Here is a 128736-nt window from a genome sequence, read left to right as displayed (position 1 = left end):
ATATCCTGCTTTGTTTTATCTATCCTCTTATTCTGGGTGATATCCAACCTCTGGTATACCACCTGTGATTTCAATGACTTCTAACTATTTGTAGCAATAGCAGCTATTAGCTGTCTATTTGGAATTAGATGTTTATGTATGTTTATGTATACAATGACATGACATGTAGTAAAGAAGGATTCTCTTTCAGGGAACTATATCCACAGTCTGACAGAGATGCTCCAAGATTCATCAAAGTATCACAAAATAATTTTATTATGTAACTCAGAAATAAAAATTTAGCAACAGAGATTGTGTTTTTCATCATTACCTACTGATGACAGCAGCTTTAAAAGAAAATGAAAAATATAGGTATGTGTTACTAGCTATACTCTTTATGTTGCAAAAAAAGATTTGCTCTTTTGGAACATGGACAATGATGTTAATATAAGTAGCTCCTAGAAAGAGCTTGTCACACTTAGAAAAACAAAGAAGAATATTTGGCCCCTGCCCAGGAAGTATTCATAATCCAACCAAAGAGACAAACTTGTCTATAAATTCAAACAAAACAAGGATTGTCCAGCATAGCCTAAACACCCATATCTCACACTAAATTAGCCTCTAAAAGTAGCCCTTCAATGAGTTTCCTACATTCAGAATAGGTAAGGATCATATTGACTACTTGACCCTGCCTTCACTCCACTGCCCAAGCTATTTTTTAATGGAAAAAACATCCTTCATAGCTCTCTCCAATTAGAGAGACCTCAGTCATCCTTCAAGTCCCAGATCCATATAGGCATACTCAATCATTCCCTATTCTGTGCACTCATAGCATATCTTCACGAGGTTATGTTATGTTGTGTTATAAATAACTCTACATGTGTCTGATAACATAGAGAGCACTGAAACTAAATCATATATTTCAGGAGGGCAGAAATATGCCTTTATCACTTACAAATAGTCCTAGACCTTCAATGCTGAGAGATTATATATGGCATCTCAGTTATTTCCAAGTTTGCAACTGAAGGAATGCAATAAACAATTGGGACTAAATAAATGAATGAGTGAATAAATAAGTACCTTATTTGACTTGTGAGAGGGGAAAACAAATGTTCAGATAAAGCTTCCTTAGAGATAAAGAAAGAGTTTATAAAGGATTAAATGACAAAAAATATGACTCTCTTATCTGCCCTTATCTGTACTGCCTCTTGTATTGAAAATTTATTTTCTCTATCCTGACCAATATTCCTACCTCTAGTAACAGGGTCCCTCTTCTCCTGGAGAACTGTACCTACTTAGTCCACTTTATATCCTACTAATGAGACTTCCTTTCTTTGGAATCTACTAATCTATCAAAGCATTCTATACCCTGTATAAGTGATTGGTTCTAGCAGAGTCATTGGAATTGTTTGTTTGTTTGTTTTGTTTTGTTTTTCTGTGACTTAACATAAATTCTGAAAGGCTGTGGATGAGATCTTAAACAATAAAGACCATGCATGGCTTATGCTTGTTGGGACTACAGTATAAAAAGTCTCATCCTGAGAGTGAATCCAAGAGGACAGTAGAGCCTAGAGGCTTAAGAAGATTGATTGCCTTATTTGAACCCCTAGATGAGTCATTAGGTTTTCTTTTTCCTTTAGCTGGCATGGAAACTACTAGCATGAACTGGAAACTATAACTGGAAGAGTCTTGGCTAATGCATTTCTGTAAAGTCAACTTGCTTGTGAATAGTAATAAATAACAGAGATTACAGATGCAGTTGTGACAGTCATTACAAACCACAGGAAAGTAGCAGAAGTAAACAATCTCAATATTTATGTTTGTTACCAAACAGAACTCTCCAATACCCTGATGAGAGATAGTTGAAATAATTGTATCTCTATCTTTTGAATGCATGTTACTAAGATGAGTTAAGATGGATGCAAAGAGTTTGTATGGAGACTGATTATTTCACAGATTTCTCCTGAAACAGTGAAAAAAAACAATTAAATGAACTACTAAGTGGCTGCCTATATGTTTTCACACTTAATCTTCATAAACCTTAAATAGGTTGTACTGTTAATATCCCACTTTGTACATAGGTAAGTACTGTCTTAGAAAATTGAGAACTTGTTCTAGATTCAAAGCCAGTCTATTGAGAACCTTTTGTTTATCAGGAGTTACATACCAAACAGGTTCTAATAATAACAGGTAAACAAGTGACTAACAGTATAAAGAGATGAAGTTAACCATATAAAGCAGGAAGCTGACAATAAATAAGAAAAACTATTTTAAAAACTGTGGAATTTATTCAAAATGGTGGACTTGGTACAAGTCAAGTAAGTCCACTGAACTGTCTAGAAGAAGATTTATAAAGCTTCATTACCATGCTAGGAGAGATGAAGAATGTTCTTCAACACAACAGAGTATGCAAGAAAATTGTCAAAGACTGAAATAAAAAAGGATTGGGTTAAAGTATGAACCTATAATCCAAAACAAATTCAGGACTGGACTGACACAAACGTTTCATACACTGGGACAAAAATAGAGCTGTGGAATGACTGACAGAGAAGCCAGGAGTATGCCCCTCCACGCCTCATAGGAAAGCATCAAAGGTATGTGCTTGTGTTGGGAAAACAAAGTAGTGTCACAATACCACCTAAGAGGAAAAGGAAGCCTGGACTCTTGAAAGACTATGTGCTGGCACACAGCAATATTTCCAATCAGAAAATATTTCTCACAACTCTCACAGAAACAAAATGCAGCAAACAGAACATTTATAGAAAGGCTAGTAGAAAATCTCCAATTCAAAAATGAACACATAACCAACCAAAAACTACCAATATTTTGGAAACAGCTAATACTTAAAAGAAAGGCATCAAGCACAACAATCAGAAGAAATTTATACACCAAGGAAACATAGCAAGTTACACATGACTTTAAAATAAATATAATTGGCAGAGTGACATAAGATGTTGCAGCCATACTTAGAGTTGACCAGACACTCACAAAGCTAAATGTGATAAATAAATAAAAACTTGTAAGACATACTGAAAATCAAAATAAAAACAACAAACTGGTGAGATAAAATATTAACTCAAGAATTCCCTCAGAATTTTGAATAAAAGGAAAATGAGATCAAAATTATGAAAGGAAATTAACAGATATGAGTTCTCAGATTTAAAAGGTCATGAGCCATCAGAAGTGCCAAGCAAGATGACAATAAAAAGAACTGCATAAATTTCATAATACTAAGTATGTATTATGGATGTATTATTTGGGAAAGATCCTAAAAAGTTCCATAATATTAACTTTGATATCTGATATTTCATCAGCAACATTAGATGCAAGAAGAAAATAGAACAATGTCTCCAAAGCTGCAAGAAAAATATTTTTCATCTTAGAATTCTATAACACAAACTTAACTTAGAATTCTTTCATAAACTTTACTGTTTGTGAAAGCAAAACAAAAACACATTCAATCTCATACTGACCCTTTTGAAAAGAACTACTAAAGAATTTACACAAGATGAGAAATCAATCCAGTAGATAGAAGTAGAGATTACAAGCAATATTGGTTAAAGAATCCAGAAAACAAACAATAGTGTTATAATTGCGAGTGAAGAAATATGTAAAACTTACCCTTAAGCAGAAATATTAGAAGTACAGTGGTGATGGTAACAGTTCATTATAATTGCTAAACTAAGTGCAACTCACTATTCTAATTGTTTGTATGTTAATTCATTTAATCCTTGTAACAATGTAATGGACTGTCAACCTGGAAACTACTGATACTAAAGCACAGAGAAGTTTGAATAACTTGCTATTTGTCACACATCTAGTAGGTGAAAAAAGTCAAGATGTGAATCCATAATAGCACTTAGATTCCAGGTGATATTAAAATGTGTTATGGACTGAACTATGTCCCCCCAAAACTCACATATTGAAGTCCCAACCCCCAATACTTCAGAATGTGAGTGCATTTGGAAATAAGGTCTTTAGAGAGGTGATTAAGTTTAAAATGAGGCCCTTTAGGTGGGGCCCTAATCTAACTCAAAAACTTTTGGTGTCCTTGTAAGAAAAGGAAGAAACAGCAGGGATGCACACAAAGAGGAAAGGCCACGTGAAGACACAGTGAGAAGTCTGTTTGCAAGCCAAGAACAGAGACCTCAGGAAATAGAGACAACTGTATTTGAACAACAATTTTTTTAAAAAAGGAAAAGAAATAAGAAAAAGCAAACCTAGCAACATTTTGATCTGGACTTCTAGCTTTCAGATTTATGAAAATATTATTTCTCTTTTTCCACCACTCAGTCTATAACATTTTCTTATGGAAGCCCTAGCAAACTAATACACTGATAACAGTGTAACAATAGGAAAATTTATTGTGCTAGTAAGTTCTGGATACATTTTTTAAGTGTAAGTTTAAGCTTACTGGGTTTTTTTTAAATGTTAAGAGCAGCCCATAAGAAAATGTCTTAATTTTATAATAATAGGTAAGACAAAAATATAACAAAAAATCCACACTTTTTGTAAATGGAAAGAAAAGAAACAAAGTGAGACATGGTGATTGTATTTATAAAATAATATGGCAGAAGTCAGTAATATCAGTGATCATATTATATGTAAAAGAATAAAATTTCCTAGTCATAAGAGATATCAGGTTAAAATATAAAACTAAACATGCCCTTACCATGCAACCCAGGAATTGCCCTCCTGGGCATTTATCTCAGAGAAAGGAAAATTTATGTTCATACAACTACCAGTACATAGTTGTTCATAGAAGCTTTACTTAGAATATCCCAAACCCGAATGCTATTTGTCCCTCACCTCCTCGCTTATTTCACTTAGCACAATGCTCTCCAGTTCCATCCATGCTGTCACAAAGGGTAGGAGCTCCTTCTTTCTTTACACTGCATAGTATTCCATTGTGTAAATGACCATGTTTTTTGATCCATTCATTTACTGATGGGCACCTAAGTTGCTTCCAGCACTTGGCTATTGTAAATTGTGCTGCTATGAACATTGGGATGCATAGGTTCTTTTGGATGGTATTTCAGGATTCTTGGGGTATCATCCCAGCAGTGGGATTACTGGGTCAAAAGGCATATCCATTTTTACTTTTCTGAGGAAATTCCATACTGTTTCGACAGTGACTGCACCAGTCTTCAATCCCACCAACAGTGTACTAGGGTTCCCTTTTCTCCACAACCTCTCCAACACTTGTTTTTTGTTGGTTTATGATGGCCATTCTGACCAGTATGAAAGGGTATCTCATTGTGGTTTTAATTTTCATTTCTCTGGTGGCTAGTGATGCTGAGCATCCTTTCATATGTCCCTGGGCCCTCTGTATATCTGTCCTCCTTGGAGAAGTGTCTGTTCAGATTCCTTGCCCATTTTTTAATTGGGTTGTTTGTCTTCCTGGAGTGGAGTCATGTGAGTTCTTTACATATTTTGAAGATCAAACCCTTGTCCGAGGTATCATTTGCAAATATGTTTTCCCATACGTTTGGTTCTATTTTCATTTTACTGTTGTTTTATTTAGTTGTGCAGAAGCTTTTTATTTTCATGAAGTCCCAACTGTTCATTCTTTCCTTTATGTCCCTTGCTTTCGGAGTCATATCAGTGAAAATATTGCTGCGTGGAATGTCTGAGATTTTCCTGCCAATGTTCTCCTCCAGGACTTTAATGGTGTCACAACTTATATTTAAGTCTTTTACCCACCTTGAATTTATTTTTCTGTATGGTGTAAGTTGGTGATCAAGTTTCATTTTTTTGCATGTAGCTGTCCAGCTCTCCCAACACCATTTGTTGAAGAGGCTATTTTTACTCCGTTTTATACTGCTGCCCCCACTGTTGAATATTAAATGACCATAAAGACTTGGGTTTATTTCTGGGCTCTCTATTCTGTTCCATTGATCTATGTGTCTGTTCTTATGCCTGTGCCAAACTGTTGTGATTACAGTGGCATTTTAGTATAGTTTGACATCAGGTATTGTGATCCCTCCTGCTTTGTTCTTCTTTCTCAAAATTGCTTCAGCTATTTGGGGTTGTTTATGGTTCTATATAAGTTTTTGAAATGTTTGTTCTGTATCTGTGAAATATGTCACTGGTATTTTAATAGGTATTGCATTGAATCTATAAATAGCTTTGGGTAATATGGACATTTTGATTATGTTAATTCTTCCAATTCATGGACATGGTATATGCTTCCATTTATTTGTGTCTTCCTTAATTTCTTTCTTCAGTGTTGTGTAGTTTTCTGAATACAGGTCTTTCACCTCCTTGGTTATTCCTAGGTACTTAATTTTTCTTGTTGCTATAGCAAATGGTATTTTTTTTTCGTGATTCCTGTTTATGATCTTTTATTTTTGGTATATAAAAATGCCTTTGATTTCTGAATATTGGCTTTGATCCCTGCTGTTTTGCCAAGTTTGCTTATTAGGTGGAGTAGTTTTTTGGTGGAGTATATAGGATTTTCTATGTACCCGATCATATCATCTGCAAACAATGACAGTTTTACTTCCTCCTTTACAATTTGGATGCCTTTTATTTCCTTTTCTTGTCTAATTGCTGAGGTTAGTACTTCCAATGCTATATTGAATAGAAGTGGTGAAAGTAGACAGCCTTGCCTTGTTCCTGATCTCAGTGGAAAGCTTTTAGTTTTTGCCCATTGAGTATGATGTTGGCTGTAGGTTTCTTGTATATCGCCTTCATCATGTTGAGGAATACTACCTCTACTCCCACTTTGCTGAGTGTTTTTATTGTAATGGGTGCTGTACCTTATCAAATACTTTCTCCACATATATTGACATTATCATGTGATTTTTGTCTTTCCTTTTGTTTATGTGATGTATTGTGTTTATTGATTTGTGAATATTGTACCATCCTTGCATTCCTGGGATGAATCCCACTTGGTCATGGTGTATGATCATTTTGATGTATTGCTGGATGTGGTTTGCCAACATTTTGTTGAGGATTTTAGCAACTCTGTTCATGAGTGATATTGGCCTGTAGTTTTTTTTCTTTGTTGTGTCTTTATCTGGTTTTGGGATTAGGTTGATGCTGGCTTTATAAAAAGAGTTTGGTAATCTTCTCTATTCTTGAATTTTTTGGAATAGTGAGAATAAGGGTTAGCTGTCCCTTAAATATTTTGTAAAATTCTCCTGTGAAACCACCCTTCCAAGGTTTTTGTGTTCTGGGAGTTTTTTGATTACTGCTTTGATTTCATCAGCTGTTATTGGTCTGTTCAAGCTTTCTGCTGCTTCTTCATTCAGTTTTGGGAGATTATATTTTTCTAGAAATGTCTCCATTTCATCCTGGTTTTCCAATTTCTTGGCATAGAGTTGTTCATAGTAATTTCTTACAATCCTTTGTATCTCTGTGGTATCACGTATAATCTCTCTTCTTTCATTTCTGATTTTGTTTATTTGGGTCCTCTCTCTTTTTTTCTTGATGAATCTGCTTAAAGCCTTTTCAATTTTGTTTATCTTTTCAAAGAGCCAGCTCCTGTATTTATTGATCCTTTGGATTGTTGTTTTAGTGCCTATGTTGTTTAATTCTGCTCTGATCTTGGTTATTTCCTTCCTTCTACTCACCCTGGGCTTTCTTTCTTTTTCAAAACACATCCTTTCTAAAGAGGACACAAAAAAGAAGTTCAAGTATCCCAATGCACCCAAGAGGACCCCCTTCAGCCTTTTTCTTGTTTTATCCTGAGTATCACCCAAAAATCAAAGGAGAGCTTTTCAGCCTATCTATTGGTGATGTTGCAAAACAGCTGGGAGAGATGTAGAGTCACAATATTGCAGGTGACAGGCAGCCGGGTGAAAAGGAGAAATGTGGAAAGGAGATCACTGTATACTGAGCTGAAGGAAAACCTCATGCAGCCAATAAGGGAGTCATCAAGGCTAAAAAAAGCAGAAAAAAGAAGGAAGACCAGGAAGATGAAAAGAATATGAGGTGAGGAAGATGAAGGAGATGATGATGAATAAGTTGGTTCTGATGCAGTTATTTTTTGTTTAATCTATAAAGCATTTAATCCACTGTACCCAAGTCACTTTTTTTAAAGAAAAAAAAATTAAAAGTAAGGCTCTGTTAGATTTGCTTTTAAACTGTACAGTGTATGTTTGTATAGTTAATACATTACTGAATGTGTCTTTAGATAGCCTTGTCCTAGTCGTATTTTCAATAGCCACTAACCTTGCCTGGTACAGTATGGGGGTTGTAAATTGGAATGGAAATTTAAAATTGGTTCTTTTTGGTACACAGCACAAATTAACTATGTATGGGGATGGTAATTTTTTTATCTTCAGTTGTATTGATGTAGCTTATAGAAAATAATTTTTGTTCTATTAACTGTATACCTGTATTTTGCAATACTTTTGTAATTGCAAAAGTTTTAGCTCTTTTGTTGACATTCTGAATGCTTCTATGTTAAAACAATTGTCATTAGAAAATGAATAAATAAATTAGAAAATTGAAAAACACATTTTAAATTGAATTGGAAATATCTGTACATATTTATGATTCTTTATTTTAAAATAACATATTTCCTACCTCTATAAATTGAAAATGCATAGAAGCAATAATAATCCACTAGCAATAATCACTCCTAGCACCCAGACTGTGGTGTCTAAGAACCCTTCCTCAATGAAAGGAACCAAGGATCCTTGGAGAAAAGGCGGATTACAGGACTAAGGCAGGAAAGATCTATAATGAGCCTGGATATCTTGATATGCCGAAAAGCAAGTTATCAATGACAAATAGAGTCATGTCACAGAACACAAGAGCTAATACAAAAAAATCTCCTCATTGGCCATAGATGGAACAATTTCAGCATCAAAAAGAACAATGCTGTTGATTGAAGTACACAGAAAATATAAAATCCATGCATTCTTAATAATACTTTAAAAATCCCTGGCTGGTATGGCTCAGTGGATTGAGCAAAGGCTTGTGAACCAAGGGGTCACCAGTTTGATTGCCAGTAAGGACACATGCCTGGGTTGCAGGCCAGGTCCCCACTTGGCAACCACACATTGATGCTTCTCTCCCTCTCCTTCTTCTTCCTTTCCCCTCTCTCTAAAAAAATGAATAAATAAAAAATTTTTAAATAATACTAAAAAAGGCATGCAAAACAAAAACCCTCATGAGTCACTAAATGGCGGTAACTAGAATACTAACTCCTTACTGTGTAAATTGGCTATTAAAGAGAAATATATGATTGTTTATCCTCATTCCTATTAAACTATATTTCATGGAAACAACCTTTAATACATGTAGGGAAGTTCTTTGAATAATCATCAGAGATAATGAATATGAAGGATTAATCAAATTAGAAAATTACCGTTTAAATTTTTTCTGAGATTTTTTAATGTTTTCCTTTTTAAAAAATGTATTTTATTAATTATGCTATTACAGTTGTCCCTTTTTTTTCTTCTCCGTTATTCCCCTCTACCCTGCACCCCTCCTCCTGACAGCATTCTCCCACCTTAGTTCATCTCCATGGGTCATACATATAAGATCTTTGGCCTCTCCATTTCCCATTCTATTCTTAACCTCCCCCTGTCTATTTTGTACCAACCATTTATGCTTCTTATTCCCTGTACCTTTTCCCCCATTCTTCCCTCTCCCCCTCCCCACTGACAACCCTCGATGTGATCTCCATATCTGTGATTCTGTTCCTGTTTTATTTGTTTGCTTAGTTTGTTTTTGTTTTGTTTTTAGGTTCAGTTGCTTATAGTTGTGAGTGTGTTGTCATTTTACTGTTCATAGTTTTCGATCTTGTTCTTTTTCTTAGATAAGTCCCTTTAACATTTCATATAATAAGGCTTGGTGATGATGAACTCCTTTAACTTGACCTTATCTGAGGAGCACTTTATCTTCCCTTCCATTCTAAATGATATCTTTGCTGATTGGAGTAATCTTGGATGTAGGTCCTTGTTTTTCATGGCTTTGAATACTTCTTCCCAGCCCCTTCTTGCCTGTAAGGTCTCTTTTGAGAAATCAGCTTATAGTTTTATGGGAACTCCTTTGTACGTAATTCTCTCATTTTCTCTTGCTGCTTTTAAGGTTCTCTTCTTATCTTTAACCTTGGGTAATGTAATTATGATGTGCCTTGGGTCCAACTTTTGGGACTCTCTGAGCTTCCTGGCCTTCCTACAAGTCTATTTCTTTTGCCAGATTGGGGTAGTTCTCCTTCATTATTTGTTCAAATAAGTTTTCAATTTCTTGCTCTTCCTCTTTTCCCTCTGGCACACCTATGATTCAGATGTTGGAATGTTTAAAGTTGTCCTAGAGTTCCTAAGCCTCTCCTCATATTTTTGAACTCTTGTTTCTTCATTCTGTTCTGGTTGAATATTTATTTCTTCTTTGTGGTCCAAACCATTTATTTGAGTCCCAGTTTCCTTCCCATCACTGTTGGTTCCCTGTACAGTTTCAATTATTTCACTATGCATTGCCTTCACTTCTTCTTCTATTTTCAACCATACTCAACCATTTCTGTGAGCATCTTGATTACCAGTGTTTTGAACTGTGCATCTGATAGGTTGGCTATCTCTTTATTGCTTAGTTATATTTTTTCTGGAGCTTTTTTCATTTGAGCCATAATTTTTTGTCTTGGTGCACCTGTTATGTAATAAGGGGTGGGCCTTAGGTATTCACCAGGGTGGGGCTAGTCACATTGCTGCATTGTGGCACTGAATGTGCGGGTGGGGTCCAAAAGGGAACAATGCTGCTTCCTTGGCTCTGGACCGGTGTTCAGTCACTTCCACTACTTACAAGCAAATTGGACCCTTCTGGTGGTGATTCCCAGGTGTGTGGGTTCGTGTACATTTTAGGACCCTGTGCATCTCTCCAATGAACTCTCCTGTGAGGCTGGGAATTTCTCCCACTGCCACAACCCCCCACAGATTTTTTCAGTCAGAGGTTTGAGCCTTTATTTCTCTGTGCGGGAACCCTTGGTTGCGTGGTCTGACCCACTCCCCAGTTGTTCTTCCTGGTTTATCTGCATGCAAATGTGGGACCACCCAGTCTGCCAGCCTCTGCCTCCCCTGTCCGGGTGCTCCAGCCACTGACTTGCCAGGAGTCCTCTCCACCCGAGCTGCCTGTCTCCACCCCTCCTACCAGTCTGGATAAATGTTTTGTCTTTAACTCCTTAATTGTTGGGCTTCCATACAGTTCAGTTTTCTGACAGTTCTGTTTATTTGTTGTTGTCTTCCTTCTTTTGGTTGTGGGAGGGGCAAAATGTATCTACCTATACCTTCATCTTGACCAGAAGTCCTAAAATGTTTAATTAAATAAATAATTAAGGCAGAGATTGTCTGTGAACAAAAACAGAAAAAAAATGTTGACTTGGAACTCTTCTATGGATGTAGTAGGCTGTCACATCTGAATCCATTGGTCAAACTTAGCTTTACTAATATTTACTAATGACAAGACAACCTGTCATTAGGTGCCACATGATTTGGCATCACCACTTATGATATATTCTTGCAATATTTTTTCTCCTAGATAATCTCAACCAATGACTCTCAAATCTACACTTTTGATCTCCAGCCTAATACCAGCTTAAACCAGACATCTCCACTTACACTTGACAGACCTCAAATACAGTATGTTAGAAAGTCAAAATAACATCTTCTATCAATTTTTCCTTTTCCAGTATTACATTTCTTCATCACTGACATTAGCATCTGCCCAATTATCAAAGCTAAAGAAAAAAAAGTATTTTGTTTAAATAACTTTACTGAGCTTCTATTCTGTGCCAGAAACCACATTATCCAATTTTGATATAAATGAAGAAGGCAAAGACTACCATCCTCAATCTAATGGAGAAGAGACAAGCAAGGAGGTCCAATGAAATGTGATAAGAAGTATACTGGAAGTATGTGCAAGAAGTTAAGAAAACAAAGAAAAGCTAACCTGGCTATAATAGCGAGATATTGTGAAAAGTTTCATAGAGGAAGTATTCCCTGCACTCACTTGTAAAGAAGGAAAGAGAGAGGAGGAACAAGACAAACAAACTTGGTAAGAAGTCTTGTTCAGGAAATGGCAAGAATTGAAAACCTTTAGAGACAGGAAGCACACAGAGTTAGTAAGAGAAAAGTAGGAAGGAAGGCAGAGCCTAAATGGCAAAAGGATTTATATGCCATGCTAAGAAATTTGAACTTTATCTTAAAAGTGATGGGCAGTGATTAAATATCTGTAATAGAGGATATGATTAGATTTGCCTTTTAGAAAGAGACATGTAGCAAGGTATTTAGAACTATGGCCAATATGGTATAACAGGAATTGTATGGAAATTGAAGTCAGACCTCAATGCAAATTCTAGCTTCTTCATTTCCTAGCTCAGCGAATTTGGGGATTTAATTTCTGAACTTCAATTTCTTCAATGTTAAAAAGCATGAAATGGGATGACACATAGTCCTGGTGCATGATTACATTCAATAATTTCCCCCCAAGGCAACTCAATTAGAAACTTGCAATGATACCCATGAATTTAACACAAATAACAAAAGGAGAATTCTAAAGGTCTAGAGGAGAAGAAAGAGATTGGGAGACAAGTGAAAAAATGAATTCAGGTTATAGTCATAGTTCAGTTGAGATTTCTTTAAAAATATCATAATATAGGTATCAAATAGATGAAATAAGAGTTTGGAATTCAGGAGTGAGATCTGGAAGGAACATGTTCAACTTGGAAGTCATCAGTATATATTGTAGATGGTGGAAAAAGATGAGGACAGAATGTTCTTGCACATGATTCAAATACATCACAATCTTTGATACTTCTGTGTCTCTCCAGATGCTGTTCCTTTTAATTAGAAGGCAATTCAGCCCCTCCTTCCACCTGCCAGACTCCTAGTCACCATTCAAAACTGTTTAGATTTCATTTCTTCTGTGATGCTTTCCCTGACTACCCTAGGAAGAATAATGTTTCCACAGTATTTTTGTATTTACTCTATAATAAAAGCAAAACCATGTATTTTAAAAATATCTATCGTCTTTGATAGACTGTGGGAATCTTGAGGAAAGAGACTAGTTTTTGTTTCCAAGGATGATTTATATTAAAATAGCTATGGGTCAAAGCTTCACAGTCTCTTAAGAAAATTCTAGAATCTACTACTGGAACACATGCTAAATGGGTAAGAACCAAAGACAGGACAACATGTGATGCTGAAATGTACTTTACACTAACTACTAATTAATTGGGCTCATTGAATTAACTCTTTTATTAGGTTTAAAAAAAATTCTGTGTAAAATATCTTCCAAAAACCATGTGTAATGTGAAAAATAGGTATCAAATTTAACATATGTCATGTAAAAGACTCACAATTGTTAGATCGTTACTGTTACCTTGTCCACAGCTTTGGTCACATTATGCAGAGATGTTCTAGTTTTATTCGTGGGGTTCTTGCTGATTGTTTTGGTCTTACATGAGAAGGAGATCTGGAAACTTCATGTCTGTAATTAGTATGCATCCCATTACTAATAGAAGAGTGGTTTGTTCACATGCTAAACAGATTTTAAAGACCATCACAATGTATGAAATTAACTAGAGAAATAATTCTTTAAAACGTGAATGTATAAATGTTGAAAATTTCATAGTAACATCAATAAATTCAAGTTCTTTCACATTATTTCCAATATTAGTGAAAATTAACCTATATTTCACCTATAGGGGCTGAGGTAAGTAAAATTTGCAAACACTGAATTATAGGCTTTATTTTATCTTTCCCCCATAAAAAAGTTTCCCTTAATTCCAAGCCCTCCCCTAGATGAATCATTGATACAGAGTAAAAGAACAAAAGATAATCTCAGAACAAGGGGCGGACTTTAACTTCTCTCTCTCTCTCTCTCTCTCTTTCTTGATTACTTGTTTCCAAAATTAAAAGTTTAATTTCAAAATACACCCATAAGATGTTTATTAAAAAACAGGCAAAAACCTCATTCACAAAACAAATAACTTTCACATGCAGTAAAAACATTCCTTCTTTATCAAGGATGCTTCTTTCAGTCTTCCTCTGAGGCTGAGAGCTGCAGCATTGTCTTTAAAGTTAGGGGTTTTCTTCATTGAAATATTCCATATGGCTCTTAGGCTATCTAGGCATGTTTTAGGGGCTCCACTGTAGTGGAGATGAATGTGCTGACCTAGTCCTAAAGTTTTCTGTACATAAGCAGATGCTGGAAAGCATAGTCAGTCTTGTCATTGCTTCTGGCCTCAAAGCCTCAGTGTGCTGATTGCAGCACTTAGTCCAGTGCGGAAGATGAAATAAAGAGGTCCAGTGTGTAGATGAATACCAAATAGCTGAAAGCCACACTCAATCCGCAGGTTTGAAACCAGAGTGTAAGAACAATTGGTTTCCATCACTGCATACTAACAGCCCATCTGGCTTCACAGGAGTCCAAGGCATTCAGTGCATATACACCTTGTGAATCCCATCCCTATTATTCCTAAGGGTCACTCACTAATGCACACTCTGGGCCTCCTCCTGGAAGCTGTGTAGCTAAAACAAAGAAGAAGACTAGCAGAGACAAAGCTGCAGGAGTAGAGCCACCAGGGGTGCAGCTGGGACCTCTGTCAGGATACGGTGTTCAAAAGCCCCTAAGTGCCCTGCATGCTGCTTTGGTGCCAACTCCTTTCCTGTCCAAGACTTCTTCTCCCACCCCTAGTTTCTCTATTCTCCACTTACCCTTCCTAGTGAAGAAGGTATATTCCATGGAGACGCATAGCCATGACCCCAGCACCATCCTTGAAACCATTTTATTCATCCCTAGTTCCTTAAGAAAGGCCAGGGGAATAGTAGCATCCAAGTAATATTTGCCAAATGAATGACACTACATGTCTATGCATCCAAAATATGTCATAAAATAGAACATAAGTGGTAGTGTGTGTAGAAAAGGGACAAAACACATTTTAAAAATTAATCAAGTTAATAAGCTAAGAGGAGATAGAAACAAGGTAAAACAGAGCAAGCACCATGAGCATCTACCAAAAATGGGATGATAGGATAAAATTCTGTGTTTACAATGAGAATAACTGTTGACACTACTTTACACCTTTTTGGCGGGGAGGAAGGATGAGGGGAGAGAAACATGGAGCTGACATTATAGGTAAAGAATAGAGAAATAGCCCTGGCTGGTGTGGTTGAGTGCTGGCCTGAAAACCAAAGAGTCACTGGTTTGATTCCCAGTCAGGGCACATGCCTAGGTTGCAGGCAAGGTTCAAAGTAGGGGGTATGTGAAAGGCAACCACCAGTTGATGGTTTCTCTCCCTCTCTTTCTCCTTGCCTTCCCTTATCTCTAAAAATAAATACAAAAATATTTTTTAAAAAAGAATAGAGAAATAATGTAAGAACAAGGAAGTCTAGGTCTTCCAATACATTTACATGCTTCCACTGTCACCTTGTCTTTCATTTCCCTCCTTTTTGATTATGTGAATGACACACATTGAAAATCTAAAAGACCGCAATGGAGAATATATTAAAGCAACTATAGGAAGAAAGAAAAACAGTGGTTCTGTTGCAAAAACCACTCATTCAATGAACACTTCTTCACTCAACAACTATGATATGGTCCCATTGGCATGGGTAAGTGGGTTGGGCATTGTCCACAAACTGAAAGGTCACCGGTTTGATTCTCAGTCAGGGAAAATGCCTGGGTTGCAGCCAGGTCCCTGGTTGAGGGCATATGAGAGGCAACTGATAGATGTTTACCACACACATTGATGTTTCTCTCCCTCTCTCTCTCCCTCTCTTCCCCTCTCTCTAAAAATAAATAAGTAAAATCTTTAAAAGAAACAACTACAGGGCTTCCAGCCAAGATGGAGGCGTAGGTAGACACACTGCCTCCTCGCACAACCAAAAGAAGGACAACAACAATTTAAAAACAAAAAACAACCATAACTGACAGAAAATAGAACTGTGTGAAAGTCCAACAACCAAAGAGATAAAGAGGAAACATTTGTCCATACCAGTAGGAGGGGCAGACACAGGCAGCCGGGGCAGAGAGGACTTGCAGCAGGGCTGTGGCTGGCGGACCCAGCGAGGTGGTGGATTGTGGAACGGGGCAGGCCAGGCTGCACCTAGCAGACCCCACAAGGAGGTGGCTGGCAGACCCTATGGCCCCACATTCACGCATAGATAAACCAGGAGGAACAGCGGGGGAGTGAAACAGACCCCGCAACCCAGGGCTCCAGCAAGGGGAAATAAAGCCTCAAACCTCTGATTGAAAACACCCCTGGGGGGTGAGGCAACAGCAGGAGAAACTCCCAGCCTCACAGGGGAGTTCATTGGAGAGACCCATAGGGGCCTAGACCATGCACAAGCCCACCCACCCGGGAATCACCAGAGGGGCCCAATTTGATTGTGGGTAGGGAAGGGAGTGACTAAAATCCGGCAGAGAGTGGAGCAAGCGCCATGGCTCCCTCTCGGCCCCTCCCCCACATATAGCATCACAGTGCGGCAACCAGCATTACCCCGCCCTGGTGAACACCTAAGGCTCTGCCCCCTTATGTAACAGGCACGCCAAGACTAAAAAAATGGCCCAAATGAAAGAACAGATCAAAGCTCCAGAAAAAATACAACTAAGCAACAAAGAGATAGCCAACCTATCAGATGCACAGCTCATAACACTGGTAATCAGGAAGCTCACAGAATTCGTTGAATTTGGTCACAAATTAAATGAAAAAATGAAGGCTGTGCTAAGAGAAACAAAGGAAAATGTACCTTTTTCCTTTGTGAAATGTGGAATGTGTGAGGGAGGAGGTGTGCAGGATGGAGTGGAGTGAAGGGGGGGAAATGGAACAACTGTAATAACATAATCAATGAAACAACTACAATATGGCAGACCTTGAGTTGGGGACACAATGTCAAACAAGAGAGCTGTAGCCTCTGTCATCATATAAGGGTTGTCTAGAGAGAATACCAGTACCAAAAGGTACTAAAGGGAACCAATAGTGATGGGAAGGAAACTGGGACTCAAATCAACAGTGTGGACCAGAAGGAAGAAAGAAACATCCAACCAGAACAGAATGAAGAAACAAGAATTCAAAAAAATGAGGAGAAGCTTAGGAACCTCCAGGACATCTTGAAATGTTCCAACATCCGAATTATAGGGGTGCCAGAAGGAGAAGAGGAAGAACAAAAAATTGAAAATTTATTTCAACAAATAATGAAGGAGAACTTCCCCAATCTGGCAAAGGAAATAGACTTCCAGGAAGTCCAGGAAGCTCAGAGAGTCCCAAAGAAGCTGGACCCAAGGAGGAACACACCAAGGCACATCGTGATTACATTACCCAAGATTAAAGATGAGGAGAGAATCTTAAAAGCAGCAAGAGAAAAGGAGACAGTTACCTACAAAGGAGTTCCCATAAGACTGTCAGCTGATTTCTCAAAAGAGACCTTACAGGCAAGAAGGGGCTGGCAAGAAGTATTCCAAGTCATGAAAGGCAAGGACCTACATCCAAGATTGCTCTATCCAGCAAAGCTATCATTTAGAATGGAAGGGCAGATAAAGTGCTTATCAGATAAGGTCAAGTTAAAGGAGTTCATCATCACCAAGCCCTTATTATATGAAATGTTAAAGGGATTTATCTAAGAAAAAGAAGATAAAAAATAGGAACAGTAAAAATGACAGCAAACTCACAGTTATTAACAAGCGCACCTCAAACAAAAACAAAAGCAAACTAAGCAAAAACTAGAACAGGAACAGAACCACAGAAATGGAGATTGCATGGAGGGTTATCAACAGGGGAGTTGGAGGGGGAGAGAAAGGGGAAAGGTACAGAGAATAAGTAGCATAAATGGTAGGTAGAAAACCGAGAGGGGGAGGGTAAGACTAGTGAAGGAAATGTAGAAGCCAAAGAACCTATAAGTATGACCCATGGACATGAACTATAGGGGGGGAATGTGGGAGGGAGGGGGTGGGCAGGATGGAGTGGAGTGAAGGGGGGGAAATGGAACAACTGTAATAGCATAATCAATGAAACAACTACAATATGGCAGACCTTGAGTTGGGGATACAATGTCAAACAAGACAGCTGTAGCCTCTGTCATCATATAAGGGTTGTCTAGAGAGAATACCAGTACCAAGCTACTGCAATACTGTGTGATGCCTGTTACAAAACAGTGCTGGGAGGAAGTAGAGTCACATTCTTGAGAGCTGAGAGTATAGAAAGCTTCTGGAAGGAAGCAGTATTTAGAAAGAGACCAGAAAAAATGAGTAATATTCAGTGATGTAAAAGAGGAGGTACAAGGACAGCAACCTAGAGGGAAAGCATTCCAGAAAGATGAACAAAAATGCTCATTTTCATGACTTAGTATGTAGTCTCTCCCTTTTTTGTTCTTGTTTTCAAATAAAATGATTCATAAAACACTGCTGGAATTTATGTCAGGGCTAAATGTCTGGATCATCTTCATAATTGAAAGGATTCCACAAAGATTTGGGGGGAAAACCATTCACTTTCTCCACTTACTCAATAAAACCTCTCTCAGAATTCAATATATCTTGGGTAGACCAAGAACATAGCATTAAAATGCCTCATAATATATGGGGAAGTTTTTTAAACTGAGAAATATCTAATATTCCCTCAGTCTCCCCACAGTTTTGTAACCTGAGAAACTGAAATAAATGAGACGGATAGAATGAAATCTACTTTACATTAACTTGTTTCCCCAACTAAATTTAAAATTTCTCTTGATGGGAGATCTTGCCTTGAATGCCCCTTACTACTACTATGTCTAGTACAAGACAGATTCAAAAATGTTTATTAAACAAATGGATAAATTATTCAGTACATTTTAAAGAAATATCATGGTTTCTGAAATTCCTAAGAGATATTTTGTTTGGTTTGTTTTTTTTATGTCAGTCTCCTCCTCTTGCGACCCAGCTCGGTCTTGGAGGATGAGAGCAAGCATGGAATGGAAAAGTTTCCTTCCAAATTATGTATACAAGATAGCTCAAGAGCTCCCTGAGCTGCCTCATAGCACAGCTGTAGCTATAACAAAATCTAGGAGTTCACACTTAGCCTGTTCTCCACCCCTAGGATTGTATTCACATTAAGTAACAATACCAGCCCCACCACACACACAGAGGTGCAGCTGCAAAATGATTAGATCATAAGCTTGAGAGTCAGATTGCCTGGACCTGAACTTTGACTCTGGCAATCATTAATATTATGGTCATGGCACATTTTAACTTCTTCCTGCTTCATTTCCTAACCTATACAATGAACAGAAGATTGGACCTATCTCATAGCACTGATTGTTTCCCCACACTCACTGAATAATTACATAGCTGACTAAATCTTCACCTCCCAAAATTCCTCCATTTCCATGAAAGAATTTAGCTCCCATATCCAAACCAATTCAAACCTGAGTCTTCTGATGATTTTTCTAAGTACCAGTGACCTACACATCTAAGGTATTTTGACAACCCACTTTGTTATCACCCAACTGGCAACTCACACTTCATAACCACAACTTCTTTATCTTCTATGTTTCTTATACTCTCTCATTATGCATCCCAGAAACCTTGATTTCACTCACTAATTCAGTAAACAAAAATGTACTGAATGCCTTTTTTGTCTCATGTACTGTTTCCTTGATTCTTCCATTTGCATTCAATCTCTAGGATCCTCTCTAGCCCCAAATTCCTTTTCTTCCTGTTGTTAATTATTTAAACTTTTTTCTCCACTAGACCCTCAAATTCATTGAACACATTTTTTTTTTTTCGGTTTGCAGTCTCAGTTTCCTCAAAGGAAAACAACTATTAATTCTCAGTTTGTCCTTGGACAGTTTCAGCTTTCTGAAGGTTAAAAAAGTAATAGGCAAAATTGTCTTACTAGAAATCATATATTACTAGAGGTTAGAAGTTAATTTGTATTCTCACCTCATACTACATATGAAATAAATCTGATTATTTATAGACTCAACCATTTTTTTTTTAATTCCAACTATTACAGGAAACTCAGGGTATATAGTCCCAATGAGCCTCTCTTTAAAAAGTGTAGAAGACCACCCTGGCCAGTGTGGCTCAGTTGACTGAATGTCATCCCATGAATCCAAAGGTCACGGGTGCAATTTCCTGATCAAGGCATATGCCTACATTGCGAGTTTGGTCCCCAGGTCAGGGGTGTATAAAAGAGGCAAGCAATCAATGTTTTTCTCTCACATTGATGTTTCTCTCCCTCTCTCTCTCTATCCTTTCCCCTCGCTCTGAGATCACTGAGCATGTCTTTGGGTGAGGATAAGAAAAATAAGACTAAATAAATAAATAAAAATGTAGAAATCCAACTTCAGCCAAACAAGAGATAAGTGGTAAAAACTCTTAAAACAGAACTATGACAGTTACCTAATCCGCTCAGCTATAATAGTAGCCAAAACAAACAAAACTATGGAGATTTTTGCTGGAAAACAGAATGTAAGCATCATAAACTGTAATATCATCAGAATGTTGTAAATAACAAAAGTTGGAAGAGGTCAGGTAGAGAGATTTCCTTATCATTTATAGCCTGGTTTATATATATGCTGAATATAGAAACATATTAAAATCTGTGTTTTAATAAATAAGTTATATATAAGACATATATACTATATTACATATAGTAATTTATATATTGTGTATAATATAGCACATTATATATAATATCTAATACTATATACTATATTATACTCTTATATAACATGCTGTTATATATAACATATATTATAAACTATACTATACACTATATATACCATATATACTAACATATAACTACATATAAAACAAATATATAACTTGTTTATTAAAATACAATTTTTAAGGAAGTAAGTATAAACACAAGATAAATAATTTAATGAACAAAAATATAGTAGAGGACAGGAGGAAACTGAGGCAAAGTATTAAAGAAATCATTTTGGTCAGGCATCAGTAGATACTGCTGAAGAAACATGCCTTTTGATCCAGTGATTCCACTGCTGGGAATATACCCTAAGAATCCTGAAACACCAATTCAAAAGAACTTATGCACTCCTATATTCAGTGTTATTTACAATAGACAAGTGCTGGAAACAGCCTAATTGCCAATCAATAAATGAGTGGATCAAAATCTGTGGTACATTTACACGATGGAATACTACACAGTGAAAAGAAAGAACTCCTACCTTTAGCAACAGCATGGATGGAAATAGAGAATATTACACTAAGTGAAATAAGCCAGACAACGAAAGACAAACACCATATGATCTCACCTATAAGAGGAATCTAATGAACAAATAAACTGGTGAACAAAATAGAACTAGAGGCATGGAAACATGGAACAGACTTACAGTGACCAGAGGCGAGGAGGAAGGGGTATAATGGTGGAAAGCAGGGGAAGGGACTAGTCAAGGAACATATATGAATGACCAATGGACATGGATTGACTGTGGGAGCAGGTAGTGGGCTAGGTGGAGGAAGACAAAGGGGAAAAAATTGGGACAACCATAATAAAATAACAATAAAAAGTTTAAAAATAAAAGGAAGAAAGAAAAGAAAAGATTTCAGATAAAAGAATTTCCCAATTAAAAGAAAAAAAGAAACAGAAGATGGCCCTGACCAGTATGGCTCACTTGATTGGGTGTCATGAAAGGTCCAACATGAAAGGTCATCAGTTCGATTCCAGTCAGGGCACATGCTTCGGTAGTGGGTTTAGTCCCCAGTTGGGGAGTGAACAAGAAGCAAACAATCAATGTTTCTCTCTTGCATTGATATTTCTGTCCTTCTCTTTCCCCCTACCTTCCCCTAGATCTAAAAATAAATAAATAAAATCTTAAAAATAAGGAAACAGAATATGAAATATTCTATCTATATTTATTGTACATGTAAATTTATATGTCATGTTACAGGAATGTAATCACTAGAACAAAAATACAAACATTCTGATGTTTTAGAACATACACACACAAACACTCTTAAATTTCAACTCAGGAATTACATTTACAGGATACATGTACAAGATCATTAATTACAACACTATGTTAGCAAAATATTGGAAAAATCTGTATGTCCACCAACAAAGGATTATACCATGGTTAAAGCATGATATAATCATACAATGGAATACTGTGTGTCCATCTTAATAGGCAACTGACCCAACTCAGTATGTACTGAAAAGAAAAGATTTTCAAAATATATCCTCACATTAAATAAGCAAAGTACTGGACAATGTGTATAATATGCTACCATTTATATAAAAAAAGAGAATAGATGTAGTATATTGTTTATGTATAAAGAGAAAAAATATATAATTTTTTCAGTATTTTAATGTTTTAACATCCTATAAAATAGTAGTTAAAATAAATATGGAACTATTGATGTAGACGTTTTATTGAAAACTCACAGCACTTTAATTATGGCAACTCTTGGACTGGACATTTTGGTTGTAACAAGAATTAAAATATAAATACATTCTTAAGGTTAACTGAGGTATGTTTGGCTGTGTACACATCACATTTTTTGCGATTTCAGCTTTGGTGTGGATAAGAGATGCCTTTCTCCCTTACAGGAACACCTTCAGAATGACCTGACACGCTAAAGCACCACTGGATCCAGCAGTTTCACCAGCAGAGACTGAGCTGAGAATACAGGGAATCATGTCCCACCCAGACCCTTCACCCACATGACCACCACCTCTGGTGCCACACATAACAGAGCCACCATCCTCAGCCTTCTAGACAATCACTGCAGGGGGATCAGCTAGACTCCCTGCTGGAGGTGTGGGACCACTTGGGACATAGGAAGGAAGATGGTGGGGATTTCCTGAGGGTCGGGGTGTCCTCCCCAGCCCTGAAGGCAGGAGCTTCAGGAAAGGTGACAGACTTCAACAATGGCTCCTGCCTTGTCAGCTTTGCTCTGTTCTGGGAGGGTCAGTTGTCTGCCTCACCTGCTCATCTATCCCACTGAAGGGGTGCTGGCTCTCAGGTGGGCAAAGGGTAGAACAGGGTGATTTTCAAAGTCCAGTTTGCCAGTGTCACCTCCCACATCCCCTCTGAATGTGATCTGACTCTTAATACAACTGTTCAACTTTGTCAGTACTTGGATGCTTGAGACCAAGAGGCCTATACCTGCATTAGTCTTCCACATGTTTCCTGTGAGACTCTGACCAATGTGACCACCAGTGACTGAGCAAAAAGCTGAGCCTTTTACATCAGGTAGGCAAGCCTTCACATATAATGCACAATTAGTCTCTTACCACCTGGCTCATTTCACTTAGCATAATGCTCTCTAGTTCCATCCATGCTGTCACAAAGGGTAGGAGCTCCTTCTTTCTTTACACTGTACTGTATAGTATTCCATTGTGTAAATGTACCATAGTTTCTGGATCCATTCATTTACTGATGGGCACCTAAGTTGCTTCCAGCACTTGGCTATTGTAAATTGTGCTGCTATGAACATTGGAGTGCATAGGTTCTTTTGGATTGGGGTTTCAGGGTTCTTAGGATATAATCCTAGCAGTGGAATTGCTGGGTCAAAAGGCAGTTCCATTTTTAGTTTTCTGAGGAAAGTCCATACTGTTTTCCACAGTGGCCTCACCAGTCTGTATTCCCACCAACAGTGCACTAAGGTTCCCTTTTCTCCACTACCTCTCCAACACTTGTTTGTGTAATTGAACAACAATAAAATTAGAAAAAAAAAAAGACACTGAAAGTATAATGCACAATTAGACAGGCTATTTTCCTACACCAACTACCCTAATCATTTTAGCTAACAGTGAGCTCTGCACTCTCAATGTTCAAGTACCTATGGGTTATCAGCTTTGTTCCTCTAAAAGACACAGTTCTACCAGGTGACCTCCAGTGGACTGCTGTTTTTGTCCTTGAGGCCTATGGATGAATGGCTCCCTGCTATTGCAAACATTAGTGTACTGCACCATCCCTTTGAGGTTTCTTTTGATCCTGCCCTTTATTGAACCTACCTGGATTATCAAGTTTGAGCCTACCATCTGTTTCCTCTTGAGCTCCTGCTGAGCCAGAGAAAACTTTATGTGCAAATTTACCAAAAGGATGTTCACAAAATTGAAAGAAGGCAATGTGGTTGGGTTAGTAAACAAGGAGGAAAGTGGTGAAAGATGAGTCAGGAAGTAGGCCAAGGCCAGCCATATCATGATGAATCTCTTAAAGAAGTTTGAATTATATTTCAAGTAAAATGGGAAGCTATCGAAGTGTTTCTATGGGGAAATACTTTTATTTTTATTAGGCTGCATGTGTCATCAAGCACCTGAGACTTTCTGTTCAGCCTCCTTAGCACCTGATATTATTTCTCATGCTTGTCACTCTAGTGTTTCAAGATGAATGCTATACATCCAACTCAACTGTGTCCTACACAAGAAGAGGAAGGGAAAAGAGCAAGAGGCAAAGGGCATGTCCACACTGCACCTGCTCACTTCTAAAAAGGCTTTCGAAATGTCACCTGGAGACTTCTGGTCAAGATGGCAACACAGGTAAATCACAGCTCACCTCCTCACACAACCACATCAAAATTACAACTAAAATATAGAAGAACCATCATTGAGAAATTGAGTTGAATGGAAGTCTGACAACTACAGAATTAAAGAAACCACATCCATCCAGACTGGGCCACCAAGTTGGCAGGCTGGTGCTATTACTGAGATTCCATCAACCGGAGTAACACTGTTGGCCCACCCTGGAAATCCCCAGGGACTCTGTCTTGTCCAATTTATGGACCCACCCAAGCTGCTTTTCCATCTTAATGGCTAGTCTTGGCTCATGCTTCACAACTTTCTAAATCCTCTCAAACAAGTAAGAGCCAGCCTTAGTGAGCCCCCAACCCTCTGTACCTCTTGCTAAGGGAACCCAGGCCTGGCATTAAGATAAACCAGCCTAGATTCACAGCTTGTCTTTGCCTGGTAATCTCCAAGCCCAGTACAAGTAGCAGCCATCTCAGATTGCTTTATAGCTCAGGCAGGGTGGCACTGGGCAAAACAAAGGTGGGGGCCAACCTTGGCCACATGAGAAATCCTACAGCCTGCACACCCACCCAGTGAACAACTACAGACCACGTCAGAGCACCACCACCCTGCCCCTGCACAGTTGATCTTACATAGAGGGCAGAGGTTGGTGGTCAGTGGTCACAGCCAGTCCTTATAGCTGGGTGGTGTGGGTGATTCCCTTACTTTGACCTACTAATTACAATTGAGGCTCAACTATAAGAAGACGATGTACTCAGCAACATGAAGGGCACCCTTCGAGTACCCAGCTTTGGTGACAGGGGAAGCTGTCCACTGGACCCTATAGGACACCTACAGCCACACTACCAAAATGTGGAATCATATCAGCTGTACCTAAAACAAAGAAACAAACCTAGGAAAGCTGCCAAAATGAGGAGTCAAGTATGGCCCAAATGAAAGAACAGACCAAAACACCAGAAAAAGAAAAGTGGCAAGATGGTGGAAGAATGAATGGAAGCCACATTAACCCCCTCCCAGGAAAAATCAGGAATTATAACTAAATTGTGGAGAAATCACCTAGAACAAACAACTGAACAACAGCGACAGAGAAGACTTATAACCTCAGACACACAGAAGAATCAGCTTCAGCACAACCTGAATAGACATGCGCAACAGCATAAAAGACACAGTTGGCAGAGTGACCCTCAATCAACCAGCTGGAGGGAAGGACCCACCAAAGAATGATCCAACAACAATCAAAACCCAATTACGTCCAGAGAACCAACATAAAAGGCATAAAGGCCATCCAGAGAACACTAAGTTCAGGAGATCAAGGAGACTGTACCATCAAATCTCACAAGTCTCCTACCACAGAAGTTCACAACACAAACTCAAAGAGTACAAACAGATCAATTTCAGAAGCAGAGGCAAACAAGAAGAGTCTCACAAATAATGGGAAGACAAAGAAACAACCCCCAAATGAAAGGAAAGGAGGAATCCTCAGAAAGAGTGCTAAATGAAATAGAGGCAAGTCAACGATCAGATAGTATATTGAATTCAAAACAATGGTTATAAAGAAGCTCAATGAACTCAGAGAGAATTACCAAAAACTACAGGAAAGCTACAAGGAACTTACTACAAATTATACCAGCATGAAAAAGGACATAGAAACTATCAACAAGTGCCAAGAGGAACTGAAGAATACAATTTCTGAATTGAAGAACATAGTAGAAAGAATCAAAAGCAGGCTAGATGAAGCAGAGAATCAAATCAGTGAGCTGGAGAACAAGGTAGAAAAAACTCCCATAAAGAGCAAGAAAAGGAAAAAGACTCAAAACAATGAAGAGAGTTTAAGAGAACTGCAGGACAACATGAAACATAATAATATACATATAATAGTGATACCAGAAGGAGAAGAGGAGCAGGGGATAGAAAACCTGTTAAAAAAAGTAATCATGGAAAATTTCCCTAATTTGATGAGAGAAAAAGTCAAACAAATCCAGGAAACACAGAGAGTCCCAATCAAGAGGAACCCAAAGAGGCCCACTTTAAGACACATCATAATTAAAATGGCAAAATTCAAAAACAAAGGGAGAATTTTAAAGGCAGCACAGGAGAAACAGGAAGAAACATACAAGGGAGCCTCGATAAGGCTGGCAGCTGACTTCTCAATAGAAAAACTACAAGCCTGAATGGAATGGCAAGAAATACTCCAAGTAATGAAAAGCAAAGACCTGGAACTGAGACTCTTTACCCAGCAAGGTTCTCAATCAAAATGGAAGACAAAATAAGTAACTTCCCACACAAAAGAAGGCTAAAAGGATACACCTCCACCAAACCAGCTCTGCAAGAGATGCTAAAGGGACTGCTTTAAAAAGAGGGGGAAAAAGAGTGAAAAGGAGAGGAACACAGGTACAAAGGGAATAAAATGGCAATGAATAAGTCCCTATCAATAATAACCTTAAATGTAAATGTTTTATTTATTTTTTAATAAAAAAATTGTATTTACTTAGAAGCATTCAGAATGTCAACAAAACAGCTGCAACTTTTTTTTTTTTTTTGCAATTACAGAGTGGTATTCAGTTAACAGAACAACAATTATTTTGCATAAGCTGCATCAGAGACAACTGAAGATGAAAAAACTACCATCCCCATATATAACTAATTTGTGCTGTGCACCAACAAGAACCTGCTTTAAACTTCCATGCCAATTTACAACTCCCATACTGTACCAGGCAAGGTTAGTGGCTATTGAAAATACCACCAGGACAGGGCTATCTAAAGACACACTCAGTAGTGTGTTAACTATACAAAAAAAGACACTGTACAGTTTAAAAACAAATCTTACACAGCCTTACATTTCAATTTTTTTTCTTTAAAAGGAGTGAGTTGTGTACAGGGGGGTTAAATGCTTTATAGACAAGAAAAAAAACTGTGCTAGAACCAACTTATTCGTCATCATCATCATCTTCTTCATTTTCATCTTCTTCATCTTCCTCTTCCTCCTCATCCTCCTCATCTTCCTCCTCCTCCTTTTTTTTCTTGCTTTTTTCAGCCTTGACAACCCCCTTTTTTGCAGCATCAGGCTTTCCTTTAGCTCGGTATGCAGCAATATCCTTTTTGTATTTCTCCTTCAGCTTAGCAGCCTTCTTTTCATAAGTCTGCTTGTCATCCGCAGCAGTGTTATTACACATCTCTCCCAGCTTCTTCTCAACATCACCAATGGATAGGCCAGGATGCTCTCCTTTGATTTTTGGGCGATACTCAGAACAAAACAAGAAAAAGGCCGAAGGAGGCCTCTTGGGTGCATTGGGATCCTTGAACTTCTTTTTTGTTTCCCCTTTAGGAGGAATATAAGTTTTCATTTCTCTTTCATAACGGGCCTTGTCCGCCTTTGCCATGTCTTCAAATTTTCCTTTCTCTTTAGCAGACATGGTATTCCACCTCTCTGAGCACTTCTTAGAAAACTCTGAGAAGTTGACTGAAGCATCTGGGTGTTTCTTCTTGTGCTCCTCCCAGCAAGTTTGCACAAAGAAAGCATATGATGAAATTTTGCCTCTCGGCTTCTTAGGATCTCCTTTGCCCATGTTTAATTACTTTTCCTCAGCGAGCACAGAGTCGCCCAGTGCCTGTCCGGCTCGCACTTGCCCTGGCACTGTCTCTATGGAGCTCAATGTACTGCAATGGCTGTCGTAAATGTTTTAAATGCTTCAATCAAAAGACATAGGGTAACTGAATGGATAAGAAAACATGACCCACACAAATGCTGCCTACAAGAGACCCACCTGAGAACAAAACACCTACACAAACTGAAAGTGAAGGGTTAGAAAAATATATTCCAAGCAAATGGACAGGAAAAAAAAAGTCGGGGCAGCAATACTTATATCAGACAAAAGAGACTTCAAACCTAAGACCATAAAAAGAAACCCAGAATGACACTTTATAATACAGAAAGGAAGAAACCATCAAGAAGACATAAACATTATAAACATATATACACCCAACATAGGAGCAACAAAATATATCAGGAAAATCTTGGAGGACTTTAAGAAATATAAAGACAGCAACACAATTGTAATAAGGGATTTTAAGACCTTACAGTCAAAAATGGGTAGATGTTCCAAACAAAATATCAAGAAGGATATTGCAGCATTGAACAATGCCCTAATTCAAATGGACTTAACTCATATATATAGAGCCTCTTGTCCCAAAGAAGCAAAATACACAATCTTTTAAATGCACTTGGAACATTTTCAAATATATTCCACATGAAAGGACACAGAACAAGCCAGAACAAACTCAAGAAAATTGAAATCATATCAAACATTTTCTCCAACCACAAGGGGCTGAAACTAGAAACAAATCTCAAGGAAAAAACTCAAAAACATTCAAATTCATGGAGATTAAATAGCATGCTATTAAGCAACAAATAGGTCAAGAATGAGATCAAGGAAGAAATCAATAAGTTTTTGGAAACAAATGAAAATGAACACACAACAGTCCAAAATTTATGTGACACTGTGAAGGCAGTCCTGAGAAACAAGTTCATAATGATACAGGCCTACCTAAAAAAAGATAGAAACATTTCAAATAAACAACCTAATCCTACATCTTCAAGAACTGAAGGAATAATAACAAAGCTCAGAGCAAGTAGAAGGAAGGAAATAATCAAGATAGGAGCAAAATTAAACAACACAGAAGCTAAATGAACAATTCAAAGGATCAATAAATCCAGCGGCTGATTGTTTCAAAAGATAAACAAAATCAACAAGCCTTTAAGCAGACTCAACAGGAAAAAAAAAGAGAATATCCAAATAAACAAAATCAAAAATGAAAGAGGAGAGATTACAACTGATACCACAGAAATACAAAGGATTGTAAGAAATTACTACAAACAACTGTATGCCAAGAAATTTGATAACCCTGGTGAAACAGACAAATTTCTAGAAAAAATACGATCTTCCTAAACTGAATTAATAAGAAGTAGAAAGGTGAACAGGTGGCCACCAGCTGGTGAAATCGAAGCAGTAATCAATGAACTCCCAGAATACAAAAGCCCTGGAACAGATGGTTTCTCATGAGAATTTTATAAAACATTTAAGGATGAGCTAACATCTATCCTTCACAGATTATTCTAAAAAACCCAAGAAGACGGGTTTTTTAAACTCTCAAACTCTTTGTATGAAGTCAACATCATCCTAATCCAAAAACGAGAGGAAGACACAACAAAGAAAGAAAACTTCAGGCCAATATCGCTGATGAACAGAGATGCTAAAATCCTCAACAAAATATTGGCAAACCACATCCAGCAATACATCAAAAAGATCATATACCATGATCAAGTGGTACTCAACCCAGGAATGTAAGGATGGTACAATATTTGCAAATCAATAAACATAATACATCACATAAACAAAAGGAAAGACAAAAATCACACAATCATATCAATAAATGTAGGAAAAGCATTTGATAATATACAGTACCCATGATAAAAACATTCAGCAAAGTGGGAGTAGAGGGAGCATACCTCGACATAATGAGGGCCATATACAAGCAACCTGCAGCTAACATCATACTTAACAGGCAAAAACTAAAAGTTTTCTCACTAAGATCAAGAACAAGACAAGGTTGTCCACTTTCATCACTTCTATTCAACATAGACGTTTTATCCACAGCAATCAGACAGAAAAGGGAATAAAAGGCATCCAGATTGGAAAGGGGGAAACAAAACTGTCATTGTTTGCAGGTGACATGAGAGTGTACATAGAATATCCTACAGATTCCACCATAAAACTACTTGACCTAATACGTGAATTTGGAAAAACAGCAGGATGCAAAGTCAATATTCAGAAATCAAAGGCATTTCTGTACACCAGCAATGAAACATCAGAAACAGAAATCAGGAAAAAAATGCCGTTTGCTATAGCAACAAGAAAAATAAAGTACCTTGGAAGAAACCTAACCAAAGAAGTAAAAGACCTGTATTCAGAAAACTACACAACACTGAAGGAAGAAATTAAGGAAGACACAATTAAATGGAAGCATATACCATATTCATGGATCGGAAGAATTAACATCATCAAAATGTCCATACTACCCAAAGCAATTTATACATTCAGTGCAATCCCTATTGACATATTTAATCAGTGACATATTTAACAGATATAAAACATTTCAAAAATTTATATGGAACCATAAATGACACTGAATAGCTGCAGCAATTTTGAGAAAGAAGAACAAAGTAGGAGGGATCACAATACCTGACATCAAACTATATTACAAAGCCACTGTAATCAAAACAGTCTGATACTGGCATAAGAACAAACACATAGATCAACGGAGCAGAATAGAAAGCCCAGAAATAAACCCATGTATCTATGGTCAATTAATATTTGACAAAAGGGGCAGAAGCATAAAATGGAGCAAAAATAGGCTCTTCAACAAATGGTGTTGGGAGATCTGGACAGCTACATTAAAAAAAATGAAACTCAACCATCAACTTACACCATACACAAAAATAAACTCAAGCCCTGGCTGGTGAAGCTCAGTGGATTGATCATGGGCCTGTGAACCAAAAAGTCTCCATTGTGGGGGGGGGGAGGTGAGAGGCAACCAATTAATGCTTCTCTCCCTCTCTTTCTCCCTCCCTTCCCCTCTCTCTAAAAATAAAAAAATAAAATCTTTAAACATTGTTTTAAAATAATAAACTCAAGGTGAATAAAAGACTTAAATATAAGTTGTGATACCATAAAAGTCCTAGAGGAGAACACAGGGTGGAAATTCTCAGATATTCCTCGCAGCAATATTTTCACCAATATATCCCCTAAAGCAAGGGACAAAAAGAAAAGAATAAACAAATGGGACTTCATCAAAATAAAAAGTTTCTGCACAGCTAAAGAAAACATCACAAAAATGAAAAGAGAACCAACCATATGGGAAAATATATTTGCCAATGACACCTCAGACAAGGGTTTGATCTCCAAAATATATAAAGAACACACAGGACTCCACTCCAGGAAGATGAACAATCCAATTAAAAAATGGGAAAAGGACCTGAACAGAACTTCTCCAAGGAAACATACGGAGGACCCAGAGACATATGAAAAGATGCCCAGCATCACTAGCCACCAGAGAGATGCAAATTGAAACCACAGTGAGATACCACTTCACACCAGTGAGAATGGCCATCAAAAACAAAGCAACAAACAAGTTTTGGAGAGGTTGTGGAGAAAAAGGAACCCTTGTGCACTGCTGGTGGGACTGTAGAGTGGTACTACCACTATGGCAACAGTATGGAATTTCCTCAGAAAACTAAAAATGGAACTGCCTTTTAACCCAGCGATTCTGCTGCTAAGATTATATCCTAAGAACCCTGAAACCCCAATCCAAAAGAACCTATGCACCCCAATGTTCATAGCAGCACAATTTACAATAGCCAAGCACTGGAAGCAACCTAGGTGTCCATCAGTAAATGAGTGGATCAAACATTTGTGGTACATTTACAATGGAATACTGTGCAGCAGAAAGAAAGAGGGAGCTCCTACCCTTCACAACAGCATGGTTGGATCTGGAGAGCATTATACTAAGTGATATAAGCCAGGCATTGAAAGACAAATACCATATGATCTCATCATTTAAGTGGAACCTAATCAACAAAACAAAAAAGCAAGCAAAATATAACCAGAGACATTGAAATAAAGAACAAACTGCTGTAACCAGAGGAGAGGTGGGAGGGGATAATGGGGTTAAAATGGGAAGGGTTGTCAAGAAACATGTATAGAGGACATATGGACAAAGCCAAAGCGGGTAATCAAGGGTGAGAAGTGGGGATGGCATGGTGGGCAGAAGTGGTGGTGGTAAAATGAAGACAACTGTACTTGAAAAAGAACAAAAAGAGGGAAAAGAAAGAACTGTAACCAGAGGGGGGGGGAGGGTAAGGGGGGGGAAAGCAGAACGATCATCAAGGAACATGTCTAAAGGACACATGGACAAAGCCAAAGTGGGGTAGGATTGAGGGTGGAGTTTGGGATAGGTGGGGTGGGGGTCGTGGTTGGGGAAAAAATGGAGATAACTGTACATGAATGGCAGTAAAAAAAATAGGAAAAAAATAAATGCTTATAAAAAGTAAAAAAAAAAAACCAAAAAAAACTCCAGAAAAAGAGCTAAATGAATTGGAGATAAGTAATCAGATGCAGAGATCTAAACACTGGTGATAAGGATGTTCAAGGAATTTAGTGAGGACCTCAACAGCATAAAAAAAGATCCAGTCAGAAATGAAGGATACACTAATTAAAATAAAGAACAATTAATAGAGAAGCAACAGTAGAGTGGATAAAGCTGAGAATGAAATCAATAATTTGGAACAGAAGGAAGTAAGAAACAACCAGTCAGAACCATAAGAGGAAAAAAGAATCCAAAAATTGAGGACAGTGTAAGCAGCATCTGAGACAACTTCAAGGGATCCAACATTCACCTCAGGGGGTGCCAGAAGGAGGAGCGAAAGAGCAAGAAATTGGAAATCTGTTTGAAAAAACAATGAAAGAAAACTTTCCTAATTTGGTGGAGCAAATAGACATGGAAGTCCAGAAAGCACAGAGAGTCCCAAACAAGATGGATGCAAAGAGGCCCACTCCAAGACACATCTTAATTAAAATGCTAAAGGTTACAGATACAGAGAGAATCTTAAAAGCAGCAAGAGAAAAGCAGTTAGTTACCTACAGGGAAGTTTCCATAAGACTGTCAGCTGATTTCTCAAAAGAAACTTTGCAGGCTAGAAACAATTGGCAAGAAATGTCAAAGTCATGAAAAACAGAAACCTACAGCTAAGATGGCTCTACCAAGCAAAGCTATCATTTAGAGTCAAAGGGCAGATAAAGAGCTTCCCAGACAAGAAAAAAAATAAAGGAGTTCATCATCACCAAACCATTATAATATGAAATGTTAAAGGGATTTATTTAAGAAAAGATCAAAACTATGAATAAAATGGTAAAAAAAATACATGTTTATCAACAATTGAATCTAAAAAACAAACTAAGAAAACAAGAACAGAGACAGAATCATGGATACAGAGAGCATTTTGATGGTTGCCAGATGATAGTGGGGTATGGGGAAATGGGTGAAGAGGTGATGGGATTAAGAAGTACAAATAGGTAGTTACAGAATAGCTATGGGGTTGTAAAATACAGTATAGGAAATGGAGTAGCCAAAGAACTTACACATGAGCATGGACATGAACAAAATGGTGTGGAGATTCCCTGAGGGAATGGGGAGTGCTAGGAGGAGGGGGGCAAAGGATGAATAGTTGGGACAACTGTAATAGCATTATCATTAAAATGTAATTTTTAAAAAAGGAAGTGCCATCCAATGTCTTCTGATTAAGAGTCACTGGCCATGATGATGTAAAATGACCATCCTTACTATAAAAAACAGCTGGAAAATATAATTTTTAATAATTTCTTATTTTACCATTTTTAATCCTCACCCAAGGACATGTTTTCATTGATTTTTAGAAAGAGGGTAATGGAGAGAAACATCAATCAGTTGCCTCCAATATGCACCCCAACCGAGGATCGAACCCACAACCTAGGTGTGTGCCTTGACCAGGGACCTTTTGGTGTATAGAATGATGCTCCAATCAACTGAGCCACCTGACAAGGGCCAATTTTTTTTTTTTTTTGCTAACTATGTTGTCACCCTATGTTCCCTTAGTAAGTAAAAGAGGAGAGTGTACCCTGTGTAGGTCATGAACAGTGTTTACAACATGGATATTTCTTGATATTTTCATTTTTGTATTTTCTATCAACTTCCTGGGTTGGGAGTAAAATGTTTCATTCTCTTACATCACATTTGCACCCTATTTTCCTCACCACATTCTCCCAATATAACTATAAATACAGTAGTTATTTTAAGTTAAATTATTATTGTTTGAATTACTAATTAAATTTTGCTATCTGTTGAGCTAAGTAGCATTCCTTCCTTTATCCTTCTCCAAAATTACAATTTTTTTGTTTTACTGAAACTTCATTTGCTTAGTTTTCTATACACTTGATTTGTCCACATCCTTTATTACAGCTGTCAAATTTTTTCCATTTTTTTCTAACAAAACATCATTACTTGTTTTATATGTTTAAAACATTTTATCAACATCAAATAATGTATCAAATTTATCTTTATCCCTGCAAGATTCTTACTCAGCCCTTCATCCATGTACTCCAGTCAGTAACAGTTGCTTTCTACATGCTGCACAGGAAAGAAAACCACCTGGACTCTCCCTCACCACTTTCCTGTGCAACACCTCCTGTCTCCTGACTTTACTGCTCATTTGGCTTAAGCATGTCTTCCCAAGGGGAGAAAAACTATTTTATTTCTTACATCTCTAAAACATTGTTATTCTGCCTTGCCATTTTTGGGGTAGTTTGGCTAGGTTTAGAATTCTGGGCTGCTAATAATTTTCCTTCAGAAATTTAAAGTCCATTATGTGCCAGCTTTCTTTAACTACAGAGAAGTTCAGTTCAATTAAAATTTATATACTTGCATGTTATTGGTTTTTCTCTCTCCTCTTCTCATCTCTTCTCCTCAAATCATCTCTTTACCGTGGTGCTATGATTATGTGACTTGAGGTGGTGAGAAGTAGGAACTTTTTCATTTATTGTGCTGGACACAACATGAATCTTTTCAAACTAGAGGCTAGTGTTCTTAATTTCAGTAATATTGTGTTATTATTACTCTGATAATTGCATACATGCCATTTTATCTATTCTTTCCTTCTGGAATTCCTAATAATTTTATATTAGACCTCCTGGATTTATCTTTTTATCTTAATTTTTCTATTTTATACCACTGTACCCTTTTGCTATATTGTCTGCAAAATTTTCTTAATCTTATCTTTTGGTATTGCTGTTGTTGACTTTTTTTTCAGCTATTTTTTCTTATTGTCATTTTAGAGTTCCTACTTGTTCTATAAATATTTTTGCAGCACCCATTTTTCCCTGGATATAATATTTTTCTCTTCCACTATGAGGATATTGTTTATTGTTATTATTAGATTCATTTTTAAAGTCTTCTTTTATTCTTTGCATTGTCTGTTTCTTCTAGGTTCCTTTTATCTGTGTGAATATTTGGTCTCTCTTTCGCCTAGGAGGTGTTCATCAAGTGCCTGGAATCCTTAGATGTCTGTTTATATCTTTTTATTATATAAAAGCCACTTAGATGCTCTGAATAGGGCTGGTCAACTGGACAACATCCAATTTAAAAGTTAAAAATAGAATGACACAGATCCCGGCCGGCGGGGTCCTGTGTTGTGGCGGCAATAGGCAAATACAGACGGACTACAGAAATCCTGTGGAGGAAAAGGGGCTGTGTGGCCGCTCTCTGAGTTAGAGAGAGGGCCCCTGACCCCTGCCTGGACAGGCTTTTATTGTTTTTCCGGGCACATTACATTGAGGATGGTCCTCATTTACTAGGCACAGGTTCACCACAGGTGATTACCTTTTAAGGACAACAAAGGACAGAATACTGCTAATTACTTCAAAGACAAGCATGTTACAGCTCAAGGGGGAAACTGCTCACACTCCATACTTAGGTAGTTTAGCACAGACCTTAGGAAGTTAAAGATACTCAGTAAACATTTGCTGCCTCAATGCAGGGTGAGGGAGTTTTAGCAAGAGCAAGTCTCATAGCAGTCTAGGTACAATGCAGGCCTGATTTCCCACTGGAGAACCTATCTATGGACGTGGGTCCTGCCCGCCGACCTCGCTCCCCACTGGCTTTTCTGAGTGGGGGCTGAGCCACATTTCCCACGCTTGGAATGGTTCCCCACAATAGAATTACCATATGACCTAGCAATACCACTGCTCGGTATATATCCAAAAGGATGAAAAGCAAGGTCTCCAAAAAAATATTTGCTCACCAATGGTCATAACAACATTATTCACAACAGTCAAGAGGTGGAAGCCATGCAAGTGTAAATCAACAGATGAATGGATAAACAAAATGTGATATCTACATACACTGGAATATTATTCAACCTTAAAAAGGAAATTCTGACATGTTACAACATGGATGAACCATGAGGACATTATGCTAAGTTAAATAAGCCAGTCACAAAGACAAACAGTGTTATGATTTCATTTACATGAGGTATCTAGAGTAGTCAAACTCCTATAAACAGAAAGTGGAATGGTGGTTTCCAGGGACTGGGGGGAGAGGGGAATGGAGAGTTGTTATTTAATGCATGCAGTGTTTCAGTTTTGCAAAATAAAAAACTTCTGGAGATTGGTTGAACAATAATGTAAATCTGCTTAATACTACTGATTATACACTTAAAATAGTTAAGATGGTAAATTTTATGTTGTATGTATTTCAGGACAATTTTTTTAAAAAGAACCTACTTTTATTTCTCCTAATATGGTAGACAATATAATCTAAAAACACAACTGCAAAAAAACAAAACCCTAGAAATTCTAGATGATTTAACAAACACCTTTTTAAGTTCATAGATAATCTTATAAAGTCCCATAGAATCTCACACCATATAAAACCTGACAATTCCCAAATTTATAGGTATAATGCAGACATTTCCTCTCAATTTTCCAGCTCAGTTATTCAATGGCTAGACAACATCACCTTTTATATGCCTTCTCAAGCTTCTCAAACATCTCAAGTTTAAAAAAAAAATTATTGATTATGCTATTATAGTTATCCCATTGTTTTCCTTCCCTTTATTCTCCTCAGCCCTGTACAGCCTATTCCACCAGCATTTCCCCACATTAGCTCATGTCCATGAGTCATACATATAGGTTCTTTGGTTTCTCCATTTCCCATACTATTCTTAACCTCCCCCTGTTCTATTTTGTGCCTACCATTTATGCTTCTTATTCTCTGCACCTTTTCCCCCACTCTCCCCCACCCCCTCCCCACTGATAACCCTCCATGTGATCTCCATTATTGTGATTCTGTTCCTGTTGTAGTTGTTTAACTTGTTTTTGTTTCTGTTTTAGTTTTGGTTGCTGATAGTTGTGAGTTTGTTGTCATTTTACCGTTCATATTTTTGATCTTCTTTTTCTTAGATATGTCCATTTAACATTTCATATAGTAAGGGTTTGGTAATGAACTCCTTAAGAGCTAAAGTGTCCAAAACCAAACCAGTCTATCTAGCCTGTCTCATCTCAGTAAACAGCAATAAATTTCTTGACACTTGCCGAGACCTAAAAACCTTGAGTCTCTCACATATACTCTATGCTCAAGTCCTATTTTCTTCACCTTCAAATTATATCCTGAATTTTATTTCTCAGTCCCATCATGGTAAACACCCAAGTGTACACCATCATCATCTCTTACCAACAATATCGCAATAGCATTCAACTTTGTTTCAATTTTTTAAATGTATTTTATTGTTGTTCAAGTACAGTTGTCTGCATTTACCCCCACTTCTCTCTCCCCACCCCAGCCATCCCCACATTCCTCCCCTGATTCCACCCCTCCTTGGTTTTGTCCATGTGCCCTTTACAGTTGTTCCTAAAAACCTTTACCCCTTTCTCCCCACTATCCCCTCCCTCCTCCCTTCTGTTTCCATTTCCATCTGTGGAATGAAAGACACCATCCATTTTCCTTTTTTTTCAATTTTTAAAATATATTTTATTGGTTACGCTATTACAGTTGTCCCATTTCCCGCCCTTCACTCCCCTCCACCCTGCACACCCCCTCCCACCCACATTCCCTCCCTTCAGTTCATGTCCATGGGTCATACATGTAAGTTCTTTGGCTTCTACATTTCCTATACTATTCTTACCTTCCCCCTATTTTCTACCTACCATTTATGCTACTTATTCTCTGTACCTTTCTCCCCTCTCTCCCTCTCCCAATCCCTTGTTGATAACCCTCCATGTGATCTCCATTTCTGTGGTTCTGTTCCTGTTCTAGGTGTTTGCTTAGTTTGCTTTTGTTTTTGTTTGAGGTGTGGTCGTTACTAACTGCGAGTTTGCTGTCATTTTTACTGTTCGCTTTTTTTATCTTCTTTTTCTTAGATAAATCCCTTTAACATTTCATATAATAAGGGCTTGGTGATGATGAACTCCTTTAACTTGACCTTATCTGAGAAGCACTTTATCTGCCCTTCCATTCTAAATGATAGCTTTGCTGGATAGAGTCATCTGGGATGTAGGTCCTTGCCTTTCATGACTTGGAATACTTCTTTCCAGCCCCTTCTTGCCTGTAAGGTCTCTTTTGAGAAGTCAGCTGACAGTCTTATGGGAACTCCTTTGTAGGTACCTGGGTCCTTTTCTCTTGCTGCTTTTAAGATTCTCTCCTTATCTTTAATCTTGGGTAATGTAATTATGATGTGTCTTGGTGTGTTCGTGCTTGGGTCCAGCTTGTTTGGGACACTCTGAGCTTCCTGGACTTCCTGCAAGTCTATTTCCATTGCCAGATTGGGGTAGTTCTCCTTCATTATTTGTTCAAATAAGATTTCAGTTTTTTCCCTCTTCCTCTTCTCCTTCTGGTACCCCTATAATTCGGATGTTGGAACGTTTCAAGATGTCCTGGAGGTTCCTAAGCTTCTTCTCATTTTTTTTGAATTCTTGTTTCTTCATTCTTTTCTGGTTGGATGTCTCTTTCTTCCTTCTGGTCCACACTGTTGATTTGAGTTCCAGTTTCCTTCCCATCACTATTGGTTCCCTGTACATTTTCCTTTATTTCACTTAACATAGCCTTCATTTTTTCATCTAATTTGCGACCATTCTCAACCAATTCTGTGAGCATCCTGATTACCAGTGTTTTGAACTGTGCATCTGATAGGTTGGCTATCTCTTCATCGCTTATTTGTATTTTTTCTGGAGCTTTGATCTGTTCTTTCATTTGGGTCATTTTTTTTTTTTGTCTCACTGCACCTGTTGCATATAAAGAGTGGAGCCTTAGGTGTTCACCAGGGCAGGGCAACCCACTTGGCTGCACAGTGACACTGTATGTGGGGGAGGGGTGTGAGAGGGAGCAATGGCGGTTGCTCCACTCTCTGCCAGTTTTCAGTCACTCCCCCTGCTACCCACAATCAAATTGGGCCCTTCTGGTGCTGATTCCCAGGTGAGTGTGTTTGTGTATGTTCTAGGATCCTTTGGGTCTCTCCAATGAACTCTCCTGTGAGGCTGGGGGATTCTCCCACTGTTGCCTCAACCCCCATAGGTGTTTTCAATCAGTGATTTGGGGCTTTATTTCCCTGCACTGGAACTCTGGGTTACTCGGTCTATCTCAGTCTCTGCCAGTTGTTGCCTTGCCAGCATGTTGCAGCCTTGCCCATCCTGCTCCACAGTCTGCACCCTCGCTGGATCCACCAGCCTATGTCTTGCCCAACGCCATCCTCCATGCACCACCTTGCTGTGAGTCCTCTCCACGCGCTGCTGGTCTGGATGAATGTGTCTTATCTCCTTGGTTGTCAGACTTCCATACAGTTCAATTCTCTGTCAGTTTTGGTTGTTTTTTGTTTTTAAATTGTTGTTTTCTTCTTTTGGTTGTGTGAGGAGGCACTGTATGTCTACCTACACCTCTATCTTGGCCGGAAGTGAAACATCTATTTTTCAAATGCAATCAGACAAATCCATTTAAAAAATAATCAGGTCACATTCTTGACTGTCTTACCTTTGCTCAAAACTGTCCAATGATTTCTGTCATCTCACTATACCGGCAAAAGATCTTATCATGACTCAAAAAGCCCTACATCTTCTTGCCTCTCACTACCTCTGGCTTCATATCTTACCACTATCGCGCCTCACTCAGCCTCTAGCCTCACTGGCTTCCTTGCTTTAACTCAAGCAGGAGATGAGATTTTAGGCCTGAAATCCCTGCATAAGCCAAACCTTCAAAGGGCTACCCTCTAAGAAAGAGTGAAATGGGGAAAAAATATACCCACTGATAACGAAAGATGACAAAAAATCTTACCTGTTTTGTCCTGGGCACTGATAAAGAAGGAAAATCTCCCTGAGAGTTAATAAGCACAGATCTGCCTTGATAAAGATCTGAAATTTGAATGTATATTACCTGTTCAGTTCAGGAAAATCCAGTACAATAAATAAGTGAATAAATAAGAAAGAAAGCTGGGGATAATTCCCTAAGGGAACTTAACAGAAACAAATGTCAACACTTTCTGAATTCACATATGCAAACCAAACCACATAGGATTCCCATAGATAAATCCACCAATTATAAAATCACAACCCAGAATTATACAACACAAGAAAAATACCTAACATAAACAAGGATAAAAAAGTATTGTGGTATTAGACCTCCAAGAACTTCAAATGAGTTATCATTAAGGACCATAAGCATTTAAAATTATTAAAGGTATACAAAATAAAGTCAAATACATGAAAAAATATCATGTTATAAAAATATCACATAGATTTGTCAAAGAACTAAACAATAAATCCAAATTTGAAAAGTATCGTCATTAATTGAAAACTGTGAATGAGTTAAACGGCAGATTAGATGCGGGATACATTCCAAGAATCCCTGTGGAGGCCTGAAACCACAGATAGTACCATATCTTACAGACTATGTTTTTTCCTATACATACATACATACCTATGATAAATTTTAATTTATAAATTAAGAACAGTAAGAGATTAACAATAATCATAAAATAGAAAATTATAATAAATTATATTACAAGTTATGTGAATGTGGTCTCTCAAAATAGCTTACTATACTGTACTCACTCCTCTTTTTCTTACGGTAATGTGAGATGATAAAATGCCTTAAGTCAAGAACTTTTCACATTTTCACTTAAAGGAAGAACTTTATATCTTTTCTTTGGCATATCTGAATTGCCAGCATCACACTCTTGCTTTTGGGGTCCATTATTAAACAAAATAAGGGTGACTTGAACACGGGCAATGTGGTACTGTGACAATCAATTCTTTAACTGATCCGGCTACTAAGTGACTAACGGGCAGGAGGCATACACAGTGTGGAGATGCTGGACAAAGGGATGAATCACATCTCAAGCAGGAAGGAGCAGGATTATGAGAGATGTCATCATGCTACACAAAACAGTGCATGATTTAAACATTACACATTTTTTGTTTCTGGAATTTTCCATTGAGTATTTTCAGACCGCAGTTGACCTCTGGTGACTGAAACAACAGAAAGCAACACCGCAGAAAAGGTGGAACTGCTGTAGTAAACTGGAAGATTGGTCAAAAGAAATTACCCAGAACATAGCACAGATGGGGATGGAAATAAGAGATAGAAGGTAAGGGAAATGAAGTATATAATGGGAAAGTGTGGTATAAATGGGATTTTCCAAGGGGAAGACTTTTTAAAGATAATGGCTAAGAATTTTCTAGGAAAAAAAAAAAAGATGTGAATACCCAGATTAAGATGCCCAATGATTCCCAAGCTGCATAAACAACACAAAAGCTACACCTAGTACAGAACACCGAAGAGCTCCCCTCCCCTCTGGCAACTATCATTTTATTCTGTTTCTATGAGTTTGTTTCTGTTTCTTTTTGTTATTGTTCATTTTTTTGTTTTAGATTCTACATGTAAGTGAAATCATACAGTATTTGTCTTTTCTTTCCAACTTATTTCACTTAACATAATACTCTCTATGTCCATCTATGTTGTCACAAATGGCAAGATTTCATTCTTTTCACGACTAATAGTCCATTGTATATGTGTACCACATCTTCTTTACCCATCATCTATAGATGGGCACCTCAGTTGCTTCCCTATCTTGACTACTGTAAACAATGCTGCAATGAATATAGTAGAGCATACAACTTTTAGAATTATTGGTTTGGTTTATTCAGCTAAATACCCAAAGTGGAATTGTTCAGTTGTACAATAGTTCTATATTTTCATTTTCTTGAGGAATCTCCATACTGTTTTCGATAGTGACTGCACTAATTTACAATCCCATCAACAGAGCACAAAGTTTCCCTTTTCTCCATATCCTCACCAACTCCTGTTATTTGTTGTCATTTGGATAATAGCCATTCTGACAGGTGTAAGTCGAACCTCATAGTTTTGATTTGTATTTCCCTGATGAAATGTTGCATCTTTTAATGTGTCTGTTGGCTATCTGTATGTCTTCCGTGGAAATGTCTGTTTAGATCCTCTGCCCATTTTTTAATTGGATTGTTTGGTGGTTTTGCCACTGGGTTGTGAGTTATTCATGTATTTTGGATAGTGGTCTCTTATTGAATACCTCATTTGCAAGTATTTTCTCCCACTCAGTAGATTTTCATCTTGTTGATGGTTTCCTTTGCTGTGCAAAAATTTTTCAGTTTCATGTAATCCCATTCATTTACTTTTATTTTTGTTGCCTTTGCTCTAGGAGACATATCCTATATATATATATATATATATATATATATATATATATATATATATATATATATAAATTATAAATCCAAATATAATCCAAAAATATATATATAAATCATATATATATATATCATATATATATGATATATATATATAGCTAAGACCAATCAGAAGAGACCATCAGAGACCGTCAAAGACATTACTGCCTAAGTGTTTTTCTAGTTTTATGGTTTCATGTCTTATATTTAAGTCTAATCCATTTTGAGTTTATTCTTGTATATGGTGTAAGAAGGTTGTCTAATTATTTTTGCATGTATCTTTTGAGTTTTCCCAACACACCTTGTTGCAGACACTGTCGTTTCCCCATTATATATTCTTGTCACAAATTAACCATAATTGTAAGTTTATTTCTAGATCTCTAATCTATGTGTCTGTGTTTGTGCCATTAATATACTATTCTGGTTACCACAGCTTTGTAATATAAATTGAAATCAGGGAGCATGATACCTCCAACTTTGTTCTTCTTTCTCAAAATTTCTTGGCTATTTGGGGCCTTTTGTGGTTTCATAAAATTTTAGGATTATTTGCTCTCTGTGAAAATTGTCATTGGTATTTTGGTAAGTATGGCATTGAATCTACAGATTCCTCTGGGTTTTATGGACATTTAAAAAATATTAATTCTTCCAATCCTTGAGCACAGCATATCCTTTCATTTGTGTTTTCTGTTTTTCCCCTCAATGTCATAGCCATCAGAGTATTTTACCACTTTAGTTAAATTTATTCCTAGGTATTAGATTATTTTTGATGAAATTGTAAATGCAAGTGTTTATTTCTTTCTGCTAGTTCATATCTGTGTATAGAAATGCAACATATTTCTGAGTATATTAATTTTGTATTCTGCTACTTTATTACATTCATTTATTAGTCTAATAGTTTTTCTGGTGGAATCTTTAGGGTTTTCTATATATGTTATATCATCTTCAAATAGTGACAATTTTAATTCTTCCCTTCCATTTGGATACCTTTTATTTCTTTTTTCTGGTTTGATTGCTGTGTCTAGGACTTCCAATACTGTGTTGAGTAAGAGTGGTGAGGGCACTATCCTTGTCTTATTCCTGATCTTAGAGAGAAAGCTTTCAGCTTTGTACCACTGACTACAATGTTAGCTGTGGATTTGTCATATATGGTCTCCAGTATGTTAAAGTACATTCATTCTATATTCACTTCACTGAGAGTTTTTTTTTTATCAAAAGTAAATGTTGAATATTGTCCAAAGCCTTTTCTGTATCTATTGAGATGATATGATTTATTATTCATTTTGTTATACTATGTTGATTGATTTGCAAATATTGAAACATTCTTGCATCCCAACTGATCATAGTATTTTTAATGTATTGCTGAATTTAGCTTTCTAATATTATGTTGAGGATTTTTGCATCTATGTTCATCAGAGATATTGGCCTATAATTTTTTTGTAATATCTTTGTCTAATTTTGGTATCAGACTAACGCTGGCCTTGTAGAATGAGTTCGAAAGCTTTTTCTCCTCTTCAATTTTTTTTTAATAGTTTGAGAAGAATCAATATTAATTCTCCTTTGAAAGCTTGTTAGAATTCACCTGTAAAGCTGTCTGGTCCTGGACTTTTGTTTGTTCAAACTTTTTTTGATGACTGATTCATTTTGTTCTAGTAATAGGTCTGTTCAAATTTTCTGTTTCTCCTTGATTCAGTCTTGGAAGATTGTATGTTTCCAGAAATTTGTACTTTTCTTCTAGCTTATCCAATTTATTTGTATATAATTTTTCAGAATATTTTCTTACAATCCTTTGTGTTTCTGTGGTGTCACTTGTCACTCCTCTTTCATTTGTTTTCATTTATTTGGGCTCTCTCTCTTTTTTCCTTGATAAATCTGGCTAAAAGTTTATCTCTTTTGTTTATATTTTCAAAGAATCAGATATTATTTTCTCCGATTGGACTGGACAATTATTTGTGGTGGAGAGCTGTCCTGTACACTGCAGAGTGTTTAGCAGTATCCCTGGCCTCTACCTACTAGATGCCAGTAGCACAACTCCCAGTTGTAACAACCAAAAATGTACCAGATGTCCTCTAGAAAAGAATATCATCCCCAGCTGAGAGCCACTCATCTAAAAGAATATGATTTTGAAATATAGCATTCAGTGAGAAATAAAATTATTTTTAATGTTCTCACTAATACATTGAGATCATAAGTCCCTCCAAAAGCCATTATCTCCCAGGTCATTCCCTCTGGTCCTGAACTGCAGTACACTTCATTTGACAGATCTCTTGGCTTTCTCAGAGCTTTCTTGATCCATTAACCATGAAATAAATAAGGCACTTTCCTCCAGGGTCCCAACTACATACCTCCCTAAAACCTAAAGCACCATATTTGAACAAAACAACAGTGATCCAGAATCCAGTAGTTGTATAAATTGCAAACCATTCTAAGTATATCATAACTATAACAAAAGTTATATTCTCCCAAATTAAAATTAGGTCATTCAAAGATGACATGAGATTTGTGTTCTCATGCCTGATAAAATAATACTTTTGTTTCCCTTTTTAGAAGGTCTGTACATTGAAATAATGAAACACAGTGAGCCCAGTGAGGTCTCAGAGCGTAACTAATAAATCTGTCCTTCGCTGTGAGAGACGGTACTTAGGGCAATGGTTCCCACATTGACTGGATGTCTCAGATTCACCTGGAGAGGTTTTTGTTTAATAGAAAATTTCCAAGTTTTTCCACTAAAAATTGTATCTGAAATGAGGTCCAAAAATTTGTTCTTATTCTTTTTTTTAACTTCCCTCTATATTGGTAGGTCTGAGAACTAATACTTTAGAGGATGGACATCCTCACTCAGGATTATTGCCATTCTGCTTCAGTCTTGATATAGCCCTAACATAATGGTTTTCTGGGTCATAAGTTAGAGTTATTATTAAAGATGGCAGCACATTCCTACACAATCCATGAATCAAAGAGAATATCAAAACTCCAATTATATCCTGAGAAAAGACTCATGGAAACAATACTGCCTATTGATAATAGCTTGTTTGTAACTTCATACCTGAAAATCATTTTGGTTGGATATAAAATTCTTAGTTCACATTTGTTTTTTCAGTTATCTTAAATATGTTTTCCTCAATGGGGTGAGACTCTATGGCAGAAGGCAGAGGCAGAGAAAAATGAAAAGGCTGTTAAGGACTTTGTGGTGTTGCTATTTGACACTGCACTGCTCTCTTCTGACTTCTCACTTGAGGATTCCCAGTCCCACTCCAACCACATCTATCGTATGCCCAAGGTAGGCCCAGGCATTGATGAAGATGAAGTGACAGCAGAAGAACCCACTGCTGCTATTCCTGATGAGGTTCCATGCCCCGCTCTGTGAGGATGATGAGGATGCCTCTTGCATGGAAGAAATTAGGAATTTCTACCTGCAGACCTTGTGTCCTCTCCCCGAGAAACCCTGAGGGGCCCTAGCCAACCCGGTTTCCTCTGATACTTAGTAGCTTTTTTCTCTCCTGTCTTTACCTAAGGCAGGTTACAAGGGACTCAAGCCTTCCCTTCTCATATTTGACATTGGGTTTGGGTGTTGTTGTGTATTGTGTTTTTAATTTTGTTCTGAAATTAAAGTATGCAAAATAAAGAAGATGCAGTTTTATATTTTAAAAAATGTTTTCCTATTGTTTTTTGGAATAAAGAATGCTATAAAAAAACTGTAACTATAGAAACAGGGTAAAAGTCCAGAAATAGACCTACAAACTATAATCAAGTAATTTTTAACAAATGCACCAAGATAATTAAGTAGAAAGTGAATAGTTTTTTCTACAGATGGTATTGGAGCAACTGACTATCCAATGCAGGGGAAAATGAACCCCAACCTCTACTTCAATCCAAACTATAATGCTTCTAGAAGAAAATATACAATATATTTGCAATCTTCAGGTAAGTAAAGATTTCTTAAATGAAACACAAAAAGCAATGATTCTAAAAGAAAAAATATTATCCTCCATTAAAATTCAAATCTTCTATTCTTCAGAAAATGCTGTAAAAAAAAAGATACACCACAGACTAGAAGAAAATATTTACAACACATAAATTTGACAAAGAACATATACCCAGATGTATTTTTTAAAAACTCCTATAATCAAAGAACAAAATATAACCCAATTAAAAAATAGGTTAAAGGCTTGAGCAGAAACTTAACAAAAAAATGTTATGTGAATGGACAATAAGTATATGAAATAATGCTCAATATCATTCACCATCAAAGAAATACAAATCAAAACCACAATGAGATCCTACTTTATACCAAATATAATGATTATTCCAATTGTTCATATGGAACAGCTGAGGAAAAAATGGTAAGTAAGAATTAGGTTTTATTCACAGATATGGAAGTAATTTATAATGGCATTGGATAGTCTCGTGCATTTCCAAATGGAGTTTATAATGACACAACCACCAGAAAAACAGTTCAGAATTTCTTATAAAACTAAGCACATATCCACCCCTTGCATCAGCAATGCTACCAAAGTATTTACCCAAAAGAAACAAAAACATGTCCACAAAAAGACATTTACAAGAATGTCAAAGTAGTTTTATTCAAAATAGACAAAAACTGGAAATACCCCAAAAGCCCATCTACAGGAAATAGGATAAACAAATTGTGATACCGTGGAATTTTTTCAATTCAGAAGTATAAAACTCAACAAGTTTTTTAAAAAATGAATGGCTGGCCCTGGCTGGTGTGGTTCGGTGGACTCAGTGAAGGCCTGCAAAGCAAAGGGTCGCTAGCTCAATTCCCAGTCAGGGAGGACACATGCCTGGGCTGTAGGCCAGGTCCCCGGTGGGGGCTGTGTAAGGGGCAACCACACATTGATGTTTCTCTCCCTCTCTTTCTCCCTCCCTTCCCATCTAAAAATAAATAAAATCTTTTTAAAAAATGAACTGCTAATACAAGCCACAAGATGGATTAATCTAAAAAGCATTATGCTGAGGGGGAAAAGTCAGAAACAAAGGAGGATAGACTGTGTGATTTCATTTATATATATAAAGTTCAAAAATTGACAAAATGACTGTGATGATAGAAATTGTAACAGCAGTTGTCCAGAGAAGGAAGACTGATTGGAAAGGGTATAAGTGAATATTCATGGGAGTGGGAAGTTATGTATCTTGCCTAGTATGTTGTTTATACAAATTTGTCAGAGCACATCAAATTATATGATTAAGATACATGCATTTCACTGTATATACATTTTACTTCAGTAAAAAACAATCAGATTGTACACTTTAGATACTACATCTTGTTGTTTGTAAATAATACTCAATTTTTACGAAAGTTTAAAAGTACAGTAACAGAACAGTTTTTAAACCTATAAAAACAACAAAATCTACAAATCAATGTTAATACAATCAAGAAAACTATATTCAGAAAAAATCTGATAGCCTTAAGTATATGTATTTTTAAAAATAAAAAAATAAAACTAAATTTCAAAAAAGTGTAAAAAAAGAAAAAAGCCTCAGTGATGAAGACATAAATAATAACATAACATAGAAACTATTAGAAAATAAAAACAATTGATCTGATAAATCCTAGAATTAATTTCTTTGTACATATCAATAAAATGAAAAAAATATCTCACAGATTTAAACAACAGAAAATACTGATCATTAAAAATAAAAATTAGGCTTTATTCACAGATATGGGAGTAGTTTATAATGGCATAAAAATTTAAATGTACCACTCTCAGTTAAAAATTCTGAAAATAAGGATGAAACACATGATTTTCTAAAAACACATAAACTTCCAGAAATGACTTGAGAAAGTAGTCCATCTGGATACCAATAACTATGGTAGAAATGGAAATTTCTGCCTAGGGAATAATTCCAAATGCTATACCATTTCTAGATAATTTTACTAGTGAGTTCTAGCAGAGCTTTAAGGAAAGATAATTCACATGTAATTTAAACTGTTCCTGAGCATAGGATATGATGGCACACTTCCCAATTCATTTTCTCAAGCCAGCAACACTCTAATTCCAAAGTCTAACAAATAGAGCGCAAATAAAGGAAATCACAAACTAATCTCCCTATTAATATAAATAACACACTAATCCAATAGCATGTTAAATATACCAGTCAATTAATTAATCACTTCAATACCTCAGAAGATTAAAAAATAATTATTTCAATAAATTAAAAATAAAAATAATTAAAGTAAATGCAATATTTTTTTAAATGCAAAAACTTCCTGATAATAGGGGAAAACCTCCTTAATCTGTTAGAAAATAGTTATTGCATATAAACAACCAATATCATAGTTAATTATGAAATACTAGAGCCCATACCCATTAAATTCAGGAAGAAGAATGGTGAGATCATTTGATATTTAGCACTTTTCTGGAAGTTCTAGCAAATGCAATAGAAGACAAAGAATTTTTTTAACTGATAAATTTTAGAAACATGGGGACAAATTAATCTGTTTTCCAATGATGCTCTTCTAAAAGAAAATCTAAGTGAATCAAATGAAAACTCACTAGTAGGAAAACTCAGTAACGTGACTAGTTTAAAAACACAAACATCAAATTTTTTTTCTATATACCATCAGTAACCAGAAATTTAACAAGGAAAAATCCTCATTTTATACAACAACCACAATCATAAAATGCTTAGAAACATCTTATAGGAAATGTGAAAAGAACTGTATGATAAAAACTATCAAATGTTACTGAGGCCCAGAAAAGAAAACCTGTTTATTAAATGTTTGATAACATAAATATTAAGATAATCTTAATAGAAATATCAATGAAATGTTTAAGTTAATACAATAATTCCAAAGTTCATTTGAAAGAACAACTAACTTACAATTGGCAGGAATTACTTTAAAAGATGTGTATGTAATAAGACCCATGGACAGGGACAACAGGGTGGGGAATAACTGTGGGATTGGAGGGCAGGCTGCACAGAGGAGGACAAAGGGGAGGAAATTGGATATCTATAATAGAATAACAACAAAATATTTAATAAAAAAGTGAAAAGAGAATATTTTCCAAAAGAAGAAATTTATTAAATGATAATAAAGATGTGTAATAAAATATGTATAATATTTGTTTTATAAAACATTAAAAAGTACTGTAAAGATACACATAGTCAAATAATACTGTACTACAACAGGGATAGAAAGAATCAGAACTGATTATATTTAATCATTTCCTCTATGATAAAAATGCCATTTTAATTAAACAACCCTTGAATTCTGGCCAAGATGGACATGTAGGTAGATATACTTTCCTTGCAAAACCAGAAGGACGACAACAAACCAGGGTTCCAGTATGGGGAAATAAAGCCTCAAAACCACTGACTGAAAATACCTGTGGGGACTGTAGCAACAGGAGAAACTCTCAACCTCACAGGAGAGTTCACTGGAGAGACCCACAGGGTCCTAGAATGTACACAAACCCACACACCTGAGAATCAGTACCAGAAGGGCCCAATTTGCTTGTGGGTAGTGGCAGAAGTGACTGAAAGCTGGCTCTGAGCAAGCAGCATTATTCCCTCTGGGACCCCTCCCCTACACACAGTGCTACAACACAGCAACGTGAGTTGCCCCACCCTAGTGAATACCTAAGGCTCCTCCCCTACTACACAACTGGTGCGCAGAGACAAAAAAATATGGCCCCCAAAAAAGAACTGATCAAAGCTCCAGAAAAAATACAACTAAGCAACAAAGAGATAGCCAACTTATCAGATGCACAGTTCAAACACTAGTAATCAGGATGCTCACAGAAATGGCTGAGCATGGTCACAAAATAGAAGAAGCAGTGAAGGCTATGCAAAGTGAAATAAAGGAAAATGTACAGGGAACCAACAGTGAAGGGAAGGAAATCAGGACTCAAATCAACAGTGTGGACCAGAAGGAAGAAAGAAACATCCAACCAGAACAGAATGAAGAAACAAGAATTCAAAAAAATGAGGAGAGGCTTAGGAACTTCCGGGACGACTTTAAACATTCCAACATCCGAGTTATAGGGGTGCCAGAAGGAGAAGAGGAAGAGCAAGACATTGAAAACTCATTTGAACAAATAATGGAGAACTTCCCCAATCTAGCAAAGGAAATGGACTCCCAGGAAGTCCAGGAAGCTCAGAGAGTCCCAAAGAAGCTGGACCCAAGGAGGAACACACCAAGGCACATCATAATTACATTACCCAAGATTAAAGATAAGGAGAGAATCTTAAAAGCAGCAAGAGAAAAGGAGACAGTTACCTACAAAGGGGTTCCCATAAGACTGTCAGCTGATTTCTCAAAAGAGACCTTACAGGCAAGAAGGGGCTGGCAAGAAGTATTCCAAGTCATGAAAGGCAAGGACCTACATCCAAGTTACTCTATCCAGCAAAGCTATCATTTAGAATGGAAGGGCAGATAAAAGTGCTGCCCAGATAAGGTCAAGTTAAAGGAGTTGATCATCACCAAGCCCTTATTATATGAAATGTTAAAGGGACTTATCTAAGAAAAAGAAGATAAAAAATAGGAACAGTAAAAATGACAGCAAACTCACAGTTAGTAACGACCACACCTCAAACAAAAACAAAAGCAAACTAAGCAAACAACTAGAACAGGAACAGAACCACAGAAATGGAGATCACATGGAGGGTTATCAACAGGGGAGTGGGAGGGGGAGAGAGAGGGGAAAGGTACAGAGAATAAGTAGCATAAATGGTAGGTAGAAAATAGACAGGGGGAGGGTAAGAATAGTATAGGAAATGTAGAAGCCAAAGAACTTATATGTATGACCCATGGATATGAACTATGGGGGCGGGATGGAATGTGGGAGGGAGGGGGTGGGCAGGATGGAGTGGAGTGAAGGGGGGGGGAAATGGGACAACTGTAATAGCATAATCAATAAGTATATTTTTAAAAAAACCCATTCACATACCTATCCCAAAAAAGCATCTGTAGTGGCCACGTGCCCATCCCTGAAGCATTCACTTGGCCCTGAGGAACAGAGTTGTGTGTCCACAACCCATGTGGTGGGGAGGCAGGGCACCAGGCTTGACAGGTTGACATCCTGACACTTCACCTGGTAGAATAAGGGGAAACTGGTTCCCCACGAGGGACAGATTTGGCAGATATATATGGCTACTACATTAAACATTACCATAAGCAATAGCTTTGTGGGGGGTTTTGTCTTTTTACTGTTATGAAACTGGATTACTTAAGAAACATGTACTTCTGATAAGGGGCTAATATGGAGAATATGTACATAAAGAACTCAAATAATTCAACAGCAAAAAACAAACAACCTGATTAAAAAATGGACTTAGGACCTGAATAGGCATCTTTCCAAAGAAGACATGCACATGGCCAACAGACATATAAAAAGGTGCTCAACGTCACTAACCATCAGGGAAACACAAATTAATGAGATGTCCCATCATACCCGTTAGAATAACTATTATTAAAAAGAAAAATTAAGTATTGGTGAGCATGTAAAGAAAAGGAAGAACCTTGTGTACTGTTTTTTTAAAATATATTTTGTAGATTAAGCTATTATATTTGTCCCAATTTTTCCCCTTTACCCACATCCACCTGGTACCCCCATCCCTCCAGCAATACCCTCCTTAGTTCATGTCCATGGGTCATGCATATTTCTTTGGTTACTCCACTACCTATACCATTCTTAACATTCTCCTGTCTATCTGTACCTATTATTTTGTGCTTCTTAATCCCTGCACTTTTACCCAATTTTCCTCCTTCTCCCTCCCAACTGTTAACCATTCAAATGATCTCCATATCCATGATTCTATTCTTGTTCCACTTGTTTGCTTAGTCATTTGGATTCAATTATTAATAATTGTGGACTTATTGCCATTTTAATTTTCATCATTTTCATCTTCTCTTATATAATTCCTTTTAGCATTTATATAATAATGGTTGGCGATGATGAACTCCTTTAGTTTTACCTTTTCTGGGAAGCACTTTACCTGACCTTCCATTCTATATGATAGCTTTCCTGGATAGAGTAATTTAGGTTGTACATCCTTACTTTTCATCATTTTTAATTCTTCTTGCCAGTTCCTTCTAGCCTGCAAAGTTTCTTTTGAGAAACCAGCTGACAGTCTTATGGGAAATCCTTTGTAGGTAATTGTCTGCTTTTCTCCTCCTGCTTTTAAGATTTTCTCTTTATCTTTAACCTTTGGCATTTTAATTATGATGTGTCTTGGTGTGGTCCTGTTTGGGTCCAACTTGTTGGTGAGTCTCTGTGCTTCCTGGACTTGTATGTCTATTTCCTAAACCAAATTAAGGAAGTTTTCTTTCATTATTTTTTCAAATCAGTTTTTAATTTCTTGTTCTTCCTCTTCTCCTTCTGTCACCCCTATGATTCTGATGTTGGTACATTTAAAGATGTCCCAGAGGTTCCTAAGTCTCTCCTCATTTTTTTTTTTTAATTCTTTTTTCTTCCTGCTGTTCTGATTGAATGCTTTTTCCTTTCTTGTGTTCTAAATCATTGATTTGATTCTTGGCTTCATCTCCTCCATTCTTGGTCCCCTGTAGAATTTTATTTCATTTAATGCAAACTTCATTTATGCCAGGGTTTTTGTTTTGTTTTGTTTTTGTTTTTTAATGGCATTGAATCACCCAGTGAGTTCCTGGAGCAATCTGATAACTAGTGTTTTGAACTGTGCATCTGACAGATTGCTTATTTCCATTTCATTTAGTTCTTTTTCTAGAGTTTTGTTCTGTTCTTTCATTTGGGCCGTATTTCCGTCTCCTGACTTTGGCAGCTTCCCTGTGTGTTTCTGTATTAGGCAGAGCTGCTTTGACTCCCTGACTTAGCACACCTGTTAAGTTGTATGGGGCGGAGCCTTAGGTAATCACCAGGGTAGGGCAACCATGTTAACTGCTCTGTCGCTCGGTGTCGGGGAGGTCTCACAGAGGGGACAATTCCGCTGCATGGCCTCTAGTGTTTTACTCAGGAGTAAGCTGTCTCCTCACTCACACTTTACTTTCTCCCCATATGCCATTGGTGCCCTTCCAGCTGTTGCCCTGATGCTAAATCCTAGAGGGAGTGGATCTGCGTAAGTCCTAAGTCCATTGTCAGTCCTTTAAGAGGATGCAATTTCTTCCACCACCCCAATCCCCACTGATTTTTACAGCCAGAAGTTATGGGAACTTACCTACCCAGTGCTGGGCCTCTGGGTTGGGTGGTCGGGACTGGGGCTGGGATCCCTCACTCCCAAGGTATCCTTCCCAGTTTTTATCTGACGTGCATGGATGTGGGACCACTCATTCCCATCTCTGTGCCTCTCTCTGCCACTCCTAATCTCCATGGCCCCTCTGTGTCTCCGACCCCCTCCTACTGGTCTGGATGAATACTGCTTCTTTAAATCCTTGGTTCTTGGACTTCCACACAGCTTGGTTTTCTGACAATTCTGTGTAATATTTCTTTTGTAGTATAGCTATATTTTTTGCTATAGTTGTGCACAGAGGTGAGGCGTGTTTACCTACGCCTCCATTTTCCCCTTGTGCACTGTTGATGGAAATAGAAATTGCTGCAACTACTTTGGAATACAATATAGAGGTTCCTCAAAAACACACAAAAAACTAGAACTACCATATGATCCAGCAATTCCACTCCTGGGTATTTATCTGAATAAAAGAAAAACACTAATTTGAGGGAATATATGCACTCCCATGGCTGTCGCAGCATTGTTTAAAATAGCCAAGACAGGGAAACAACCTAAGAGTCCACCAGTGGATGAATGGGTAAGAGAGTGGATGAATGGATAATGCATGTACATGTGCCCATGCACGCACAATGTGATATTATTCAGCCATAAAAATAATGAAATTGCACCATTTGTGACAACATAAATGGACCTTGAGTGTATTATGCCAAGACAGCTAAACATGCATGAAAGCACGTATAGACGAAGAAAAAAATGGGCTCTGATAATAATGACTGTGGTAATTAATTACTGGCTTTTAGGAGAATTTAATCTTCAAAATCGAAGTAATTTTTTGGAGGCTAATAACAAGCTCTTCTCCTGTCCCCAGTGAAATCAAATGAATAGAAATAAGCTTTGGACTACATTCAAAAAGTTTTTGATCATAAGTAGTGTAAGGGTAAATACAAATCTTTTTTAAAAAGTTGAATTTTTCTCTAGTGTAAAAAGGGAAATAGATCCCATACACACCTTGTCTGTATTTCCTTTAGAAAACTTGTAAATTCTTTCTCTGTCTTTTTGAAATATATGTAAATATTTTTAAAAGCTACATAAGCCTGTTGTCAGCTTCACAACCCAGTAATGTCTTTCTCAAAGACCTAGGAACCATCTAGGTCTTTGAGAAAGACATTACTGGCCATCTCTAAAGCATAAACATCAAGGAAGACAGCACCCCTCTCCCCCGTCTCTGTGAGAGTTTAACTTGTGCATCTGGCTCCAATCAGCCTGTCATACATATTTGAAAAATTTTACTCTTCTTCTAGATCATTGCAATTAGCAAACACAGATGGTCACCCCAATTACCAAGTGAATCTAGGATGAAATATGTGAGACAAATGGTGCTGTCACATCCTCTTACCTGACAACTAGTTATCTTTTATCTTGACAACATGGATGTAATAGATTGTATCTGCCCGGTTATATTAAAAGGTACGATTTCTTTCTGTCTTGACATTCTTTTTGGCTGATTTCCTGTGATGCACATCACATTCTGGTTAAATGCTTATTCAATAATAAAGCTGTTTTGTCTTCTATGTTTATGGAGGAGTTTTCTGGGTTGGCAGGAGATTTTGTTTTCAATTTTATTTCTCCAGCAATACCTATCACCAGCCAAACTGACTAAATGAAAGGTAGTGAATTCATATCTGCAAAGTTGTTTACCAGTGGTGAGAGGAGGGTGAGGCTGCTAGCTCATTTTATCTGGGCCCTTGCTCTGGGAGGGCCCAGCACAGCTGTGTGGGGGCAAGAGGGCCATTCCCTGAAAAACCACTCTTCCACTTTTAGGTTACTTCAGCCCTGAACTCCTGTCTCCCCTGACTCCTCCCTCCTGGTGTCAGCATATCTTTAAAAATTCTGGCATATTAGCAATAAACAACTTGGGCAGGACATACTCAGACCCAGAGATGGGGCATGTACGCAGCCTGAGGAAGTCAGTGAAGGTGAATTTATAAACATAAATGAGGAAAGCACTTGTGATGAAAAGGATGAGATGTACCAGAGGAAGTAATACCCAGCCAAGACTTCACATTAAGTGAACTCTTGGAGATACTGCACAGCACTGGAAGAGGAAAGAATAAAATGTTGGAAAATGACCCAAACACAGAAAGGAGTTATGACAAACAGAGAAGATGCTTGGTCCATGGCATATGTTTTGTGACAAGAAGGCAAGCACTGTCCAAACTAATCTTTCTAAGTTTTTAATAATGAAGGAAAATACTTTAATTTCCAAGTTTCTGATGTTTTAAATTATAGTGTACTATAAATGAACATTAGTTTTACTATTTTTTCATTTCCCAATACATTAATAGCCAATAGTAAGAGCTAAGTGTAGAATGTTTTGACAAAAAAATTTAAAGGTCACAGAACACTCAGAATCTTTCCTATTGATTTTTAAGATTGCTTTGCATGGTTTTACCTGGCACAGTCTTGCACAATCAGGCAAAACAAGGGCTGTCTATATCTCTTATTCCTCATTAACAAGTTAATAGAAATGTCTGACACAGTGTTTTCTCAATAAATGTCACCTGTTATTTAAAACACATTATGTACTGTTTTTCACCTTAAATACAAAGAAATTCTTTGTATTTAATTACATACAAAGAATTTTGTATGTAATGTATTTAATTCTTTAGAAATTCTCTTTCTAAAGTCTCTAGTTTCTACTCCTACTTCTCTGCTGCCATTCTCTTTTAAAACCATTCCAGTCAGATATTTGTTCACAACCTTCCACCAAAACTGCTCTCATCCGAGTAACTAATCTCACAGAACTACAACAAATAATCCAAAAATTTATATGGAACCACAAAAAACCCTGAATAGCCTCAGCAATATTGAGAAAAAAAGAACACAGTTGAAGGTATAATACTACCTTGTATAAAACTATACTACAAGGCCATAATAACCAAATCAGCATGGTGCTGGTATAAAAACAGACACACAGATCAATAGAACAGAACAGAGAGCCCAGAAATAAACCCACCTCTCTATGATCAATTAATATTTGACAAAGGAGGCAAGAACATACAATGGGGTAAAGACAATCTATTCAATAAATATTGATGGGAAAATTGGAAAGATACATGTAAAAAAATGAAACTAGACCATCTTTATTACACCATACACAAGAATAAACTCAAAAGATTAAAGACTTAAATGTAAGATTCAATACCATAAAAATCCTAGAAGAAAACATAGTAAAATCTCTGACATCTCATTTAGCAATATTTTTTTCTGATATAACTCCTTGGACAAGGGAAACAAAAGAAAAAATAAACAAATGAGACATCAAACTAAAAAGTTTTTGCAGAGCAAAGGAAACCATCAACAAAATGAAGAGACAATCTACTAAATGGGAGAACATATTCACCAGTGATACACCTGATAAGGGGTTAAAATCCAGAATTTATAAAGAATCATACACTCAACACCAAAAAAACCCCACACAATCCAATTAAAAATGGGCAGAGGACCTGAACACACATTTCTCCAAAGAGGACATACAGATGGCCAATAGACATGTGAAAAAATGCTCAACATCACTAATCATCAGAGAGATGCAAATTAAATCCACAATGAGCTACCACCTCACACCCCTCAGAATGGCTGTCATCAATAAATCCATAAATGCCAAGTGTTGGCAAGGATGTGAAGAAAAGGGAAAACCTGCGTTTTGTTGGTGGGAATGCAGATTAGTGTAGCCACTGTGGAAAACAATATGGAATTTCTTCCGAAAATGAAAAATGGATCTATCTTAAGAGCCAGTGATTTCATTTCTAGAGATTTAGCAAAAGAAACACAAAACACTAATTTAAAAGAATTTATGCACCCCTTACATCCATTGCAGCATTATGTATAATAGCCAAGTCATGGAAGCAACCCAAGTGCCCAACAATAGACAAGTGGCTAAAAAAGCTATGGTACATATGAAGTCTGTCCGGAAAGTATCCAGCCAAGTACTATGAAAAATATAGATCCAGACATTTACTGAAGAAGGTACAAGAAACATTGTACATAGGACAATGATGCTTTAGTTCCCTTCAAAGTAAGCGTCTTGGGACATTTATATAGTTCTCCCAGTGTCTCTTCCACTGTTCCAAACACTCTGCAAAATGCATTGTTAGATTAGCCATCAGATGCCCTGTCATATTTTCCTGAATCTCATCAATGATCTGAAATCTCTTCCCTTTCAAAGGTGATATTAGTTTTAGGAAAAGCCAGAAGTTGTAGGGCACCAAATCTGGGCTGTCAGGGGGCTGAGTCACCTGGGTGATTTGATGTTTCACCAAAAACTCTGCATGAGACATTGTGCATGAGCAGGTGCATTGTCATGATGAAGCTGCCAGTCACCAGTTGCCCATAGCTGCGGCCTTCTGAATCATCTGAATAGTTTCCATGGAGGAATGTTCAAGCTTAATGCAAAATTTGATGCAGATGCATTGCTCCCCTCTCTCAGTCATTTTGATAGTGATGGCCATACAGTACACATGCTCCCTCAGCAGCGTCTATGCCCCCACTGACTAGTACAGTGAAGTCATCATTGTTCACTCATGGACATTCCAGTCTACTCTCCCTGGCTACCAGGTTACATCAATGTTGTGCAAACCATTCCTGTATATTAATAGTGGCTGGACTTTTCCCATATATCTCATATATATAATGGAATATTAGTCAGTTATTTAAAAAATATGAAATCTTACCATTTGCAACAGCATGGAAGGACCCAGAGAGAATTATGCTAAGTGAAATAAGTCAAAGACAGGTACCATATGATTTTACGGATATGTAGAACTTGAACAAACAAATTTGAAAGAGACTCACAGACACAGAGAAAAAACTGATGGTTGCCAGAGGGGAAGTAGGTTGGGGACTGTGTTTTCAAAAGATGGCAGGGGGTCTGGGGACTGAGTGAAAAAGGTGAAGAAATTAAGAAGTACTAATTGGTAGTTACAGAATAGTCACGAAATGTAAAGTACAGCATAGAGAATATAGTCAAAAATATTGTAATAACTATGCATGGTGTTAAATGGGTACTTGATTTATTGGGGTGATCACTTAGAAAGTTATGTAATGGTCAATTACTGGGTTATATATACATCAGAAACTAATATAAGATTGTATGTCAACTCTAATTAAAAAATAAAATATTTTTTAAGTCACTAATCACTGCTGAATGGTTAAGTCCAATGATAGCTGTAAATCTTAATACATTTGGCAGCAGCATTTAATTCAATTCATCACAAATGACTTGGCTTCTAAACATCACACTGTCCTGGTTTCCACTTATCCTCCAGGCCAATCCCTTTCAGTTTCCTACGCTAGTTACTCCTCTGTCTTTCTGACATCCAAATGTTAGAGGATCCCAGTGCGAAGGTTTTTATTTCTATTTTTATAACATTTTATATAACTCATAAAACACTGCTTGTATAAAAATCCACACAAAGTTGCCAGAGAGCGTACAATTTCCAAAAATGTCCTGGGTTTTTGTTACATTCAGTTTTGTAAGGATGCACTCAAATCAATGGTAAAATGTACACATTATGTGGTATTCCATTACCTTTGGTAAAAGTATGCTCATTATTTTGTCTCCTCACAGTATTAACTCTGATATCCATTTTGTGCAGGGTCTGCTATCACTAGGATGTCAGAAAAAAACAGTAAGGCTGGATCTACCAAAGGCAAATGTTTGCAAATGGTGGCAGCAACCCCTTAACCCCTCCCCCACTTCACGTCATCTATCTACACAGACAGGGAGAAAGCCCAATGACCTTCAATCAGGGGTCTTGAAACTCTCCCCTCTCATTCAGGCAACATTTGGGGGAAAAGGTGGAAACTGAGGCCATCTCTACAGAAACCTGAGTGGCTATACTGTGTGGTATGGTCAGGTCAGTGACTCTTCTATTTAAACAGCTAATCCATTCATCACTACGTAGATCCCATCGGTAGGTTGATGTGATACCCCTCCCCTCAACTTAAAGAAAAGAAGGTTCAATGCTGATGCTGACTGGGAGGGGAACATAAACGCCTATGACACAAGACACGACTTTATTCCCAGGGCAAACTTTTTAGGTGTCTTCTCAACCCCCTCTCTACCTGCCTCTCTCTCACTTCATCATTATCTCTCACACACAAAAAACCTGTATCAAAACCATTGATATTCTGCCAATCTGGTACTGTCTAGTCATTAAAATTATCCACATTTTAGAGAAAAGGAAACTGAGCCACAGAGAAGTTATGTACTTGTCCAAAGTCAGATGATTTATTAGTGACAGAATTAGATGTATAGAAAGGTGGGCTACCTTTAGAGTTTTGAAATGGCAAATTTCCTCAATTCTGGCCAAGGTTCCAAAGAAATTGAGATATTAAGTATGTTTCTGATAAATACAAAAAACAAATGATCGCTAATAGTTTCTTCCAAGTAGATAATCCAGTATGTAAATGTACACCCAGATGCAAAACATAGCTTTTTAACCCAAAATAGTCTGTAATGGAATTATGTATTTGCTTTTATAATCTTGAGCTTGTATATGTAATTTTTTAATTGGGGTACTTATGAAAATAAAATTAAAAAATTTAATCCTGGCCAGGTAGACCAGTTTGTTAGAGCATTGTCCCAATACACCAAGGTTTCAGGTTTGATCTCCAGCAAGAGCACATACAAGAATTAACCAATGAATGCACAAATAAAGGGAACAACAAATTGACGTTTCTCTCTCTCAAATCAGTAAGTAAAAAAAAATTTTCAAAGAATAAACTCAAAATTGACTAAGGACTTAAACATTAGACTCAAAACTATAAAAATCCCAGAAAAAAAAAAAACACAGGCAGTAAAATCTTAGAAATTTCTTGCAGCAATATTTTTTCTGATATATCTCCTCAGGCGAGGGAAACAAAAGATAAAATGAACAAATGGGACTACATCAAACTAAAAAGTTTTTGCACAACAAAGGAAACCATCAACAAAATAAAAAGACAACTCACTGAATGGGAGAACATATTTGCCAATGATATATCTGATAAGGGGCTAATATCCAATACAACTTGCTGTGGCCAATGTGGCTAGTTGGTTGAAGCATCATCCCGTAACTGAAAGGTTGCTGGTTTGATTCCTGGTCGATGCACATGCCCAGATTGTAGGCTTGATCCCCCGTTGGGGTGCATGCAAAAGGCAGACGATTGGTGTTTCTCTCTCACATCCACGTTTCTCTCTCTCTCTCCCCCTTCTGTTCTCTCTTGAATGAGAATAAAATAAACCTTTAGCAGAACAACAAAAAGAACTTATACAACTCAACACCAAAAACATCCAATTAAAAAATGGGCAAAGGGCTTGAATATAGATGGCCAATAGACATATGAAAAGATGCTGAATGTCACTCATCATCAGAGAAATGCAAATTAAAACCTCAATGAGATATCACCTCACACCCGTAAGAATGGCTATCATCAATAAATCAACACATAAATGTTGGCTCAGATGTAGAGAAAAAGGAACCCTCATGTACTGTTGGCGGGAATGCAGAATGGTGCAACTACTGTGGAAAACAGTATGGAGTTACCTCAGAAAATTAAAAATGGAACTACCTTATGACCTAGCAATTGCACTTCTGGGAATATATCCAAAGAAACTTAAAACATTTATTCATAAGAATATAAGCACCCCTATGTTCATTGCAGTGTTATTTATAATTGCCAAGATATGGAAACCACCCAAGTGTCCATCAGTAGATGAGTGGATAAAACAACTATGGGACATTTCTACAATGGGATACTACTTAGCCATAAAAAAGAAGGAAATCTTACCCTTTGTGACAGCAAGGATGGACCTGGAAAGTATTATGCTAACGTAAAATAAGCCAGTGAGAGAAAGACAAATACCATATGATTTCACTTATATGTAGAATCTAATGAATAAAATAAACTAATATACAAAATAGAAACAGACTCATAGATACAGAGAACAAACTGTCAGATGTCAGAGGGGAGGAGTTTGGGGCACTGGGTGAAAAAGGTGAAGGAATTAAGCAAAAAAAAAAAAAAACCCAAACCTTATAAACAGACAACAGTATGGTGATCACTAGTGGGAAAAGGGGGTGGGGGAGGTAGAAGAGGGTAAAGAGGGATCAATGGTGATGGACAGCAACATGACTTTGGATAGTGAGCACACAATATAATATATAGATGATGTAATTGTACACCTGAAACCTATATAATTTTATTAACCAATGTCGCCCCAATAAATTCAATTAAAAAACAATAAATAAAGTTGGAGTACTTTTACTGTTTTAATTTTTTCAATTCAAAATGAATCATAACATTTTATTCATTACAATAAAGTACTCTAATTAAGATTAAAATTTCAATTTTTTGGAAACCTTGAGGACTAGAAGTAAGCAAATTTGCCATTTTAAAACTGCAAGCAGTTTTTCTACTTCTCTAAAAATAAAGGATTGAATTGACTGTAGGGAAGGAAAAATAATTTTTCCTTCATCTTTCTAGTTTCTGGCTGAGACTTCCTGTATTAAAAACCAGATTAATGGAAGATAAAAAGAAATTTAATTATATATGTATGAGACCCTCACAAAGATATGGGAATTAAAAGGCAGCCAAGCAATTATGTATCATCCTGAGCTATAGAAAGGGGTAGGAGGTTGGAGCTTCAAACTGGGAAAAGGTAAATCACAGGAAGGTGACAAGAAGAAATGTACAGTAAATGAAGTTTTCCCTGACTTATAGATAAGTCTTTTCGCATGAAAAAGTAATCTCTGGTAATAGGTCTCTTCCCAGTACCAGGCCCTTACTAAGGTAAATTTCCCTTCTTAAATTTCTACTCTGTTTTCAGAGCTTCTCCTTTGCCTGAAGTTTCTCAAATAATTAGCTCAGAATAATCTTTATGCCAAAGAGGCATATTTGGGGGCATCTCATTTGCTACCATTCATTATCTTTAACACACTGATTGTTTGGACAAAACCACTCTTTAGTTTTGCAAAGAGGCAAATATCCAGTTTGTCAAAGAAAATACTGACAAAATGCAAAGTTAATATCACTTAGCAAGGAGGCAAGAAAACTGGATATACTTGATCTAATCTAATCTGATTTAATCACTGTGCAAAGACTGACTTCAGGAAAGTGGTATTTTAGGAGATTCTCAAAAAAATCCTGACAATCTTCATCATCTAATATTTCTTTTCTGAGAGAGATGAAATTAGCAGATTATGATTATTATCTACCAGTCTTCAGTGTATGTCTCTTTTCCAAATAATATTCTACACCTAAGGATGAGGAAAATAGTACCTTAAAACCACTAACACAAGGAGAATTTCAATTGCCACAAGAGGAGAGGGGGAGCCAGCAAAAGACTGTGAGTCAATCCTCACTCCTTCTTACCTTGTCTGCAAGCTCAGGTCAGATTTCTTCTTCTCCAGGCGCTGAGACGAGCTGTTCAGGAGACCAAGTCTAGCTCTGCAGAAACCTCATCTTCCAGGCCAAGGACCCTCAGTGGATGTTTTTTTAAAAAAATATTTTTGAGTTTGGGGGAGTCCATCAGGTCTGCAAGAACAAAAACTGCTCTTCAGGAAAAGAAAACGATCCAGTCTTGACAACAAATTCACCATGTCCAGTGTACAATCGAAAATTCCTAAACTTGCAAAGAAACAAAAAAATAGCATCCATGTGGAAATAATTCAGTTGACAGAAACAGATGGCTCAGTTACTGGATTTAAAATACAAAGTTATGTCAACAAGTATAAGGTATTGTTGAAAAATCTGGACTTAATGGTTGAAGAGACAAGGGAATCTCTTTAAAATGACCTAAAGGAAATTCTAGGAGTAAAAAGTACAATACCTGAAAATAAAAAATCCAGTTAACTCCAGTACCATAAAAGAGAGGCAACATATAAAAGATGCAGCCTCAATAAAAATAAGAATAGTAGAGAAAATAGGAGAAAACTATGTTGTGGATACTAAAAGTCTGACCTAGAACACAAACGAAATAATTAAACTGAGTGGCATATTAGACAAAGCTAAAGAGTACAATACTAACCAAGGTTAAGGAATTGTCCAAATGAATCACAAAATCACAAAGTTGTGGAAAGTGTGGAAGAAGCTATAGGTAATATAGATGACACAGGCAGAAATTGCAACATCCATACAGAAGTTACAGGAATGGCCAAGAACATGGAAAGGATGTACTAGTCAAGAAGTGAGACAGGAAAACGTCCCTCAGAACTTCAAGAATAAAGAGAAAATTCTATAAGTCTCCCAAGAAGATGGAGCGATATTCACATTGGCAGCAGACTTTGCATCAGTAACACTGGACCTTAGTAAGCAATGGAGTAATGTCTTCAACATTCTGAGGGAAAATGATTTTTAACCTAAATTTTTATGCTAAGTTAAACTAGTATTTAAATGTGATGGTGAAATCAGGACTTTTTCAGATATGCAGAGCCTCAGCAAATTTACCAGTCAAAATCTGTTATGAAAGAATTACTGAAAGTTGTACTTCCAGAAAATTTTAAAAAAGAAATGAGGAAGAATATATGGGATTCAAAAAAAAGTGTATAAAACTCTAATAGCCTCACAGCATGGAGTTGGAGGAGCAACAAGTGGTGGCTTGAGGTTTCTATTTATTAAAGAAGTAAAGGTTGCTGAGACAGAGGAGCTTAAAAATCTTAAGAGATTCACAAGGGAGAGGCTTCAGAGTAAAAGGAAAAAAAGCCCTCAAAGAGGAAGAGGCTCAGAGCTAGAGGAGGAGGAAAAAGAGGCTTCAGAGTTGGAGGAAGGAGACCTCAGAACCAGAGGAAGAGGGAAAAGAGACATCAGGGCTGGAAGGAGAAAGAGCCTCAGGCCTGGAGGAGGGAGAAGGTGCTTCAGTATATGTAAGGAACAGCACTCAACCTTTCTGTGTTAATATAAACCATGGAGTTGAAATATCCAGGCATGACTTGGAAAATATTTTGATTAATGTGGTAGAAGATTCTGAGCAGGAGGTGGAAGGCTCAGAGTGAGAATTGGGAGTGTTCTTAATGTGGAAGGAAAGGACTCTGAAGTAGAAAAATCAAAGACTATCTCCCAGATTGAGGAAAAAGAGGCCTCACATGGACTAAAACAAATTGCCTATAGTGATTTGGCTTCAGATTCTGAGAAGATGAAACATGAGCTAACAGCTTTATGTTATGAAACAGATTTAATACAAGAAACAGCAGAAAACTTTAGAAGAAATGTAATTTCTTCAGAGATATAAGAAGAGATTAGAAATATTAAAAATTATCATATGGAAATAAAAAATTACCAGTCTTGGAAGCAAACACCTCAATAATTACTCTGAGTGGCAGAACAGACATGCTTGAACAACCTACAATATCGAATTGAAGAATTCTCTAACAACACAGTGCAAATGGTCAAATAGATAATAATTAAAAGAATAGCATAGGGAACATAAATGGTAATTGGAAAAATAAAATAATTTTTAAAAAAGAATAAGAGTCATAGTAGATCCAACATCCATTTAATAGGAATTCCAGAAAAAGATAATAAAGAGAATGGAGCAGAGGATATGATTAAGGAAATAACTGAAGAAAACCTGCAGAACTAAAGAAAGATTCAAGTCTTGAGATTGTCAGTGCCTATCAAGTACCCAGTAAAACTGATGAAAAGAGACTCAGTCCTAAACACATCTTGGTGAAATTCAGGAATTGCAATGATAAAGAAAAACTCATAAATGCTTCCAGAGAAATAAAAAGAAATAACCTGCAGGGGGGTAAGAATTAGATTGGCAGAAGGCTTATCACCCGACACTCTGGGTGCTAGAAGTCAACAGGGCAATATCATAAGGGTTCTGCAGGCAAAAAGCTTTAAATCCAGCCTATTTGGCATTTGATTTTGAGGGTAAAACAAAAATATTTTTTGATATCAAAGAATTCAGAATGTTTATTTTTTGCATACCCGGTTTGAAAGAATTATTAGAGGATATAATTTAGCGATCCAGGGTGAGTATAAACACATATAATATATATTTTCTTCCTCCACCAAAAACCAACAAGGAAAACTGGGAAATAAAATGCCACATTGTTATCCAAGGAGATGGACAGCTGAAGTATACAAGGGGTTGAGGAGAAAGAAAGATTTACAAATATTACCTATATGGTAGTAAAGTTAAAGGATGTATTAAAATTTTAATGCTAACTTGAGAAGGAGAAAATTTTCAATGTAACCAAAGACAGGAAAGGGGGAGGGAGGAAGGAGTAATAGAAAAGTCTAGAAGTTAAAGAGATAAAAATGCAAAAGTTGAACTGATTTTTATCATTTATCATAATGTGAATCTTGAATCTTTGTATTAAACATTTTTCCTTTGGGAAAAAAATGCTAATTCAAAAACCTCCTCGAAAACCGTACTGGAGCCTTGGCTGGTGTGGCTCAGTGGATTGAGCACCAGCCTGTGAACTGAGGGGTCACTGGTTCGATTCCCAGCCAGGGCATATACCTGGGTTGAGGGCCAGGTCCCAGTTGGGGGCGTGTGAGAGACAATGGATGGATATATCTCTCACGCATTGATGTTTCTCTCCTTTTCTTTCTGCCTCCCTCTCTCTAAAAATAAATAAAATCTTTTTTAAAAAAGAAAAGAAAACTGCACTGGAGTTTTAGTTACAAAACAGATTAAAAAAAAAAAGTTTCCCATCATTTTCTAAACAAGTAAACAATTATGACAGAATTACACTATGGAGCCATTATGTCCATCCTGGGAATACAAAGTCCTTACATTCTGTCTTTGAAACAGTGGCCTGCCTTTTGAAATTTTCTGCCAGTAAATTCCTCTGTACAGTAGTTCCCTTCATCTGCAGAGGATACGTTCCAATACCCTCAATGGATGTCTGAAACCATGGACAGTACAAAACCCTACATATACACTGTTTTTTCCTACACACATGATAAAGTTTAGTTTATAAGTTAGGCACATAAGAGATTAACAACAAAGAAAACATAGACAGCAAAATCTTGGATATTTCTCAGCAATATTTTTTCTGACATTATATCCTCAGGGAAAGGAAACAAAAAAAAATAAACAAATGGGACCACATCAAACTAAAAAGTTTTTGCAAAGCAGAGGAAACCATCAACAAAATCTACTAAATGGGAGAACATATTCTCCAATAAAACATCTGGTAAGAAAAAAAAAAAAATCTGGTAAGAAAAAAAATATCTGGATTCCCGGTCAAGAAGGAGGCGTAGGTAGATACACTGTGCCTCCTTGCACAACCAAAAGAAGGACAACAACAATTTAAAAACAAAAAACAACCAGAGCTGATAGAAAACCAAACTGTATGGAAGTCCAACAACCAAGGAGATAAAGAAGACACATTCATCTAGACCAGTAAGAGGGGCAGAGACAGGCAGCCAGGCTGAAAGGACTTGTGGCAAGCCAGTAGCTGGATGACCCAGTGAGGCAGCAGATTGTGGAACGGGATGGCAAGGCAGCAGCTGCTGGACCCCAAGACAGACCACAACCCAGGGTTCCACTGCGGGGAAATAAAGCCTCAAACCACTTATTGAAAACATCTATGGGGGTTGGGGTGGCAGCAGGAGAAACTCCTAGCCTCACAGGAGAGTTCACTGGAGAGACACACAGGGTCCTAGAACATACACAAGCCCGCCCACCTGGGAATCAGCACCAGAAGGGCCCAATTTGATTGTGGGTAGTGGAGGAAGTGACTGAAATCTGGCAGAGAGTGGAGCAAGCGCCATTGTTCCCTCTTGGACCCCTTTCCCACACATAGCGTCACTGCGCAGCTACGTGGGTGGTCCCACCCTGGTGAACACCTAAAGCTCTACCTCTTTATGTAATAGGCACACTGAGACAAAAAAAAAAAAAAAAAAAAAAAGGCCAAATGAAAGAACAGATCAAAGCTTCAGAAAAAATACAACTAAGCGATGAAGAGATAGCCAACCTATCAGATGCACAGTTCAAAACACTGGTAATCAGGATGCTCACAAAATTGGTTGAGTATGGTCGCAAATTAAATGAAAAAATGAAGGCTATGCAAAGTGAAATAAAGGAAAATGTACAGGGAACCAACAGTAATGGGAAGGAAACTGGAACTCAAATCAATGGTGTGGACCAGAAGGAAGAAAGAAACATCCAACCAGAACAGAATGAACAAGAATTCAAAAAAATGAGGAGAAGCTTAGGAACCTCCAGGACATCTTGAAATGTTCCAGCATCCAAATTATAGGGGTACCAGAAGGAGAAGAGGAAGAGGGAAAAAACTGAAATCTTATTTGAACAAATAATGAAGAAGAACTTCCCCAATCTGGCAAAGGAAATAGACTTCCAGGAAGTCCAGGAAGCTCAGAGAGTCCCAAAGAAGCTGGACCCAAGGATGAACATACCAAGGCACATCATAATTACATTACCCAAGATTACACAGAAGGAGAGAATCTTAGAAGCAAGAAGAAAAAAGGAATCAGTTACCTACAAAGGAGTTCCCATAAGACTGTCAACTGATTCCTCAAAAGAGACCTTACAGGCAAGGAGGGGCTGGCAAGAAGTATTCCAAGTCATGAAAGGCAAGGACCTACATCCAAGATTGTTCTACCCAGCAAAGCTACCATTTAGAATGGAAGGGCATATGAAGTGCTTCCCAGATAAGGTCAAGTTAAAGGAGTTGATCATCACCAAGCCCTTATTATATGAAATGTTAAAGGGAATTATCTAAGAAAAAGAAGATCAAAAATATGAACAGTAAAATGACAGGAAACTCACAGTTATTAACAACCACACCTCAAACAAAAACAAAAGCAAACAACTAGAACAGGAACAGAACCACAGAAATGGAGATCATGTGGAGGGCTATCAACAGGGGAGTAGGTGGGGGAGAGAGGGAGAAAAAGTACAGAGAATAAGTAGCATAAATGGTAGGTAGAAAATAGATGGGGGGAAGGTAAGAATAGTATAGGAAATGTAGAAGCCAAAGAACTTATAAGTATGACCCATGGACATGAACTGAAGGGAGGGAATGTGGGTGGGAGGGGGTGTGCAGGGTGGAGGGGAGTGAAGGGGGGGAAATGGGACAACTGTAATAGCACAATCAATAAAATATATTAACAAAAGAAAAAAGAAAAAAATCTGTAAGGGGTGAATATCCAAAATATGCCAAAAACTCATACAACTCAACATCAAAAATCAAAGAATCCAATTAAAAAATGGGCAGAATCTGAAAGGACACTTCTCCAAAGAGGACATACAGAAGTCCAATACACATATGATAAGATTCTCAATATCACCAATCATCAGAGAAATGAAATGCAAATTAAAACCACAGTGATATATTACCTCAGACCTGTCACAATGGCTATAATCAATAAGTCATCAAACAACAAGTGTTTCCAAGGATGTGGAGAAAAGGGAACCCTCAGGCACTGTTGGTGGGAAGGCAGATCGTTGTAGTCACAATGGGAAACAGAACGGAGGATTCCCGAATCATTAAAAATGGAACTGCCTTATGACGCAGCTATTCCATTTCTGGGTATTTATCAAAAAAACCCAAAACACTAATTCGAAAGAATACATGCACACCTATATTCATCGCAGCATCATTTACAATAGCCAAGATTATGGAAGCAACCCAAGTGCCCATCAAAAGATGAGTATATAAAAAAGCGGAAATACATATATACAATGGAGTATGACTTGACCATAAAACAGAATGAAATATTACCACTTGCAACAGCATGGACAGACCTAGAGATTATTATGCTAAATCAATTAAGTCAGACAGAAAAAGACAAATATCTTATTATTTTACTTACATGTGTATTATAAAGAACAGTATAAACAAACAAAATTGAAACAAACTCATAGATACAGAGAACAGACTAATGGTTGCCAGAGGGGAGGGAAGTTGGAAAACTTGGTGAAAATGTGAAGGAATTGAGAAGTACAAACTGGCAGTTACAAAATAGTCACAGGGAAGTAAAGGACAGCATAGGGAATATAGTCAATAATACTGTAATAACTACTTATGATGCTAGGGGGCTACTGGAAATATCAGGGCAACACTTCATAAAGCATATGACTGTCTAATGACTATTCAGTATATCATGAAACCAATCCAAACTGATATTAAATGGCCCTGACCAGTGTGGCTCAGTTGCTTGGGTATCATCCCACAAAGCAAAGGGTCACCCATTCGATTCCTGGTCAGGGCACAGGCCTGGGGTGCGGGTTCAGTCCCCAGTCAGGGTGGATACAAGAGGCAACTGATTGATGTTTCTCTCTCATGTTAATGTTTCCCTCCTTCTCTTCCTCCCTTTCCCTCTTGCTAAAATATATAAAATCTTTAAACATAATATTATTAAATATAAACTGTAGTTGGAAAATAAATTTTAAATATATATATACACACACACACATATATATGTATATATAATTATAAACTCCCCAAAATAAATAAACAAACAGTGGCAGGGAATCAAACAAAAACCAACACGATAAAAGTTCAGAAACAACCCAATCTATATATGAGAACTTGTTATGTGACAGAGGTAGTATCACAAATCAGTGGGAGAGGATGATGGATTATTTAGTAAATAGAGATGGAAAACTGCACACTCTATGGAAAAAATAAAGTTGGATTCTTACCTCACATAGTCTCCATATATGGCCTCCAGACATATTAAAAACCAAAACATGAAATACAAATTAAAAAATAAAGCTAAAGAGGTTAGAAATGAGAATGTCTTTATGATTTTGAGGTAGAGAACAGTCTCAGACAATATTCTCAAAACAAACCTTCAGGAGGAAAATTGACAAATGGTTACACTAACAAAATTAAAGGTCCCTCTTTAAAGACAGTCACCATATAAAAAGTCAACAGATGGATAACAGACTGGCTAACTAAATGAAATGACAATCATTGAGACAAAAATCCCATAGAAAAAAGATAAAGGATACAAATAACCAATTTACAAGAAAAGAAACAGAACTGCAGCATATATAGACATGCTCAAACTCACACATATTCACATGAATGCAAATTTAGTAAGAAAATACTATTTTCTGCATATAAAATGGCAAAAAATTATAAATTCATGTAATTTCAAGCACTGATACAGATCTAGTAAAATGGTACTACGGTATTTCTGGTCATAATTTAAACTGCTGCAGTTACTATAAAGAACATGTTGTCAGTACTTAGAGAAATAAGTATAGGGATATACGAAGGCCTGGAAATCCTACTCCTGACTGCATGCATCAAGAAAAAATCCTTGCACAGGCCCACAGGGACACATGTACAAATATTCATGGCAATATGGGTTGTGGCACCAATAAATAAAATGAGGAATGTGCATATAAAGAAATACTTTAAAGAACTGATATTTAGCAAACTACATGTCTATTTAAGTCATATATTCAGCTTCAGAAACACAGTATGGCATTACGAAGATGTAAAATGAGATTTATGTCATCATACTATATATAAAGTAAAACATACATACACATACAATTTATACATTAAGAATAAAAAAGGTAGAATGGAGAAACATATATTCAATAAAAACAGGGATTGGGGGATTAGGAATGGAAGTAGAAATGAGGAATATAATAATATAAAACAAAAGAAGGCTTTTATGTTGATCTATAGTAATATGCCATGATCTAAGGGGTACAATGAATTCCATTTAGTAAATGTGGAAACAAGTAAACATATTTTATAAAATCTGAGAAAAAACAAACCTCATAAACCTTTAAATATATACACTAATGAGCTTTCAAAAATTCTATTACTGTTGACCTTGAAGCAGAAATTTTGGTAGCAGCTCACTACCACTAAAAGTAAACAGAAGGACAAAAGCTAAAATTAAATTTAAAAGACCTAAGTGGTCAGCCATTCAAATAAAGGGTTATGTGTTCCTCTGAGTTACTCATAACAGGTACATTCTTATTGGGCTCATGTTGGCTCCAAAACACTGTCACTTTATAACAAATGGAGGTCCATGTAATAATAAGACTGTTTCACATTGTGATTCCTTCTTGATTCATATAATATCCATTTGCTTCAATAAATGAGAATTCTAGCTTTCTAGGATTATCTTTTTCCTAAAGATGAAAGAGAGGGAGGGGAGGGGAGAGGAGGGGAAAAAAGAAAGAAAGATCTCTTCTTTTACTCTGGGAAACTCAAGTCCTTCCTGAATGTTGAGGATTCCTGGGAGGGGCTTATATGTCTTACGTGTCACTTGTCACCTGTCACTGATGACTACTGTTCTACGGCTGCTCTCTGAGATCCATTAACCAGGGCATCACTGCAGTTTCACACGCTCCAGGTCTCTCAGTTTTCCTTTGCTAACTAATGCTAAGGCTAGAAACTAGGCATGCAATAAGTGTCATGGACGTTATGAATTATAACACATAAAAAGAAAATCTAAAATTTTTGTCTGGGGCAAGGGGGTGGATGGAGAGGTAGAAGAGGATATAGGGGGATAAATGGTAGTGGAAAAATACAATAAAAAATAAATAGAAAAAAGCTAATTTTCATCATGACAGCTCCCCCAGATCATCAGTCAGGGACCCTGTGACGCTTTTCCCTTCCATTCTCCTGAGTTCTTTCTTTCCTCTTCTTCCACTCTTTACAAGCCCCAAGGAGACAACCAGGAAAAAAAAGTTATTTGATACCAAAATAACTCTCTGGATTCCCTCCCTTCCTCCAGAAAGTAGAGCTTAACTGTCCCCCTCCTCAAATATTGACTGCACTTAGTAACCGGCTTCCAAGAACTCTGAAGTATGGAAAGGGAAATATATGAAAAATCAAATTAAATCTCACCAATCCACTAGGTACATCTGCAAATTATATACAGAAAACACAGAAGAGGGAAACATATACACTTAATGTATAATATTAAGAAGGCATTGCTAATCTTTTAAATATAATAATTATACATGGTTATTATTTTTATTTTTTGAGAGTCACAGGGATACATACTGAAATGTAGACAGATTAAATGATACACTGTTTGGGGACTGGTACAAAACGATCTGAGAGGGACGAATCGGGTGAGGGTATAAATGACACAGGAGTGGGGATAACGGTTCAAGCTGGGTGAAGGTCTATGGAGGTTCATTCTACTACTCTCTTAACTTTTATGTATGTCTTACACGTTCTATTTTAAAAAGTTAAATAAATTTCTACTGATGTACCTTCCCTCAATGAGAACCATTTACATTATTAAACAGATTACTTAATATTTTCATTTGACTTATTTTATTATGATTGCTTTTTATCTATATTATTTAAAAATACAAGAATAATTGTATTATAGTCATATAACCAAAGAGGCATTTTGATGATGTTACTAAAGCAGCAGTCTGCTCAAAGATGCTTTGCTGTTACCTCTGACACCATCTGCTTTAAATATTCATGGCAAGATAACTACATTTTATATACAGTCTGCCTCAATGAGCAGCCTGCTACATATATAGACACATAAGAAAAAACAGGCATCTATCTATATATATATATATATATTAGTAGTGGTCTTCTCTGTACAGTGTAATTTTCTACAATATTCACTGGTTATTTTATAATAAAAACTACTGACATACAAAACAAAACAAAAAATACATACAAAACAAACAGTGCCAAAAGAAGATAATGAAAAAGGAAGCCTAGAAAAAGCAAACCAGTTACCTAAAAGTACACATAAATCCAGTCCTACTATAAAAAGACAGTACATCCACAGAGCACTTGTAACATTCCAGTTTTCCTCATTGTGGAGCAGGTATTTCATCGAGCGTCCGCTTGACCCATATAGAATATTCCTCAAGACCTTGTTGACCCTATCCTAAATTTATATAACGAGCTTTTGATTACAAGTCATTTTCCCAGCACCCTGACACTGGAAAAAGAGATGCTCATCCAGCACATGTTAATATGGTACTTTAGTCATTAGAAAAGAAGCCTCCAAGGAAGACTGATCAGCATTCATAATTACATACTGATCCCTTGTGCGCTTGGTTGGAATCAGTTCCTCCTTAAGGGATCAGTCAAATAGGTGCCATCAAATTTCTGACCCTGTAAAGTGGAACCTAAAATATGAGTGCCTAACTGCAATATGGCTCTCAAGTCCCTGAGTTGACCAGCTGACCGACATCCCCATTGAAATTGACCGCTCATTCATTATAACTTTCTTTTAGTCTTCAGTATGCAATAAGGATTTGCCCAAATTAAGACTGTAAAAACCTTAAACTTATGCATTCATTAAGCAAAGCTTATTAGGGTCCTCGCCTAGTGTCCTCTTCTCCCTAAGCTCACTAAGCTCCATCCAAGTTGACTTTCTGACAGTTCCAAGTGTACACTAAGTTCTTTGCTACCTCAAGGCCATATTAATCTGTGCCTCCTGTCACTTTCTTCCCATTTTTCTGGACTAGACTAGGCCACCTAATCAAGGGACCTGCACTAGCCATCCTATTTAAAGTACCCCTCCTCCTCCCCAGCTCCCACCAGTGTTTGTCTTTACCATGGCACCTTTTTATTTAACAGAGCAATTACTTACATATTATCTGTCTTGTTCAATAGAACATAAACTCTATGAAGACAGAGATACATGTAAGTCCTCTCTGAATCTCCACTTTATAAAACAATACTCAACACAAATAGGAATTTTCAATAAATATGTTTTAAAATAAAAAGTGAGGCATAGGCAAATATGACTCACCTCTTCAAACAACCATATCAACATTACAACTAAAATATAGAACCACCATCACTCAGAACCATCAGAAATTGAGTTGACTGGAAGTCTGACAACTACGGAATTAAATACACCACATCCATCCAGACTCAGTGGGGAAGCTGGTGCCCTATCTTGAGACTCTATCAACGGAACACTGTTTGACCCACTTTGGAGATCCCTGGAGACTCCACCCCGCCAACTTATGGGCCCACCCAAACTGCTTTTCCATATTAAGGCCAGGTCTTGGCTCATGCTTCACAACTTCCTAAATCCTCTCAAACAAGCAACAGCTGGCCTCAGTAAGCCCCAGACCCTGCACTAGCAGCAGCCAGCCTACATTCACAGCTCAGGTTCCCTAGGAATCTCCAAACCCAGCACAAGTAGCAGCCATCTCAGATTGCTTTAAAGCACACTCAGGGTGGGGAGAACACAGGTGGGGGCAGATCGTGGCCTGCACCACCCTGGAAACCCCAGAGTCTGTGCAACCAGTAGACAGCTAAAGACCTCATCTGAGCAACACCACTCTGCCTCAGTACAGTTGATCCTCCATGGAGGGTGGAGGTTAGTGGTCAGTGGTCACAGCCAATTCTTGCAGCTGACTGGCCTGGGTAAATTCCTCTCATTGATCTGCCAACAGCAACCAAGGCTCAACCACAAGAGGAGGGTGTACTCAGCCCACACAAAGGGCATACCTCGAGAACTCATCTTGGGTGATAGGGGAGGCTGTGCCACTGGACCCTACAGAACACACCTACTACATTAGTCCACACTACCAAGACATGGAGTCAAAGCACCTCTATCTAATACACAGAAACAAATACAGGGAGGCTGCCAAAATGGGGAGACAAAGAAACATGGCACAAATGAAAGAACAGATCAAAACTCCAGAAAAAGAGCTAGACGAGTTGGAGATAAGCAATCTATCAGATGCAGATTTCAAAACACTGATTATGAGATACTCAAGAAACTGAGTGAGGACCTCAGAAGCATAGAAGAGATCAAGTCAGAAATGAAAGATATACTACATTGAAATAAAAAACAAGTTACAGGAAAACAACAGTAGAGTGAATAAGGCTGAGAATCAAATCAATGGTATGGAACATAAGAATCCACAAACAACCAGTCAGAACAATCCAAAAAAACAAGGATAGTGTAAGCAGCCTCTCGAACAACTTCAAGCATTCCAACATTCACATCATGGGGTGCCAGAAGAAGAGAAAGAGCAAGAAATTAGAAATCTATTTGAAAAAATAATGAAAGAAAACTTCTCTAATTTGGTGTAGGAAATAGACATGCAAGTGCAGGAAGCCCCAAACAAGATGGATGTAAAGAGGCCCACTCCAAGACACATCATAATTAAAATGCCAAAGATAAAGACAGAATCTTAGAAGCAGCAAGAGAAAAGAAATTAGTTCCCTACAGGGGAGTTCCCACAAGACTGTCACCTGATTTCTCAAAATAAACTTTGCAGACTAAAAGGGATTGGCAAGAAATATACAAAGTCATGAAAAGCAGGGACCTACAGCCAAGATTGTCCTACTCAGCAAAGCTATCATTTATAATCAAAGAGCAAATAAAGAGCTTCCCAGACAAGAAAAAAACTAAAGGAGTTCATCCTCACCAAACCATTATTATATGGAATGTCAAAGGGACTTAAGAAAAAGATCAAAACTATGAATAAAATGGCAAAAAAAGAAAAAATTATCAACAACTGAATCTAAGAAACAAACCAAGCAAACTAGAAGAACAGAAACAGAATCATGGATGCAGAGAACATTTTGATGGTTGCCAGATGGGAGGGGATTGTGCGGGAATAGGTGAAAAGGCGAGGAGATTACCAAATCCAACTAGGTAGTTACAGAATAGCTATGGAGATGTAAAATATAGTATAGGAAATGGAATAGCCAAAGAACTTATAAGCATGACCCATGGACATGAACAATGGTGGGGACATTGCCTGAGGGATGGGGGTTGCTGGGTGGAAGGGGGGCAAAGGGGGAAAACTAATAGCATAATCAATAAAATGTAATAAAAAAATAAGCCCTGGCAGGTGTGGCTCGGTGGATTGAGTGCCAGCCTGCAAAACTAAAGGTTGCCAGTTCAAATCCCATCAGGGCACATGCCTGGGTTGCAGGCTAGGTCCCCCCAGCTGGGGGCATGAGAGAGGCAACCAATCAATATACCTCTCACACATTGATATTTCTCTCCCCCTCTCCTTCCCTTCTCCTCTAAGAATAAATAAAATGTCATAGTAATAACAACAACAATGGCACAAAAAACACTGTATAGTCTGCAATTCAACAATGAATTCTACTGCACAGTCAATGTAGGTTGTGAGCTGGTAAGATGGAATGCAAAATGGAAAAGGTTTTTCAGATAAACAAAACAGGACTGGGTTCCAGGGCAATCTACAGGAGCCTATTGCCCTAGATGATCCAAGTACCCCAAACTCAGAATCCAAAAACATCTCTGCCCCAACTCATGGCTAAATTTGGAAATAAGGAGGTTAGACGCTCCCAAAGGATATATTAACTTGTTGAATTTCCTCTGTAAACAAAACCAGCAATTCCTTAGACCACTTTGACACTGACATAGCAGAAAGCACTGCCCTAGTAATACTTCCTGCTATTACAAATTGAGAAATAAAGGAAAGTTACTCCACTCAAGGGCATTAAGCTGGGGTCCCAGAGTTCGGCTGCTCCAAGCCAAGTCCCATTCCACAAGGGTCCTAAGTCCAGATCATTCTGAAAATGGGTCATGGCAAACTATGTATTTTTTTGTGGTAAAATATACATAACATAGAATGTACCATTTTTGCCATTTATAAGTGTAGAGTTCAGTGGCATTAAGTATATTCACAGTGTTGTGCAACCCAATTTATGCACTTACTCCGTGTCTCCAAGGATTCTGCAGGCTGTTCATGGCATGTTTTCATTTGCACAAGAACATATTTTTGCTCCCCACTCTCCAACCTTTCAATTTTCTAGGGCTTATTTTTAATGAAAGACTCTTGTGTTCTGTGTCATAGAATACCAGTGTTTTTATACCTCAGGTGCAAGACTAAATGGACTAAATTAACCTGAAGACCAAGTTGCAGGTCGTATACATTCAAATTGACAAGTCAATTATGAAAGCAACTAATATATCTGCCTGCATTCTGGTAGAATTAAGGCTTCTTCATTTCATTTAAGATGCAGGCATAGGTAGAGATGCTTCACTTCCTTGCACAACTAAAAGAAGGGTAACAATCAATTTTTTAAAAAAACAACCAGAATTGTCAGAAAATTGAAGTATATGGAAGTCTGACAACCAAGGAGTTAAAGAAGAATCATTCATCCAGACTGGTAGGAGGGGCGGAGATGGGCCGCCAGGGTGGAGAGGACACAAGGCAGCAGCTGACAGACCAAGCAGTCCACATTTGCGTGCAGATAGGTTGGGAGGAAAAACTGCGGTGCAAGACAAACTGCGATATCCAGGGTTCCAGCATGGGAAACTAAACACTCAAAACCACTTAAATATCTGTGGGAGTTGCCAAGGTAGGAGAAACTCTCAGTCTCACAAGAGAGTTTGTTGGAGGGGCCCACAGGGTCCCAGAATGTACACAAGCCCACCCACCTGAGAATCTGCACCAGAAAGAGCACAATCCAGTTGTGTGAAAGGAGGGAAGAGAAGAAGTGAGACAAAAGCCAAGCAAGCGGCATTGTTCCCTTTCTGACCCCTCCCCTACATACAGTGCCACAATGAAGCCATGTGGATTGCCCCACCCTGGAGAAACCTAAGGCTCCACACCTTACAATATAACAGATACACCAAGACAAATGAATATGGACCAAATGAAAGAACAGATCAAAGCTCCAGAAAAAGAACTAAATGAAGAGGAGATAGACAACCTATCAGATGCAGAGTTCAAAACACTGGTAATCAGGATGCTCACAGAAATAATTGAGTATGGTTGCAAAATGAAGGGAGAAATGAAGGTTATACAAAGTGAAATAAAGCAAAATAGACAGGGAACCAACAGTGAAGGGAAGGAAACCAGGACTCAAATCAATGGTTTGGAACAGAAAGAATTAAACATCCAACCAGAACAGAATGAAAAAGCAAGAATTAAAAAAAATGAGGAGAGGCTGAGGAACCTCCAGAACAACTTGAAGCATTCCAACATCCAAATCATAAGGGTGCCCAGAAGAAGAGGAAGAGCAAGACATTGAAAACTTATATGAACAAATAATGAAGGAAACTTCTCCAATCTGGCAAAGGAAATAGACTTCCAGGAAGTCCAGGAAGCTCAGAGTCTCAAAGAAGTTGGACCCAAGGAAGCACACACCAAGGCACATCATAATTACATTACCCAAGATTAAAGATAAGGAGAGAATCTTAAAAACAGCAAGAAAAAAGGAGTTAGTTACCTCCAAAGAGTGCCCATAAGACCATCAAGTGATTTCTCAAAAGAAGTCTTATAGGCAAGAAGGGACTGGAAAGAAGTATTTGAAGGCATGAAAGGCAAGGACCTATATCCATGTACTCTTTCCAGCAAAGCTCTCATTTAGACTGCAAGGGCAGATAAAATGCTTCCCAGATGCACTTTAACTTGAGTGCTTCTCAAGTTAAAGGAGTTCATCATCACCCAGCCCTTATTATATGAAATGTTAAAGGGACTTACTAAGAAAAAGATCAAAAATATGAACAGTAAAATGATAATAAACTCATGACTATCAACAACTGAACCTAAAAAAACAAACAAAAAAAACTAAGCAAACAACTAGAACAGGAATAGAATTAGAAATGGAGAACATATGGAGGGTTATCAGCGGGGAGAGGGAGGAGGAGAATGGGGGAAAAAGGTACAGGGTATAAGAAGCATAAATGGTAGGTAGAAAATAAGACAGAGGTAGGTTAATAGTATAGGAAATGGACAAGCCAAAGAGCTTGTATGTATGACCTATGGATATGAACTAAGGTGGGGGGAAAGCTGGAGGGAGGTGGAATGGAGGGCAAAGGAGAATTAAGGGGAGAAAAAAAATGGGACAACTGTAATAGCATAATCAATAAAATATACTGAAAAAAATAAAAAGACTTCTAATCCCTTCTTTTTAGCAGTGTTTTAAACACATGTTAACAACTTTACTGAGATATCTTTAACATACAGAAATATATTTAAGGTGTACAACTTAATGAATTTATGTGAATGTGTATATTCTGAAAAATATCACGATCAAGTTAATTAACTTATCCATCACCTTAATAGTTATCCTTGTGTGTTTGTGTGTGTGTGTTGAGAAGACTTAAGATCTATCCTCTGAGATAATCTCTCTATTCAATAGAAAATACGCAATTAGAGAGGAGCTCTCTTTACATCACCAGCATGGCTATGGTTTCATCAGGGGTCCTGTAAGTGGGAGATCAAAGGAGAAAAAAAAAAGCCACATAAAAAGCTTTGCTCAAATAACTAAAACCAATTAATTTTTACAATAGAAACACAGTATCAATGATAGCACAGTAGGTTTTGTCTCATCAATAATATAGAATACAGTAATATAATAGCTTTTATTCTGATTAATCTGCTACAGAGGTTGTATCCTAGTAACAACCAAGCTATTCTTTACTTTAAGGCTTACACATATAGGAACACTAGTTCTGCCAAATTAAACTATCAATTTTGCCATGAATTTGTCAGCTGGTTTATTAATAAAGGGATGTATCGTTTGGTAAATGAAAAAGGCCAGGTGTCTCAGATTCCATTCCAATGGCTAAGCTGCTGAGAAAAGGACGACTTTCTTGCCCACAACTCAGTACAATGGCTAGATAATTGTAAGCACTCGAGGAATACTGACTGGAGACTCTCTTCACAGTAGATTCACTCACTCACCTCATGAGTTAATGCAGGGAAAAACACACCGGGATGATCCTAAGAATATAGTTTGCAGGATAATTACAGCACAGACAGAAGGAACCACTGAATGAAAAGCCCCCAGGAGCACTGGAATGGCAAGCTCTGCTAAACAAACACACTGATCATTTTTAAGGCTGGGGTTGTATTTAAACCAACTTGCATTGCAGTTCATTTCAAAGAAATTACTTCATAGCTTCAGGAATCCCCTGTGAAATCATAGTTACTACAAATTTATATTTCTTATTTGCAAGCAGACTAATAATGAATTAATCACTGAACCATCATGTCTTCATACAGATTTGTATCAGATCAGATTTGCTTATTACACCAGCTGCCAATTACTTTACTAAAAATTAACGCATGCTCCATTAGGGGTAACAGAGGATTATGCTACATAATGAATACACAAATGATAAAATTTAATCAATAAGCTGGCCACTCACATAACAAAAGATGTAAAATGAACAGCAGGAATTAAAATTCTTAAGAAAACTAAATGGAAGGGCTCAGTTGACCTGATGAATAAACAGGCCAGCTGTGTGGGAGAAGTCCTACAGCAGTAAGAGTAACATCCGCTTCCTATAAACCTCTTTCGCAAGCCCAGTGTTTTCATATCTTTTCTTGCATCAGAATTGGTAACATTCCTGAGAGCCAACTAAGGACAAAGACTCTCTTGCCAAATTTTAGTAAAAGGCACTAAGCCAATCAAGGTCACACCATTAGTGAAGTTTTTAAAACAGTCCTCAGCATCATATAGTCATAGGCATTAAGTGAACACTGACTTAAGGTAACGCCCCCAGCCAGCACAGCTAATCCATCATAGCACTCTTCCCCAGGGGTCCTAGACTGAGTTAATCCATTATCATTATGCCTCGGCTATCCCAAGAGGGTGCTCACTGTACCAAGCACTGAGCTCAGAAATATACTACTAAGTGAGTAGTACTTAATTTACTTCTAACAATTCTTTGAGTTAGATGCAATCATTCTCATTTTATAGGTAAGAAAACTGAAGCTTAGAACAGTGAACTTGCCAAAGTGAGCTCGGACGTGAACCCAGACATTGCCTCAGAGCCCTGTTCTTAACTATTACACAATCTTGTCTTCCAAACCAAACCACTGGAGCTGGAACAGGAGTTTAAAAACCCATGCCATTTCAAATGGGCAGAAAAGTCAGCAGACTTATGTTTTCATCCATTCACACATACTACACTTGTGAATTTGAGCCTTAAAAGAACGTATTTGGAAAAAGTTATACTAAAGGCTTTCTCCACTCATGAGGATGTTGTAGAAGTAAAACAACTTATTAAATAAAATTATGAGATAACTGTGATCTACAGTCTAATTATTTCTGTATCTGTAACTCCTACCCATTAGGATCACACTGCTATGTTCACATAATGGCCATAATGGAGTCAGGAGTGTCAGCTGAGTTCACTACAGAAGTTTTTCAGTCCAGTGGTTCTCTAAGATAAAGGCAGGTCACCTGTGGGTCTTTCCCAATTCTGATTTCTTAAGGAGGCATGTGCCAAGAATGAGATGTGTTCTACAGACACACGATTCTCATGTACCCTCTGGCTGAGGAGTCATCTTAGTACTGTGCTCTAAGGTACATAAATTTAGGAGTTAAAATATTCAAACTGACGAGACCGGGCGCTTTCAGGGTGGTATGGCCGTAGACTAAAATATTCAAACTGAAATCCTTTCTCAAATACTTACTGACCATCAGACCTGCAGCCACCTATTGAAGTTCTACATACCCAGCAAAGTGATGGCCCTGCAGGCATCTACTCAGTAAACCTTAATTATTGCCTACAGACACCCGGCTGGCTGGCTTACTTGAATCTCTCGAATGTAATGAAGAGTAGCTACTCCAAGCCTCTGTTAATTCGATAACTATTAACAATGACCCAAATCTGCTCCTCTGAATCTATCTCAAGTTGTTCTTGACTTGTAAAGCAAAGTAGAACAAGTTCCCTTCCTATTTCATCTAAGACACTTAATCCATTCCTGATGGCATTATGAGAATTTAAACATTAACCATAATAGTTTTAAAAAGCCATCATTTTGCAATAAATAAACTGCTAAAGAATAGATGGTACAAAAAGGTTTGCATTTCAATAGAACTAGCTTTATTATTTTTTAAAAAACAAAAGATGGTCAGTCTAAAAGCAAACGTGGGTTTGTACCAAGGGATGGACATGACCTGGTACTTACAAAGGAGCTGCTGTGTCATAAATGAAAACAGCATGTTAGGAGACAAATAATATTTCAGGTGCAGTCTGCTTGAATAATCTGGAGATGCAAATTAAATGAAAGAAGGTGCTCTGCCAAGCAATCAGTGTGAAGAAAAACAAACAAAAAAAAACCACCAGAAGATACTTCCAGAGAACTAAGTGGTGGCAGCACAATGGGCATCATCAACTCACAGTCTTCTCATTTTCCCCATTTTCCATAATTTTCCTCTTCTTTTCATCTGTTTTTTTCTTGAAGATGTTATTTCGGTAAAACTGAAGTTCTTTGATGCTTTCACTAATGTCGTCAAGTGCCCTACAAGCAAACATACCATACTGAATTGAAATGCCCCAAAACAGGAGACAATAATCACTTTACAAAGCATAACTTTTCATAAATAACTTAAGAACAACAGGTACTAATATAAATGCCACTATTTGACATCAAGAACTACAACATTTCAGTAAAGAAAATTTAAGTGCTTTTTAAAAAATGTTTGATAAATAAAATTTTTCTACTATATGACAGATTAAAGTTTCCCAAAACAGTTCCATAAATTGATGATGTGTTCCACAGAAAAAAAAAGAATTCCAGAGTCAAATAAGTTTAGGAAAAACTGGATTAAACATTTCTTTTTTGAAGTTCCTTGTGAGCATTTAATGTACTAATGTGTATTGTGAATTCCCAAGAGGAGGCTGTACTATACCCAGAGTATTTCTAAAACTTAACCACATCTGTGGGAAAACTAACAGCTCATGGAACACAACCTGTGAAATACTGCTGATACTTAATGACGTCCCTGCACAAAATGTACTGACATACTGGAACGTAACTCATGCCTCGGTCATCACAATAAACACCAATTTTCAGACACTGCCTAACCATGAAAGAGGGTCTAACTCCTCTCTCACCACGATCTGTGCTACAACCAGTGGCACCCTGCCTCCATCTAACAGCCTTCCTCCTCCTCCAACAGGCTGTTAGTAGTCTGAGAATTCAGGTAACCAAGATTATTAGAACAGTGTGCAAGTAAGTCAGTAAGCTCTGAATGATGGGCCAAGGGTATCTTCTAGAGAATAAACTGCACAAACTTCAGTGTAAGAGTTTTTCAACAGTTATTCTATGGTTAAGGAAACAATTTTGCTTTCTTCCCAGGTCCAGGTACATGGTAGAGAGCTGAAACTATCAAAGATACAGCCTCCGGCTTAATCAAGATACACACATCTTATTCACAATACTGAAATCCAAAAAATAAGAAATCTGAAAACCTTAAGTACTTTTATAACCCATAATGTGTAAAACCTGACCAATCTTGATTTGAGCCTATTTATAGTCATTCGTAATAACATTCAGTGTGAATACCCACACATTTCACTGTAGATATGGCAATGATTTTTGTTTTGTTTTGTTTTGTTTTGAATCCTCACCCAAGGACATACTTATTGAGAGGAAGGGGGAGAGAGAAACATCAATCAGTTGCCTCCCATATGCACCTTGACTAGGGGTCGAACCTGCAACCTAGGTATGTGCCTGACCAGGAATCGAACTGTCAACCTTTTGGTGTATGGGACAATGTTCCAACCAACTTAGCCACCCTGACAGGGCAAAATATCAGTGTTTTTGATTACGGGGTGCTTCACCACACTTTGCTAGGGGTATTCATAATAATCACTGAAAGTACTCTATTCTATTTCTAAAATCTGGAAAATTCTAAATGCAAACACATCAAGCCCTGATTATTTCAGGTAAGATATTCTAGTCATGTATTACTGTGCTATAGTCCATGCAAGTCCTATTAACTTTTTTTTTTAGAGAGAGAGGGGAAGGGAGGAAGAGAGGGAGAGAAACATCAACATGCACGAGAAACATCCATCTGTTACCTCTCACACACCCCGCAACCAGGGACCTGGCCCACAACCCAACCATGTGCCCCACTCAGGAATCAAACCAGCGACCCTTCAGTCCGCAGATGCCCAACTCACTGCGCCACACCAGTCAGGGCACACAAGTCCAATTTTAAAAAACCTGAGGATGCCAGACTCTTTAGAGTAGGGACTTGGTCTTTCTGTGTTTGCCTAAAACTGTTCCTGGCACACAGGAGTAGTGCAGTAAATGGATGAACCAAATGCTGCCCTTAGAAGCTGGCTGCTAAATTCCCCATCAAGTTTATGTCACTCATGAAAGACAACAAAAATCAAAAAGTAAAGAGGACGCTAAATACATAAGATCTTTAAATTCCTTGTATACTTGTTCCTAAAGTTTCAAAAAAAAAAAAATCTGAAAAACTAAAAAAGTGTCAAAGTTAGGTTAACTGTATATACAACTGTACACAAAGTATTCTAATTTTAAACAGCTAAGAGTTGATATTCTTGCTGGGAAGAATATTAATACTGCTCATTACTAGAAAAATTAGACAGTTTCACATACCTACTAAGTTATCTAGAAGTTTTTAAAAGTGCAATAAAGACGTAACACCCTAATGCTAGAATCCTGACCAAAATTTCTGATAGTCTTAGCAAAAGAAAGTTATTTTTATGCTAGTTGTCCTTTATTTTTCCCCCAAGGAAAAAGAGTGGTAAAGAGACATCATTTCGTGCAGTCAGGAATCTGGCAGGTCAGATTGCCAAACACTGGAAGGACCCAAACTTACCTGTGAGAAGCAACCTTCTTTGGTGCAAATTCATATTCTTCTGGATACCAGCGTCTACACACAGCAAAAATGGAACTCTCAAAGGCAAATGTCTCAGGTACACTAAATAATTTTGTAAGCAGCTTATTAACTAAAAAGGCACTTGGGCTGTGACTACTAAGTTTGCTCTTTGCTTGGGACTCTATCTTCCACCCTCTCCTCTCTTCATTCTTAAATATTCTCTTTGGGCAAGCTCATCAGTGTGTAAGATTCCTAAATCTGTTAACTCCAGCCCAGCTCTCTCCTGAGGTTCTGTCATGGATACCCACCTGACTGCTGGACACGACACCTAAAAATCCATCAGATACTTCTAATTACACCATACAAAATCATACCCCTATCCTCCTCACTACCTCCCTTCCCCAATCTACCAATCTGCTCTTTCTCTTACTTTCTTTCCTCTTTATCTTTGAACAGTTCCATCATCAACCTAACTGCCCAACCTGGAAACACTAGAATTGCTTTGTATCTCTTCCTTTTCCTCACTCCTCCATTCAAGCATTGAATGCCAGCCAAATGACTCTCTCAAATACTTTATCCCATACCCTCTCTACTACCCAATTTCCATTTCCCTAGCTCATTCTTCTCTCTCCAAGATGATGCCAGAGTCTCCTTTCCTATCTCCCTACCTCTTTTCTTGCCACCATGTAATCAGTATGATCTAGTCACATCACTCATTCTTCTATTTAAACTTTCCAAAGAAACCCCACCCCTTACAAGAGAAACTTCAACCTCCTAGCATGGCATACAGGCCCTTCCTAAATGGGCCTCATTCCCTACTTTTTCCAACCCCATGCTTTGCACTCTGGCATTAATGAACTATTTGTAATTCCTTGAACTTGTTTTGTCCTTATCTTCCTGCTCCCTCCTATCTTTACACCTCTTCGCACTCTCCAGAATGCTCTCTCCTCACGTAAATACCTGGAAAACTTCCACTCTTCTTTAAACCTCAACTTAAAAACTATTTACTATGTAAAGTGTTCCCATTCCCCCCACTCCAACAGTTAGCTGCTCCTTCCCTTAGGCCTTCAATATTCTTCAAACACATTTCTATTACAGAAGTCATCAACCGTGTATTTCTAGGGTGTGTTTTTTTACACTTCAGTCAACCCATTAAATTTTAAGCTACTTAAGGGCTTTTCATCTGTATGTTCCCAGCACATAGGCCAATACGTGGCATAGAATGAGTGTTCAATGTATTTTCTGACTAATGAAGCTGATATGGAAGATTTCTGACATTGTTTCCGATTCTCACCAGTCCAGAATAAATTAAGGCCTGTCCAAGTGAGTATGGGATGAGGAAGTTATACGCCCACTTTGCATTCCCAGTTCTACAGCTCTATTCAAACAACTTTACACAAATCTCAGTTAAAACATGCTAAATGAGACAATGGTTCCTAAACAGAGCCCTTACCTGCACAGTTCCTTAACAGTGCTCACATCGATTATTCTGTAATGAAGATGTTTCATGAACTGGGGCATGTATTTGTCCAGAAACTTCTTATCTGCGTGAACTGAATTTCCTAGAAAGACATGAAGTACACTGCATCTGTGTTTCTAGTAGTATACAACAGGATATAAAAATTCATAAACTGTATTTGAAATGGAGATAATTTTTTAAATTCAAACAAGTCTTAAAAGCATCTCAGATTTGAGGGCACCTGATTCGGTTACATGTGCAGATTCTGAGTATTTAGTCATATATAAATTTGTAAATGGTCTCTCTCTGGACGAAAGGATAAATCTATCATTACACATAGTTAAAATAATGCACAAATCTGTTACTTTTTTATATCAATTAGATGTGCAAATTTCCTCCCAATGTCACAAAACACTCACTGCTAACATTAAAAATTTAACTTTTAAGGAATCACGTAAGTTGGTAAACCTTTATTATCCTTCCAATTTTAACAAATTATATCCATATTCATGTTTACATACAATAATTTATATTAAAAACACCAAATTTTAAATGAGAACTGTAAGATAGACACCAGCTACATTGGTGAAGAGAAAAATGTATTCATTCTATGCTCTAGTACTTAATGTCAAAACTTTTCAGGAATGTTTAAGGAAAATGTTAGTTACTACATCAATTTACATATACAAATACAAACACATCTCCACAGAACATTAACTTCCCTGACAAGGCAGTGCTTTCAAAAGCTTAGAAGAACTGGCTTGAAGTCTTCAAAAGGACAATGTCACGTAGAATAAAAAACAAAGGTGGACATTTTAGATTAAGAGAATAAAGAGATAATAATCAAATGAAATGCGTGTGCCTTGATTAAATCCTGGTTCAAAAACAAGGAGATATTTTGGATGTAGATCAGATATCAGCTGACGTCACCAAATTATTTTTAATTATCTTAAATGTGATAATGATATTGTGGTACCATAAAAAAAATATCCTTACTCTCAGGAAATGCTTGTTGACGTAATTAGGAATAAAGTATCATGGTGCCTGCACTTTAATTTTATTTATTTTTTTAAAAATATACTTTATTGATTTATATGCTATTATAGTTGTCCCAGTTTTTCACCCCTTGCCCCCCTCCGCCTGGTACCCCCATTCCCTCCAGCAATCCCTCCCGCCTTAGTTCATGTTCTTGGGTCATTCATATAAATTATTTGGCTTCTCCATTTCCTATACTTTAATTTTAAATGTCTAATAAAAATGTTAGCTACTACATCAATATATAAAAACAAACATGGCACAAGGTTAACAATTACTAAATCCAACTTTTCTGTACATTTGAAAATGCTTCCTAATAAAAATATGAGAAAAGTTTTTATTGAGTTAGTGTGAGCACCCCAGATCTCATGTCAGGTTTAGGGCATTTCCCCAATATTCATGTATAAGTTATACAAGGACATGTAATCATACATGTAAGTTGTATGTATAATCCAAATCAGGGTAAGCAGAAGACATGAAGGTCTCGGCTGATGTTTCTGGAACTGAAGTCTCTTGAGCCACTACAATGGAAGCCTATTTACAAGGTACACAGAGGACTGGATTTTACCTGCAAGTGGACAGAGCCCCGGAGGAGTCTGCTGTCGTACAAAGGATAGAAACTCGTATTCCGCCTGCTGCAATGTCATTGTACTCTCCTTCACTGCTTTGGTTAGACCAGACTGCAAGAGAGAATCCCCAGCCCCCACCAGAAACACATGAAGTCAATTTTCAAAGGCATCAGAAATAAACCTTACTTCTAAAATAAGCAAAATGTAACCATAAATGGACCATTTATAGAGCCCAAGTTCAAACTGAAACTACCATCTTTGCAGATTGTTTTTTCCTTAAGAATCCAAGTTAAATAAGCTATGTTCCTGATTGTTAATAGTATTTCCAGTCAAAAAGGTGGTACTGGAAGTCAAAGGATATAATCTCTGGGAAGAACCAACTATTACCAGGAGAGCAGCATTCCCTCTTCTCTGAAAGTTGATGTCTACCTGACCTTATCCAAAAGACTGATTTGAGCAATACTTGACAATCCACAATGTGGTCTCAATAGACTGAATGTAGGAGAGGAAAAAAGAAGACATCAAGGGAAGACGGTCTTGAGAGGTCCCAAAGATGAAAAGTAAACAAAGAATCACTTTCCCAGGCTAGCCAAGCAGTCGTCCTCTAACCGTTTTTAAAATACCATCCAACAACGGCATAGGATTCAGATGCTCTTACTGATCCTCAGGGCAGGAATCCTGCTACTTGGTAATGTTACCTTCCCATGGTGCTCCTTACACCAATCTGACATGCTGTCCAGTAACTCATCTGGCTGTTTTATAATCAGGTTAGGACCCTGTGGATGGGAAAAGCCATTAGTCATCCAGAAGCAACAGGGATAACCTTGGTTTCTGAGGTAAAGTTTAAGCTGCTTTAAGGATTAAATATATATACCAGTGAAACGAAGAGATGAGGGCACTTTTTTAACTCTGAAAGTGGTCCTCATTTATTCTAGCACTGTTTATAATGGCAAAAAAAGAATAAATGAACACACACAAACATTTTTATTACACCCACATACAATTGAAAACTGAAATGCTCATTAAGAGAAGAAATAGGCATCTATCAAGGGCTAAGAAACTATAGCCCAGCCTGTGGCCTTTTCTACTTTGTCGCCAGCAAGCTAAGAATGATTTTTACATTCGTAAACAGTTGTAAAACAAACATGTAACAGAGAGTAATACAGCACTCTAATCCTAAAATATTTAATATTTGGTCTTTTTTAGAAAAGCTTCCCAACCCCTGATTCTGAGTTCACTGCCTAGTAAAAAAAGCAAATTGTAGAACATGATATACACACATATGATTTCACTTACATTTGTTTAAAAAAAATACATACATTTACATATGCATACAAAATACCAAGAAAACACATAAACTTTGTGAGTATTATGGGGCAGAAGGACAGGGTGAGAAACCAATAGCTTACTGCATATATTTTTTGGATAAAGTTATACTGGTTAATTTTAACCATATTTTCATACTAAAAATTTTAAAAGGTAATTGGTGACAAATGACAAAAGTGGCCTTCAAATTCTCAGATCCATTTAATAGAACATTCAACTGTGAGTATCTTGAATAGAGTCCCAGCAGTAACAGAAGCCCAATTTGTGGCATTGAAGCAAGTCACCTTGGCCTTAAGTTTCTCCTTCTGTACAATGGAGATAATAAACTTCCCCCCTCCACCCAAAGGGATGTTAAGATAAAAGAAATTACAAATACAGAGTTCTTTGAACTCTCTAGAAGAAAAATATTATAAGTCAAAGGCATTATTACTATTAAGGTGGTAAAAATTGTTTGCAATCACTGAAAGGAATGGCTAAAATTTGACTAAAATATGCCTAACATCCCACAACTAACAAGGAGTTTAAACCAAACAAGAAAACTAGCAATGGCAATCTCCGTAAAGAAGCAAAAAATTTGCTCTGATCACATGTTTTTTAAAAAGCCAAGGCCTCATATTGTAAAAGACAGTTCTAGCAAACGATGATGGAAAAAGTTAACTACTGTCAATCTAAGGCTACATAACTTATTCTAGATCCCAGTAAGCCACCCACAGAAAAGTCTTCAGAATAGGATGTTTGTTCTTCTACCAGCATAAAACACTTTCCCTCAGACTTTTTTTTTTCTACAGAACTGACCCGTAAGTGCCAACCACCTCTAAGCATTTTTTTAACATCCTTATCCTCATCTGACTGAGTCTCTTTACAAACGTCGCACTCATCTGCAGCTGGTGAATACAGACCCAAATTTCCTCCAGGGCACATATCAACTAACTGGTCCATTAAACTGTCGCTATTTCACCATTATATCAACAGTCTAAAGGAAAAAACTCTTCTTCAGCCAAGGGTAAGTAGGGCTGGTAAAATACAAACACTTCTCTTCACTATTCACCTCTACTAAATGCCAAGTGACAGGATAAAACAAACAAACCTAAACTCATGGCTTTGTTTATATAAATAAATTTATTTCCTTAAAATTTTGTAAAAGCTAGTTGCTACAATGACAGATATGAAGTCTAACTGTTCCTCCAGCTGATATACCAGGAAGCACTCCAGGACATATGCCTGGTACTCCACGAAAGAAGTAATTCATCTGTAAATGCCTTTTCCCTTTTCCCTACCCAGGAGAGTACATCTTAACTACAGATGTATGAAATTCATCCAGTGCCAGTAACACATCAGTCCTACCCTCTGGGAACTTATTTCAACAGGGCTGTCTTTCCCACAAACATACCTACTGTGTTCCTACTCTAGCTTCCCACTGCCTCTGGACCTCCGGATACTGCTGACAATATGAAACAGTTATTCAAGGCCAGGGATTTCACCCTCTACCAATCAGATGCTGTCACATACTTATTAAATGTTCCATGAGGTGGGTTTTATTTGTTATGTTTAATGTCTCAGTTAAAAGTAACATGTTAAAACTTTAATCATGCCCAATATCAACAAGAGAATATTTTATGATTCTGCATCAACACATTTTCTAAAATCTTAATACAGATCTAGAAGAATCACATGTTCTAGTTAAAAAGGCAAAACCCATATAAATGGAGTCAAGTTAAAGTCAAGGTTATGATAGAAAGATGTCAACTTTGGCATGAGTCACCAATCCTGATGGGACTATACAGCTGGTTGTCTTACTGGTTAGGGGCACTTTACTCAGACTGCCTGGGTTAGACTCCTGGCTCCTGCAACAACTAGTCAAGTGGCCATGGGCAAATCACCCAACATCTCTGGGCCAGTATGTCCTCCTCTATAAAATCAGTATAACAAACAGTAACTACCTTACAGTCATCGCTGGATTAACAGTAAGTACATTAATGCTCTTAGAGCTGTGCCTGGCACGCAATAAGTGCTCAGTAAATGAGAGCATTTATGTTTCTGTAATTTTTTGCATCACTTACAGAAAAATAGCTAGTCTGAAATGAATTACTTCGGTTGTAGTACCAACCCTACTATGCATGACCTAGCACAACACTTTGTATCTTAATCTTATTTTTTAAATAAAGAGATAGGGAAAAGTAATCTTTAGATTTCCAAGACGCTCTAAACAGTATGGGTATATTATAGGGCATCGCATACTTCAGCCAAAATGTTGAGATCAGAATCGGTTATCAGACAGGCCATCTCAATAATCTGGTCCTTCTCAATATCCAATCCTGTCATCTGTAATAAAAAATAAATATAAAACACATACATCTTTTTAGCCTATTTTACTCAAGTTTATGTAAGAGGAATTCCCTCAAGCAGGTTACATTCATATCCCACAGCCAAGACAGAAGACACAATAATGCTCCTTGGGCAAGCCCTCGAGGCACTAAACCTTAGTCACTTACTCAATAAACATTTACCACCCTGGTCCTACCCTAGGACAGATGCAGTATAAGCAAAATCAAGTGCTGACAGCATTCAGTTTTGACAGAGTTAGATAACTAACGTCGCTACATCTCTTCAGAGTTTACAAAGTTTTCACATTGATTACACCACTTGACCTTCATCACAAGCCAATGTAGAAAGTACCGTTAGACCCTTCACTTCATTGTGAGAAAACTGAGGCTTCAAGAAAGGGGGAGCCCTTGGCATGAGTATGGGAAACCTAAAGGGAACACAACTGGGAGCTAATCCCAATTCAGATCCTTACTAACAGCATTGCCTTGAGTGAGCTGAATCCTCTTTCTGGGCCTCAGTTTCCTGGTTTGTGACCTGACGGATAAGGCTGAGTCATTTCCGGAGTCCGGTCTAGCTCCCACAACCTAAGGTCCTGTATCCCGGGGTAGGGGGTCTAACAAAGTTGTTGTCCCCACCCGCCCCACCCCTCTGACCCTAGGCTCAAAGGGGCCAAAGCGCTAGAGTTCCTAGTCTAGGGCGGAGTCGGGGGAACGCAGCCATATGGATGACTCCTCCCTTTTGAAAAGAAACTCTTAAGAGTTCAGCACAGTACCCAGACCCGCAGGACATCTGCCCCCAGACTCTCCCCGCGCCGCCCACACCCTGGAGGCACTCACCTGCCACATCCGAGACCCGGACACCAGCCGCCCCTCCCGGACTTAGTTACTCGGTCCCACGCGCGAAAACTCACTCGCCTCCCCTGATCGCCAACCCCCCACCCCCCACCCCCGACCTCACTCACCTCCAGATCCACCCAAACCATCCTCTGGGCCATGCTCTCCCCCGCCGCCATGGCTGCGCCACCTTCGCAGACACCCCTCGCCCCGAACCGCCCGCGACTCCCACCCACACCTCCCAACAGCTTGCAGCCTCGGGAGACGCCTAGCATCACCCGGCACGAGCAGCCTCTGCCCCAACCTCTCAGCCGGCGCTGGCGCAGGCGCGATAGCCGCTAAACGTCGCAAACCCACTGGGAGGCGCAGGAACAAAAACTACAAGTCCCAGCATCCAGTGCGCCGGTTCGCCCTAAACAACCCAGTTTAACTGCCAAATGGGATGATGGGACTTAAAGTCTCGCCTGTTATAGAGACTGATTGCTCCACCCCCGCCACGTGTTTTCGGATGTTATTGGACGCGCTTGTTTTTCAGAACTAAGTTTATTCCTGTCAAGAGTCGTTCCCTGAGTTTGGATTAGTTGTAAACCTCGTAGTTGTTAAAGAACTTTCTTACTTTGGTCGAAAATACCTGGTTATCTATCTTTGGCTTTTTTTTTTTTTCCAATATATAGTTTGCTTCCCCCCTCTCTTCCACCACCTTTTTACTTACCTGCCCCTCCAGTGCGTATTAGCACTAAAGTCCCTTTCTTTAATTGGCAAAGTATTATTCCTAATTTCCTACGTAAGGACGTTGTCTGTTTCAGATCAGCTGCTGGGTGTCAGTGGTAATGACTGACACTCCTCCCTCAGAAGTTCTCAAAGTTAAAGCCAGTCCTTGTATAATGAATCCAGGCGGTAATATAAATTAAAATGAACTAAAAATAGCTCGGCCCGCTCCGTAACCTGCTTTGGTTTTGATGAAACTCTTTTAATTCATCATTCCCGCAAGTAAAGATGGCCACCAACAGGACGTTTCAAGTCTCTTAAATATTGGTTACTCGGTAGCAAATTCTTGTGCAGAGTGCAACTTTGTCACAAGCATTGGTTTCAGCTTGGCATTATATCCTCTGTGTATATTTTCTGAAAGTCGTTTCGCCACTATTACAGAGCCTGGTGAGCTGGTTTGTGAGAGAAACATTGTTGCCTAATCAGCCTGAACAATCGTGTGATGTATATAGCATTTCACCTTCAACTCCTTTGTTCTACCCAACCCACCACCAGCCCAGGTGCAGAGATATTCTCTTTGAAGGGTCATCAAGTTGTGTGCACAGATTATGTACATATAGTGTAAAGACTTTCATTATGCAGGATGTGTGTATATTGTAACTGCATTGTCTGATGAATCGCATTGTTTTGTTATAGGGTGTTATTTGTAGCCACTTCATAGGAAAAAGTCTGTATTTCTTTTTTAGTTTTTTCTTAGCTTTTAAATTTTTATTTATTGATTTTAGAATCAGAAAGAGAGGAAGGGGGAGAGAGAGAGAAAGAGAGAGAGACATGGATTTGTTGTTCCACTTATTTATGCATTCATTGGTTGACTCTTGTATGTGCTCTGACCTGGAATGGAGCCCTCAGCCTTAGGGTATGGGCATAAGGCACTAACCAATTGAGCTACCCAGCCAGGGCAATTGTTATTTAAACTTCATTCATAGACAGTAGATTTAGTTGAAGTATATAACCTTCTATCAATCAGGTTTTTCATCGTTTTCCTAAAGTATTATTATTTAAAATCTCAAAGAAATTTTCAAAGCTCCTACTGGAACATTAGTCAGTATTATTACAAATTACAACTTACAAAATGCTATTTGCATTTAAAAATTTATATCCTGAAAATTTATTAACAATTTTTAAATATTGGATAGTCAAAATTATGCATAGACATTTCTGAAACTTCAGTTTTCATAGTAATGTACTTTCATTATAAAAATAAAGACACATTTTAGATGAATTGCATTATAATGTAAGAAGATTTACAGCTTATTGGGTTTTGTATGGAATGGCATTATTATGTAAAAAGACATAGTTTATTGGTTCCTCTGTGTAATATCATTAGATTACTAATCTTAAATATTAATGCCCCAAAGCAGAGCATTGTATGCACCAAGTTGACAAATCCAACCTTGTAAATAAGGGAGAGGACAAACTCAAGGAAATGGAACCCTAGAATCTGAAAGCAGCCTTGTCCCACAGTGGACTCAATCATTTCTTTCCTTTTTCCTCTCTTAACAGAATTTATCTCAAAGCTACACCACTCTGAGACTCTTTTTTCAAACCTCTTGTGAACCTATAAAAATTGCTTTTGTTAATTAACATCAAGGGTATAGGACCAAGAAAGCTTGCTCTTTAAAAATCATAGACAATGAGAAATGTTGCTGTTTGATGTTATTTCAGTGAGACTAGAACATCTCTTATTTAAAGAATCTGAGTCATGTAGGTCACTCGGACACAGAGAAGCTGCCTCTGTTTCTAACCCAGAGGCAGAGATTCCGAAAAAAGGTCTTCAGACAGCATTCCACATTTATCTTAACTTTGTATTTTCTAAGGAAACAAGACCCTGAGTCAGCTTCTCAACAGTGCTGGTAGTCAGACCATAATGTTTTTAACAGAACCTATGACAGTGTTTCTAACAGGACATGACTAAGGCCACACAAACCCCTCCCTTATAACAAGAGATCACTAGATTTTTAAAAATATTTTTTTACTTTCATTTTTCAGTTATGGTAAAATGTACGCAAGAAAATTTTCCATTTTTAACCACTTTTAAGTGTGCAGATTAGTGGCTTTGAGTTCCTCCACATTGTTACGCAGTCATCACTGCTTCCCACCCCCAGAGCTTTCTCATCTTCCCAAACCCAAACTCTCTATCCACTAAATACCAGCTCCCCATTTCCGCTCAGCTTCTGGCCACCAACGTTCTATTTGTCTCCACTAACTTGACTACACTAGGTACCTCATACAACTGAAATCATACAGTGTTGGTCCTTTTGTGTCTGGCTTATTTCTTATCATAATGGCCTCAAATTCATCCAAGTTATAGTATGTCTCAGAATTTCCTTCCTTTTCAAGCTGAGTAATATTTCATTGTATGTATACAAATACCACATCTTGTTTTCCCACTCATCAGTTGATGGATACTTGGGTTGCTTCTATCCCTTGGCTATTGTGAATATTTACATGGATTTTATAATTTTTTTTTTATTATTGCTTTCTTACCAGGATTTCCCCAGTCCTGATTTGTTCCTCTCACCTCCTGAAGAAAGATTGTTGTAATGATCAATCCAGAGGTGATTCTCACTCCCCTTACTTCTTCTTTAGAATCATCCTAAACTCTATTTTTTGAAGTCCTTCTCTCCTCTTAGGAGAGGCTTCTGGTTCCTAATGTTAATTGTTACAGAGTTCATAAACCTAATATTGTTATGTTCCTAATGAGTTTCATCTGATATGCTTTATCACATTCCTACTAAACTAGACTTTAATTTCCAGAATATATTTATTTTTATGCCTTTATAGCACAAGCACAGAGCCATATGGTAATGGTGGTAGTGCTAGTTAGTAGTCACCAAAGTAGTGAGACTATCTCACAACTGTAAACTGTCCTACAGTTTATAAAGCATTTTCAAACAGGCAGTAGGTACCTCATGAAGATTTGCTCATTGGCAGTTATATGTCTTCTTTTCCTCCTTTGTGGAACTTTCTCTTGAAAAATGTTGACATCCGGTTTGCTGCCAGTACCTGATAACTGCTGCTTATTTCCTTCTAGTGGTCTGGGGAGGAGTAAAGGATAATAAATCTTTTGTCTTTACCCTATACCGCGGTAAAAATATAAACCAAACATAATCTTCAAAAATGCACCTTGTACAAAATGAACACGCTAAAGGTTTTCATGAAATTTTATCTCAATTCACTTCAACAAACACTTAATGAATACTTAGTGCATAGTAGACACTTTGCTAGAATGCCAAAGTAAAAATATATTTATTAAGCCGATATTTATTACACCACACATCATAGGCTCATAGGCAATGCAATGGGTTGGCCAAAAGTTCATTTGTTTCTTTTCCGTAAGATGGCTCCAGGAGCACTTAGTTGTCTTGAACTTCATTCAAAACAATTTTGTTAGATTGTATTTTGACAGCTGTCAGATCAGCATGCATTAAAAAACAACATCAAAATTGGTGAATGTTTGTGTAGCCATCTTAATATTGAAGATGGAAGAAAATACGCAATATTTTTGGCATATCATGATTTATTATTTCAAGAAAGGTAAAAATGTAACTAGAATGCAAAACAAAACAAAGGTGCTGTGACTGATCAAACATGTAAAAAAAAGATTTGTGAGGTGACATGCTGGAGTTTTCTTGCTGGGCAATGCCCCATGGTTGAGTACATGAGTTGAAGTTGATAGCGGTCAAATTGAGATATTAATTAAGAACAATCAACTTTATACCATGTAGGAGATAACTGACATACTCAAAATATCCAAATCAATAAAGTTACTAGTGAAAATGAAAAATGTGTCTTGTTTTACAGAAAAAACTAAACAGACATTTGGTCAAACCAATACTTAAGATATTAAGGGTTCATTTTGGATTTAGAATTGTTTCTTCTGCAGATGAGGTAATAGCTTTAATTTTTTTTTTCATCTTTGAAATGGATTGTATGATGATTAAATAAAAACATGGAGAACATCTAATATGTGATATAGCAGGTGCTCATGTATGTCTGTAAGCAAATCAAGAGATACAGAATTTAATACAAAGGAGATTGTGCCAAAATTATACAGTATGCCCTGGCTGATGTGGCTCAGTTGGTTGGGCATCATTCTGCAGACCAGCAGGCCACAGGTTGGAATTCCAGTCAGGGCATGTACATGTTTTGCGGGTTTAGTCCCCATGTCAATGTTTCTCTTCCTTTCTGCCTCTCTTCCCCTCTCTTTAGAATCAATAAAGGAAAAATATTAAAGAATTATAAAGTGCTATGAGGATGTAGGAGAAACGGATTAATTTTAACTAAAGAGATACAGGAGAATGGAAATTGCATTAAATCCTGAAAGAAAAGAACTTTGACAACAGATATGGGTAAGTATATCCCAGCTAGATAGAATATCTTGGACTTAAGCAACTGGGATGATTAGCCTTTAAAATGAAAGAGAAATGCAACGGAGGGAACAAATTGTAGGAAGAATAGGTCAGAGTTGAAGAGTTCCATTTTGGAAAGGTTGAAGTTGTGCTTTAAGAGGGACAGCTACATAGAGAGAGATACCCAATAGGCAACTAGGAAGAAGTCAGGCATAGAAACATTAGTTTGGAAGTTGTATACACAGGACAGCTGAAGTTATGGAAGAGAACAAAATTGCAAGTTTTCTTAAAAATGTAGCTGTAGGCTCATGTCAACCTTGAGAACTTTAATTTTTGCAAAATTTTAAACCTAATAAGCACATAAAGAAGATTCTCAGCCTGATTTGTACATGTTGGCACATACTGAACAAACTGGTGAAGCCTCCCAAAAGCTATTTTTTAGAAGAATAATGAGTATCCTGAGAGGAAACTTAGCTAAAGGAAGAAACAGCTGTAAACAAAGAGTACAGTCAACACAAAAGCTGACTGAGTCGGGGGGAAAAACGAACAATTCTGACAACAAAGCAACTACCACATAGATTTGTCTCCTGAATTAGTAGTACGTTCTGGACTCACATCTAAGTCCCATGGCGCACAGAAAGCTTTTGTTCTATATGTTCTATTTAAAGGTATTATAAATGAGCTTTATCGATTAAAAGCACATGTGATAGTGGTATCACATAACACTCCTTAAGTTCTCTGCTAGCACAACAAAACTTTAAAAAGACAAAACTTAAGTGAGGCAGTAGCAGGGATGGAAAGCAGAGAGGAATGTGCCTCTCACTCATGATATTTCCTTCCATGTGGAGGAAGTGCCACTGGCATTACACTCCTGACCTCCTACACCTGGCCTCTCTTATTTTGCCATAAAAAAAATAGATTAAAATTCAAGGTTTGGGACAACTTGGACATGGGAAGACAGGGCAAAGGCAGTGTCCTGGGGGTTGGACTTGTGTAAAATCATACAAATACTTGGGCAGAAGGCTTTGCAGAGAGCTGAGGTCCTGTGCTATTTAGGTGGAGAGCATTCCGGAGTTAAGGCTGTGTTCCGTCAGTGTGACCTCATTTGCACCCACACCCTGAGGAGACTTAACCACCTCCCTGTGCTACCAATTGGCCTGGTGATCTCTAGGTGTCTTGATAAAAAGCTTGAATCAATTAGTAATTATAATTGCAACAAAATCTGAACAATTCTATAATTATGAATACTGCAAAGTAAACCACTGGAAATTATAACATCAGTCTACAGCAGTCTAAATAATTATTAGACAAAAAAAAATATGGACAGGAATATTCAGTGTGGCCCATGTATAATAAAAAATACAGTAGACTTTGAAGACAAAATAGCATGTCTAGAGTTGTCAGTCACCTCTTGCCCCTTCTATTTTTTATTTCCCTTGATTTTAAAAAAGCCTGAACTTTCGACTTGGGTAAAATGGACTTGAGGGAGGCCCTCGTCTGGATTGAGCACCTTCTTAATCAATAAAAATTTTTCTTACTCCAAATTTTGATATTTTGAATACTCACCTTTTGAACCATTGGGCACATGAACTTTGGTCCAGTAACAAAATTGATAATGCCCCACGAACCAGAGCAGCGGTGACCCAGCCCCCCACAGGAGAACCAATAGCTGCGCCTTTACAATTTCTGATGGACCTGCCCTGCGGAGAGTGTATGCTGCAATATTGTCAGCTGGCTGTGTCCAACTTGGTTCCACAGTGCAGAATTTTTTGGAAGACTCTTGAGGAAGTCCAAAGACTCTGGGAAAGACAGAGTCATATGACTTTTGGAAGGGGGACCATTTTTGCATGCCCAACACACAGTACCATTCCTGTACAGAGACCTCCTTTCACATGACCAAATCTGGGTCTCTTTGGGTATGATGAACACTGCTGGCCTCATCCCACCCCACCACAAAGATCCAGGGGCTCCCAGCAGTTGGGGGTGGTGGCTGGTCTTGCACCCTGAGGCTGTTGCTAAGTGGCCTCAGACCCAGCACTGGTGCTGGGTTTGAATCTACATCAATCTCGTGAACACAATCCACTCCCTACTAAGTCTCAGAACCTACCTGACACAACTCGTATTCTGGAGAGGCTCTTTAAGTGACTGGGCCTAACAGGTAGCTAGCAGACAGAGGCAGACCTCAGACAGCCTTGGGTCTTTTGACTGGCCTTCCCCAAGACTCAATTCTGGTGGAAACCAGTGTTGGTGTGCAGCTTGGCCCCCTCGCATGCATACTCAGGTCCAGCAGAGATAGCCACAAACTTTGCAGCCATCACTTTGTAGCTCCAAACAGGTTTGGAGCTATAGGGCCAGGGCCAGTCACAGGCAAAAGCTAACAATGATCTGGCCCAGAGTCCCTCCCAAGAGGACCCAGAACCAAAACAGAAGGTGGCAGTACACAGACCACATTAGAGCATGAACCAACTAGCTCCACAATTGGCATACACAAAGAGAGATCTCTGCAGGCACCAGACACTGCTAAAGTGAATTCCATTTCCTGGAGTCAGCCCCCACATAGCAGATCATACATTGCAGTCAGTGTCAACCCTAGAAGTCTGTGAGGCAAGGGGCAACCCCACCCATGGAGAGGCCAACAATCAAAACTTAACTACAGAATGAAGATTCATATAACCCCAAAAAGGGGCATTTCTGGAACACTCAGGTGATCAGGAGGCCACTGAGCCCCACAAGACACTTATTGCATAAAGCCACCATTCCAATACTGGAAGACATAGAAGATCTACTTGACACATAGGAACAAATGCAGAGAGGCAGCCAAAATTGACAGAAAAACAAGCATGATATGATCCAAACCTGCTCAAATTCATTTTGGATACTAACATCAATTTTAATATTGATAGTATGAATTCACATAGATTTCATTACTTTATACACAATGCTAATTATAATTGAGAGACCAGAATTATGTAGAGGTTAAGACTATGTTGTACACCTAAAACTAATATAATATTTATGTAACTGTAATTGAAATTAAAAAGTAAAAACTATAAATGAATTTTAGGGTAAAAAATGTTCATTCAAGTTCAAAGATGATTTTGGGATGAGTCTACTAATTAGATGACATTTCTTTCCAAATAATGAAAATAAACTTGCTCATCTTGGTATCTCCAGTTTGTAAAAGAGAAAATACTTGCATACAGAATGTGATCTTTGACCAATGGCATTGTTCTAAAAGTTGATTAAAATAAATTTTTAAAAATAAAAAAAAAAACATGACCCAAATGAAAGAACAGGATAAATCCCCAGAAAAAGAACTAAATGAAATGGAGACAAGCAAGCTAGCAGATACATAATTTGAAACAATGGTTATAAGAATGCTCAAGAAACTTAGGGGGGAAAATGGATGAACTCAATGAGAACTTAAATAAAGAGATAGTAAACACAAAAAAGGGGCATAGGAAACAAAAAAGAACCAATCAGAAATAAAGAATACAATATCTGAAATGGAGAAAATATGAGAAGGAATCAACATCAGGCTAAATAAAGCAAAGGATCAAATCAGTGATTTGGAAGACATGGTAGCAGAAAATACCCCATTACAGCAGCAAAAAGAAAAAAGAATTTTAAAAATGAAGGTAGTCTAAGGGACCTCTGAGACAACATGAAGCATAACAACATCCATATCATAGGGGTACCAGGACAAGAGAAAGAGCAAAAGATTGAGAACCTATTTGAAGAAATAATGGTTGAAAATTTCACTAATCAGGTGAAGGAAAAAGACACACAAGGCCAGAAAGTGCAGAGAGACCCAAACAGCCCACACTAAGACACATCATAATAAAAATGACAAAGGTTAAAGACAAAGAGAAAATCTTACAAACAGCAAAAGAAAGACAGTTAGCTACCTACAAAGGAATTCCCATTAAACTGTCAGTTAATTTTCAACAGAAATATTTCATGCCAAAAGGAACTGGCACAAAATATTCCAAGTGATGAAAAGCAAGGACCTACAACCAAGACTACTTTACCCAGCAAGGTTATCATTTAAAATTTGTTGGAAACCGCCCTGCCTGGCTTCAGAAGCTGCACCCCTCCATGGCTAAGGCTGAGTGAGAGACCTTGGGACCATAAGCACTAAGGAGATAAAGTTTATCTCCCTGGCAGCCTCTGCCCCCTTTTACTTCACCCTGCTTGGCCCTGGGCAGATGACTGGTTAGCCAATGATGGGTAAGATTCCTCAAGAGAGGGATGACCTAAGACAGGCACAGTTGAGAAGGGGCTCTCAGGGAAGGACTTGGGGGGCTGTAGAAAAAGGGGGTGATGGACCCTCACCCCTCGCTTTGGCATAGCCTGAGTCTTCATTCTGTCTGCCAGAAGTCTCCTAATCTCTTGGCTGCCTTACTTCCCCTGCCTGACTTAAGCCAGAAACAATGCCTGAGATGGGTGTGGCCCTGTGCTGGAAAGAGTGCTTCCCCAGGGGGATTAGGCCAAGAAAGAATGCATAAAATCCTGTGAAACATGCTTTGCTAACACCCTCTATTTAAATGATAAGGGTCCAAGCATAGAATGAGTTTGTTTCCCCAACATTTTATGGCTCTTTAACTATCTGACCCTGACTCAGAATAAGCCCTCATAGTTCTTTGAATGTTATCTATTGTTTGATCATTACTGCCTGACAATGATTGATCAGCTTTACCTGTATTCCTGTGCAAAATGAACCCAATAAAAGCCCATTGAGGAACAGCCTCCTGGCCCTTCTCCTTTGAGAGATGGGCCACCTTTCCTCCCCAAGGAGATCATGTCTTGGTAGACTTATTCTCATCTGTGGTGGGTGGGGGAGGGAGGACCTCTATGGGTGGGACCTCCCTACAAAAATTGAAAAAATAGTTCCCCAAACAAGAAAAAGCTAAAGATGTTCATCACCACCAAGCCAGCATTACAAGAAATGTTACAGGGTCTTCTTCAAGAAAGGAAAGAGAGAGAGGGGGAGAAAGGAAGGAGAAAGAAAAAGAAAGAAAGGAGAGAGAGAGAGAGAGGAAGAAAGAAAAAAGAAAGGAAGGAAGGAAGGAACGAAGGAAGGAAGGAAGGAAGGAAGAAAAGAAAGAGAGAGAGAGGAGAGAGAGAGAGAGAAAGAAAGAAAGAAAGAAAAAGAAAGAAAGAAAGAAAGAAAGAAAGAAAGAAAGAAAGAAAGAAAGAAAAAAGAAAGAAAGAAAGAAAGAAAGAAAGAAAGAAAGAAAGAAAGAAAGAAAAGAAAGAAAGAGAAAGAGGAAGGAAGGAAGGAAGGAAGGAAGAAAAAGGAAGGGGAAAGGGAGAGAGGAAGATAGAACATAGGATGTTCTTATATCTATGTTATAAGAACATAGTTATAAAAAATATGCCCTGGCTGGGTGACTCAGTTGATTGGATTATCATTCAATACACCAACAACTTACAGGCTCAATTCCCAGTCAGGGAACATACCTAGGTTGCAAGTTCAATCCCTGGTTGGGGTACATATGGGAGGCAACCAACTGATATTTCTTTCACATCAATGTTTCTCTCTCTCTCTCCCTGTCTCTCTCTCCCCCCCCCACCCCCATGTCTCTCTGTCTCTCTTTCTCTCCCCATTCCTCCACTCTCTCTAAGATCGATAAAACATATCCTTGGGTGAAGACAAAAAAAAGAGAATAAAATGACATCTAACTGGGTAACTCAGTTGGTTAGAGCACTGTCCCAATATGCAAAAATCAATAGTTCAATCCCCAGTCAGGATACCTGCAAGAATCAAACAATGAAGTGGAACAATAAATCAATTTTCCTCTATTTCTCCCTCTCTCCCTGCCACTTCCTCTCTAAAAATCAATCAATAAACTTTTTTTTAAATGGCAATGAATGCACAACCTATCAATAATCAATTTTACTGTAAATAACTGAAAGGTTCAAATCAAAAGATATAGGGTAGTTGAATGCATAAGAAAGTAAGACCCACCCTGGCTGGTGTGGCTCAGTGGATTGAGCACTGGCCTGTGAACCACAGGGTAGCTGGTTTGATTCCCAGTCAGGGCACATGCCTGGGTTGTGGTCTGGGTCCCCAGTAGGGGACTCTTGAGAGGCAACCACACATTGATGTTTCTCTCCCTATCTTTCTCCCTCCTTTCCCTTCTTTCTAAAAATAAATAAATAACATCTTTAAAAAAATCAAGACCCATATTTATGCTGTCTACAGAGTCTCAACACAGAACAAATGACACACACAGACTAAAAGGAAGGAGATGAAAAAAAGTATTTCACTCATTTATTGATTCTTGTATGTGCCTTGACCAGGAGTAGAAACTTCAACCTTGGTGTACTGGGACAATGCTCTAATCAAATGAATTACCCAACCAGGGCCTGTTTTCTTCTTTTTGATTAGTTGTCTGGAAGATCCATGCATTGATGTGAATGGGGTCTTACAATCGCGTATGACTGTATTACTGTTGATTTCTCCCTTTATAGCCATCAAGATTTGCTTTATATATTTAGGTGTTCCTATGTTTGGTGCATAAATCTTTACAAGGATTATATCCTATTGTTGAATTGATCCTTTTATCATTATGTAATGTCCTTTTTTGTCTTGTAGCAATATTTTTTCTGATATATCCCCTTGGGCAAGGGAAACAAAGATAAAATAAACAAGTGGGATTACATAAAACGAAAAGTTTTTGCACATCAAAAGAAACTATCAACAAAATGAAAAGACAGCCCACTGAATGGGAGAATAGATTTACCAATGATGCATCTGATAAGCGGTAATTATCCAAAAGTATAAGGAACTTATAAAACTCAACACCAAAAGAACAAACAATCCAATTAAAAAAATAGGAAATGGACCTGAATAGACACTTCTCCAAAGAAGACATACAAATGACATATAGACATATGAAAAGATGCTCAACATCACTAATCATAAGAGAAATGCAAATTAAAATCATAATGAGATACCATCTCACACTTGTCAGAATGGCTACCATCAATAAGTCAACAAATAAGTGTTGGGAGAACCAAGATGGCGGCGTAGGTAGACACACTGCACCTCCTCGCACAACCAGAATTGACGGGAAGTCGAACGGCAAGGAAGTCCGACACCAAGGACATAAAAAATAAACATTCATCCAGACCGGTAGGAGGGGAGGAGAAGGGCACCGGGGCAGAGAGGACTCGAGTGGCCATGGTGGGACCGAGACGGGCGGAGTGTGGGACAAACGGGGCAGGCAGTCTGACCACTAACAGACCCTGCCACCCCACATTCACGCACATATAAACCAAGAGGGCCGGACTCAGAGTGGCGGAGAACAGGGCAGGCAGAGACTCCGCGGCCCCACAATCTCGCACGGATAAACCTGGACGAATGGCAGGGAGCGAAGCAGACTGCATAACCCAGGGCTCCAGCGTGGGGAAATAAAGCCTCAAAACTCTGATTGAAAGCGTCCAAGGAGGTTGGGGCGGCAGCAGGAGAGACTCCCAGCCTCACAGGAGAGGGCGTTGGAGAGACCCACAGGGGCCTAGAGTGTGCACAAGCCCACCCACTCAGGAGCCAGCACCAGAGAGGCCCAATTTGATTGTGGGTAGCAGAGGGAGTACAAAATCTGGTGGAGAGTGGAGCGGGCGCCATTGCTCCCTCTTGGCCCCCCCCCCACATACAATGTCACACCACAGATACCAGTGGTACCCCGCCTCGGTGAACACCTAAGGCTCCGCCCCTTTAAGTAACAGATGCGCCAAGACAAAAAAAAAAAAAAATGGCCCAAATGACAGAACACTTCAAAGCTCCAGAAAAAATACAACTAAGTGAGGAAGAGATAGCCAACCTATGGGATGCACAGTTCAAAACACTGGTTATTAAGACACTCACAGAATTGGTTGAACTTGTTCAAAAACTAGATGGAAAAATGAAGCCTATGCTAAGAGAAACAAAGGAAAATGTACAGGGAACCAATAGTGATGCGAAGGAAACTGAAACTCAGATCAACGGTGTGGCCCAGAAGGAAGAAAGAAACATCCAACCAGAAAAGAATGAAGAAACAAGAATTCAGAAAAATGAGGAGAGGCTTAGGAACCTCTAGGACATCTTGAAACGTTCCAACATCCGAATTATAGGGGTGCCAGAAGGAGAAGAGGAAGAACAAAAAATTGAAAACTTATTTGAACAAATAATGAAGGAGAACTTCCCCAGTCTGGCAAAGGAAATAGACTTCCAGGAAGTCCAGGAAGCTCAGAGAGTCCCAAAGAAGTTGGACCCAAGGAGGAACACACCAAGGCACATCATCATTACATTAGCCAAGATTACACAGAAGGAGAGAACCTTAGAAGCAGCAAGAGAAAAGGACACAGTTACCTACAAAGGGGTTCCCATAAGACTGTCAGCTGATTTCTCAAAAGAGACCTTACAGGCAAGAAGGGGCTGGCAAGAAGTATTCCAACTCATGAAAGGCAAGGGCCTACATCCAAGATTACTGTATCCAGCAAAGCTATCATTTAGAATGAAAGGGCAGATAAAGTGCTTCTCAGATAAGGTCAAGTTAAAGAAGTTCATCATCACCAAGCCATTATTGTATGAAATGTTAAAGGGACTTATCTAAGAAAAAGAAGATAAAAAATATGAACAGTAAAAATGACAGCAAACTCACAGTTATTAACAAACACACCTAAAACCAAAACAAAAGCAAACTAAGCAGACAACTAGAACAGAAACAGAAGCACAGAAATGGAGATCACGTGGAGGGTTATTAATAGGGGATTGGGAGGGGGAGACAGGGGGGAAAGGTACAGAGAATAAATAGCATAAATGATAGGTGGAAAATAGACCGGGGGAGGGTAAGAATAGTGTAGGAAATGTAGAAGCCAAAGAACTTATAAGTATGACCCATGGACATGAACTATAGGGGGAGAATGTGGGAGGGAGGGGAGGGCAGGATGGAGTGGAGTGAAGGAGGGGAAATGGGACAACTGTAATAGCATAATCAATAAATATATTTTAAAAAAAGACCCTCATCCTAAGTATCTCTTCATCTGGCTGTTCATCTGTCTCCTTTATCATATCCTTTAATAAACTGACAAATATAAAAAAAAAAAAAACCAAGTGTTGGGAAGGATGCACGGAAAAGGGAATCCTTGTGTACTGCTGGTTGTAATGCAGACTGGTGCAGCCACTGTGGAAAGCTATATGGAGTTACCCTCCAAAATTTGTTAAAACAAAATAAAAAATGGAACTGCCTTATGATCCATGGATTCCACTTCTGGGACTATATCCAAAGAAACCTGAACCACTAATGTGAAAGAATACACGTGGTCTGTCCAGAAAAAGTCCAGCAATTGTCAATCTGATGAGAATGGTTTGTGTGACATAGATGTAACCTGGCAGCCAAGGAGATTGGACTGGAATGCGCATGCGTAAATAATGATGACTTCACTGTATTAGTTAGTGGGGCCAGTAGACAGCACTTGAGTGAGCGTGTGTACCGTGTGGCCTTCACATTCAAAATGATTGGGTGATTAGAGCAATGACTCTGCATCAAATTTTGCATTAAGCTTGAACATTCCTCTGCGGAAAATAGTAGGATGATTCAGAAGGCTTTTGAGGACTATGCAATGGAAATTGCCTGGTTCTCTATGCCCAAAGAAGGCGCAGCAATGACACATTAAGATCAAGACCATGTTAACTGTGTTTTTTGATTTGGAAGGTATTATCCATCATAAGTATGCTCCTCCAGGCCAAACAATTAATAAGAAGCACTACTCAATGTCCTTCATTGGTTGAGAGATGCAGTATGATGAAAACAGCCATGGCTATAGGCAACTGGTGACTGGCAGCTTCATCACTAACAACATGCCCACTCATGCATCACATCTTGTGCAGAGTTTGTTGGCAAAACATCAAATCACCCAGGTGACTCAGCCCCCCTACAGCCCAGATTTGGTGCCCTACAACTTCTGGCTTTTCCCTAAACTAAAATCACCTTTGAAAGGGAAGAGATTTCAGACCATCAATGAGATTCAGAAAAATATGACAGGGAAGCTAATGGCAATTCCAGTAAAGGATTTTTGTGGAGTTTTTGGAACAGTGGAAGAGACACTGGGAGAACTGTGTGAGGTCCCAAGGTGTCTACTTTGAAGGTGACTGAGGCATTATTTTCCTATGTACAGTGTTTCTTGTATCTTCTTCAATAATTGTCTCTATTTTTTATAGTCCATAGCTGGATACTTTCTGGACAGATCTTGTGTATATTCACCCCTATGTTCACCACAGTGTAACATTTAAAACAGCCAAGATCTGGAAACAGCTCAAGTGTCCATCAGTAAAGGAGTGAATAATGAACCTGTGGTGCATTTATAGAATGGCACACTACTTGGTCATAAAAAAGAAGGAAATCTTACCCTTTGCTATAGCATGAATGGACCTGGAGAGTACTTATTATTGTTTATTTTTATTTTTATTTTTATTGATTCCAGAGAGGGAGAGAGAGAGGGAGAAACATTAATGTGAGAGAAACATCTATTGGCTGCTTCCCATAAGCAGCTGACCAGGGAACAAACCTGAGACCTAGGCATGTGTCCTGACCAGGAATCAAACCCATGACTCTTCAGTTTATGGGACAAAGCTCCAACCAGCGGAGGCATACTGGCCAGGGTGAGAGCATTATGCTAAGTGAAGTAAGTCAGTCAGAGAAAACAAGTACCATACGATTTCACTTATATATCAGAACTAATGAACAAAATAAACTAACAAAATAGAAACAGACTCATAGAGACAGAATAGGCTGACAGCTGTCAAAGGAAGGAGGTATTGGAGGGCTGGGTGAAAAAAGTGAAGGGATTAAGAAAAAAACTCATAGACACAGACAATAGTATGGCAATTACCAGAGGGAAAGGAGGGGGGCCTGGGGAGTTAGAAGAGGGTAGAGGGGAATAAATAGTGATGGAAGGAGACTTGATTTGGGGTGGTGATTACACAATACATATACAGATGATGTTTTATTAAAATGTACAACTGAAACCTATATAATTTTATTAACCAATGTTATCCCAATGAATTAAAAAAGAAAACCCTTACCATCTATTGATGCAGTGTCCAATTCAACCATTTGTCTTACTTGCTAAACTATATACTCCACAGGGCAGGAAATGTACCTATCATGTTTACTAGTGTATATCTAGTGTCTAGTAAACATTCTATATTTGGTAAACATTCAATTACATTTGTTTTATAAAACAAATAAAATGTACACATTAAGAAAAATAAATAAACAAATGGGACTACATCAAACTAAAGAATGTTTGCATAGTAAACCACCCACTGAATAGGAGAACATATTTCCAAATGATATATCTGATAAGAAATCAATCTAAAATTTATAAAGAACTCATACTACTCCACACCAAAAATCAAACAGTCCAATTAAAAAATGGGCAGAGGATCTGAATAGATACTTCTCCAAAGAGGCTAATAGACATATAGAAAGATGTTAAACATCAATAATCGTCAAAGAAAGGAAAATTAAAACCACAATGAGATATCACTTCACACCTGTCAAAAAGGTTACCATCAATAATTCAACAAACAGCAAGTGTTTCTGAGGATGCAGAGAGAAGGGAACCGTCATGCACTGTGGGTGGGAATGCCCATTCATGTAGCCAATATAGAAAACAGTATGTCGGATCCTCAAAAATTAAAATATGAAATTGCTTTATAAACCCAGTGATTCCCCATCGGGGTATATATTTGAGGAAACCCAAAACACTGATTTGAAAGAATATATACGCACCCCTATGTTCATTGCATCAATATTCACAATAGCCAAGATATGGAAGCAACCCAAGGGACCATCAATAGATTAGAGATAAAGAAGCTGAGGTACATATGTGCAATAGACTATTACTCAGTGATAAAAAGAAAAGAATGAAATGTTATTATTTGTGACAGCATGGACGGACCTAGAAGGTATTATGCTCAATGAAATATGTCAGTCAATCAAATATGAATACCATATGATTTCACTTAAGTATGTAATCTAAAGAACAAAACAACAATAAAAATATCTCGATTGTATTTAATACACGATAAATTATTTTAAATGAAAAAAATTTAAAAATCGCTGATTTAGTGGAAGCTCAAAATAATAAACAAAATAAATGAACAAACAAAATTGAAACAGACTCAGACACAGAAGAGACTGGTGGTTGCCAGAGGGGAGTGGGGTTAGGGGACTGGGTGAAAGAGGTGAAGGGATTAAGAAGTACAAATTTGTAGTTACAAAATTGTCATGAGTAGGTAAAGTACAGCATAGGGAATATAGTCAATAATGTTACAGTGATTACATGTGGTGCCAAATGAGTGCTGAGAACATCAGGAGAACACTTTGTTAAGTGTACGATTATCTGGCCACTGTGCTGTACACATGAGACCAATACAAAGAAATGCTGAAAATGAACTGTAGTTGAAAAATAAAATTTAAAAAATGATACTGCTAAATGTAACCATTGATTTAAATGCAAACTCTGCTAACTCCTCAGTACTATTTCATTCTTGGAATTTATTCCAAAAAAAAAAACCAATAAAAAACTTGTGAAGGGATTAAGAAATACAAAGTGGTAGTTACAAAATAGTCACAGGGACGTAAAGTACAGCATAGTGAATATAGTTAATAGTATTGTAATAACTATGTATGGTACCAGGTGGGAACTAGACTTATCGAGGGGAATACTTTATAAATTATATTAATGTCTAACCACTATGCTGTATACCTGAAACTAATAATATAAAATAATATTGAATGTCTACTGTAATTGAAAAATAAAAAAGAAAATATTTCTAAATGGTAGGATTATGGTGATTTCTAGTAAAAGAGAAAGAAAGATGGAAAGGAAGGAAGGAAGGAAGGAAGGAAGGAAGGAAGGAAGGAAGGAAGGAAGGAAGGAAGGAAGGAAGGGACTTCATGTTAGAGAACACTCTGATTCCTGATCCCAAATATTCTAAACAGGAAGACATCTTCCATTTCCTACCTTCTAATTTTCACTGACATCAAAGTAGTCCAGAAAAGTCATTCATGAGATAGGAAACAGAACTATAGATAGATTCTAGGAACTTTTTGGCATGGGGCTTCTCCCATTAACCTGTTTAAGTTAACTTTTTTTTGTTTATTTGATTTTTTATTTTTTTTAAAGAGAGAGGGAAAAGGAGGGAAAACGAGAGGGAGAGAAGCATCAATCAGCGGCTGCTTCTATATGCCTTTGTATCCTTTGAAGCTTGCTCTGCTTTGCTTTGTATGGCTCTGTTGATATAAAGAGGCCCAGCGTCTCTACTAGGAGAATCCCAATGGGACCCCCAACCCAGCTGGGGCAATTCCCTTGACAGAGCCTAACTGATACCCAAATGGTGGGGGCCTAGCCATCATGGAACATTATAGAAAGTGCATACTGGAAGGGCTTAAGAAGGAGGTGCCCAAGCAAAGGAGCCTGAATATAATACAGGCCCTTCAGCATAAGCCAAATGAGGATCCTTCTGAATTTTTAGAGGATCTACCAGGCATATAGGAAGCACACTGATGCTGATCCACAGGCACCAGAGAATATGTGGATGGTGAACATGACTTTTATTGGGCAGAGTGCCACAGTTATCAGAAAGAAATACTAGTGTTTAGATGGGGCATTGGGAATAAGTCCCTCTCAGCTGGTGGACATAGCATTTAAAGTTAACAATGCCCGGGAAGCAAGGAAGATAAAACGGGACATGGTGTTCTTAGAAGCAGGGTGGGGGGGCCAAAGGAGGAAGCAGAACCCTAAAGGAAGGAGGAGTGGTGCACTAGGCGTCAATCAATTGCCCATTGCAAGGAGGAGGGTCATTGGGGGAATGAATGCCCAAAATTCAAAAGGGAAAATAGAAATGAGAACACTCACAGAGAAATGCTGAAAAGGGAAGGGAAGTCGGATGACAAATGAGGAGACCCAGGGGCTCCACTGGACATCTCTCGACCTATTACTATTTCCCCATGGGAACCTTGGGTACAGTTGATGGTGAGGAACATGCCAACTGATTTCCTTGTAGATACAGGAGCTACATACTCAGTGTTGAACTCAAAATTAACCAAGAAAAGTTAGGATGCAGTAACGGTTACTAGAGTGACTGAAAAGTTACAAAAACAGACATTCCTTCAACTTCTGGAATGCAGGCTTGGGAGCTTATGCATAGTTTTCTCTATATGCCAGACTGCCCCATTCCACTGCGGGGCAAAGATTTACTTTGTAAACTGCATGCACAAATAATTTTTTCTCCCAAGAAGCAGCAATTATGCGTGGTGGTCCTACTGGAACATGCCCTCCACCTACAGGCATTCCTGATCTTCTCACCTGAAATCTATGAGCAGATCAATCAAACTGTTTGGGCTGATGGAACCCCAGGTAAAGCACTTAAAGTGCAAGCCATAAAAATTAATCTAAAAGAAGGGGTGCAGATCCCATGGAAGAGCCAGTACCCACTCAAGGAGGAGGCTTTAGAAAGGATTCAGCCAGTGTTGCAGAAATTCTTAATATTGGAACTAATTCAGCCATGCCATTCTCCCTACAACACTCCCATTCTGCCAGTCAAAAAGCCACACTCCGATGAATACCAATTTGTACAGGATCTTAGAGCATAAATGACATTGTTCAGGACATTCATCCTATGGTGCCCAACTCCTATACTCCATTGACCATGGTGCCAGAGGATAGCAAATTTTTTTCAGCCCTAGACTTGAAGGGTGCCTTTTCCTGCATCCCAGTAGATGAACAGGCTCAGCAACTGTTTGCCTTTGAATAGAAGAACCCAGCGACTAAAGCCGTGCTCCAATACTGGTGGACTGTGCTGCCACAAGGATTTAAGAACTCCCTAACTATACCCAGGAAAGTATTGGCAAAAGACTTAAGGGATGTTCAGTTGAAATCAGCAGTTCCTTTACAATATGTAGACAACATATTGATAGCTAGCAGCACCTACAAGGACTGTTTTCTTAACACCGTCACAGTCCTAAATCATTTGGCAAAAGGGGGATATAAAGTGTCACCTCACAAGGCCCAGATTTGCAAAGAGGAAGTTGGCATACCTGGGATTTCAACTGAAGCAGGGTATCAGGAGCTTGATGGGATATAGAAAGATAGCCACTGCTGCGTTAGAAATCCCAGAGAACCAAAGGCAACTTCGTGGATTCTTAGGGATTACAGAATTCTGCTGAATTTGGATTCCAAATTTTGGATTTATAGCAAAACCACTGTACAATTCATTGAAAGAACTGGACTCTGAACCCTTCCAATGGACAGGGCACTGTCAGATAGCATGATACCTTGAAGGAAAAGCTAGTTTCATATCCTGCACTAGGATTGCCCAATTTACAGATGCCTTTCAAATTATACATTCATGAAAGGCAGGAGTCGGACTGGGGGTACTAACTCAGACTCAGGGAAACACCCCCAGACCCATAACCTATCTCTCAAAGAAATGGATCACACAATGTAGGGCTGGCCACCTTGCCTCTGGGCAGTAGCAGCCAACTGTGACATCTTACCGGCCACCCTACTCCCAGATATGGAGGGGGCTCAGCCCTCCAGCATGAGTGCTTGGAAATCATTGACCAAGTTTATTGAGGCAGGCTGGGTCTGCTGGACCAGCCACTGGCAGCACTGGCCTGGGAGCTGTATACAGACAGGAGCAGTTTCATGGTCAACAGCCAACATCAAGCTGGGTATGTGGTAGTCACCACAGACAAGGTAATAGAAGCCCAAGCCCTTGCTTGTATCAGAAACCTCAGCACAAAACACTGAACTGAGAGCCTTCACAAGAGCCTTAGTTCTGTCCCAAGGAAAGAATGTTAACATCTACATGGATTCCAAGTGTGTCTTCATGGTAGTCCATGCCCATGGAGCAATATGGGGGAAGAAAGGACTCTCAACCTCAGAGAACAAGGATGTTAAACATGCAGAGGAAATTTTACAATCGCTAGAGGCAGTGAATCTACCCGGCCAGGTGGCCATGATGCACTGCCCAGGACACCAGAGAAATGGTTCCCGAACAAGCCAAAGAAACCAAACCTCTGATAAAGCAGCAGTCCCCAGCCTTTTTGGCACCAGGTCCATGTACCAGGGTGGGGGTTGGTTTCAGGATAATTCAAGTTCATTATATTTATTGTGCACTTTATTTCTATTATTGTTACATGGTAACATATAATGAAATTATTATACAACTTACTATAATGCAGAATCAGTGGGAGCCCTGAGCTTGTTTTCCTGCAATTAGATGGTCGCATCTGGGGGTGATGGGAGACAGTGACAGCCAAAGTGTGTTGCTTATGTCCAGTCTACTCTGTTATCTCATTTTGGTTGTTGTAGCTGCAGAAAACCCTGCTTCACAAAGATAGGATGTTGGAAATGGAAGCAGGCTTTTCAGTCTTTTGTGACAATCTCAGGATATTCCACTTTGACTTTAATCCAGAACATATGGAGATATGAAGTTGTCTCGAACATACTTTTAAGGCCACCATCATTTGCAATCTCAAGCAGTTGATCTTCTTCTAGCATGGACAAAATCGATTCACCTGGACTATTCACAGATGGATCACGGATCCATTCCTTCCCAGTTCAGGAGTCTGTTGTGGTTGGGACGTAATGCTCAAACTCTTCTGAGAGGTAAGACAGGTGATCATGCACCAGCTGGCAGAAAGAAGGCCCTGGCTCAGTCTCTTTCAAAATCTCTGCTGTTTGAAATATGTCAAACATCCCAGTGTTCACTCGTCACCCCCATAATTCCAGTTTGGCTTTGAATGCAGCCACTTTATCTGCCAACTTGAACACAGTTGTCATTCTCCCCTGAAGTGACAGATCGAGTTCACTGAGCAGGTTGAATATGTCACACAAGTAAGCAAGTTTTGTCACCCAGTCTGTGTCACTGAAATGTGCTGTCAGTGGTGACTGTTTTTCTAAAACAAATCTCCGGAGCGGCTCTTGTAACTCAAAAACTCGGGTCAGTTCTGACCTTTAGAAAGCCACCTTACTTCTGTGTGTAAGATAAGATGTGTGTGCTCAGCGTCCATCTCCTCACAGAGCTGTGATAACAGACATGAGTTAAGGGCATGGACTTTAATGTGATTGATAATTTTAATCATATCCTGCAAAATGATGCTAAGTTCAGGTGTCCTTTTTTGTCTAGCCAGCATTTCTCTAGAGATGACACAGTGTATAGACTTATATTCAGAAGTGACCTCTTTGACCCAAGTAGTGAAACCAGAAAGCCCTCCAGTCATGGCAGCTGCTCCTTCCATGCATATACTGACACAAAATGACCGATTCAGTTTTACTGATATATAATCATTCAAATACTTGAATAGTTCTGCAGCTGTGGTGTTGGTTGACAACAAAAGTGCACATAACATATCCTTATGCACATCCTCCTGAAAAATATATCACACAAAAACAAGCATTGTTGCCTTGTTGTCAACCTGGGTAGGGTACCACAGTGACTCACTAATTCTAACAATTGTGCCTCACTATCTTCTGCTGTTTCATCAATTTGTCTAGTTATGGTGCTAGCCAAAAGAGGAACACATGCCACCTTTTGAACTGCAGCCTCTCTTAAAAGTTCATGACAAACGTCCTTAGCAGCAGGCAGGACCAACTCTTCACCAATAGTAAAGGGCTTCTTAGCTTTAGCAATGCAGCTAACCACTAAGAACTATGCTCTCAATGCAGACACATTTGATGAAGTGGTGGTCTTCAACAATTACTTCTATTCTTCATGTTCATGGAATGCTGGTCGATGTACCAGCTGACGGGTGAGACGTCATGTCTCTGCTAAGAGACCAGTGGATGCACTGGTAGGCAAGAGAGTGCCAGAGGCATTGGGCCATTTGGGACCTAGGAAAGGTCATCTGTGTGACTGGTTAGTGAGACTGATGGGAAACGAGACAAGATTCTTAGGCTAGTTCTAGTCCTTCCTCCTTCAGAACTGTGTCTTTGCTTTGGATTTTGCTTTGCTTCTGTTTAAGAAGGAAATTGAGGTTTCCCACGCAAAGTTAAAACTTCACACCAAGTGGGAAAGGAAAGAGTGGGAAAGGTATAAGGTATGGGATGCACTTTTGTTGTGTGAATTAACAAGTGTGTTCTTCCTTCTGTTTTCATAGCACATAAGTCTATGTGTTTATACAATATAGGCCTCACTTGAGAAGCCCATCTGCATCACCACCTCCTAAGACTCAGTAGTTTGACTGGACTAAATGGTTGGGTTGATGAAGTATGGGGCAGTCGGTGTGCTTTGTTTTAAAACTGGTTTCCTTTTCTGCCCTAATGGCTTCAATGGAAAGGGAACAGAGGTATTAAAAAGCGTGGGGAAGGAATCCTAAAATATTGCCCTCAGCTCAAGTTAAGTATGTGGGCAAAATGGCTTTGGACATGTGTGACACACCTTGCACAACTTCCTCCAGGGAAGCCACTTTTCCTAATGTGGGAAATTTCAGAATTGGTTCCTGTCTTTGTCATTTAGTGGTTATAGTTTTGATTGTGCCTTCTAAGCCTCTCTTTTTAAGTATATTTTATTGATTATGTTATTACAGTTTTCCTAATTTTCACCTTTTATCCCTCCTCCACCCTGCCCCCCCAGCCCTCCAGCATTCCACCCCCTTAGTTCATGTTCATGGGTCATACATATAAGTTCTTTGAGTCCTCTGTTTCCTGTACTATTTTTTATCTCTCCCCGTCTATGTTATGCCTACTAATTATGCTTCTTATTCCCTGTACCTTCCCCCCCATTCTCCCTTCCCCCTCCCCACTGAAATCCCTCCATGTGATCTCCATTTCTGTGACTCTGTTCCTGTTCTAGTTGTTTGCTTAGTTTTTGTTTCCGTTGTTTTTATTTTTTTAGGTTCATTTTTTTATAGTTGTGAGTTTGTTGTCATTTTACTGTTCATAGTTTTGATCTTCTTTTTCTTAGGTAACTCCCTTTAACATTTCAATGAATAAGGGCTTAGTGATGATGAACTCCTTTAACTTGACCTTATCTGGGAAGCACTTTATCTGCCCTTCCATTCTAAATGATAGCTTTGCTGGATAGAGTAACCTTGGATGTAGGTCCTTGCCTTTCATGACTTCAAATACTTCTTTCCAATCACTTCTTGCCTGCAAGGTTTCTTTTGAGAAATCCACTGATAACCTTATGGGGACTCCTTTGTAGGTAACTCTTTCCTTTCCCCTTGTTGCTTCTAGGATTCTCTCTTTATCTTTAATCTTGGGTAATGTAATTATGATGTGCCTTGGTGTGTGCTTCCTTGGGTCCAACTTCTTTGGAACTCTCTGAGCTTCCTGGACTTCCTGGAAATCTATTTATTTTGCCATATTGGGGAAGTTCTCCTTCATTATTTGTTCAAATAAGTTTTCAGTTTCTTGCTCTTCCTCTTCTCCCTCTGGCCCCGCTATGATTTGGATCTTGGCACTTTTGGAGATGTCCCACAGTCTTCTTATACTTTCCTCATTTTTTTGAATTCTTGTTTCTTCATTCTGTTCTGGTCGAATGTTTATTTCTTCCTTTTGTTCCAAATCGTTGCTTTGACTCCTGGTTTCCTTCCTGTCACTGTTGGTTCCCTGAATATTTTGCTTTATTTCACTTTGGGTATCCTTCATTTGTTTTTTTTCATTTTTCAACCAAGCTCAGTCAGATATGTGAGCATTTTGATTACCAGTGCTTTAAATTCTCCATCAGGAGAACCAAGATGGTGGCATAGCTAGACACACTGCGCCTCCTCGCACAACCAGAACTGACAGAAAATCGAACGGGAAGGAAGTCTGACACCAAGGAAATAAAAAATAAACATTCATCCAGACCGGTAGGAGGGGCGGAGATAGGCAGCCGGGGCAGAGAGGACTCGTGTTGCCGTGGCGGGACCGAGACCAGCAGAGTGTGGGACAAACGGGGCAGGCAGTCTGACCACTGGCAGACCCTGCGGGCCCCATTCGCGCAGATAAACCGAGAGGGCCAGACTCAAAGTGGCGGAGAGCAGGGCAGGCTGAGCAGTGGGTAGCACCAGTGGCCCCACATTCGCGCACAGATAAACCTGACAAATGGCAGGGAGCAAAGCAGACCCTGCAACCCAGGGCTCCAGCGCGGGGATATAAAGCCTCAAACCTCTGAGTGAAAATGCCCGTGGGGGTTGGGGCGGCAGCAGGAGAGACTCCCAGCCTCACAGGAGAGGTGGTTGGAGAGACCCACAGGGGCCTAGGGTGTGCAGAAGCCCACCCACTCAGGAACCAGCACCAGAGGGGCCCCGTTTGATTTTGGGTAGCGAAGTGAAAGATTGAGGTCCGGTGGAGAGTGGAGCGGGTGCCATTGCTCCCCCACGTACAGTGTCACAGCGCAGCGACCAGTGGTACCCCGCCTCGGTGAACACCTAAGGCTCCACCCCTTAAAGTAACAGACACGCCAAGACAAAAAAAAAAAAAAGGCCCAAATGACAGAACACTTCAAAGCTCCAGAAAAACTACAACTAAGTGAGGAAGAGATAGCCAACCTATGGGATGCACAGTTCAAAACACTGGTTATCAAGACGCTCACAGAATTGGTTGAACTTGTTCGAAAACCAGATGAAAAAATGAAGCCTATGCTAAGAGAAACAAAGGAAAATGTACAGGGAACCAATAGTGATGTGAAGGAAACTGGGACTCGAATCAATGGTGTGGACCAGAAGGAAGAAAGAAACATCCAACCAGAAAAGAATGAAGAAACAAGAATTCAGAAAAATGAGGAGAGGCTTAGGAACCTCTAGGACATCTTGAAACGTTCCAACATCCGAATTATAGGGGTGCCAGAAGGAGAAGAGGAAGAACAAAAAATTGGAAACTTATTTGAACAAATAATGAAGGAGAACTTCCCCAGTCTGGCAAAGGAAATAGACTTCCAGGAAGTCCAGGAAGCTCAGAGAGTCCCAAAGAAGCTGGACCCAAGGAGGAACACACCAAGGCACATCATCATTACATTAGCCAAGATTACACAGAAGGAGAGAACCTTAGAAGCAGCAAGAGAAAAGGACACAGTTACCTACAAAGGGGTTCCCATAAGACTGTCAGCTGATTTCTCAAAAGAGACCTTACAGGCAAGAAGGGGCTGGAAAGAAGTATTCCAAGTCATGAAAGGCAAGGGCCTACATCCAAGATTACTGTATCCAGCAAAGCTATCATTTAGAATGGAAGGGAAGATAAAGTGCTTCTCAGATAAGGTCAAGTTAAAGAAGTTCATCATCACCAAGCCCTTATTGTATGAAATGTTAAAGGGAGTTACCTAAGAAAAAGAAGATAAAAAATAGGAACAGTAAAAATGACAGCAAACTCACAGTTATTAACGACCACACCTAAAACAAAAACAAGAGCAAATTAGGCAAACAACTAGAACAGGAACAGAACCATAGAGATCGAGATCACATGGAGGGTTGTCAATAGGGGAGTGGGAGGGGGAGAGGGGGGGAAAGGTACAGAGAATAAGTAGCATAGATGATAGGTGGAAAATAGACAGGGGGAGGGTAAGAATAGTGTAGGAAATGTAGAAGCCAAAGAACTTATAAGTATGACCCATGGACATGAACTATAGGGGGGGAATATGGGAGGGAGGGTAGGCAGGATGGAGTGGAGTGAGGGGGGCGGGAAATGGGACAACTGTAATAGCATAATCAATAAATATATTTTTAAAATAAATAAATAAATAAATTCTCCATCAGATAGATTGGCAATCTCCTCCTCGCTTAGTTCTCTGAGGTGTTGCTCTGTTCTTTCATTTGGGCCATATTTCTTTGTGTTGGCGCAGCTGATAAGTTGTAAGGAGGCAGAGCCTTAGGTTTTCAATGGGGCAGGCCAACCTTCCTTGCTGTGCTGTGGCTTTGCCTGTGGGGGAGGGGCCAGAGAGTGAACAGCACAGCCCACCTGCTCATCTCTAGTGCACTTTCCAAGGGACTCTAGTGTGAGACTGGGAGTTGCTCCCACCGTAGCAACTGCCACAGTCCACAGCCACCTCTGAGTCTCAGTTTTGGCTTTAGCCAGCCCCACCTGTGCAGCAGCTGGCCCTGCCCCCATGGTCTGCCACCTCGCTGTGGTTTTTCTGAGTCGGCCCGCACGGTCTGCCGCCTTACTGGTCTGGTTGTTCTGATTAATTTTTTCTTTAATTCCTTGATTGTTGGAGTTCCATGCAGTTTGATTTTCTGGTGCTTTTGGTTGTTTATTGATTTTAGGTTGATTGTTATTGCCTTTTGGTTGTGCGAGGAAGTGAAGGGTTTCTACCTATGCCTCCATCTTGGCTGGAAGTCTGTGCCTTCTAAGCCTCTTGAGAAATTTGTTACCTCTAGAATACCACAAGAATGCTAATTTGTCCAGCAGTGCCAACCTTTGGGCATTAAGCATGCCACTCTCTAGGGAGAGCCAACTGACCTGACTCTGCAAGGTCCTTCCTCTTGTGTGAAGACCACCCTCCACTCCAGACTCTCATTCTGCTAGGGATCTCTGGACCCAAGGGTAGGTAGGACTATGACCATGGCTAGCAGTAAGTAGCTCCAGAAGATTACAAGACCTTCACCCATTGTCCTTGTAAGATTACAAATGTCCAGTGATGTTAAAAAGGGGGTATTGTAACAAGTTAAAGAGCACGGGTCCTCTGAAAATAGGGGAACCCTGACAGTCCTGCAAAAAAGGCAGGGGCAGAGAGGAAGGCCCACAGAATGGAAAGTACAACATTTGAGGCACATTGCCTAACAAAGGGAGATTAACAGTCTGTGCCTTCCTGAAGGGTGGAGCTGCAGAAGGGTGCTATCTGGGGCAAATTGTATACATGACTGTGAGAATGTGTGCTGGCAGAGTGACTCATGGGTGGGGGGCAGATGAAACTCATAGGGTGCCTGCCTGAGCTTTAGGGGCCAGATGCTAAACCCAGGACAGACAGATACATGTGTGTCTGGCTGGGAAACCCTTTCCCTGACTAAAGATGGCAGCTGAAAAGAAGGTCAAAGACACTGGAGAGCTGACAAAAATGTCAGACACTAACATACCATAGTAAGATCTGGATGTGCAACCACACAGGAGGTTCTGAGCCAAGCCTTTAAAACTGGACCATGTGGAGAAACACAAGGTCTGCCTGGAGGTCTGCCTGGAGGGCTTTCTGTGGGGCTGTCGGTAGGGTTGGAGGTCGGTAGGCCTATTAGAAACACTCTCAGAGCCCCTCCCGCACAGAAGATAGCAACAGAGCTGGCAGTGCTGCAGGGGACCTGCCTGGCCAAACACACAAACACACTGGTGAGCTGATGATGGCTAGAGCAAAGGCAGCTCCAGAGGAGAGAAACACACACTGCAAGAAGGACTCAGGCTAGTGCACACCCACTCATGAGAGATGCTTGGAGCTGAACTGTGACCAGGGATGCTGAGCTACAGACTTCTGCACTTCTGAAGAATAGTAATTTTGAATAGCATGTTCTGAAACTGGTCTGGCTTGACAGAGGGAGGCAGGGCTATTTGTTTTTGGATGTTTTAAAGGGAATGGGACTTAGCAGCAGAAATCTGCCATTATTCTAAATCTTTCAATAGCCAAGTACTGGAAGCAACCTAAGTGCCCATCAGCAAATGAGTGGATCAAAAAACTATGGTACATTTACACAATGGAATTCTACGCAGCAGAGAGAAAGAAGGAGCTTATACCCTTTGCAATGGCATGGATGGAACTGGAGAGCGTTATGCTAAGTGAAATAAGCCAGGTGGTGAGGGAAAAATACCATATGATCTCACCTTTAACTGGAACATAATCAACAAAAGAAAAAAGCAAACAAAATATAACCAGAGACATTGAAATTAAATCTGTATAACCTTTAAACAAACAACCCCTTTCCTTTCCACCAAACTCTTGCCTTAGGAGTCATGCCTCATGGTGGCAGGCAGTTGAACCCCACAGCTGTTCCAGAACACCACTGGCTGGTTCTGTAACAGGAAGAGAAACAGTATGACACTAGGGGTTTCAATCCTGACTTATTAGAATCTTTTAAAAATATACTGATACTACTCTCCTCCCCTGAGATTTCTGGATAAAGTTGAGGCATTATTATGATGATTGAAAAGTTTCTGGATGATTACAGTATGCATCCAGGGTTATGAAATGCTGCATTAGAAGAAAAAGAATGAAAAGAGTGTAATCAATCTTATAAACATACCTGCATCAAGTAGCAGGAATAAACCAGAACATAACTTAATATGAGGCACTTCTAAAATCAAGTAACATAAAAGCATTAAAAATTAACAATAGACATAGCAGGCAAATATTAACAAGATAAGGTGTGATAGCCCGGGCCAGTGTGGCTCAGTTGGTTGGAACATCATCCCGTAAACTGAAAGGTTGCAGGTTTGGTCCCGTGAGGGCACATACAAGGGGCAACTAATCAATGTTTTTCTCTCACCTCAATATTTCCCTCCCCCTCTCTCTCTCTCCCTTGCCATCTCTAAAAATCAATAAGCATGTCCTTGGGTGAGGATTTAAAAATATATATTTAACAATAGTAATTTTTTAATGACTCCTTATTCTGACTTTTTTGATTTAAAAAATCTAGTTAGGTAAGAGAATTTGGAGCAGAGAAAACAAGTGTTTTTCAATATCCATGAAACCATTAACAAGCTGGGAAAAGAAACTGTCGGGCAAATACCATGCAGGCATCACATAGTACAGGATGGAACTCAAGGTAAGAAGGTCAGTCAAGAAGGATGGTTGTGGTTCCAGATTCCCTCAGAAGCTTCTACAGAGCTGTGCTTGGGCCTGGGTTAAACACTTCTAGCTGAATGCTAGGCAACCTAGAAAAATCCTATGATCATTTAGTAAGTGATGTAGTTCTCTTCTCTACAAGTTTTTATCATGTAGGCCACATTCTCTGCCCACATGGCTATAAAATTAAATCACAATTCCAGAATGAAAAGACATTAGAATTAAAAAGAATCTAAATAATTTAAGAGAAAATAAGCAAACCTAAAAATATAGACCATCTAATACGAAAAATGGTGACTGCCCTACATACCAAAACCATGGATCAACTTCCACTTACAATAAAGATGGAATATCAAGGATGAAATTTACCCTCCAGCTTGAAACAACCAATACAGACAAAACATGAAATAAAAAAAATGGACAGGTATAAAGGACAGTGATCCCTGAGAAACAGGAAATGAGGTGAGCCCCTATGATTGTCTCCTTCAGGCAAGGGTGTCCAAACTGTGGCCCGCAGGCCACATGCATCCCAGGATGGCTATGAATGTGGCCCAACACAAAATTGTAAATTTACTTAAAAGATTATGAGACTTTTTTGTGATTCCATGTCACATTGTGTTTAACGTGTGGCCCAAGACATCTCTTCTTCTTCCAGTGTGGCCCAGAGACACCAAAAGGTTGGAAACTACTGCAAGGAAATTTTCACGCTGTGGGGTGGTGGGTGCAAGTTAGGCAGAGCCTGGTAAAATCTCTGAGTTGAGGAGATAAAACCGAAAGCTCAGGGAAACCAAGGTAGCTAGAATGTCCAGTACCCAGGACTGAAGAGGATTAATCTGCACTGGGAGAAAACTCCGAGATCTGCAGAATGTTTCCTCCAGTTGTTATGAACATGACCAGCATACAGGTTTGAAGAAACTACCCAAGCAGGGGAAGGAATTGTTCCAAAGAATCAGAGGAAATAGTACTCAGCGCTCACCTAGAACAGGGACATATATGTTCCCACTAGCCAGACTGGAAAACTTCTTAATTTAGGAGATACCAGTTAGACTATTTCTTGCTTCAGTAGTGGGGTGAATTGACCCTAAACTAAATGTCTCAAATGCTGCCCAACATATTTTTAACACAAGTCCTGAAAAGATAAAACTGTCTACAAGTAACTTAACTGTGTCCCAGAACAAAGCCAAGAATATTTATATAAATACAAAATACCAAGCATACAAAAACATAAAATTCACAATGGTTAGCATCCGGCCAAAATTACAAGGCATGCAAAGTAGTAGAAAAATACATACAATAATGAGAGGCAACCCAGAACCGACAAAGATATCAGAATTAGTAAACAAGGACATTAAAAAATACTATAAACTGAATCCATGTTGAAATATTTAAGACAGGGAAGATATGAAAAGATGCAAATTATGTATCAGTTAACTCAGTGAGGGGTATTCTCACACAATGTATATCAAATCACCAGGTTGTATACTTTAAATCTTACAATTTTGTCAACTGTACCAAAATAAAGCTGAAAAAAGTTAACAGTCAGAAAAAAAGAGATCCAAATTAAACTAAGGAAAAAAACTACAATGTCTAAAATAAAGATTATATTGTAATTGTTGATTAGACACTGCAGGAAAAAAGAGTATTAGACTTGAAGTCATAGCAATAACACAGAGAAAAGAGAACTTAAAAAATAAATGGCACATTAATGAGCCATGGGACATCAATCAGTATCATATCAGTGCAACTAGAGTTTCCAAAGAGAAAAGGGAAGACAAAAAAAATCTTTTTTGGTTCTGGCCAGGAAGCTCAGTTGGTTAGAGTATGGTTCTGACACACCAGTCAGGGCACATACAAGAATCAATCGATAAAAGCATAAATAAGTGAAAGAACAAATTGGTCTCTCTCTCTCAAATAATCAATAAAAAAATTTTAACTAATGGCCAAAATTTTCTAAATTTGATGGAAATGATAAACCATGCAGGTCAATGAACCCCCAAGCAAAAGGAACATGAAAAAAATGACATTAAGTTACATCATAATCAAATTGCTCAAAAGCAGCCAAAAAAAAAAAAAACATTATGTACATGACAAATTTCTTATAGGAAAAAAAATTAAGAGAAGACAGTGGAGCCACAATTTTTATAGTATTAAAAGAAAAAAAAACTGTCAACTTAGAATTCTATATCCAGCAAAAACATATTTCAAAAATGAAGGTGAAAAAGTTTTACACATACAAAAGCTAAAATAATTCATCACCAGCAAGCCTGCAATATAAAAAATATCAAAAGTACTTCTAGCAGAATAACAGATGGATAAATGGATCTACACAAAGGAAAGAAGAGCTACAGAAATGGCAACTATTGGAAAAATATGTAAGATTTTGTTATTTAAATCACCTTAAAATCTGTTTTTAACAACAAAAACAATGCAGCATGAGGCTTATATAAATATAAATGTACAATGTCTAAACAGCATAGCCTCTAGCAATTGTGGGTACAGAGGGAAGGTAAATATATAAAAAACTAAAACTGAAATACAACTAGAGATAGTTTTACAAAAATTATAATACTACATGCAATTCTATAATTTTGAAAGATACAAAAAAATGGTTAACTTTTTGAAAAGATACAAGGTATCCAAATTGTTTCTTGAGAAAGTAGAAAACCCAAATAGATCAATAACCATAAAGAAAATTGAAAAGGGAATTAAAGAGTTACCTCTAAGATCCTGATAGTTTCATAAATCAGTTCAACAAGTCTTAAAAAAACACATAATTCGTATTGGGTGGGCCAAAAATTTCATTTAGTTTTTTTTCTGTAAAATAAGAGACACATTTTTCATTTTCACCAATAACTTTATTAATTTGGATATTTCGACTATGTTGGCTATCTCGCGCTATTGGCTTCTAATGGGTAGAGGCCAGAGGTGCTGCTAAACATCTTCCAATGCATTCGACAGTCCCACAGCAAAAAATTATTGGCCAAAATGTCAATAGTACCAAGAAACTTCACAAACCACTTTTGACACATTTGAGCAGTCACAGCACCTTCTCCATATACTGCACAAACTATTTTTGCATTTCAGTTCTTTTTACCTTTCTTGAAATAATAATATGAAAATGTTGCATATTTTCTACCATCTTCAACATTAAAATGGGTACACAAAAATTCACCAATTTTGATGGGTTTTTTTGAATGCATGCTGATATGACAGCTGTCACAATACAACCTAACAAAATTGTTTCAACTGAAGCTAAAGACAACTAAGCACTACTAGCCATCTTAGAGAAAAAACCAAATAAACTTTTTGGCCAACCCAATACAAAACTAGCAGAAACATAACTTCAAAACCAAAATAAAATGAACAATTTTTAAAGAAAGCCTCATAAATACAGATCCAACTTCTTAAAGACTTGAAAACCAAATAAAATTCTAGTCTTAAAAGCACAATATATTGTGATGGTTTTAACAGAATGCAATAATGGTTCAGGATTAGCAAATCTATTTTATGTTTTCTATGATGAAGCCTTCTTTTTAAATCCAATTATTTGATAAATATTCCTTCTTCCATTTATCAAGAATTTATTAAGTATTCTGTATATGCTGGACACTGATACTGCAAATTCAGGTGTGAATAAGATAAGGTCTCTGCTTTCACAAAGCTGTCCAAATACAAAAAAAAAAAAAAAATTAAAATACAGTACAAAGGCTATGACCAGAGAAATACAGGGTATTTTGGGAATACACACATTAGTAATTAAACATTAGGGTGTTTTGGAATAATCCTGTTGCAATGATTGCCCATTCTAGGATGGTGGCCGTTGATAAAGGGAATATGGGCCTGTACAACATAATTAGAAAACGGTATGGTTATGGTTGATTGGAGGGAGAAGGGTATAGGGTCAAAGATTCTCCAAGGGGTCTTAATACGTGTTATATGTAAAAGGGTAAAAATAAGGGTCAAGTAAATTTGGAAAATATGAGGTTAAGCAGTTTCTTTCCTGCAGTACTTGTCAGCAGCTTTACGGTGCTGTTAGTTATTCTCTTGACAGGAAGTCCCAGTGTTGGTATGTATTTACCAGACATTGGCTTACACAACCCTTATTTTGCAGAACATCGTGGAAGAGTAGCACTTCATGGAACACACTGGGAGAAACTGCTCTCCCACAATATCCTCCTTTTAACTCCTGTAGTTCTCAGTACCAAGGTGGATTGTCTCGCTAACTATATTCAACTCTTTGAGACTATCTAGTTCTATCACTTTACACAGTACATTTAGTCTAGGTGAGGTCTAAGTGAAGAAGATTCACTGGGCTCTAGCTGATGTGGCTGAGTGGACTGAGCGCTGTCCTGGGAAGCACAGGGTCCCCATTCAATCCTGATTGGGACATGTGCCAGGTTTGCAAGCCAGATCCCCAGCTGGGGGTGTGCAAGGGGCAACTGATCAATGTTTCTCTCCCTCCCTTCCCCTCTTCTAAAAATATAAAATCTTTGAAAAAGATTCATTGGAACCTTACAAGGGATGAGCCCCAAAAGCCATTAAAAAGATTATTCTGAATCAGGATCACCTGTGAATCAGTATGAAAGACTGACCCACAGGTTAACTGGCAACAGAGCAGTATTAAGCTTTGTTGATATCTACTGTACAAATGTTAATGAATTTTCACATAAAGTCACTTGCAAATAACAGACTCATTGGAAACAAATCCTTCTGTAAGACTGCTTAAGAAAACAAACTTTTGTTCTTAAAGCTCTCTATGCTGAAGTTAGCTCCATTTACCTAGACACAAAATTGGCACGCATTTAAGAACAGAAAACTTGAATGTAAATAAACTCCCAGAGACCAGGGAGATTAGTTCACAGTCCTTGAAATGATAATCCATGTGTCACTGAAAATTCAACTCTAAATTATTAAGTTCAATATATAAAAAAGGCATATTTCAAGATGCTCTAAAGAACTGACATTTTCACACCAGGCAATCAATGAATAGAAGTATGTTGCTAACTTCTGTGTTCAGTGTCTATAGTGACACCCCGCCCCCCCCCCCAAAAGACATACTTCTTTTTTTTCAATGTATTAAAAAGTAACATAGTACAAATGCTGTATTATTAAAAAGAATCCAAATACTTCAAGAAATTAATGTTTATAAACAAGTTCTACAATGAAAGGGAAACATCTTGATACATAAAAAGGTTTTTTAAGCAAGATTTAAAATTTTTTACATCAAAGTGTTTAAACTTTTTCAAATGTTCAAACAAAAAAACATGTACAATCCCCGTAATACAATGTATCCTTATACACACGGCCTGGGTGCTTTGAAAATGGTAAATTTTTAAAGTCTAAATAATAGAGGCAGCGCTTAAAAGTTTTGTGAACCCTTTCCCCAATTAGTATACTTTCAGTAAACCCATTTACCATTTTATCTCACTGCGCATTTTCATTTTTGTTCTTCCTGAAAAGGGGAATTTACACTAACACTGTACTTTTAATATAAAAAAATACATTTAGAGACATTTAACTTCCTGAATGACTTCAGTCATTCAGTCAAACATGATTTAATGAGGAAATTCTGAAATTTTAGAATGAAATAGCTGTGGAAATTTACACTTGTATGTTCAATTAGGGTAAAACTCAAAGAGCATTTCACAGAACTTACACTTACGTTCTCTAAGAAGTTGAACAGTATGATTTATCCCCAAAGTTTACCAATAAACTTTCTCAAATCAAATGTTATTAAAATGAACCACTGAAATTACATTTTCTCTTTTATAAACAAAATACTATTGTATTTTAGACTATCAACTTGAATGTTTTCTATTATATACATAAAATGTGATTTACTAATAAGCAGGTTCTTGCAATATAATAGATAACAGATAATTAAAATATTTGCTTTA

General features: G+C 38.2%; 3 protein-coding genes across 5 annotated transcripts in view; all 3 read right to left on the bottom strand.

The window, feature by feature from the left end:
• Window positions 1–20726: 20726 nt before the first annotated feature.
• LOC112314331 (high mobility group protein B1-like) lies at window positions 20727–36847 on the bottom strand. Its single transcript, XM_053924997.2, has one exon. The coding sequence runs from the start codon at window positions 27964–27966 to the stop codon at window positions 27328–27330; it is 639 nt and encodes a 212-aa protein (XP_053780972.1). The 5' UTR covers window positions 27967–36847; the 3' UTR covers window positions 20727–27327.
• Window positions 36848–82651: 45804 nt separating this feature from the next.
• Window positions 82652–93334, bottom strand: REXO2 (RNA exonuclease 2). Of its 2 annotated transcripts, XM_024570729.3 has the most exons (7): window positions 93103–93334; window positions 92055–92138; window positions 89189–89266; window positions 88490–88601; window positions 86881–86989; window positions 85428–85481; window positions 82652–83092 (listed from the first exon to the last, which is right to left on the bottom strand). In XM_024570729.3, exons 1-7 carry the CDS (start codon window positions 93247–93249, stop codon window positions 82963–82965), a joined length of 714 nt encoding a protein of 237 aa, XP_024426497.2. In that variant the 5' UTR covers window positions 93250–93334; the 3' UTR covers window positions 82652–82962. The 2 variants fall into 2 exon arrangements, with proteins under 2 accessions (XP_024426497.2, XP_045059976.2); XM_045204041.2 differs by lacking the exon at window positions 85428–85481 and having other exon boundaries at window positions 93103–93293.
• Window positions 93335–127897: 34563 nt separating this feature from the next.
• RBM7 (RNA binding motif protein 7) overlaps window positions 127898–128736 on the bottom strand; it is an 11172-nt gene continuing 10333 nt past the window's right edge. Inside the window, exon 3 of one of the 2 annotated variants that reach the window (XM_045204099.2) lies at window positions 127898–128736. This exon is cut by the window's right edge and continues 670 nt beyond it. The gene's annotated coding sequence lies outside the window, so the exon portion shown is untranslated. The other variant, XM_024570966.3, reaches the window with a different exon arrangement.

The sequence above is a fragment of the Desmodus rotundus genome, chromosome 5, assembly GCF_022682495.2.
Source record: "Desmodus rotundus isolate HL8 chromosome 5, HLdesRot8A.1, whole genome shotgun sequence".
NCBI classification, from domain to species: domain Eukaryota; kingdom Metazoa; phylum Chordata; class Mammalia; order Chiroptera; family Phyllostomidae; genus Desmodus; species Desmodus rotundus.
Note: the sequence above shows the minus strand (reverse complement) of the source record. Positions and strands in the feature narration are given on the sequence as shown.

Excerpts from the sequence above, each read along its gene's own strand:
- LOC112314331 (XM_053924997.2), bottom strand. The coding sequence starts at position 27,966 with ATGGGCAAAGGAGATCCTAAGAAGCCGAGAGGCAAAATTTCATCATAT.
- REXO2 (XM_024570729.3), bottom strand. The coding sequence starts at position 93,249 with ATGCTAGGCGTCTCCCGAGGCTGCAAGCTGTTGGGAGGTGTGGGTGGG. Across the intron at positions 88,602-89,188 it reads GTAAGGAGCACCATGGGAAG|TCTGGTCTAACCAAAGCAGT; the intron begins GTAACATTACCA and ends TCTCTCTTGCAG. Across the intron at positions 85,482-86,880 it reads ACTGTTAAGGAACTGTGCAG|ACGCTGGTATCCAGAAGAAT; the intron begins GTAAGGGCTCTG and ends TGCTGTGTGTAG.